General features: G+C 48.0%; 3 protein-coding genes across 3 annotated transcripts; 2 read left to right on the top strand and 1 right to left on the bottom strand.

The window, feature by feature from the left end:
- Window positions 1-50545: 50545 nt before the first annotated feature.
- On the bottom strand, window positions 50546-72293 carry MLYCD (malonyl-CoA decarboxylase). The gene is made up of 5 exons (XM_040329593.1): window positions 71664-72293; window positions 65572-65684; window positions 63487-63643; window positions 62979-63128; window positions 50546-51316 (listed from the first exon to the last, which is right to left on the bottom strand). The coding sequence occupies exons 1-5, from the start codon at window positions 72222-72224 to the stop codon at window positions 50783-50785; spliced, it is 1515 nt and encodes a 504-aa protein (XP_040185527.1). The 5' UTR covers window positions 72225-72293; the 3' UTR covers window positions 50546-50782.
- Window positions 72294-80769: 8476 nt separating this feature from the next.
- On the top strand, window positions 80770-105864 carry LOC120916850 (nucleolar protein 58-like). The gene is made up of 5 exons (XM_040327793.1): window positions 80770-80821; window positions 94893-95136; window positions 97614-97663; window positions 100565-100669; window positions 105786-105864. The coding sequence occupies exons 2-5, from the start codon at window positions 94897-94899 to the stop codon at window positions 105862-105864; spliced, it is 474 nt and encodes a 157-aa protein (XP_040183727.1). The 5' UTR covers window positions 80770-80821; window positions 94893-94896.
- Window positions 105865-111346: 5482 nt separating this feature from the next.
- On the top strand, window positions 111347-121136 carry LOC120916851 (DNA topoisomerase 1-like). The gene is made up of 3 exons (XM_040327794.1): window positions 111347-111532; window positions 114145-114299; window positions 120986-121136. The coding sequence occupies exons 1-3, from the start codon at window positions 111347-111349 to the stop codon at window positions 121134-121136; spliced, it is 492 nt and encodes a 163-aa protein (XP_040183728.1).
- Window positions 121137-123464: the final 2328 nt, after the last annotated feature.

Below are 123464 nucleotides of genomic sequence, written 5' to 3' on the forward strand. Positions count from 1 at the left end.
GCACGGAAAGGCCCAAGGACAGCTTGGCTGACCTTGGCAAACCACGGAAAGGATAGGATGCAGGGCCGATCCTAGAGTCACAGACGCCTGGGTGCAGAAATATTTCTGGCCCCCCCACGTGGGCGTGGTCATCTTACTAACTCCTCCCCTTTACACATGTTTCTATGGCTACGACTCAAACACAGAGATGCTCCCCTTAGAAGTCTTCATTGGTGTCCCCCATCAGAGTCCCCCCAGCAGGTGTCCTCCATCAGAGTGCCCCCTGCAGGTTTCCCCTATCAGAGCCTCCCAGCAGGTGTCCCCCATCAGTGCCCCCCCAGCAGTTGCCCTCCATCAGATCCCCCCACAGCAGGTGTCCCCCATCAGAGCCCCCCCACAGCAGGTGTCCCCATAGATCAGTACTTGTCCAATAGATCCCTAGAGCTCAGGCGGGCTGGGAGCAGAAGCACATTACAGGGGGCGGGGCATATGTGGCATCTTTGGTTACTAGGAGGGTGGCACTCGGAGAGCATTTCTGGGAGTGCACGGGATGATTGGCAGCAGCTCCGGTCAACCCAGAAGCCTCTCATCACACCGCCTATGGGAGAAGAGCCGTAAACGCAGAGGAGGCGGGGCAGACAGGAGACTGCTCCATGCGCACCGGACAGAATGAATTAGTGGAGCCTAGTACTGGAACGTGTTCCGGTACTAGGCTCCGTTGTGGTACCCAGTCCGGATTCCGGGGACAGCGGGAGGTATGCGCTCTTGTCAGTTGCCAGCGGAGAGAGCAAGCGGGATGGGGAACCGCAGCACCCACTACATGCGCTCCGCCTCTGGACACAGACAAGGAGGAGGGAGGGGAGCACTTTGGAGCTTCGGTGCCCCCACCTCTGCTGCGCCTGAGTGTGGAGCATCCCGTGCACCCTGCCTAGGATTGGCCCTGATAGGATGGAACCAATGGACGGTGCTCGGAGGTGGGTAGGGGCAAGGAAGAGGGGTGACTCAGAAAGGGGGAGTTCCTGCACCTATTGTCTGAGAAAAAAAGCCCTGTGCTTTACTATTTATCGAATTAGCGCAGTACAGCCCTCTTTTTCATAAAGGACAATACATTTTTGAAAAGTTTGGAGCCCCCGGGTCTATGATATTCCTTTTCACACCTACGTCTTTTATAAAAGGTTATTATCTCGGATAAAGTTACAATGTCGTATGAAATCTCCGTTATCTTTAAGGGTAAACTTACCTTTCAAATGAGGTTGCGGTTCCGCAGATAGGTACAAGGATTTTTTTAAGCTTCAAAAACGTCTGTCCGCTGCGCTCTGCGTTGTATTTTTATCCCAAAACTTCCATAACACACAAAAAAAAAAACGCTTTGAAATGGGAGAAATTGTTCTGTGTCTCTAATCTCCTTTTAACATGAAAAGCGTTGGAATGATATTGAAGCGCGTAGGGTTATGGAAATGTTTCCTGAGATGCGCGGCACGTCTGTAATATTTCGCTTGATATCTGAGGCGGCTATTAAAGACTGAACTTTTCTTCCTCGTATAAAACACGAGTCTGCTTTTAGACCGAGCGGCGCGGCGGCGCGGTTGACCCTCCATCTGGCTTAAATGCCGACAAAGAAATTAAGATTTTAAACGCACCTCGCCATTTTCTCCTTATTGAATGTAATAATGGATATAAAAATTTATACGCGGCGGCCCCGGAGGATTACAATGACATTGACTTTTCACACGCTACAAACGAGCCTTATAAATGTGTTTCACGTGGTGGGTGTGGCCTGGGTCTTTTAACTACGCAAGAAGGAAGAGAACGACTGGTTGGTATTTTGAGGTCAGTGGCGGCTGGTGCTCAAAATCTTTGGGGGTGCAAACAAACTGAAAAACAAAACCCCTATCAATTGCCGCCACTGTGCCCATCAAACGCAGCCACTGTGCCCATCAAATGTAGCCACTGTGCCCATCAAATGCAGCTACTGTGACATTAATTGGGGCCACTGTAGCCATCAAATGCAGCCACTGTACCCATCAAATGTAGCCACTGTGCCTATCAAATGAAGCCACTGTGCCATCAAACGCAGCCACTGTGCCCATCAAATGCAGCTACTGTGCCATCAAACGCAGCCACTGTGCCCATTAAATGTAGCCACTGTGCCCATCAAATGTAGCCACTGTGCCCATCAAATGCAGCCATCAAATGCAGCCACTGTGCCATCAAAAGCAGCCACTGTGCCCATCAAATGTAGCCACTGTTCCCATCAAATGTAGCCACTGTGCCCATCAAACGCAGCCACTGTGCCCTCAAATGTAGTCACTGTGCCCATCAAATGTACCCACTGTGCCCATCAAATGTAGTCACTGTGCCCATCAAATGTAGCCATTGTGCCTGTCAAATGCAGCCACTGTGCCATCAAACTCAGCCACTGTGCCCATCAAACCCAGCCACTGTGCCCATCAAACGCAGCTACTGTGCCATTAATAGCCGCCACTGTACCCATCAAATGCAGTCACTGTACCCATCAAACGCAGTCACTGTGTCCATCAAACGCAGTCACTGTACCCATCAAATGTAGCCACTGTGCCATCAAACGCAGCCACTGTGCCCATCAAATGCAGCCGCTGTGCCATCAAACGCAGCCACTGTGCCCATCAAACGCAGCCACTGTGCCATCAAATGCAGCCACTGTGCCCATCAAACGCAGCCACTGTGCCATCAAATGCCACCACTGTGCCATCAAATGCAGCCACTGTACCCATCAATCTCTGGCACTGTGCCCATCAATTGCCGCTACTGTGCCCATCAATTGCTGCCAGTGGCCACTGTGCCCATCAACTAGCTGAACAATGGCAGTAATTCAAAGGGATCCCCTCACATCGGAGGAAATGGAGGCGCAGAGAGAGGTCACCAAACGCCGGCTTTTCGGTAAAAGCAAAAAAAAAGCTTGAATGTAAAATGAAGATAATTTGTAAAGAATTCTGGGTTGGAAGGACTGATTAGTCACAAGAGGAGTAATAGAAATTCCCCCGAGGCACAATACCGAATGTTCTCCGGATGTCTGCGAGGGCCAATGATGACGCAGTGCGGCCTTTTAATACCCCCTCCCCCCCCGGAATGAAGAGGGCACCGACGGGGAACGTCTCAATCATATCTAGAAGAAGAAGCAGCAACCAATCACTCCACCGCCAGCGAGGAGCACGCCGGAGAGAAGCACGCCGGAGAGAAGCACGCCGGAGCTCTTCACAAAATATTTAGAAGCTTTTATTCCGCCTCTTCAGGTTTAAAGGACTTGTTAAGGGTCAGGAGAAGTTCTTTTCAAAGTGGAAGTTGCATTTGGTTAGAAGGGAAAAAAATGGAATAAGAAGTCCGCTAGGCGGGTCGTATTCAGGAGGATTCCGCCATTAGGAACGTTCCCTTCCCCCTTCCTGGGCGAGGTTCATGCTCAATTCCAGTAAAAAAAAAATTAGCCTTGGATAGAGTGGGAAATAATCACAATTTATTTGTTTATTTATTTATACAACAAAAAAAAATCACACTTACCTCCACTGCACCGATCCTCCTCTTCTGGGGTCCCACGGCGTCGCTCGCGGCTCCTCCCCACAATAGATAACCCCCTCTGGGAAGCTCTCTCCCGAGGGGGTTAGCTTGCGGGCGCACTTCTGTGTCATACACTCTGTGTCCATAGCCGCCAAGTGTATGACTTGGCCCTGCCCCCCTGGTGGCCGCGTCATTGGATTTGATTGACAGCAGCGGGAGTCAATGGCTGCGCTGCAACTGTCATTTTCACAATAAACAATGCAATTTAAATGCATTTTTTGCTGTGAAAATGACAATGGTCCCTAAAAATGTGTCAAACTTGTCCGAAGTGTCCGCCATAATTTCGCAGTCACGAAAAAAATCGCTGATCGCCGCCATTAGTAGTAAAAAAAAAAAAAATAATAATAAAACTATCCCCTATTTTGTATATATTTTTGGGGGATATTTATTATAACAAAAAGTAAAAAATATTGAATTTTTTTTCAAAATTGTCGCTCTATTTTTGTTTCTAGCGCAAAAAATAAAAACCGCAGAGGTGATCAAATACCACCAAAAAAAAGCTCTATTTGTGGGGAAAAAAGGACGCCAATTTTGTTTGGGAGCCACGTCGCACGACAGCACAATTGTCTGTTAAAGCGACGCAGTGCCGAATTGTAAAAACCCCTTGGGTCATTTAGCAGCATATTGGTCCGGTCCTTAAGTGGTTAAAAAAAAAATGTGTTATTTTATTTATCTTTGGGTGACCAGACGTTGCCGATGTTGCCGAGTCGCTTTTGCCCTTTATCCTTTTTCCTATAGACAGTGTATTTTTTTATTATTATTATTATTATTTTGTGCTGCGCTGTTTCTACAGGAGCCCAGTTTTGAAGTTTATTATGTTTATTCGCTTGTAACCGATCCAAATTGGATCCTATTCCCCATGTAGGAGTCTTGGAGGGAGCGCTGACAAATTGTCAGTTGTGTAAGGTACCTGTGAATACGCCGCGCCGCATGCAGAGGAATAATCTTTGAATTAATGTGATTTCTAAGTCAAGCGAAACAGATACGGGGTTGTTTAGTCGGAACTGAATTGCTTCAATTGGCAGGCGTTTTTCAGAGGCCTGGAAGTCGCTGCTTAAAGGAAGGGAAATCAAAACAAGTATATTGTGTTCCAGTTTAGTTTGACATTTCGCTCGCTGTGGTTTGTTTCCCTCTAACCTCTCCATCTGATGTATTTTCTTTCAGTGACAGCGGAGGGGTTAAGTGTCTCTGGCAAGCCGAAACGCTGGTAATAAAGTCATTATAAGCAGCGCAGAGACATCCCCGGTACAAAGCGATGATTTCAGGTGTTGTGGATGGAATAAAGAAGATCTGGGGTTGTAACCCGCTGTGTCACCTGCATCAAATATCAGCAGATGGGGCTGGACCATGCCTGGATTTCTGGTTGTTTTTGGGTGGGTGGAAACGTTTTCATTATGTGAATGAACTGCACAGGAGGAGGAAACACGTCACACCTCCGGGGCGTGCGCCCGCCAGGTCTCCATGACCATGCCAAGGGACCCGTGGACTCAATATCTGCCAGTGTCCCGCGATCGTGTCATGGAACGGCGGAACGGGGGAGGTTCCTTTGTAAACAAACAAGGCATCTCCCTGTTCTGCCTTGTGACAGGACACTGATCAGAGCTCCCTGTCATCAGGAGCAGTGATCAGTGTCGTCACAGTAAGCTCCACCCCCCCACAATTAGAATCACTCCCTAGGACACACTTAACCCCTTCATCGCCCCCTACTGGTTAACCCCTTCACTGCCAGTCACATTTACACAGTAATCAGTGCATTTTTATAGCACTGATCGCTGTATAAATGTGAATGGTCCCAAAATAGCGTCAAAAGTGTCCGATGTGTCCGCCATAATGTCGCAGTTATGATAAAAATCGCTGATTGCCGCCATTACTAGTAAAAAAAAATATTAATAAAAATTCCATAAATCTATCCCCTATTTTGTAGACACTTAGGCCCAGATTCTCATAGGACTTACGACGGCGCAGCGCCATGTACGCCGTCGTAAGTCCTAATCTGGGCCGTCGTATCTATGCGCCTGATTCTTAGAATCAGTTACGCATAGATATCCATTAGATCCGACAGGCGTAAGTCTCTTATGCCGTCGGATCTAAACTGCAATTTTTTTTGCCCACTAGGTGGCGCTTCTGTCGAATTCTGCGTCGAGTATGCAAATTAGCTAGACACGCGAATTTCCAAACGTACGCGCGGCCGACGCAGTAAAGTTACGACGTTTACGTAAGGCTTTTCCCGGCGTAAAGTTGCCCCTGCTATATGAGGCGCAGCCAATGTTAAGTATGGCCGTCGTTCCCACGTCGAAATTTTAAAAAGTTACGTCGTTTGCGTAAGTCGTCCGTGAATGGGGCTAGACGTCATTTACGTTCACGTCGACACCAATGACGTCCTTGCGACGTCATTTGGAGCAATGCACACTGGGATATTTTACGGACGGCGCATGCGCACTTCGTTAGGCGCGGGGACGCGCTTCATTTAAATGATACACGCCCCCTACCCGCCGAATTTGAATTCCGCCGGGTGATTCACGTTACGCCGCCGCAACTTACGGAGCAAGTGCTTTGAGAATACAGCACTTGCCCGTGTAAGTTGCGGAGGCCTAACGTAAATCAGATACGTTACGCCCGCACAATTTTGCGCGGCTGTACGTGAATCTGCCCCTATAACTTTTGCGCAAACCAATCAATAAACGCTTATTGCGTTTTTTTTTCCAAAAATATGTAGAAGAATACGTATCGGCCTAAACTGAGGACATTTTTTTTTATATATTTTTGGGGCATATTTATTATAGCAAAAAGTAAAAATTTTGAATTTTTTTCCAAATTGTCGCTCTATCTTTGTTTATAGCGCAAGAAAAATAAAAACTGCAGAGGTGATCAAATACCACCAAAAGAAAACTCTATTTGTGGGGACGTCAATTTAGTTTGGGTGCCACGTCGCACGACCGCGCAATTGTCAGTTAGGCTCTGTTCACACCTAGGCGTATATACGCCTGTAGTGCGACGCCGCAGCCGCCCCTGAGACGCTGGAGGGATGATTTCACATTGCCCTCTATGGAGATGGTTCACATTTCCACGCCGAACGCCGTACGCCTGCCGCCTGAAAACAAGTCCCGGACCTTTTTTTCAGGCGGCTTTCGGCGTTCGGCATAGGAGATGTGAACCATCTCCATAGAGGGGGTACAGCTGCATTCACAATCGCGGTACAAAGCGCCGCAATTTTTTGCCGCAATTCGCGGGACAAAACGCTGCGATTTTGTTCGCCAAGGTGTGAATGCAGCCTTAAAGCGACGCAGCGCCGAATCGCAAATGGTACGGGGCTGAAGTGGTTAAAGTAACGCAAAAAAGTAGTCTGGTCATGAAGGGGGGTAAATCTTCCGGAAGGGAAAGTGGTTAGAAAAAAGAGAAAAAAAATGGAAGCGGCTTTTGGCGAGTTAAAGCCGCCAGAAATTTTTAGCGATTAGATTTACTTTAAAGCGCATTTCTGGGCAACATTATCCCCCCTCCCCCGTGTTTTGCTATTTTTTTCACTTGCGTACAAAGTGTCAGAAAACAGAGCGTTCAATATCTTTTTTTTTTTTTCTGTTGCATATTTATGTCTGTTGCGTTTGGCCTGAAATTCTCTTTTCTATAAGTAGTGTTTATATCACAATATATACTCTTCTCCCGCACAGAACATTTATACTACAAAGACATTAAAAGCAGCAGAACCCCGGGATTCAGCCCAGATGCGCTCAGAAGACGCTTTGTGTTCTAGAAGCTAAAAAAAAGAAAAGACAAAAAAAAAATTTGAGCTTCATAAACACGAGGGTGTAAAATAAAAACTCTGGAGGCTTTCCAGGTGAGACCGTCAGGAGATTGGCGAAAAACCATACCGAATGGAAGAGAGACCCCTGCTGGCCGCCGGTGGGAAGGCGCGTTTTCTCTGCTCTTCGTTAAACGGCGCGCTTTGCAGGCAATCCTTCTTCCCGCGTGGCAGGTAGCGTCCATAACCCCAGGCGTGTTTCTTTTAACTTCCAAACAAATTAGATCTCTATTAGAGCGGAATACAGCGGCGTTTACTCAGCTTCCGCGGTCATATTTCATTCCCAACGTGTTACTTATCGTGCGCTAACAAGCTGTACGGAGAGGTGAACAAACTTCTAAAAGAAAAACAAAAACAATGTGCAAGTCCCCTGATGGCAAACAGGCAACTCAAGAGGAAGAAGGACTACCAACCCCCCCCCCCCCTCAACCGCACATACAGAAGTGTGGGGCTTAATGGGCCCCAAGTGACATAGTGAGGGCAATTCTAATACTGGGAGTAGCAGGATCACCCAGGAGAGCCTCCCGCTTGTAAGCAGGTGCCGCCGAAGGGTTCTAAGAGCTGAAAGTTTGCCTTTTCTGCTGTGTTTGCGCTCCGAGGTCCAAATATCTTTAGGCGTGAAACCAAAATGTTACAATGTAGCTTTCTGCAACTGTTGTCCAAGGTGAAAGCGGAGTTCCCTCCCAAAAATGGAACTTCTGCTTTAACCACTTGACAACTGGGCACTTAAACACCCTTAATAACCAGACCAATTTTCAGCTTTTGGTGCTCTCACGTTTTGAATGACAATAACTCAGTCATACAACACTGTAACCAAATGAAATTTTTGTCCTTTTTTCCCACAAATAGAGCTTTCTTTTGGTGGTATTTGATCACCTCTGCGTTTTTTTTTTTTTCCCGCTATTAATGAAAAAAGAACGAAAATTTTGTAAAAAAATGAATTTTTCTTCATTTCTATCATATCATTTTGTAAAAAAGTAATTTTCCTCATACATTTGGCCTAAAATGTATACTGCTACATATTTTTGGTAAAAAAAAAAAAAAAATTTGGATATAATTTAGTCTGGGTGAAAGTTATGGGGTCTACAAGCTTTGGTACCAATTTCTGAAAATTGAACAATTTGATCACACCTGAAGTACTGACAGCTTCTCTCATTTCTTGAGACCCTAACAAGCCAATAAAGTACAAATACCCCCCAAATGACCCCTTTTTGGAAAGTAGACATTCCAAGGTAGTTAGTAAGAGTCATAGTTAGTTTTTTGAAGTTGCCATTTTTTCCCACAATTCTTTGCAAAATTAAGATTTTTTTTTTTTTTTTTTTTCATACCAATATTGTCATTATAACAGGTTATTTCTCTCACATGGCATGTATATTCCACAAATGACACCCCAAAATATATTCTGCTGCTCCTCCTGAGTATGGCGATACCACATGTGTGAGACTTTTACACAGCGTGGCCACATACAGAGGCCCAACACCGAAGTAGCAACTTCAAGCATTCTAGGAGCATAAATTACACATCTAATCTCTCAACCACCTATTACACTTTTGAAGGCCCTGGAGCACCAGGACAATGGAAACGCCCACAAAGTGACCCCATTTTGGAAAGCTAACACCCCAACGTATAATCTATGAGGCATAATGAGTCTTTTGAACAGTTCATTTTTTTGCAGATGTTTTTGGAAAATGTGGAAAAAAAATGAAAACGCATTTTTTTTACACAAAGTTGTCCATTTATAGGATATTTCCAACACATATCATGTACATAGCAAAAATTACACCCCAAAATATATTCTGCTGCTCCTCCTGAGTATGGCGATACCACATGTGTGAGACTTTTACACAGCGTGGCCACATACAGAGGCCCAACACCGAAGTAGCAACTTCAAGCATTCTAGGAGCATAAATTACACATCTAATCTCTCAACCACCTATTACACTTTTGAAGGCCCTGGAGCACCAGGACAATGGAAACGCCCACAAAGTGACCCCATTTTGGAAAGCTAACACCCCAACGTATAATCTATGAGGCATAATGAGTCTTTTGAACAGTTTATTTTTTTGCAGATGTTTTTGGAAAATGTGGAAAAAAAATTAAAACGCATTTTTTTTACACAAAGTTGTCCATTTATAGGATATTTCCAACACATAGCATGTACATAGCAAAAATTACACCCCAAAATGTATTCTGCTGCTCCTCCTGAGTATGGCGATACCACATGTGTGAGACTTTTACACAGCCTGGCCACATAGAGACCCAACATCCAAGAAGCACCATCAGGTGTTGTAGGGACACAAATTACACATCCAATTTCCTTACAATCTATCACATTTTTGAAGGCCCTTCATATTTCTAACACAGCATGTACATACCAAGAATTACACCCTAAAATACATTCTGCTGAGTAATGGGTACAAAAAAAAAGGATTACCTGTGTTTTTAGTAGTGCAATTGTCCACAGGAGGAGAGCCCTGATCCAGGCAGCAGGCAGGGACGTGGTCAGCGACAATGAATGGAATTGTCCAGGCAGCAATATTGTTCATAGTCGGTACATAGCCAGCAGTGCCAAAATATTGGTCCTGGTAGTAAGGCCAGGAAAGAATGGGGACAGGGGTAGAGGCTTCTCCCACCCAAATCTCTTTGAAGCCTCCGGGCAACCAGACCCTAATCTGGGAATGAGAAAACTAAAAAATTAGTTTTTTCATCCAGAAAAACAATTCTGGAGCCCCTCACATGTGTGAGACTCCTGTGTTCCCACTAGCATAGCAGGGTAAAAGATCAATCCAAGGGGCAGGCAAAAAACGTGGTCAAACAGTCCAGGGTCAATTCCAGAGCAGGCAGATGTAGGTACAGTTTAGGGTTAGGCAAAAGAGTGGTCGTATAACAAGCCAGGGTCAGTTCCAGAGAAAGCAGAGGTATTTTTAGCATTAGGCAAAATCGTGGTCGTATAAAACAGTCCAGGGTCGGTAACGGAGAAGGCAGAGGTAGGTACAGTGCAGTGGCATAAGGGGTGTGGAGGAAAATGACAGGGAATTTGAATTTTGTTTACCTAATAATTTTCAATAGTGTGGTAACGGCGGAAACATGCACCTAAACAGAGGCCTGGTTGGGAGGGACAATCGGGACAATAAACTGTTGTGTCTCTTCTGACTCCTCCTCTGGCGCACACCCGACATTTCTTCTGACGGGCTGCACCTGTTCGACGGGGGGGGATTTTGTCAGGAAAGTGCCGTTCGTGAAGTCTGCTCACGCAATCAGTGCGAAGAATGTCTGGTGGCATTTCAGGGAACAAAAGGGCGGTGATAACGTCTTCTTGGTAGAGTAGATATGGAACGGGATTCTGTGTTGCTTTTTTGTAGATAACATAAGAGTTATAGAAGGCCAAACTGAAAAAGTAAATGGACACTTTTTTATACCAGTGACGGGATTTTCGGGAGGGAAGATAGGGTTCAATCATCTGGTCATTGAAGTCTACGCCACCCATAAATAAATTGTAGTCGTAGACACAAGATGGTTTCTGCACTGGGCCGCTTCTTTTGGGGACTTCCACGTAGGTGTCATTGTGGATGGTGGTGAGCATGTGGACATCTCGTCTGTCCCTCCACTTGACAGCCAATAGCTCCTGGTTCCGTAAAGACGTCGTCTCTCCTCGTCTCAGCTTCTGATTCACCAATTTTTGGGGGAAGCCCTTTCTGTTTATTCTCACTGTGCCACATGCTGGGGTGTCTCTCCGGTAAAGATTTCTAAACAGGGGCAAGCTAGTATAAAAATTGTCCACGTAAAGGTGGTATCCTTTTCCAAGTAGTGGATAGATGAGCTCCCAGACGACTTTTCCACTTGTTCCGATGTATTCGGGGCATTCGGGGGGATGTAGTTGGGAGTCCTTCCCTTCGTAAACAATGAAGGAGTAGATGTACCCCGTGTCTCGGTCACACAGTTTGTACATCTTCACCCCATATCGGGCCCTTTTGCTTGGGATGAATTGTTTAAAGCCCAGCCTGCCGTGGAATTTTACAAGGGACTCATCTATTGATATATTTTGTTGAGGGGTATATAACTGGGGGAATTTTTCAGAAAAAAAATTTAGAAGTGGCCGAATTTTAAATAATTTGTCAAAAGCAGGGTCATTTCGGGGAGGGCACTGGGTGTTGTCATTATAGTGGAGGAACCGTAGAATCATGAAGTATCGGGATCTGGGCATACGGGATGAGAAGACGGGCATGTGGTGGATGGCTTTGGTAGACCAATAGGAGTACCCTTTGTTTTTTTTTGAGAGACCCATATTGAAGGTCAGGCCTAAGAATATTTTAAACTCCTCTACGGTCAGGTCTCTCCAATGAAAGGGGCGGGCATAGCTGGAATCGGGGTTGCTTAGAATAAATTGCTGAGCGTAGAGATTGCACTGGGCCACAATAGATGACAATAATTCGTCTGTAAAAACTAAATGAAAAAAATCAATCGTGTCAAAATTATCGGTGTTCACCTGTACACCTGGTTGGGCGGTGAAAGGGGGGATACTTGATGCTCCAGAATTCGAAGGCAGCCACAGGGGGTTTTGAAGGCCATAGGGAAGGCTGGCATGGCCCCTATCCCTTTGGGGCAGAGAGGACACCCTACTGGTGCCTGACCTTTGTTGCACTGCTTGCGGGGTGGACGGCACTGCTTGCGGGGTGGACGGCACTGCTTGCGGGGTGGACGGCACTGCTTGCGGGGTGGACGGCACTGCTTGCGAGGTGGACGGCACTGCTCGCGAGGTGGACGGCACTGCTTGCGAGGTGGACGGCACTGCACTAGTAGTAGGCTGCTCCACGCCAGAACGCCTTCTTTTAACGGGCACAGGTTCCTCCTCTGAATCAGTATCAGACCCGCTTCCTGTTACGGGCTCATAGGCCGAATCGGAATCGGACAGAGACTCCTCACAGCTGTCATCAGACGCCCATAGTTTCTGGAAGGCCTGCTCGGTGGTAAAAAAAAAATTTGCCATACTGGTGGCTAGTGAGGCTGGACTGCAGAACACTGGTGGGCACTAGTGGCACTGCAGTGGCGTAGGTGTAACTGATGGGCAAATGTGGCACTGGTGTGGCTCTGGTTGCACTGCTGTGGCTCTGGGGTCACTGATTAGCAGGCGGCACTGGTGGGCACAGGCGTCACTGCAGTGGTGCAGGTGGAACTGGTGTGGCACTGGTGGGGCACAGATGGCACTGGTGGGGCACAGATGGCACTGGTGGGGCGCAGATGGCACTGGTGGGGCGCAGATGAGCACTGGTGGGGCGCAGATGAGCACTGGTGGGGCGCAGATGAGCACTGGTGGGGTGCAGATGAGCACTGGTGGGGTGCAGATGAGCACTGATGGGCACAGGTGGCACTGATGGGCACAGGTGGCACTGATGGGCACAGGCGGCACTGATGTGGCTCAGATGACACTGGTGTGGCACTGGTGTGGCTCAGATGACACTGGTGCGGCACTGGTTTGGTACAGGCGGCACTGGTTTGGTACAGGCGGCACTGGTGTAGCACAGGTGGCACTGATGGGCACAGGCGGCACTGATGGGCACAGGTGGCACTGATGGGAACAGGCGGCACTGATGTGGCAAAGATGACACTGGTGTGGCACTGGTGTGGCTCAGATGACACTGGTGCGGCACTGGTTTGGTACAGGCGGCACTGGTTTGGTACAGGCGGCACTGGTGTGGCACAGGTGGCACTGATGGGCACAGGCGGCACTGATGGGCACAGGTGGCACTGATGGGCACAGGCGGCACTGATGTGGTTCAGATGACACTGGTGTGGCTCAGATGACACTGGTGCGGCACTGGTTTGGTACAGGCGGCACTGGTGTGGCACAGGCGGCACTGGTGTGGCACAGGCGGCACTGGTGTGGCACAGGCGGCACTGGTGTGGCACAGGCGGCACTGGTGTGGCACAGGCGGCACTCGTGGGCACAGGCGGCACTCGTGGGCACAGGCGGCACTTGTGGGCACTTATGGGCACAGGTGGCACTTATGGGCACAGGTGGCACTTATGGGCACAGGTGGCAGTGTTGTGGCACTGATGTGGCAGTGTTGTTTTACTTTTGTGGCACTGGTGTTCACTGGTGTAGGACAGGTGGCACTGTTGGGGCACTTGTGGGGCACAGGTGGCACAGATGGCACTAGTGGGGCACAGATGGCACTAGTGGGGCACAGATGGCACTGCCTGGGGCACAGATGGCACTTCCTGGGGGACAGATGGCACTTCCTAGGGGACAGATGGCACTGCTGGGGTAAAGATGGGGCACTGCTGGGCACTGCTGGGCACTGCTGGGCACTGCTGGGGACTGCTGGGGATTGCTGGGCACTGCTGGCACTTACTATTGATTTGAAAAAATCTCTCTCCTCTCCTCTCACGCTGCAACGGTGTGAGGAGAGGAGAGAGATGACCTGAATGTGACCCAGCCGCAGGGTTTGTTTACAAATGTGATCGCGCCGTCATTGGACGGCGCGATCACGTGGTAAGGAGCCGCGTCCATTGGCTCCTTACCGCGAGTGCTGTTGCTGCGGGTCCCGTAGACCCGGCGAGCACCGGCGATCGCGTGTGCGCGCCCGCTCGGGCGCGCACAACGCAGTCTCTGGGAGGACGTACATTGACGCCCTCCTAGAGTACAGTAACCGCTCTGTAGCCGTATTTTGGCTATAGGGCGGTTACCAACTGGTTAAAGGGGTTGTAAAGGTAAATGTTTTTTCACCTTAATGCATCAAGGTGAAAAAACATCCGATGGTACCAGCCCCCCCCCCCCCCCCCCCCCCGAGCCCCCGTTTTTCTTACCTGACCAGGGCCGGCCCTATGATGGGACCGGGTGGTACCATGGGTACCAGGCAGCACTTTTAGGGGGGCAGCATATTTTTTGTGCTATAAATATATATATATTTAAACTTTTTGCTATAATAAATATCCCCAAAATTTTGAAAAATAAACAATTTTCTTCAGTTTAGGCCAATATGTATTCTTCTACATATTTTGGTACCAAAAAAAAAACACAATTAGCGTACATTGATTAGTTTGCGCAAAAGATATTGTGGCCGCCGGCAATTCACAGGTCCCTTTATACTCCTGGATTCATGTATAGAGCCATGACAGGCCCTCGTTATACTCCTGGATACATGTATAGAGCCATGACAGGTCCTCTATATACATGTATAGAGCCATGACAGGTCCTCTTTATATTCCTTTACATGTAAAGAGTCTCAACAGGTCCTTTATATACATCTATAGAGCCATGACAGGTCCTCTTTATACTTCTTTATACATGTATAGAGCCATGACAGGTTCTCTTTATACATCTATAGAGCCATGACAGACCCTCATTATACTCCTTTATACATGTATAGAGCCATGGCAGGTCCTCTTTATACTCCTTTATACATGTATAGAGCCATGGCAGGTCCTCGTTATACTCCTATATACATGTATAGAGCCATGACAAGTACTCTTTATACTCTTATATACATGTATAGAGCCATGACAGGTCCTCTTTATACTCCTTTATACATGTATAGAGCCATGACGGGTCCCCTTTAGTTATCATGATATAAAATAATGAATGTGGGGGCCTTTTGGTTGGCGTGATTTTTTTTCTGGGGGGGGGGCAGCATTTCATTCTTGGTCCCAGGCAGCACAATGTCTTGGGCCGGCACTGTACCTGACCCTTCGAAAGTCCCGCGCGCGTCCATGTGATCTTCTTCGGTTCCCAGCCTGGCCGTTGATTGGCTAGGCTGGGCGGATTGATAGCAGCGCTGCCATTGGCTGGCGCTGCCGTCAATCACAGCGGATGACGCGGCGCGCCCGGGGGGCGGGGCCGAGTGATACAGTTGCAGCCGCAAAACCTTTCCACCATGCGAGCTTGCTTGAAGGTAGAAATCTTTTACGAGCGGGAGCCGAGACAGCCGCTGAGGGACCCCAGAAGACCGGATTCGGGGCCACTCTGTGCAAAACGAGCCGCACAGTGGAGGTAAGTATAACATGTTTGTTATTTAAAAAAAAAAAAAAAATTTTGCCTTTAGTGACCCTTTAAGTGACTTTACTATACCTTAAAAAAGACGTATTTTTGGTGGTGACGGATTATTTTTGCATCTATTATGGTTATGGAGTTTGAAGCTGAGATCGCACAATATTCCACCATCTCGGCATAGAAAGGTCATCGCCTCTCTGCAAAAATAAAATATTTGTGGAATCGTTACAATGTATATTTTTTATAAAGAAGGAAATAGTCCCGCCTCCACAGAACATGCGATGTGTTTATAGGACAAGAACGCCGTCTATAAATAGAAATAGAAGGAAATAAATGGAAACCTTTTACTTGGAGAAATCATCTCGTCTCTAAAAAGACGTTTTGACAGATTCTTAAAAGACTCCAGAAAATGACTTCATATAACCGCCGATCTCTCGCCCGTCGTTATTATTCCTCGCATTATCAATTAGCTTTATAAAGTCGTCTATTTTTCCTCTCTTGTGCTCATAGATGGCGACATTGGGGGAGTTTTTTGTGTCTGATGTATCTTTTGGGGCGCGGTCCACTTCTTCAGAGAACTACCATTAGAGACCACCAGAGAAGAGACCACCAGAGATCACCAGAGATAAGACCACCAGAGATAAGACCACCAGAGATCACCAGAGATAAGACCACCAGAGATAAGACCACCAGAGATCACCAGAGATAAGACCACCAGAGATAAGACCACCAGAGATCACCAGAGATAAGACCACCAGAGATAATACCATGAGAGATAAGATCACCAGAGATCACCAGAGATAAGACCACCAAAGATAAGACCACCAGAGATAAGACCACCAAAGATAAGACCACCAGAGAAAAGATCACCAGAGATAAGACCACCAGAGAAAAGATCACCAGAGATAAGATCACCAGAGAAAAGATCACCAGAGAAAAGATCACCAGAGATCACCAGAGATAAGACCAGAGAAAAGATCACCAGAGATAAAATCACCAGAGTTAAGACCACTAGAGATAAAATCACCTGAGAAAAGACCACCAGAGATAAGACCAGAGAAAAGATCACCAGAGATAAGACCACCAGAGATAAGATCACCAGATTTTAAAAATGACATCTGAGACCAACTTACTCATCATGTCCTCTTTTATTGAAACCCCATTTGGATATTCTGGGCCGAGGGATCTGCCAACCCGGAAGTGACGTATCGCTTCTGGGCAGAGCCAGGACAAGGTTACCTAGAGCCCAGAAAGAACATGCCAAACTGTGCCCAAACCCCCCCCCCCCCCCCCCCAAGATGTATGACCATTATGTGTCAGCAAAAATTTCCCCCAAAGATAAGATCACCAGAGATAAGACCACCAGAGATAAGACCACCAGAGATAAGACCACCAGAGATAAGACCACCAGAGATAAGATCACCAGAGATAAGATCACCAGAGACCACCAGAGATCACCAGAGATAAGACCACCAGAGATAAGATCACCAGAGATAAGATCACCAGAGACCACCAGAGATCACCAGAGATAAGACCACCAGAGATAAGATCACCAGAGATAAGACCACCAGAGAAAAGATCACCAGACATAAGATCACCAGAGATAAGACCACCAGAGAGAAGATCACCAGAGATAAGACCACCAGAGAAAAGATCACCAGACATAAGATCACCAGAGATAAGACCACCAGAGAGAAGATCACCAGAGATAAGATCACCAGACATAAGATCACCAGAGATAAGACCACCAGAGAGAAGATCACCAGAGATCACCAGAGATAAGACCACCAGAATAAAATAAAGCATTAAAAATAAAATAGCAATAGATAAATAAAAAATCAATACAAAAAAGAAACATAAGCAAAAGTTACAAGTTAAAATAAAATTTTTAAAATAATAAATAAATAAAATAAAACATTATAAATCAAATAGCAATACAAAAAGAAATAAAAAAAAAGAAACATAAGCAAAAGTTAAAAGTTAAAATAAAAAATAGATAAATAAATAAAAAAAATAGATACAGTAAATCATTAATCAGATAAATAAATAAAAATAATAAAGAACTAAACTAAAACATTAAAAATAAGCAGAAGTTAAAAGTAAAAATAAAAAAAAATAGCTAAATAAATGAATAAAAAATAGATACAGTAAATAATTAAGTAAACAAAATCTAAAGAAAAACAAAATAATAATAGATACATTTTTAAATAAATAACTATTAAGAAAATAAAAATAGTTTTGCATTTGGCTAATATAAAAGCCAATTTTGAGGCGCGATAACATTTTCATTCTTTGCTTTTGCACGTCTTCCAGCTGATGCAGAATGACGGTTAATGTTCTCGATATCTCAAAGCCGGCACAGCTTTGACCTCAGCGCCGCGTGTTTTTTTGCGGTTTATCGACACACAATTAGAAATGATAGATTCCCTTGAGGCGTCCCAATACTTTTGGTAATATGATGTATGTACATTGCAGGGATTGTAACAAATTTTGTAGCGGATTCCGACCTTTTGTGATTGTCAATAAATTGCTGTTTGTTTCTCTTTTATTACTTTGCTACAATTCTTTCTACATTCATGTCAAGTATTTCAGGTTAGTTATTTTATAAATTGTTGGCCCCGATAATTGGAATGGAAGAGTTATGAGCACAGCTACGCATGCATGTGATTATCTATCTATCTATCTATCTATCTATCTATCTATCTATCTATCTATCTATCTATCTATCTATCTATCTATCTATCTATCTCTATCTATCTATCTATCTATCTATCTATCTATCTCTCTATCTATCTATCTATCTCTCTATCTGTCTATCTATCTATCTATCTATCTATATCTATATATACATACTGTATATATATAATCACACGCACAATTACTGGACTCATCTCATCTCCGGGGAAGGACAATTAAGGTTATTGAGACTTCTGCTGCCTGTAGTTGCTATAGTGACAACAACTCTGTCATCAAAGGGCAACTGAAGCATCTCTCCTATATACAGTGTATATACAATTCCATATTTATTCATTTATTATAAAAAAAAAAAATGAAATTTTAGTATGAAAACAACAACTCTGATGGCGCACGCGCAGGCGCGCTAAGAAATGTACCCAGACACACTGAGCATGAGGGATCTGGTGAGAAAGGAGCGCCTTATGCCACGTACACACGCCCATTTTTAATGTCATGGAAAAAAGTTTTTCTCTGCGTGATTCCTCTCAAGCCGGCCTTGCCCACACACGATCGTAAAAAAAAATGCTTCAGCAAAGCGCGGTGACGCACTGACACCAATGATGGGACACTATTCCTCCCACTGACACCAATGATGGGACACTATTCCTCCCACTGACACCAATGATGGGACACTATTCCTCCCACTGACACCAATGATGGGACACTATTCCTCCCACTGACACCAATGATGGGACACTATTCCTCCCACTGACACCAATGATGGGACACTATTCCTCCCACTGACACCAATGATGGGACACTATTCCTCCCACTGACACCAATGATGGGGCACTATTCCTCCTACTGACACCAATGATGGGACACTATTCCTCCCACTGACACCAATGATGGGACACTATTCCTCCCACTGACACCAATGATGGGGCACTATTCCTCCCACTGACACCAATGATGGGACACTATTTCTCCCACTGACACCAATGATGGGACACTATTCCTCCCACTGACACCAATGATGGGACACTATTCCTCCCACTGACACCAATGATGGGACACTATTCCTCCCACTGACACCAATGATGGGGCACTATTCCTCCCACTGACACCAATGATGGGACACTATTCCTTGTACTGATACTAATGATAGGGAACCATTTCTCCTACTAATAACATGGGCAAAGTGGCTGCGTTTGATGGGCACAGTGGCGGCGTTTGATGGGCACAGTGGTGGCGTTTGATGGGCACAGTGGCGGCCAATTGATGGGCACAGTAGCTGTGTTTGATGGGCACAGTGAGGCTACAATTGATGTTTTTTTTTTTTTCAGTTTGCACCCCCCAAAAATGTTGAGCACCAGCCGCCACTGATTTATAACATTTGTATCATGTGATCTCTCTGGAGTTTTGGTTGATCTTCTGTCTCCATCATATAAAATTACAGACCCCTCATTTCTATGTAACTTACACAATCTGCAGGGGGGCCAATCATTACCCCCCCCCCTCCCCCGTTTTCGTCTATTTGATGTTTTCTTCCCTACAGAGACAACATTCTGTAATATTACTTTGCGGCGGGTCGGGGATGGCGGTTGATAATTGCGCCCCCCGTTCTCGGCGTGCGTTGTATTGTGTATCTTTAGAGAAAGTCTTTGTCGTCGTTTTGCATTCTTCCCGCGACCCGCATCATTTTTTTTCTGCACATTTTTAATTCCGTTCCGTATTCAGGCTTAGAATTTTCTGCCCATGCTCAGACTTCCGCCTGTAATTTTCCCAAATATCTATTTTTTTTTTTTTTTTTTACTCAACAACAAGTTAATTACCGATCTAAAAAGTACATTGACATTCTATAAAATGTCACCTAATAGATTTGTGCTTTTTTTTTTCGCCACAGAAAAAAAGACGAAGCCTTTTAGAAATGCCAAGCGTCCAAAACCATGCCAACCTTCTTCAGTGCAGGGAAAGGGATGACATGCCTACCGCTGAGGATGAAATCCAGGCAGATAAAAAGGGGGCGGGTAATGCAGCTTTCAGATACAATTATTACAGTGGGCCAGATTCTTGTAGAATCTGCGGCGGCGTACTGTAAGCCATTTACACTACGCCGCCGCAAATTACTGGAGCAAGTGCCGTATTCTCCAAGCACTTGCTCCGTAATTTGCGTCGGCGTAGTGTAATTGGCCCGGCGTAAGGCCGCGTAATTCAAAGGGGGCGGCTTGTATTTAAATTAAGCGCGCCCCCGCACCGATCGAACTGCGAATGCGCCGGGCGGAAAAATAGCCCAGTGCGCATGCTCCAGCACACGACGGAAAACGTCAATGACGCCGACGTGAGCGTCATCGACGTAAAGTCGTATTCGCGAACGACTTACGAAAACGACGTAAACGACGGAAAAAGCTGATGCTGAACCGACACCATACTTAACATGGCATATGGCGGACCTACGTAAACTTGCCCCTCATTATAGCAGGGGCAAGTTTACGCTTACGGAAACGTCGTAAAATCACTGTGTCGTGCGCGCGTACGTTCGGGAATCTCGCGTAACTAGCTAATTTGCATAGACGATGGGGAAAACGACGATGCGACACCTAGCGGCGGGAAAAAAAATTGCATTTAAGATCTGACAGCGTAAGAGCCTTACGCCTGTCAGATCTAATGGGTATCTATGCGTAATCTGATTCTAAGAATCAGTCGCATAGATACGACGGCCCAGATTAGGACTTACGACGGCGCAAATGACGTTGCGCCGTCGTAACGCCTTTGAGAATCTGGCCCAGTGCGTCTGGAAAGTATTCACAGGGCTTCACTTTTTCCACATTTTGTTATGTTACAGCTTTATTTCAAAATGTATTAAATTCAATATTTTCCTCAAAATTCTACAAGCGTTCGTAGGAGCCCATCAACTCTGACCAGCTTCCCTGTCCCTGCTGAAGAAAAGCATCCCCACCACATGATGCTGCCACCACCATGTTTCACGGTGGGGATGGTGGGTTCAGGGTGATGTGCAGTGTTAGTTTTCCCCCACACATAGGGCCTGATTCACAGACAGCGGCGCATATTTCTGCCGGTGTAGCGCAGCTCATATGCGCTACGCCGACGTAACACAGAGAGGCAAGCACAGTATTCACAAAGCACTCGCTCCCAACGTTGCGCCGGCGTAAAGTAAAATCGTAGGCGTAAGCCGGCCTAATTCAAAGTAGGTGGAAGTGGGCGTGATCCATTTAAATGAAGCGTGACCCCATGCAAATGATGGGCCGAACTAACGGCGCATGCGCCGTCCCGTGGACGCATCCCAGTGCGCATGCGCAGAATCACGTCGAAACAACTCCCTAAGATACGACGGATCACTGCCTACGACGTGAACGTAACCTACGCCCAGCCCTTTTCACGTACTACTACATAAACAATGTAAAATATGACGGCTGTTCCCTGGTCCATACCTTTGCATGAGTTGCGCCTCATAGATAGGGAATAACTTTACGCCGGACGTAAGCCTTACGCAAATCGCGTATACTAAAGCGCGGGCGCAAGTACGTTCGTGAATCGGCGTATCTCACTCACTTTGCATATTCGAATTGTAAATCAATGGGAGCGCCCCTTGCGGCCAGCATAAATATGCGCCCACAATACGACGGCGTAGGAAACTTACGTCGGTTGGATGAAGCCTATTTACAGGCGTATCTTGCTTTCAAAGTCAGGCGCACAGATACGACGGCGCATATGTGCACTTACGCGGCGTATCTCGAGATACATCGGCGTAAGTGCTACGTGAATCCGGGCCATAGTGTTTTGCTTTTAGGCCAAAAAGTAAAATTTTGGTGTCATGTGACCAGAGCACCTTCTTCCACATGTTTGCTGTGTCCCCTCCCCCACATGGCTTCTCACAAACTATACTTAGTATGGCTTTCTTTCACCAATGGCTTGTCTGTTCAAGTAAAGTTGCCCCATGTGCCTAGTGTAGCCCAGAAGAAACCCCCCCCCCCCTGGGGTTGGCATCTCTTGTGACCCTTGCTTGGTGACAATGTGGAGAAAAACATGGAGGAAGAGTGACCCACCTGCCCCTTCAAGAGAGTTTATTAGAGTTCAGTTGACTTTCCTAGTAAAGGTACCCCATGTGTCCCCATCCAAAGTGCCTAGTGTAGCCCAGAGGAACCCACACTGGGGTTGGGCTCTCTTGTGACTCTTGCTTGGCGCCCAACGAGGAGAGAAACATGGAGGAAGAGTATCCCACTTGGCTCATCGAGAGAGGTTATTAGAGTTCATTTGTCTTTCCAGGTAAAGGTACTCCATGTGTCCCCATCCAAAGAGCCTAGTGTAGCCTAGAAGAACCCACCCTGGGGTTGGCCTCTCATGTGACCCTTGCTTGGTACCCAATGTGGAGGTAAAATGGAGGAAGAGTGACCCACCTGCCCCATCAAGAGAGTTTATTAGAGTTCAGTTATCGTTCCAAGTAAAGGTACCCCATGTGTCCCCATCCAAAGTGCCTAGTGTAGCCCAGAAAAACCCACCCCGGGGTTGGCCTCTCATGTGACCCTTGCTTGGCACCCAACGAGGAGGAAAACATGGAGGGAGAGTGACCCACTTGCCCCATCAAGAGAGTTTATTAGAGTTCAGTTGTCTTTCCAACTAAAGGTACCCCATGTGTCCCCATCCAAAGTGCCTAGTGAAGCCTAGAAGAACCCACCCCGGGGGTTGACCTCTCATATGACTCTTGCTTGGCGCCCAATGAGGAGGGAAACACGGAGGAAAAGTCACCCACCTGCCCCATCAAGGGAGTTTATTAGAGTTCAGTTATCTTTCCTAGTAAAGGTACCCCATGTGTCCCCATCCAAAGTGCCTAGTGTAGGGTCACATAAGAGGCCAACCCCAGGGTGAGCCCAGAAGAACCCACTCCGGGGTTGGCCTCTCATGTGACCCTTGCTTGGCGCCCAACGAGGAGGAAAAAATGGAGGAAGAGTCACCCACCTGCTCCTTACCCCTACAAGTATACACTCATTGGTTGATTTCTTAATAATGTCTGGACAGTAATGCACTAGGCCAGTGATGGCGAACCTCGGCAGAGAACTACATTTCCCATGATGCCCACACACTGTGCAGTATAGCTGAGCATCATGGGAAATGTAGTTCCAAAACATCTGCCAAGGTTCGCCATCACTGCACTAGGCCTTTTGGTCTTGTTTCGTCTTTACGGTTATGGTTTTATGTTGAATATCTAAATGTAATAACTCATTCCTGCCCGGGGCAGGGTGGCTACATACAGAATATTAATTCCAATGACATGTTTCGCTCTTTGCCCCGGAGTTCAGCTTTAAGAAAATTAAATAGCACCATTTTCTACGTCTGTAGCTACCCGTTCCTCTAATCTGCCCAACAATATTGACTGAAGAGGATCTCCATCAATCTGTTCATTTTTATTGTCAGGCAGAGAAAGTCCCGGTTCTCCTGTTCTGCCAATTTCCATAAACCATCCATTCCGGGCCGCCCCGTGTCACCGCCGATAACTCCTCTACCAGTCAAGGAACTGCTGACAAATGGGGCTTCCAGGTTCATCTGTTTCCTGCAGATGGGCAGGAGGTGTAATTAAAGGTGTAATATCACTTATCAATGACGTGTTTTATGAACCCGCAGCCTTCATCGCGGTGATCGAAGGAACGCGGGCCGTACAGTACAGGGGATTGTGTATCTCATTACAGATTCTGCCAAACAGATCGACTTGTCAGGGGAAGAAGTTTGAATAATACATCACATTTTCCTCACCCCGGGGAATTATCTCTGGACCCACCTGTGTTCTGAGACCCCATAGGGGATGATCTACCTAATCTGCAGCCACTGTGCCCATCAAACGCAGCCACTGTGCCCATCAATTGCCACCACTGTGCCATTAAACGCAGCTACTGTACCTATCAAATTCTGCCAGCGTGCCCATCAATTGCTGACATTGTGCCCATCAACTGCCGCTACTGTGCCATCAAAAGCAGCCACTGTGCCCATCAATTGCCACCACTGTGCCTATCAAACGCAGCCACTGTGCCCATCAATTGCCACCACTGTGCCATCAAACACAGCCACTGTGCCCATCAATTGCCACCACTGTGCCTATCAAACGCAGCCACTGTGCCCATCAATTGCCACCACTGTGCCTATCAAACGCAGCCACTGTGCCCATCAATTGCCACCACTGTGCCTATCAAACGCAGCCACTGTGCCCATCAATTGCCACCACTGTGCCATCAAACACAGCCACTGTGCCCATCAATTGCCACCACTGTGCCCATCAAACGCAGCCACTGTGCCTATCAATTGCCGCCACTGTTCCATCAAACGCAGCTACTGTACCCATCAAATGCTGCCAGTGTGCCCATCAATTGCTGACACTGTGCCCATCAACTGCTGCCAGTGTGCCCATCAACTGCCGCTACTGTGCCATCAAACGCAGTCACTGTGCCCATCAAATGCAACCACTGTGCCCATCATTTGCCACCACTGTGCCATTAAACGCAGCTACTGTACCTATCAAATTCTACCAGTGTGCCCATCAATTGATGACATTGTGCCCATCAACTGCTGCCAGTGTGCCCATCAACTGCCGCTACTGTGCCATCAAAAGCAGCCACTGTGCCCATCAAACGCAGCCACTGTGCCTATCAATTGCCGCCACTGTGCCATCAAACGCAGCTACTGTACCCATCAAATGCTGCCAGTGTGCCCATCAATTGCTGACACTGTGCCCATCAACTGCTGCCAGTGTGCCCATTGATTGCCGCCACTGTGCCATCAAACGCAGCCACTGTGCCCATCAATTGCCACCACTGTGCCGTTAAACGCAGCTACTGTACCTATCAATTGCCGCCACTGTTCCATCAAACGCAGCTACTGTACCCATCAATCGCTAACACTGTGCCCATCAATTGCTGCCAGTGTGCCTATCAACTGCTGCTACTGTGCTCATTAAATGCTGCCAGTGTGCATCCCCCACCCGCCCGGCACTTACCTTGTCTCGGTGGGGGGCGGGTCACGGCGGTGTCCTCCACGCTCCTCAATGTTTTCACCCATCCTCTCTTCCCGTCCTCTGCTATGATTGGACGCCTGATAGGCGGGCGTCCAATCACAGCGCCTGTCATATCAGCCAATCGGGTGACAGGTAACAGACCCGAGCACCTGATTGGCTGAGAGGCGGTTCAGTGAACACCGAGCGCCCAGTACGGCGCCCGCAGTTGACCTTTTTGGACGCCTATTAGAGCCTACGGCTCCAATCAGGCGCTTCCAAAAATACCCCGCCGCTGTAATTCAGATGCCCAACGCCCGAAAAGGGGCCGGACACCTGAATAGGGGGTGGCAGCGGCGACCATAGATAGAGCGCTGCGCCCCGAGCCCACTCGGGTTGTGTGACAATAGCAAATTAATATTCGCTATTGTCTTACTGCTTCTCCTCCCGGGCCAATCAGGAAGCAGGTCCTGATTGGCCGAGAGGAGAAGCGATTGTATTGGCCGGTACCAGGGGCGGGGAGAATGTACAGGGAGATCCGGGAGATTGCCACCATCATTGGAGCGATCTCTCTGCTCTGCATCGCCGGAGTGAGCCTGACCACCCACTGGGGGGGGGGGGGGAGTTGGGTGTCAGGTGTTCTGTTTGCTGGTTTGTTTACGAGTGCTCCTGATTCAGGAACCTCGTTACGCCGACTGCAGCCTAAGATATGCGCGGCATAAGGCTCTTATGCCCGCATATCTTAGGCTGCATTCTTGCGGTGGACACTAGGTGGCGTTCCCGTTGTGCTCAGTGTATAGTATGCAAATTGCATACTAACACCGATTCACAACGTTGCGCGAGCCCTGCGTACGCAATTTACATCATTTACGTACGGTGGTTTTCGCGCAAGGCTGCCCCTGCTATTAGCAGGGGCAGCCCATGTTATGTATACCCGTCGTTCCCGCGCCGCGAAATTTGAATTTTATGTACTTTGCGTAAGTGAATCGTGAATGGCGCTGGACGCCGTTCACTTTGAAGCAAATGACGTCCTTGCGACGTCATTTGCCGCAATGCACGTCGGGAAAGTTTCCCGACAGAGCATGCGCTCTACGATCGGCGCGGGAACGCGCCTAATTTAAATGATTCCCGCCCCCTACGGGATCATTTAAATTGCGTGCTCTTGCGCCAGGCATTTTGCCGGCGCGCCCGCGCAATTTACGGAGCATCTGCTCCGTGAATCAAGGGCAGCGGAGCAAAATTGCGGGGGCGCAGGGCAAAAACGTTGCCCTGCGCCTCCGTAAATAATGCGCAAATCTCTTTGAATCCGGCCCTTTTTCTTTATCCCAGTGACCTCTCTGGGGGGGGGGGGGGGGGTTAGTAGGGGAAGAGGACATTCCTGGATATGAGGTTCACCCCCATGATGAATGTTCACCGAAGATCTACGATCATTTCCCAGGAATTGTGCCGGGAACTGGAAAGACGGGACTTCTCTTATAAAATCAGACGGATCTCCTGATCTCAGCCGCTAATTAACCAACTAAAGTCTCCACTTCTTCCATCCCCCGCTGGTGGCGACCTTTCCAGCTGTGATGTCCGGATAACTCCGCACTTTATGATTATGGTCCTTCATCACAGAGATACCGATCATCCGGTGACACCAACGCTTATTGCATCCTTCCCCCCCCCCCCGGATCTAAGTGTCAGGAAAAAGAAATGACAGGATCATGTAAAACATTCCAAAATCTTCCAATAGCTGATCAGAAAAGATAATTTAATAGTAATAAAAAAAATATTAATAAAAAAAAAGAATAATAATAATAACTGTAATATATTTAAAGGATTTAATAATCTACATCAGGAATATAAAATAACAGTCGTAATAATACCAGTAAAATATTTAAAGTAATTAAAAATATAAATAATAATAATAATAATTAATGTATGTATTAAATGTATTTTAACAGATATAATTGAATTAAAGGATGTGATAATAAAGACAACAACAGTAATAATAATACATTTAAAGGATATAAGAATATAAGCAATAATAATAATAATAATAATAATAATAGTATTATAATTTAAGGGAAATAATAGTAATAATTAAAAAAAACAGTAATATAAAATAATAATAAAATAATAATAATAATAATAATAATAATAAAGTAATTAATAATAATATAAATAATAATAATTAATGTATGTATTAAATGTATTTTAACAGATACAATAGAATTAAAGGATATGATAATAAAGACAACAACAGTAATAATAATACATTTAAAGGATATAAGAATATAAGCAATAATAATAATAATAATAATAATAATAATAATAATAGTATTATATTTTAAGGTAAATAATAGTAATAATTAAAAAAAACAGTAATATAAAGAAATATTAATAAAATAATAATAATAAAGTAATTAATAATAATATAAATAATAATAATTAATGTATGTATTAGATGTATTTTAACAGATATAATAGAATTAAAGGATATGATAATAAAGACAACAACAGTAATAATAATGCATTTAAAGGATATAAGAATATAAGCAATAATAATAATAATAATAGTATTATATTTTAAGGGAAATAATAGTAATAATTAAAAAAAACAGTAATATAAAATAATAATAATAATAATAATAATAATAATAATAATAATAATAATAAAGTAATTAATAATAATATAAATAATAATAATTAATGTATGTATTAAATGTATTTTAACAGATATAATAGAATTAAAGGATATGATAATAAAGACAAAAACAGTAATAATAATACATTTAAAGGATATAAGCAATAATAATAATAATAATAATAATAGTGTTATATTTTAAGGGAAATAATAATAATAGTAATAATAAAAAAAACAGTAATATAAAATAATAATAAAATAATAATAATAATAAAGTAATTAATAATAATATAAATAATAATAATTAATGTATGTATTAAATGTATTTTAACAGATATAATAGAATTATTTTCTACTCAGACTCTGAAAGCAGTGACCTCTCTGCAGAGGTCTGATATATTTGAGTCAGCGTGTGTGCTCTTCAATCAGGGAGCGTGAGTTTTGTTTATTGGAGAGCTCTAACTCTGACTCAGCAGGGGGCGTGTCAGGCCTCAGCAGAGAGACCACTGCTTCCACACAGAGAGCAAGGGTCCTTCTGTGCAGAATGATAGCAGGGGACAGGCTTTTCTACTCAGGATCTAAAAGCCCTTTCTGCAGATGTCTGATACTTTTGAGTCAGAGCTGCAGAGAGACCCCTGCTTCCACACAGAGCTCAAAGGTCTTTCTGTGTTGCATGCTGGCAGAGGATAGACTTTTCTACTCGGGCTCTAAATGCAGTGTATGCAGAGGTCCGATACACCCCATATGAGTCAGAGCTGGAGCTCTTCCATTGGCAGGGAGCATGAGCCTCCTTATTGGAGATTTCTAGCTCTGACTTAGCAGAGGGCGTGCCAGACCTCAGCAGAGAGACCACTGCTTCCAGACAGAGAGCAAGGGTCCTTCTGTGCAGAATGCTAGCAGGGGACAGGCTTTTCTACTCAGGATCTAAAAGCTGTGACTTTCTGCAGAGGTCCGATCAGGGCTGCTGATAGAAACATGGGGCCCCGTACAGCCTACCCGATGGGGCCCCCTTCAGATTCCCCCCTGAAATGAAGAGGCATTCTAAATTGTCCCTCCCCTACAAGCACATTGAAGTTACAGTGCTATCAAAAAAAAAAAAAAGCGTAAAAAGTAAATGGGGGGGGGGGGGGGGCTGGAGGTCGGGCGTCAGACGGACGATGGTTGGAGGATTTTTTTTTACATTAATTAGCTATCTGTTCAGGTTGCCTGGGGCCCCCTGCTGGCCGGGCCCAGTACAACAGGGCCAGTTGTACTGGCCTATCAGCGGCCCTGGGTCCGATTCTTCTGAGTCAGAACTGCAGAGAGACCACTGCTTCCACACAGAGGTCAAGGGTTCTCCTGTGCAGAATGTTGGCAGAGGACAAACCTTTCTACTCAAGCTGTGGCTGCTTTCTAAAGAAAATAAACTTTGCACACCTTGGGGCAGATCCACAAAGAAATTACGCCGGCGTATCTCTTGATACGCCGGCGTAATTACAAAAATCCCGCGTCGTATCTTTGTTTTGAATCCTCAAAGATACAACGGCATTTCGGCTTGATCCGACAGGCGTACGTCTTCGTACGCCTTCGGATCTTAGATGCAATTTTTTTTCGGGGGCCGCTAGGTGGCGTTTCCGTCGAAAATCTGCGTCGAGTATGCAAATTAGCTAGTTACGGCGATCCACAAACGTACGAGCGGCCTGGCGCATTTTTTTCCGTCGTTTGCGTTCGGCTTTTTCCGGCGTATAGTTAAAGCTGCTATACTGAGGCGTACTCAATGTTAAGTATGGCCGTCCTTCCCGCGTACAATTTTGAATTTTTTACGTCATTTGCGTAAGTCGTTCGCGAATAGGAATTTGCGTAGAATGACGTCACCGTCTTAAGCATTGGCTGGTTCCGGTTTAATTTCGAGCATGCGCACTGGGATACCCCCAGGGACGGCGCATGCGCAGTTCCAAAAAAACGTCGTTTACGTCGGGTCACGACGTATTAACATAAAACACGCCCCTATTAGATCCATTTGAATTCCGCGCCCTTACGCCGCGATAGATACACTACGCCGCCGTAACTTATGGCGCGGATTCGTTGTGGATCCCATTTAAAAAAGATAAGTTACGGCGGCGTAGCGTATCTTAGATACGCTGCGCCCGGCGCAGATGTCTGTGGATCTGCCCCTTTTTGTTCTGATTTAAACTAAAAGCGTATTTGGGTTTTGTAGCATTTTTGTAGCATTTTCCATTATCTCAGCTTTCTATTCTTTAAATATCCTTTCCGGCGCCCCCACCGGTTGACATCAGGTAATTGTTACATCAGCACATCGGCTGGTCGCTCGCTTCGTTTCCACCGACGCAGAAAAAAAAACATTAACATGTTACAGTTTCCCCCGTTATTTCCTCGGACGTAAAACAATCCCGAAATGGTATAAAACCCTTTCATCTCTCCTTTTAGAAAAAATAAAAATAAAAAAAGGATATTGAGTCTTTCAAGAGTACGGCGTTCCCCTAATGCAACTTCAAAAAAATCGCGATCCCCTTTCATATTTAACCCTGGCGCAGCAATTTCCCGTTATTTAATTATTCAGGGGCTCATCTGTTATTTTAAGAGACGCTATTAGCATGAAAGTCGGAGTTTTGCTTTCATCTCTATAAATTGTCTGGTATCAGCACATTAACGCCGCGCCTGGAATGGCTCCGGGGGAAGGACGAGATAGGCAACGCCGAGGAGCTCCGCGCAGAACGGCTCCGTATTTCAAGCCGCCGTGGCCTTTTCAGGATTTCAAACTGACTTCTGCCTTTCGAACTGCGGGTGACAAATCTTCCCTCTGCAGCCCATTAATGTCTATAGGATTGATCCTTCGGGGGGCAAGAGACTCCGCTGGAGGCTTCACCCCCCCCCCCCAATTCACTCAACTGCTGCCGTTCAAGAAGGATTCCAAGGCAATGGAGTTCAGTAGTTGCTGTTCAGTTGTAGTTGTTGCTGTAGTTGTTCAGTTGTAGTTGTTCAGTTGTAGTTGTTGCTGTTCAGTTGTAGTTGTAGTTGTTCAGTTGTAGTTGTATTTGTTCAGTTGTAGTTATTCAGTTCTAGTTGTAGTTGCTCAGTTGCAGTTGTTGCTGTTCAGTTGTAGTTGTAGTTGTTCAGTTGTAGTTGTTCCTGTTCAGTTGTTGCTGTTCAGTTGTAGTTGTAGTTGTTCAGTTGTAGTTGTTCCTGTTCAGTTGTTGCTGTTCAGTTGTAGTTGTTCAGTTGTAGTTGTTCAGTTGTAGTTATTCAGTTGTAGTTGTTCAGTTGTAGTTGTTGCTGTTCAGTTGTAGTTGTTCAGTTGTAGTTGTTCCTGTTCAGTTGTTGCTGTTCAGTTGTAGTTGTTCAGTTGTAGTTGTTCAGTTGTAGTTATTCAGTTGTAGTTGTTCAGTTGTAGTTGTTGCTGTTCAGTTGTAGTTGTTCAGTTGTAGTTGTAGTTGTTCAGTTGTAGTTGTTTAGTTGTAGTTGTAGTTGTTCAGTTGTAGTTGTTGCTGTTCAGTTGTAGTTGTTCAGTTGTAGTTGTTCAGTTGTAGTTGTTCAGTTTTAGTTGTTCCTGTTCAGTTGTAGTTGTTCCTGTTCAGTTGTAGTTGTTCAGTTGTAGTTGTTGCTGTTTGGTTGTAGTTGTTGCTGTTCAGTTGTAGTTGTTCAGTTGTAGTTGTTCAGTTGTAGTTGTTTCTGTTTGGTTGTAGTTCTAGTTGTTCAGTTGTAGTTGTTGATGTTTGGTTGTAGTTGTTCAGTTGTAGTTGTTGCTGTTCAGTTGTAGTTGTTCGGTTGTAGTTGTTGCTGTTCAGTTGTAGTTGTTCGGTTGTAGTTGTTGCTGTTCAGTTGTAGTTGTTGCTGTTCAGTTGTAGTTGTTGATGTTTGGTTGTAGTTGTTCAGTTGTAGTTGTTGCTTTTCGGTTGTAGTTGTTGCTGTTCGGTTGTAGTTGTTGCTGTTCAGTTGTAGTTGTTGATGTTTGGTTGTAGTTGTTCAGTTGTAGTTGTTGCTTTTCGGTTGTAGTTGTTCCGTTGTAGTTGTTGCTGTTCCATTGTAGTTGTTCGGTTGTAGTTGTTGCTGTTCGGTTGTAGTTGTTCAGTTGTAGTTGTTCGGTTGTAGTTGTTGCTGTTCAGTTGTAGTGGTTCGGTTGCAGTTGTTGATGTTTGGTTGTAGTTGTTGTTTGGTTGTAGTTGTTTGGTTGTAGTTGTTGATGTTTGGTTGTAGTTGTTGCTGTTCGGTTGTAGTTGTTCAGTTGTAGTTGTTGTTTGGTTGTAGTTGTTCAGTTGTAGTTGTTCGGTTGTAGTTGTTGTTCGGTTGCAGTTGTTGTTGTTTGGTTGTAGTTGTTCAGTTGTAGTTGTTCAGTTGTTGCTGTTCGGTTGCAGTTGTTGTTGTTTGGTTGTTGTTGTTTGGTTGTAGTTGTTGCTGTTCGGTTGCAGTTGTAGTTGTTTGGTTGTAGTTGTTGATGTTTGGTTGTAGTTGTTGTTGTTTGGTTGTAGTTGTAGTTGTTCAGTTGTAGTTGTTGTTTGGTTGTAGTTGTTGCTGTTCGTTTGTAGTTGTTGTTGTTTGGTTGTAATTGTTGATGTTTGGTTGTAGTTGTTAACGTCTTGGGCAATTTTTTTTACACAGATGTTAAAATCTGTATTTTTTTGCTAGAACATTACTTAGAAACCCCCAAAGATTCTAGATCTTTTTTTAACGCAAAGGTCTTGGAGAACAAAATGTTGGCGGTTGAATTTTTTTTAATGTCACGCTATATTGATGATCAGATATTATGTTTTGGGGGTTATAAATAGTTTTTTTAGCAAAAAAAAAATCAGATTTTTACACGTAGGAGAGAAGTGTCGGGATAGGTTTGGGAAGCGAGGGGTTAAATGTCGGCTTGTTGAAGAAGAGCGCCACTTGCTGGGAGTTGTAGATTTGGCTTCGGACTTCCAAACGAGTCCTCAGATAACCCGATTCCCAGACTCCGCAAATCCTCAGTCAGCGGATTTCTCTGCTCCCATTGTGTGTAAAGAACCCGCATCAGTCATAGATATGAGCTTACTGTGCGGAAAACCTTTCTACTATCCATTCTTCATAGGGATACATGGGGGGGGGGGTGTATACTGTATACACTAATTATATATACACATATTTTTAGTTTATTAACCACGTAAGCTCCAGAAGGCTAAACCCCCCTTCATGACCAGGCTATTTTCTTCTACTTGGCACTGCGCTAAACGACAATTGCGCGGTCATCCAAAACTGCATGCAAATTCAATTTATATAATTGTTTTAACACAAATAGAGCTTTTTTTGGTGGTATTTGATCACCAAACAGGATGGGGGTGGAGACAATACCAGCCCCCCCTGCCCTCGGAGAGAGCAGAGTTGTGGGAGGAGTAGAGTAGACCCCACCCACTACAGAAAACTACAGGAGGGGGGTGGAGACAAGACCAGACCTGCCTGCAGAAAACAACAAGAGGGGGGCGGAGACAAGACCAGTCCCCCTGCCCTAGGAAAGAGAGCTGTGGGAGGAGCAGAGTAGACCCCACCCACTACAGAAAACTACAGGAGGGGGTGGAGACAAGACCAGTCACCCTGCACAAGGAAAGAGAGCAGAGTTGTGGGAGGAGCAGAGTAGACCCCACCCACTACAGAAAACTACAGGAGGGGGTGGAGACGAGACCAGCCCCCCTGTCCTCGGAGAGACCAGAGTTGTGGGAGGAGCAGAGTTGACCCCACCCACTACAGAAAACTACAGGGTGGGGGTGGAGACAAGACCAGTCCCCCTTCCTTAGGAGAGAGATCAGAGCTGTGGGAAAAGCAGAGTAGACCCCACCGACTACAGAAAACAACAGGAAGGGCATGGAGACAAGACCAGTCCCCCTGTCCTAGGAGAGAGCAGAGTTGTGGGAGGAGCAAAGTAGACTCCACCCACTACAGAAAACAGGAAGGGGGTGGAGACAAGACCAGTCATCCTGCACAAGGAGAGATATCAAAGTTGTGGGAGGAGCACAGTAAACTCCACCCACTACAGGCTGCCTGTAGAAAACTACAGGAGGGGGGTGGAGACAAGACCAGTCCCCCTGCACAAGGAGAGAGTAGAGCTGTGGGAGGGGCCCAACAGACTCCACCCACTACAGGCTGCCTGCAAAAAACACCAGGAGGGGGGCGGAGACAAGACCAGTCCCCCTGCACTAGGAGAGAGCAGAGCTGTGGAAGGAGCAGAGTAGACCCCACCCACTACAGAAAACAACAGGAAGTGGGTGGAGACCAGACCAGTCCCCCTGCCCTAGGAGAAAGCAGAGTTGTGGGAGGAGCAGAGTAGACCACACCCACTACAGGGTGGGGTGGAGACAAGACCAGTCCCCCTGCCCTAGGAGAGGGCAGAGTTGTGGGAGGAGCAGAGTAGACCCCACCCACTACAGAAAACTACAGTGGGGGTGGAGACAAGACCAGTCCCCCTGCCCTAGGAGAGAGCAGAGTTGTGGGAGGAGCAGAGTAGACCCCAACCACTACAGAAAACTACAGGGGGGGTGGAGACAAGAACAGTCCCCCTGCCCTAGGAGAGAGCAGAGTTGTGGGAGGAGCAGAGTAGACCCCACCCACTACAGAAAACAACAGGAAGTGGGTGGAGACCAGACCAGTCCCCCTGCCCTAGGAGAAAGCAGAGTTGTGGGAGGAGCAGAGTAGACCCCACCCACTACAGAAAACTCCAGGAGGAGTGTGGAGACAAGACCAGTCCCCCTGCCCTAGGAGAAAGCAGAGTTGTGGGAGGAGCAGAGTAGACCACACCAACTAAAGGGTGGGGGTGGAGACAAGACCAGTCCCCCTGCCCTAGGAGAGAGCAGAGTTGTGGGAGGGGCAGAGTAGACCCCACCCACTACAGAAAACAACAGGAAGTGGGTGGAGACCAGACCAGTCCCCCTGCCCTAGGAGAAAGCAGAGTTGTGGGAGGAGCAGAGTAGACCACACCAACTAAAGGGTGGGGGTGGAGACAAGACCAGTCCCCCTGCCCTAGGAGAGAGCAGAGTTGTGGGAGGAGCAGAGTAGACCCCAACCACTACAGAAAACTACAGGGGGGGTGGAGACAAGACCAGTCCCCCTGCACAAGGGAAGAGAGCAGAGCTGTGGGAGGAGCACAGTAGGCTCCACCCACTATAAGCTGCCTGCAGGAAACTACAGGAGGGGGCGGAGACAAGACCAGTCCCCTGCCCAAGGAGAGAGAGCAGCAGCGGGCGGTCTTTATTACAGGAAGTCTCACACGGGATCACTGCACAGATCTGGAGGAAATTCAGGAAGAAGAGACGTGATGAATGGATTTTGACAATTTTTTTTTCAGAGTTTGGCTTCAAAAAGTTAGCGGAGCCCCCCGGTGGGCTCCTGATGATATGACACGGATGTTTAATAACAACTCAGATTATTAACAGGTGGTACCCCAAAAGTAGGCAGCATCACAGCTGTACAACGCCGGCACAGTGACTTTCATCTGCCGGCAAAAAAAAAAAAAGAATCAAAGAAAAAAGGGATACAACTGAGGGTAACGGCTTCCATTAGATGGATGAACGTTCGGCTCTTTCCAAGCTTGTTAGTTTGAGTCGTTACCGCCAATATAAAACCCCCGTTTTCGGCATGTGGGTGGAGCTTCTTTCTTGTAATGATAATTCATACAAATAGAGCAGATCTGAGGATATTCGTAGAGTAGAATTCAATGAATTAATTGCTGATCTTAGCAAACGTATTCCGAACTTTCATCAAAAGAAGTGCCGGTGTAGTGTCACAGTCTGCTGCCTATCGTAGAATGCTGCGGAAGTCACGTGGCGGCCAACTGCGTATGCGCAATGCGTTCCAAACGCAAGTGCGATGCGTTCCAATGGATTTACGACAGTACACACCAGCGAACCCGGCATTGAGGGCGACGTGGAATTAGAGGAAATTGGCCAGTCGACCTCACGTCCGAGCGAGGCTCGGACGGCTCGCTCCGCTTGCTCGGCCTCCTGGCTCTTTTTTTAAAGCGGATCTCCACCCAAAATCTCCACCCAAAATTGTTATTTCACACTGTAAAGCAGCGGAGCGGCCGGTGGAGACAGGACACGTCAGTTGCAGAAACTACGGTAAGTTAAGTTTTAAATAGCCATTCAGAAAAAAACGTATTGTGGGAGATCCGCTTTAACATCCTCCAATCCACTGGGATGTTAGGGAAAGAGCCTGGATGCCGACCAAGGTTTCACTGGTGTGTACTGTCGTGAATCCATTTGAACGCATCGCACTTGCGTTTGGAATGCATCGCGCATGCGCAGTTGGCCACCACGTGACTTCCGCAGCATTCTACGATAGGCAGCAGAATGTGACAATACACCGGCACAAAAAATAAATAAAGTTGGGGTTTGGCCTGCAGCATCAAAGTTGCAGTACAACTGAAGGTTCAGGGATAGGAAGATACTGATAAACTAGGCTTGGTCCACGCCCACAGGTGCCAGCAAGCGCAGGAGCGTTCCCACGTTTCATAAACACGTTTTAGAGATACATTGGAAGTACATACTTCATATTCCCATCGCACACTTTCCTGGATCCGCTCTTGGGTTTGGGTGCTTGTAGCAACAACCAGCTGGATACTGGTACACATTACAGTAGAAATATTTGCCAGCACACCATGGAACGACGTAAATAGCGTAAAAACTGATGTTTTATTGCATGATCACAACACAAAGAAAGTGCAACGTTTCAGAGCCACGTAGGGCCCCTTCGTCAGGCATGTTGATGAAGTGCATTGGAAGTACATACACACCTAAAAGCCAATGTCAAGAGGCACAGGTGTTTACAAGCATCTCATTTGCAGACTCAACTAAACTCCACTTCCGGGGGAATGTCATGACGTCGGTATGTAGCTCCGTCCGACGAGTTTCGCCAGTGATAACGTTTTATGGGGTGGGTGCGAGTATGGCCTCATACAGCTATTCCCTTGTACAACAGGCTGTATTCAGCACATACATCTCAATTGCAGACTCAACTAAACTCCACTTCCGGGGGAACTTCATGACGTCGGTATGTAGCTCCGTCCGACGAGTTTTGTCAGAGATAACGTTTTATGGGGCGGGTGCGAGTATGGCCTCATACAGCCATTCCCTTGTACAACAGACTGTATTCAGCACATACATCTCAATTGCAGACTCAACTAAACTCCACTTCCGGGGGAACGTCATGACGTCGGTATGTAGCTCCGTCCGACGAGTTTCGTCAGAGATAACGTTTTATGGGGCGGGTGCGAGTATGGCCTCATACAGCCATTCCCTTGTACAACAGGCTGTATTCAGCACATACATCTCAATTGCAGACTCAACTAAACTCCACTTCCGGGGGAACGTCATGACGTCGGTATGTAGCTCCGTCCGACGAGTTTCGTCAGAGATAACGTTTTATGGGGCGGGTGCGAGTATGGCCTCATACAGCCATTCCCTTGTACAACAGGCTGTATTCAGCACATACATCCTATTGAGCATGCGCGAGTCTCGCGGCGCTTTTGTGAATGGGCGGCTTCTCTCTGGGATACACACAGTTCCCAGAAGGCAGCACGCCCCATTCCCCAGAATGCACTGCGGGGGGGGACGAGGAAGAAGACCTGCTGCGGTATGGGAAGAGGCAGATTAGGAACATCCGCATAGCAACCGCCCTTTCTGGTAAGTAAAACATTTTATTTATTTTTTGTATTTATTTTTATTTTTTGCAGGATTTTGGTGCATTTTTTGCTTTTAGGGTGGACATCCACTTTAAGTGGTTAATAAGGGTTGGGACCAGACTGCCATTTGCAGGACACAGTTGCCTTCAGAAAGACTTTGTAGCCTTTCTAAGGGCGAGCAACATTGTGGCATCTTCATTTTTCCGATGTCGGGTTCCAACAGGATCAGCAATGCAGAGGGGGAAATGCAGAAAGATTAAGAAAGAAACGACTTTAAAGAGGAGTTCCACCCAAATTTGGAACTTCCTCTTAACCCACTCCTCTCCCCCTTACATGCCACATTTGGCATGTAATTTTTTTGGGGGGGGAGTGGGGGCTTCAGCAAGAGTGGGACTTCCTGTCCCACTTCCTCCTTCCTGTAGGCGACTAAGCTTAATCGCCTTCAGGAAGGGGCTGCTGTAGGCGATCGCCTAGGACACGTCACAGGTCCTAGGCGATCTCCTGGCCAATTACACGGCGTGGCGCATGCGCAGTGGGTGCCCGGCCGTGAAGCCGAAAGCCGTCACGGCCGGGTGCCCACACTGAGAATGAAGACGCCAGCTGGGGGGGGGGGGGGAGGAGCGGAGCCCCGGCCGGCGCGTCGCTGGAGCGCTGGAGCAGGTAAGTGTCTGTTTATTAAAAGCCAGCAGCTACACTTTTTGTTGCTGCTGACTTTTAATAAACATACAAATGGCTGGAACTCCCCTTTAAGAAAGAAAATCCCCCCCCCCCCGCTTCTTCCGCAGCTCTTGCTAGAGGGAAAGTTATTCGATTTTTTTTTTATTTACACAGAAAGCTCAGCGGGGGAGGGGGATGAAGCCTCGCTAGCTGTACAAGTTGTGTGTATGTGAATCCCCCCAGGGGAAGAGAGACACAGTAATACGCAGTATTAATCAGCAGACGGATCATATTTGGAGCCCATTAATCATTGTTCTATGAGGTGTGCCCCGACAGCTCCTCTCCTGGAAGTGGAAGCCGGTTGATAACTCATTAAGCTCCCCGGGGATTCTTCGAGTTTCCTGCAACCTCCTTGTTACCGTAATAAACATTCTTATCGCTAACTTAACCGCAGTCCGGTTCTGTTCATCAGAGATGGGATAATAGACGTCCACGTAGAGAGCCGGGCCCATCCAGACGCATCGATAGCGGCGTATTCCCGGGCCACATTAATAAGGTCTCTTCCTTTTACAGGTTCAGTAAGTGGCGGCACTCACTACGTCTAAAGAGCCAGGAAATCCAAGAACAAGTCTGAATCCCAAGTAAAGACCTGAAGAACTATACACCATAGGGATGAAATAACACCTTCTAGTGTGCTAGAGTAAGTAGTGTGCGGCGGGGAGCAGAGAGATGACATCATCTCTCACTGCCCGCCAAACATAAGCGCTCTTCCGCCCTCACAGCTTAGGTCTCTTTAATGTCAAAGATGTGGCGGGGAGCAACGAGATGACATCATCTCTCACTGCCTGCCCCGCATTACCGCTCTCCTGCCCTCACTAAATGGACCAGTGCTGCCAGCCTTCCACCAATGCAGCAACAATGCAAATTTGGTGGCACTGGCTGGCATGGCAAATGACAATCCACATCTGGTGGCAGGTGTGGATTGTATCCCCGCCGCGTAGACACTCCCCCTTGCGCGGGATTGGACAGATCATCCATCCAATCCCGCGCAAGGGGGAGTGTCTATACGTGGCGGGGATACAGCTATTCAAACGAAAGCTGTAATGTTCCCCGCACGCTGATTAACGGTGGCGGCGGCGGCGACGGGTTTGCGGCGACGGGGGGGGGGGGGAACAAGTATTCTATTTCAGTATCGGGGGTATTTGCGGGAGTACGAGTACTCACGCAAATACTCGGTATCGGTCCCGATACCGATACTGGTATCGGTATTGGGACAACCCTAGTGACAACCCATATCTGGTGGCAGGTGACGTGGCAGGTGACAACCCATATCTGGTGGCAGATGACGTGGCAAGTGACAATCCACATCTGGTGGCAGGTGACAACCCATATCTGGTGGCAGGTGACGTGTCAAGTGACAATCCACATCTGGTGGCAGGTGACAACCCATATCTGGTGGCAGGTGACGTGGCAAGTGACAATCCACATCTGGTGGCAGGTGACAATCCATATCTGGTGGCACTGGCAAGTGACAATCCACATCTGGTGGCAGATGACAACCCATATCTGGTGGCAGGTGACGTGGCAAGTGACAATCCACATCTGGTCGCAAGTGACAACCCATATCTGGTGGCAGGTGACGTGGCAAGTGACAATCCATATCTGGTGGCAGATGACAACCCATATCTGGTGGCAGGTGACAGTGGCAAGTGACAATGCAGCCCAAAATTAAATTAAGATTGATATATCTCCCGTAGAATATCCCTTTTTCTGGAATCTCTCCCTCGAAGCTCCTAACACTCTCCCAACCCTCCTAATATTGGTATATTTGTTCTTATCCTAATAAATTCTCCCTTTTGAGCTGCATAAATCCCGAGCCCAGGACAGCGGCGAGCGGACATTGCGGAGAGAATTCCGAGAAATGGGTTTTCTCCCCAATTCTACTTCCACTTTCATGTCACATTTTACACCTTTTAACATCAAGTCCAAAAAGTTTATAGATTCCCGAATCTCTCCAATCGTGAGTCGTAAATTAGACTCCTTCTGATTCATATAGTTGCCCCTTCCGGAGGCTTCCAGATCATCGTCTGCTCTGCACTTCCTTTGATTTACAGTCACTAGAATATGATGAATCAGCACATTGTAATTCTTCTACTTCCTCCTCCATTACAAGAGAATGAAGAATCTTTACACTTTTTGGTCCTGAATGACGGATCGGTTGGAGCGGATTGGTTCCGCCCAAAGACATCGCTCAGGAGTAATTCTCTCTTCTCCCTCCAGTTCCCTTCATGTTCCCCCCGGGTCAGTGATTGGCTCACTGTACTGAAGGGTTTGTAGACGCCTGACCTAAACAGACTCTGTGCCAGATTCTCAAAAGAGATACGCCAGCGTATCGCCTGATACGCCGGCGTATCTCTGAGTCCGCCCGACGTATCTATGCGCCTGATTCATAGAATCAATTACGCATAGATAACCATTAGATCCGACAGGCGTAAAGCTCTTACGCCTGTCGGATCTTAATTGCAATTTTTTTTTTCGCCGCTAGGTGTCGCCGACGTCGTTTTCCCGATCGAGTATGCAAATTAGCAAAATACGCGAATTCCCGAATGTACGCCCGACCGACGCAGTGAAGATACAATGTTTACGTTAGAATTGCGACGCGTAAAGTTGCCCCTGCTATATGAGGCGCAGCCAATGTTAAGTATGGCCGTCGTTCCCGCGGCGAAATTTAAAAATTTACGTCGTTTGCGTAAGTCGTCCGTGAATGTCGCTGGACGCCATTTACGTTAACGTCGAAACCATGCGACGTCATTTAGCGCAATGCACATCGGGAAATTTTAGGGACGGCGCATGCGCAGTTAGATCGGCGCGGGAACGCACCTAATTTAAATGATCCACGCCCCCTACCTGGATCATTTGAATTAGGCGGGCTTGCGCCGGAGGATTTACGCTACGCTGCCGCAACTTTACAGGCAAGTGCTTTGTGAATCAAGCACTTACGCCGCCGTAAGTTTTACGGGCAACTTAAATGATACACGTTACGCCGCCGCAGAGATGTGGCGATCTACCAGAATCTGGCCCACTCATTTTGTTGCGGCAGCCCCTACCTGGGAAATGTAGCGTCCCCCGCAGTCTGATATGGATTTCTCCGAGTATCACAGAACTTGCAGCAGAGAGAGTTTTACAAAGTCACATTGAATGCATTAGGGAAGCGACAAGAGATCAGCCGATATCTTTCATCTTTGAGAAGTTCATCTGGTTGTCGGTGTTTGTACCCTGATCTCCGGCAGCCAACCGCCGTTTGATCTGCTGCTTATAAAGCGCGCTATTGATTGAGGGATAACGCTGGATGGCGCGGATCTTCATGCATTTGCTGATGTTTGAAATCTGAATGTACCGGAGTCGGCTTTCGGAAATTTGCTGCTGGCGCTTTTCAACATTTGAACTTGAAAATAAAACGATTTAACGGTGGAGGGGGAAGTGTGTGAATAGCGGCAACCTGAACCAGACGCAAGGTCGTTTTGTTCCAAGTTTAACCCCTTCCATACCGGGGGGGTCTATTCTGGCACTTCTCTCCCTCATGTAAAAATCATCATTTTTTGGCTAGAAAGTTACTCACCAGACGCCCTAGGAAAGAAAATGGCGGTCATTGCAACTTTTTATCTTGCACGGTATTTGCGCAAAAAAATTTCAAACGCCTTTTTATGGGAAAAAAAAAACGGTTTCATTAATTAAAAACTAACAAAACAGTAAAGTTAGCCCAATTATTTTGTATAATATGAAGTTACGCCAAGGAAATAGATACTAAACACGTCACGCTTTCAAATTGCGCACACTCATGGAATAGCGCCAAACTTCAGTACTTAAAAATCTCCATAGGCGACGCTTTAATTTTTTTTACAGGTTTCCAGTTTAGAGTTACAGAGGAGGTCTAGCGCTAGAATTGTTGCACACGCATGCGGCGATACCTCACATGTGTGGATTGAATGGCGTTTACATACGTGGGCGGAACTTATGTGCGTGTTCACTTCTAAGCGCGAGCTACTGGGGACAGGGGCGTTTTAATTTTTTACTTATTTATTTTTATACTTTTTTTTATATACAGTAAATCCTTGGTTTGCGAGCATAATTCGTTCCAGAAACATGCTTGTAATCCAAAGCGCTTGTATATCAAAGCATTTTTTTTTACCGGGTATAAAAGAGAAGAGAGGCGCCTCTAAGGGCCCTTTCACACTGCCGCGTTTTCGCGGTAAAAATAGCGCTATTAAAACGCTCCCCATGCCCCTCTCCATTGAAATGAATTAAAAAACGCTGTAAAAACGGAGCGTTAAAACGGAGCGATTTTACCGCGTTTTTAATTCATTTCAATGGAGAGGGGCATGGGGAGCGTTTTAATAGCGCTATTTTTACCGCAAAATCGCGGCAAAAACGCACCAGTGTGAAAGGGCCCTAAGTGTAGCAATATAAGTTGCTAAATGTTGTATCTTCATTAAATGTAACCATATTGCTACACTTAGAGGCTCCTCTCTTCTATACTCCGTTGTGACATAATTTTACTCTTATATCAAGACATCGCTTGTATATCGAGGCAACATTTATTAAAACATTTTGCTCTTCTTGCAAAACGCTCTCAAACCAAGTTACTCTCAAACCAAGGTTTTACTGTATTTTTTTTGTCACTTTTATTCCTATTACAAGGAATGTAAACTTCACTCGTAATAGGAATCCGTGTGACAGGTACTCTTTATGGAGAGAGGCGGGGTCAATAAGACCTTCCCCTCCCCCCACATCTCTCCTCCAGGCTGACAGACAGCTGTGATCCGGAAGTAAACAAAGCCGCGGAACCCAGGTGTGAGGTCATAACGTGGCGCTCCGGGCCTCCGACGGTCATAGAGATCTCTATCGTCGTCACCAGAAATCTCTATCGTCGTCATCCGGCCGATTCTTTCTCGATGGCACGGGAGAGCCCCGAGAAGCACCGGATGGCGTCGGGTGGGGGGTTGTCCCCTTGCATCGCCCATAAGAACAGTCAAGCGGTGGAACTGCCGCCATGATCATTCTTATTGGGCACAGAATCGCGGGCTGAAAAGGAGATCTGAATGATGCCTGTAGCTGCTCCATCACTCAGATATCTTCGCACAAAGTCAAGGACGTCATAGGACGGCACGCGGTAGGGAAGTGGTTAAGGAGAAAACAGAAGGTGTCTTCAGGGTGCGCAGATTTTGTGGTTCATTGTCATGTTGGCCTTCACTTTGTCTGCTGTACCATATTTCCATTACTGTATTCCATACACGGAGCCGTTAAATCTACCTGCGCGGCCGGCCTGATCAACAACTGCTGAGATAAAACGTCGGAGACACAGGGGGTGTGAACTGTGCCAACATTTTAAAAACATTTCTTTGGACAGTCTTTTTCTTTTTTCTGTATTTATCCAGCAAGCCATTGTAGGCAGAGAATGCACCTGTTGCAAACTTCGGGCGTGCTACACACGCCCAAACGAACGTCATCATTGTACACAGGATGTGTGTAGCATGTCCAATCTCTCTGCCCTGAGGTTTCGGCAGAGTTGACGTCCTATGGGGCAGGTGTGGTGTGTGCCCTGGAAGACGTCATCTCTGACGAAACGTATCGAACGGAGCTACATGTTGAGGTCGTGTCCCCTGGAAGTGGAGCGGAGCCAGTCCGGATTGCTTTTTTATACCGCACAGTGAATTCTCTCTTACATGTAGGTGCACTGTATGGATTTAATAAAATTGCTTGTCAGGTTTTTACACCATTTGGTGGGCTTGGTTTCCCGTTTCGTCCCTAACACGTACTGACATGGTGGAGGTTGATGGAGGATACCTGTGGCCAATTCTTCTTCTTAGCGGTGGATCCTGCCAAGGAGATCCAGGAACCTTTCTCTTGGGCATGGGGGCTCAACCTGTGGCCCTCCAGCTGTTGCGAAGCTACAAGTCCCATGAGGCTTTGCAAGGCTGACAGTTAAAAGCATGAATCCCAAAGGCAGAGGCACGATGGGACTTGTAGTTCCGCAACAGCTGGAGGGCCACAGCTTGAGCACCTATGCCCTTGGTTGACCAATAATTCCACGTTATATACATTATGGTCACGAATAAAGGCTTACCGAAAATGTAGGACTATCATACTATGGAGCAGTGCTCTCCAAACTGCGGCCCTTTGCTTGCCTTTATCCGGCCCTTGAGGCATCATTTCTGCCACTGAGACCAACAACAGGGGGGCATTATTCCTTCCACTGACACCAACAACAGGGGGGCATTATTCCTTCCACTGACACCAACAACAGGGGGGCATTATTCCTTCCACTGACACCAACAACAGGGGGGCATTATTCCTTCCATTGACACCAACAGGGGGTGGGGGGGGGGATTATTCCTTCCATTGACATCGATCAAGCACTATTCCTTCCACTGACACCAACTATTTCTCCCCCCCCCCATATCGATGATTGGGCGTTGTTTTTACTCCAACTGGACACAGTCCGGGTCCCCTAAAGCCTGAAGGACAGTAAACGGGCCCTTTCTTTGGAAAGTTTAGAGACCCCTGCCATAGAGTTATACACTACATTGCCAAAAGTATTGGGACACCTGCCTTTACACAGACACAAACCTTAATGACGTAGGGTTCAATATTGAGTTGGCTCCGCCCTTTGCAGCTATAACAGCTTCACCTCTTCTGGGAAGGCCGTCCACGGGGGTGATCAGTGCAGCGGGGGGGGGGGGGGGGGAGATTGTGGCAATTACAGGACCCAATCCCGTGTACGACTCTCCCTACAACAGCTGAAAGCCAGTTTCAGCTCTTCTCCCTCCCACTGGCTTTTAGATGATGCAGGGAGAGGCATACAGGAGATCAGTTCCTGTAATTGCCCCCGCCCCCCCTGCACTGCACCGATCACTCCACTTCTGTCTATGATCCAATTCCCCTTCTCCCTTGCTGCTGCTGCTGGTTCCCCCTGTATGCGCCTTCCCTTCCTCGCAGCGCTGTCAGCTTTCATTTCTTTCCCCTCCTACCGACTTTCAGCTGCTGCAGGGGGTCTTTTTTAGTAAATGCCTCACCCCTCCCCATCTCTAGGTCAGGGGTGTCAAACTCAATTTCATTGTGGGCCACACCAGCATTATGATTGTCCTCAAAAGGGCCGATTGTATCTGTAAGATTAGATGTCAGCGCATCCCCTCCCCTTACATTAGATGTCAAGAGCAGGGTTTGACAAATTTGCTTGGAATCTAGGAGCCAGCTAAAAAAGTTAGGAGCCAGAAAACGCACCCCGTCCCGACAAGCTTGCGCGCAGAAGCGAACACATATGTGAGCAGCGCCCGCATATGTAAACGGTGTTCAAACCACACATGTGAGGTATCGCTGCGATTGGTAGAGCGAGAGCAATAATTCTAGCCCTAGACCTCCTCTGTAACTCAAAACATGCAACCTGTAGAATTTTTTTAAACGTCGCCTATGAAGATTTTAAAGGGTAAAAAGTTTGTCGGCATTCCACGAGCGGACGCAATTTTGAAGCGTGACATGTTGGGTATGAATTTACTCGGCGTAACATTATCTTTCATAATATTAAAAAAAAGTGGGGATAACTTTACTGTTGTCTTATTTTTAATTTAAAAAAAAAGTATTTTTTTCCCAAAAAAGTGCGCTTGTATGACCGCTGCGCAAATACGGCGTGACAGAAAGTATTGCAACGATCGCCATTTTATTCTCTAGGGTGCTAGGATAAAAAAATATATATAATGTTTGGGGGTTCTAATTAGAGGGAAGAAGATGGCAGTGAAAATAGTGAAAAATTACATTAGAATTGCTGTTTAACTTGTAATGCTTAGCTTGTAATACCAACGGCCACCACCAGATGGCGCCAGCTCACATCTGGTGGTAATAACTTGTAATACCAACGGCTCACCACCAGATGGCGCCAGCTCACCTTCCAAGCCAAGTCGCCAGGACACTATTTCTAGTCGCCATGGCGACCGGGATTTGTCGAGCCCTGGTCAAGAGCCCCCCCACCATCAGGAGTTAAGTCCTCTACTTTCCCTTTCATCACAGTGCACCCCCCTTTCCTTATGCTGCTGCTGGGAAGAAGCTGGATGCATTGCTTGAAAGCAGAAAGTAAAGCACCTTTCAGACGTCCGCTCCGTCTGTCCGTTCATTACAAGTCCGTTAACGGACTTGTAATGAATCCCTATGGGGACGCGTCCGTTAGGGGATGGAGTATCCGCTAGCGTCCGCGTCAGTCGGGATCCGCTTTTCCGAACGGAAGAAACCCTATTTTTCTTCCGTTCGGCGGAGCGGAACTGATGCAGACGGACAGACGGTCCGTCTGCATCAGGTTCCCCATAGGGGACAGCGGAGCAGAGACAGGGCGGTCCCTGCACTGTGTGCGGGGACCGCCCTATCCGCCGACAGCTGAGCGGGGATCCCCGCTGAGCCGACGGAGACACATGGAGCGGACCCGGAAACGGTCCGCTCCATGTGAAAGAGCCCTAAGGGTCTAGAGGAGGACTGGAGCTGCAGGAGCGGTGCGAGGGCCACATGAAATGGCCTGGAGGGCCGGATTTGGCCAGCGGGCCTTGTGTTTCAAACCTGTGCTGTAGATAATCTCCTTTCCCCCAGCTGCCGGGCCTGTTCTAGTAATTACCCCCATGGCATCGATCACCCCCTCCTGTCCATGATCCGATTCCTCCTGCTGCACGGACCCCATCCAGGAGGACCGGCGGTACCCCTTTATCAGCGCCCCCTGCCTCCAATGTAATGTCGCATTTTTCCTTCATGGTAGAAATACTGAGAAATGCCTTTTTCAGAAGAAAGAAGAATCACGGCTGATCTACAGAAGTGAGGATTGAGTCCCCGTTAGTGAGCAAAGACTTCGGGAGGGGGAGGGGATGGAGGCAGAACGCCCAATAAGAAGCAATGCACCCGATAGGGCAGAGGGATCAGTTACTGCACATTACAGTTTATTGTACAGCGGCTTCCACATCAGATGTCGCTCAGAACACATTTTAAAAATTCACAAAACTGCTCATTAAATATCTGAAATCCGGCAGTTCTGAAAAGGTTCATGTAGATGAGTTGCGGCGGTTTTGGCGTTTTCCTTTTACATGAAAAGTCAGACACCGCGAGGCAGCCTTTTACAGGCCGGTCGTTCCGAAGACTCGCGGCTGCCGATGACATTATTAAAAAAGGTAACATTAATGAGGTATTGGGATTAGAGCGCATCCCCCGCCGCAATGTCGTCACCCGCGACCATTGATTGGGCTGAATGTGAAACCAATCTACAAAACGACTGCAGTGGAACCTCGGAGTACGAGAAAAATCCGTTCCAGGAGAATGCTTGTAATCCAAAGCGCTCGCATCTAGGGCTGATTTTGGGCAAAAAAATTAATAAATCTGCGATTTAAAAAACCTTGATTCACGGTTCGAATCGAGTATTTTTTTCCTGATGGACACCGCGCCGGCAGGAGTTTTTAGGCGAGGCTGCGGCTGGGAAAAGGCCGCGGACTAGGCCAAAGCCGCTGCCTCGCCTAAAAGATCCTGCCCGCAGCTCGCCGCCATCCTGGGAAAAGGCCGCGGCTTCGGCCTAGTCCACCGCGTCCCTGGTAAAAAAAGGCCGCGGACTAGGCCAAAGCCGCGGCCTCGCCTAAAGAATCCTGCCAGCAGCGCACCGCAATCCTGGGAAAAGGCCGCAGCTTCGGCCTAGTCTACAGCCTTTTCCCAGGATCTCGGTGGACTAGGCCGAAGCCGCAGCCTCGCCTAAAAAATCCTGCTCGCGGCAATCCTGGGAAAAGGCCGCGGCTTCGGCCTAGTCCGCAGATCGCCGGTCCTATGAAAAAAAAAAAAAAAATCGAGTCGGTCAAAATCTGAATCGATTTGCCCTTGCAACTTGATTCAGATTTTAAAAATCGATTTTTTTTTTCCCCAGCCCTACTCGCATCTCAAAGTTTTCCCATTGAAGTCAATGGAAAAGAAAATAATTTGTTCTGCATTGACTTCAATGACATGCAATACCGCATGTGGCCAGATAAGACGGGGGGAAGTTCACCGGAGAGCCTCGTAAACATTCAGAAAGGGCCGAGGACACCTTCGCCTGAACTCTGAAAACCTCGGGAACCGAGTATTTCTGAACAGCTCCGAACTGCGCCGTTCCGCTCTGCTCGGCTCCGGCGCTCCCCTAAGTCCAAACGCAGTATTGCACACCGCTTTGGCTGGAATCAGAATCGTCTTGTGAGACAACACGCGCCAAACGAGTCAGAATTTTTTTTTTTTAAATACAGCGCTCGTATTACAAAACGCTCGTTAACCGCGTTACTCGCCATCCGAGGTTCCACTGTACCTGTGTAGTGTAAAGGCGCGAGTGATGACAAGGAAACGTGCGTCACATTCTACAGAACAACAATCAAAAGTGCAGCAACCAATCAGAACCCATCGTTCCAGGACCTGACTCGAGGTGAAGTGAAAATTGGTTGCTGCGCTCTGCTCTTCGGTTCTGCTTGATTGGTGGGTTCTGTAATGTGAAGTGGAGGTCTGTGAAATGTGAGACCGGATTATTGCACACAAGAATGTCCCAATATAAAACCGAGGAATAAACACAGTAAAACAAATAAATGATCTCATGGGGCCATTGGTAATAAAAAAAAAAAAAAACAAAGAAAAAAAGAAGTGTGAATGCGTTCCTAAAGTACACAACACTGAAATGATCATTGACTAGACTCTGCAGACTCGAGGGGGGCTGGTGGGCAGGCCCGTCGCTACAGGACAGGCAAAACAAACAATTGCTTGGGGCCCCCAACTTCCCCTTCCCAGGCTGTAGCGTGGCCGAGCTCCTTTTCCTTTCACCTGGAGTCCTGTCAGTCTGACCGGGTACCGCGTGTGGTACAGGAGATTCAGTTTCCTGTTCACGGCCGGACCGACAGGAAGTGCACACTGAGTGCTCACTTCCTTTCAGTCCGGCCGGGAAGACAGGAAACTGAATCTCCTGTACCCGGCACTGATAAGGGACTGGGGAAGAGGAGCTCGGCCATGCTACAGCGGCAGCCTACAGGGAAGAACAAGAAGCAAAAATAGAAAAAAAAAATAAAAAAAAATGAGTGTAGCGTTAACGTAGGCTTTGCATGCGGGGGTGGGGGGGGGGGTGGGGGATGCCTGGGGCCCCTCAAATTCGTTCAAACGGCCCTGCTGGTGAGTAACAAGGTACATAATAAATTGCACTTTTTATATATCGCCGCAGTGAGCAGCTCTCTCAGGCATGTGGAGAAAAGAGTCTCTTCTGTAAAACGTTCAGCCTTGTTGTCCACAAGTAGGGCCAAAAACCCGGGCAAACTCAGTTGGCTTGAGCGGCCTTGAAACATGTAGCCCCCGATGCAATGTTTGGGTGACCTCTTTGTCAACCCAAGTTAGTTGGCATAGAGTCTCTTCTGTAAGACTCGCAGCCTTGTTGTCCACATGTAGGGCCAACTGCGTTGACTTAAAGAGGACTTGAGCGGCCTTGAAACATGTAGCCCCGAATGTGACATTTGGGTTACCTCTTTGTCAAGCAAAGTTGCTTGGCATGGAGTCTCTTCTGTAAGACTCGCAGCCTTGTTGTCCACATGTAGGGCCATAAACCAGGGCCAACAGTGTCAGCTTAAGAAAGAGACCTGGGAGGCCTTGAAACATATAGCCCCGCCCACTGACATCACTTCCAGACTCATTTGGGATTGAGGAGTAGACAGGAAGTGATGTCAGGGGGTGGGGCTACATGTTTCAAGGCCGCCCAAGCCTCTTTCTCAAGCCTTTTTATATACAAAAAGAATGGAGGTCATCAGCTCACTATCAGGTAAACACTACACCATGCTGATACATGCATTTCTGGTGCGGTGTCCCTTAGTTTGCAGACTCACCAATGGTGGTGAGGTCTCTGTGAGCTAGGTCATAAGTGGGAAAGCAGAGGGAAAGAAGACCCTCATAAAAGAGCTACAGGTAGACCAAGCTGCTTGAAAAAAAAGGTAGCTTTGTCTACCCGTAGCTCTTTTCTGAGGGTCTTCTTTCCCACTCTCTTTCTCAAGACAACTAAGTTGGGCCTGGTTTATGGCCCTACAGGTGGCCAGCAAGTCTTACAAAACAGACTCCATGCCAAGCAGCTTGGCTTGATATAGAGGCTTGGGTGGCCTTGAAACATGTAGCCCCACCCCCTGACATCACTTCTACTCTGGCCACCAGACTCCTTTGATATGCAGAGTAGACCGGAAGTGGTGTCAGAGGGCAGGGCTACATGTTTTAAGGCCGCCCAAGACTCTTTCTCAAGCCAACTCAGTTGTTCCTGTTTTTTGGCCCTACTTGTGGACAACAAGGCCCCCCCCTGCCCGCAGACCCCCACAACCACCGGCCAGGGTTGTGGGGAAGAGGCTCTTGTCCTTGAATTATTTTTCTCATCATGGGCGTGAGTGGGGCCCCATCTCAAGTTTTGCCTAAGGCCTCACAAAGCCTAGAGTCGCCTCTGTACACACAACACTCATTAGGCCATATACCCCCCTCCCCCACTTTTCTATGAATGGCTGTTCATTGCCCAGGAGTTGATCTTACTCAGCAGAAAGAAGATGAGGCATCGTTTGTTAATGTCTGTGCAGGCTTTAAAACAAGACCAGAGCAGAAGGAGGACGTTGGGTTGGCGAATGTCTGAAGACCTCACAAGTACGCCATTAATAAAGCATAACAAGATTATAACGGCAAAAAAGGTGAAATCCTTCTGTCTGGTGACATCGAAGGTAGAGAATGAAGCCAGCGTCATAGAGCCACAGACCACGGTCCACAAAGGGACAAACCCTCGGCCCAGAAAGTTCCGGTTCCTTTTATAACTTACTGTTCTTTTTAAACTGAGACACCAACCCCAGCACTTGTTCGGAGGCTTCGATGTATTTCATCCTGAGATAATTAGAGCCGTTGGCGCTGGTGTTCTCCAGAAAGTAGCGATAGTTCACCATCATGCCGCAGGAAGAGGTGGCTCCTCGGGGGCTGGTATCTGCCATCCAGTTCAGTCTCCACATGACGGCCCCATTCTGCAGGTGAAAGTTGGCTACAGGGTTCAAGGCAAAACCGCGGTGCTTCTCGCCGTACAAGTACCAAGCGCAGAGTCTCATCATGGGATCCTCCAAGGCCTTCACCAATCTTTCCGATCTCATCCACTCGTTGTTTGTGAGGAGACGTTTCAAGGCTTCGGGAGCCGGCGCTCCGGTGATGTCCGATATCATTTTACATTCCGACTCCTGAAAGAGCTCCATTCTGCCGCTTTCCTTCGTCTGCGAGTTTAGAGTCCCGAGAAGCCACTTTGTAAATCCGGGAATCGGGGACAGGCTGGAGAACGCAGAAATCTGGGGAAACTCAACCTGAGGAAAAAAAATATAAAATACAATTAAAACATAAAAATGTCCATCTGGTACTTTTTAACACTCATATACACTGGAGTGAGAGACTTGAAGTGGTTCTAAAGGCTAAAGGATTCGCTGAGCACAACTACCTCCCCACCGCCCAATCTCGATCCAGCGATGTGCAAAAGGACAAAAGCTCTTTCCGGTCTATCCCTCTGCATAGGTTCAGAGACAGCTTCATAGGTAGAGAGCGAGCCTGTACGAGTTCCCCATAGCAAGCGGCTTGCTATGGTGGGCACCAAGCAGGGGGTGGGGAGCCAAAAGCACCAGTAGGGGACTCGAGGAATATTTTGTCTTGGCAGCAATGGTCACCAGGACAAATAGAGAGAATGGATATTCCTAATAGGAGTTATAATTCTTCCCTACGCTATCCAAAACTAATTTTATTACATTTTATTCTCTAGGGCTGCCAAACTCAATTTCATCGGGGGGGGGGGGGGGGCGCGCATCAGCATTATGATTGTCCTCAAAAGGGCCGGTTGTATCTGTACATTAGATGCCAAGAGCCCCTGCCCCACCATCAGAAGTTGAGTCCCCCCACTCTCCTTTACATCACAGTGCACCCCCCTTTCCTTATGCAGCTGCTGGGAAGAAGCCGGATGCATTGCTTGAAAGCAGAAAGTACAGGGTCTGGGGGAGGACCAGAGGGGGGCTGGAGCTGCGGGAGAGGTGCGAGGGCCACATGGAATGGACTGGAGGCCATTGTGTTTGACACCTGTGCTCTAGGGTGTCTGAAAAAACAAACAAACATTTTTTCTCAGTTTAGACTGATATGTATTCCTCTACATATTTTTGGGGGAAAAAAAAGAAATCGCAATAAGCGTATATTGACTGGTTTGCGCAAAAGTTATAGCAGCTACAAAATAGGGGATAGAATGAAATTTTTTTAATTTTTATACTCGTAATGATGATTTTATCGTGACTGCGACATTATGGCGGACACATCGGACACTTTTGGCACTATTTTGGGACCATTGTCATTTACACAGCGAACAGTGCTATAAATATGCACCGATTACTGTATAAATGTGACTGACAGGGAAGGGGTCAAAACTAGGGGGCGAGGAAGGGGATAAATGTGTTCCCTAGGAGGGGATTCTTACTGTGGGGGGGAGGGGGGCTGACTGGGGGAGGTGACTGATCTGTGTCCCTATGTACAAGGGACACAGATCGGTCTCCTCTCCCTGACAGGACGTGGATCTCTGTGTTTGCACACAGAGCTCAACATCCTTGGCTGTGTAACGGCCGATCGCGGCCAATTGGTGGACATCGCGGCCGCCAGGCACGCGCATCGGCATCTCAGCGCCGTGCCGGGCGCCCCCCAATGGCTGGAGGAGCCGAGGCTGTAAAAAGGCAACCTCCTGGATCTATAGAGCCACCTTGTGGCAGTCATTTGACAATGGCCCGGGCTCCAAGAAGTTAATATATTTTTTTTAGGCGGATCTAGGAATCAGTAAAAAATGGGGGGGGGGGGGGGGGGGGGCAGCACTGAATCACATCAAAAACCTCACCAATAATGAGTAAAAAAAAATACTTATTCAGAAAAGCATCTATGGTCTGAACTGGTTTTAAAATGACTTGATAAAAAAAAAGGGGGGGGGGTTGGGGGTCTCCAAGTGACCCCCTGTGCAGGAATGTTTTCATGGTGTTACAGAACAAAGCTGGTTATGGAAGAAGAAGTCACATTTTCTCCCTCCATCTTGGCCACCTTTCCTGCATGTATGTGACTTCTCATCAACACGGAATATTTGAGGAGAGAAGATTATTTACTCGATATACGGGGGTGGGGGAGGGGCTTTGTACACTCGGCCTCCTCTCTGGTGCCTCACCGACTTCCATTGAACTCCTAATAGCCGCGAGGAAGGAGAGAACATGATTTTTATTAGAGACGCCATTAATCAGACCCAGGGAACAAACCAATAGGAACGGCAGATCGCACGCAACTTTTATTTATTTTCCCCCCTCTAACCGTCGCCATGGAGACAACTTTTAAAACGTTTTCCTTCCAGTTAAATATGTTGGGATTTTTCAATTAAATAAACTCTTACAAAACGACTGCCGACATTTCACCATGTGAAGAATTACACTTTACTAATGCCGGAAAATTGACATCAATGTCTGCTGTTGATAGTAAAGAATCCACCTTCCCAGATACGGAAAGTTCACAACTGTTACATTTAATCGTAAAAAATAAATAAAAAAAACATATAAATCCGGTAATCTACTCTCATGCAGATAGCCAGGCTCCGCCCATAGATGGACGTCCCGTATTGACGAGGGGCGCCGATGACGAGGCCGCACCGACGGGGGGCGCCGGTGAGATGTGGCCGCACCGACGGGGGGCGCCGATGACGAGGCCGCTCTGACGGGGGGAGCCGGTGAGATGAGGCCGCACTGACGGGGGGGAGCTGGTGAGATGAGGCCACACTGACCGGGGCGGGGGGGGGAGCCAGTGAGATGAGGCCACACTGACCGGGGCGGGGGGGGAGCCAGTGAGATGAGGCCACACTGACCGGGGGGGGGGGAGCCGGTGAGACGAGGCCGCACTGACGGGGGGGGCGGTGAGATGAGGCCACACTGATGGTGGGGAGCTGGTGAGATGAGGCCACACTGACCGGGGCGGGGGGGGGGGAGCCAGTGAGATGAGGCCGCACTGACGGGGCAAAAAATTGCAACGTCTGTATGAAATTCCGACGCATGCTCGGAAACAATTTGATGCATGCCAGGAAGCATTGAACTTCATTTTCTCGGCTTATCGTAGTGTTGCACATCACCGGCGTTCTTGTCGGTCAAAAGTTCAGAGCGGAATTCCGTGGGAAAAAACATCCAAGGTTTTTCCGCCAGAAAATCCCATTGTGTGTACGCGGCATTACGAAGTGTCGTTTCTATAAAAGTGCCCCTCTAGTGGCCGAAAAGCATCTCTTAAACAGCGGTAAAGTGCTGCCAATACGAGCGGCGCTAATGGAGGGGCGGCCCCAGTGTGAAAGGGGTCGAACATGTTTTGTTCCCCCCCTTTCTTTAAAAATAACAAAACAAGACTATCACTTTAAAGCGGAGCTCCACCCTAAAGTGGAACTCCTGCTGATCGGACCCCTCCGGTGTCACATTTGACACCTTTCAGGGGGGAGGGGGGTGCAGATACCCGTCTAAAGACCGGTATTTGCACCCACTTCCGGCCACACAGGGCAGACTGCGGGCATGGCGTCACCTCCCGTCCTCCCCCCCCCCCCCCCCCCCCGGTGCGCTCTGGGAACACTCGGCTCCCAGAGCACAGCGGGAGCCAATCAGCAGGCACAGTGCAACTCGCGCATGCGCCGTAGGGAACCGGGCAGTGAAGTCGGAGCCCTTCTCTTCCTGGTTCCCTCAGCGTGGATGGCGGGGGGGCAGCAGAGTGATGAGCGGTCGCTCGTCCTCTGCTGCGGACGGCGCTGGACTCCGGGACAGGTAAGTGTCCTAATATTAAAAGTCAGCAGCTGCAGGATTTGTAGCTGCTGACTTTTAATATTTTTTTTTTTCGGCGGACATCCTCTTTAATGTTAGATCCGCAGCGCTGTGCAATGCAGCAGAACCTAATTTTCCGATAGTACTGCCCCTCCCCCCTCAGATTCCTGCTGTGCAGATGATTACAGGAGGCCAATAGCAAGGCCAATTAAGATGCCATTTAAAATTAATTTTCAAGATTTTTTTTTAATAAAGACATAACTGGATTAAAAAAAAAAAAAAAAAAAAGTCATCTGCCTATAGCTGTGGAAGACGCATTCTGTTGCGTAAAGCATTTAAAAAAAAAAAAAAGTGGAAAACATGATTTATTTAAAAAACACAGAGCCCCAGTGGGCTTGCTTTGCGTTTCATACAACTCGGAGATCTGTAGCAATTAGTAATCTCCAACGTTTAAACAATGCAGCCGCTGCACTCCCCATCCGAGCTCAAGATGCAAATTAATTAGGCCCAACATGGGAACCGAGGTAATTACATAAACGAGCAGCAGGATGCGGCGGCTCCAGGAAAAAGCGAGACGCGCGCGATGTTTAGTTGAGGGACGCCGGCTTCGTATTCTTCTCATACAGAAAGCCAATCCCGCCCCGCGGCTCGTCGGTGGCCGCTGCCCCATACAGGCGCCCCGTGCCAACTCATTTACGAGCTTATGCTGCGGGAAGCAGGTGCGGCCATTAAATGCAACGTTGAGAGCCGCGTCCTACATTACCGGCTACATAAATGTTTGCATTAAAAACCGACGAGACGCAATTATTTACTCAATGGCGGACTTGAGAGGCACAGATGCGATTGGACCCGTTCAAATAAAAATCCACTAGAAGAAAAGAACCATGAAGTGGTGATGGGCGGCCACTAATGACTGAAACATTCACTTCTGAGTGCAGAGAGACGCCAAGGAGATAAAACCGTCCATTCCAAAGAAAGAAAAACGAGGAGGACGGTGGAAATTTGGAGACTTAGGCCCAGATTCACGTAGAATCGCCTATCTTTAGGTGGGCATAGCGCATCAGAGATACACTACGCCGCCGTAACTTAGAGCGGCAGGTCCCGTATTCTCAAAGAACTTGCGCTTTAAGTTGCGCCGGCGTAGTGTAACTGGGCCGGCGTAAGCCCGCTTAATTCAAATGTGAAAGTGGTGGGCGTGTTTTATGGAAATTAATCGTGACCCCACGTAATCAGCGCTTTTTTTTCGAACGGCGCATGCTCAGTATCGCGTCAAATTTTCAAATTAAGTTGCGCCCGCTCAATGCCTAGTCGACGTAAACGTAACTTACGTCCTGCCCCATTCACGGACGACTTGCGCAAACGACGTAAAACGTGAAAAATTTTACGCTGTTCCGACATCCATACCTAACATTAGTACGCCTCATCTACGCCTCAGAGCAGGGGTAACTTTACGCCGAAAAAAGCCTAACGTAAACGACGTAAAAAAAAGCACCGGCCGCACGTAGGTTTTGAGAATCGGTGTATCTAGCTCATTACCATATTCAATGCATAAATCGACGGAAGCGCCACCTAGCGGCCAGCGTAAATATGCAACTTAGATACAACGGCGTAAGAGACTTACGCCGGTCGGATCCAAGACAAATCTATACGTAACTGATTCTAAGAATCAGGCGCATAGATACGACGCCTCAAACTCAGAGTTACGACGGCGTATCTGGAGATACGCCAGCGTAACTCCTACGAGAATCTGGGCCTTAGTGATCATGGTCAGGTACGAAAATCAGTAGCTATAAACAGGAGAGAGGCGCCAAACAACCAGCAGGAGGAGTGAACAAGCACCCTGGTGGAGGACGTAGGTCTAAGCCCTGGAGGGGGGGGGGGGTCACAGTCCTCAGAACAAGAGGTGAGCAAGCCGGGGTCCAGTAGCCGATATAGCAGGTAGGTAGTCACCAGAGGCGGCTCTAAGCTTTGTGAGGCCTTAAGCAAAATACTTAGACATGGGGGGGGGGGCCACCATGCCCATAATGGGTAAAAAAAAATAAAAAAATCAAGCAAATAAAAATGGCTGCAGAAAATTGCACGGATCTATCACACAGTGATTGAGCAGAGGCAAATTAGGCGGGCGCGAGGCCCCTGTGAGTGCGAGGCCTTAGGTGGCCGCCTAATTGTGGAGGTATCCTCCTCTTCAGGCAGCAGTCCAGTAGTGGTGGTCTCTGCGGTGGATTCGCCGCAAGATCACTGTTATTGGCAGCGGAAGAGAGCCCCCATCCTCCCGCCACACTCCTGTGCCCTCTGCCACTTACCAGAAGCCGTCAGCAGTTGCGGAGGCGAATGGGTCCTTCTGGTGGTTGGGTATAGGGTCGAGGGGGGGGGAGATGGCCCCCAGCCGTCTCCATAGCAGGAAGGAAGCAACGTCAAAAAACGCATACGTTTTAAAAAGGGCCATTTTTTTTCCCCCAAATTAAATTTTTTTTTTCTATTGCATTTAAATGTAAATATGAGATGTGATGTCTTTTTGACCCCCAGATCTCATATTTAAGAGGACCTGTCATGGGGATGTTTACATTCCTTGTAATAGGAATAAAAGTGTTTTTTTTTTTAATATATATATATTTATTTTTTATCTATATTTTTTCTTCTTCTCCTTACTTTATTTTGTACACTGTTCTCTTAGGAATAAAAGTGTTTTTTTTATTAAAGAGAACAGTGTAAAAAATAAAGTAAGGAGAAGAAGAAAAAATATAAATAAATGGTATATATATATATTTTAGAATTTTCCCCCATGTATGAGAGGAATGTTAGAATTTGAATACTAATGCAGCCACCGTGTCTAAGGACCGGCGGTAAGCTGCAATACATTACATTCGTGTTCTGGGGGTTTAGATACATTGTAAGTGACAAATCTCTCCGGTGACCGCGTCTGTATTTTGAAGCTTTCCGTCAGGAGAAATTACAGATCCGGAGGATTCATTGCCTCAAAATAAAAGCCGCCGCCGTGTCACGTTTGATCTACATCTTCACTTTACAAGTCGGCCTTCGTCGGCACTTTTAAATGGAAAAGACACACCGGGGTATAAAGAGCGACACGCATGTTGACAAAGAGCTTCTGGAGGATCCTATAAAATATGGAGCTGCTCGTCATAAAACCCCCCCCCCCCCCCGAGCCCCATTAAGATTATCTCCCACCGAGGTCTGACCGCAGGAAATCTCTCTCTCTCTCTTTTGAATGTTTCACATTATAGAGATCAGAGGAGCAGGAAAAAGCTGAGCGCAAGGCCGCGGCGTGTCACAGACCGGTACCGCGCTCATCGCTAACGCTTATACCTGAAGACAGAAGATGTTTGTGGTCAGAATAATCGCGGAGCTGCTGCGTGATGCTAAAGTGCATCCAACCCCCCCTAAAAAATCATGAAGAGTAATACGATCCAATTCTGAAAAAGTTGGGGTACGGTGTAAAAATCAACATCAAATTAGAATACAATGATCTGTAAACCTCATAAAAAGGTGCGGCGCTGGCGGAGGACCCGAGAAGAAGAGGAGCCAGGAGCGCCGGCGGGGGGACCCAAGAAGAAGAGGAGGAGGAGGAACACCGGCGGGGGACCCGAGGAGGAAGAGGAGGAACACCGGCGGGGGACGGAAGAGGAAGAGGAAGAGGAAGAGGAAGAGGAAGAGGAAGAGGAAGGAGGAAGGAGGAAGGAGGAAGGAGGAAGGAGGAAGGAGGAAGGAGGAAGAGGAACACCGCCGGGGGACCCAAGAAGAGGAGGAGGAGGAACACAGCCGGGGGACCCAAGAAGAGGAGGAGCCAGGCAGAGGAGGAGCCAGGCAGAGGAGGAGCCAGGCAGAGGAGGAGCCAGGTGAAGGAGGAGCCAGGTGAAGGAGGAGCCAGGTGAAGGAGGAGCCAGGTGAAGGAGGATCGGAGCTGCTCTGTGCAATTCCATTGCACACAGCAGGTAAGTAGAACATGTTTGCTATTAAAAAGAAGCCTTCCAGAGTCTGTGACATCTGTTAACATAACACAGCTGTTAGCAAGAGATGGACATTGTTCAACCGGACTTAAAGCCTCATTTTCCCCAAGACCTGCTATGGTCCTGAAAACCCTCTTGTCCTCACAGCTAGAGATATATATATATATATATATATATATATATATAATTAAAAAAAAAAAAAAAAAAAAAGGCATCTATGCCACAAAAGTCTTCTATGGATCCAAGACAGACAGTTACCGAACAGGAGAAGGAAAAAAAAAAAGCCCACACAGACAAGAACATCACACAAGCGCTAAATAACTCATCGAGCTCACAAAGAAATGACAGTAGAAGAGATCCTTTGATGTTCTAGTGGCGCCGACAACTGCAAATGTCACCGCAAGATTACATTTTACTTCTGGAGAACAGAGAAAAAAAAAGATGTAACTCTTTCATTGACGACGTGAACTGAGTGCTGTCCATGGTGCTGAACATGAGTGCAGAGGAGGAAGAGAGAGACGTAATGTGTACAGAGTATATATCTGTATACTGATGATGGGGAACCTCCGTCCCTTTCATGGGGAAGCTTTTTAATGCGGGTATATATGGCAATATAGTAAAACTTTGGATTGTGAGCATAATTCGTTCCAGAAACATGCTTGTAATCCAAAGCACTTTTATATCAAAGCAAATTTCCCCATGATTCAGATGATTCGTTCCACAACCATTTATTCATACGTCCTTCAGTTTATAGTTCATATAGAAAGATTATAGCAATGTAACCATAAAATGTCCATCCACAAATGGAAGCCTCCACAAGGGGATTAGAAGTAAAATCCAGCAGGAGCTCCAGAGTATAAAAGAGAAGATAAAAGAAAAAAAAAAAAAGGAAGAGTGGAAAAAAAAAAAAGAAAAAAAGGAGGGATAAAAAAAGAAAGAAAGAAAGGTGCCTCTCTTTAATACTCGGTTGTGGCATGACGCTACTCTTATATCAAGACATTGCTTGTATATCAAGGCAAAATGTATTAAAAATGTTTGCTTTTCTTGCCAAATGATCTCAAACCAAGGTTTTACTGTGTATGTATACGCATATATATATATTAGTAGTTTCAGATTTATTATCTTTTTATAGTATGGACTAGTTCTGCTCAACCAGAGTTCCATGAAACCCTGAGGGTTCCTCCAGAGGTTGCTAGGAGAAAAAAGGAGAGAGAAAGAAAAAGAAAAAGAAAAAGAAAAAGAAAAAAAGAAAGAAAGAAAGAAAAAGAAAGAAAAAAAGAGAAAGAAAGAAAAGAAAGAAAAATAAAATAAAAAAAAGAAAGAAATGGTGGGCTCCCTTTATTGCTCCGGTGTGCACCCAAGGGATGAAAGAAAGAAAGAAAGAAAGAAAGAAAGAAAGAAAGAAAGAAAGAAAGAAAGAAAGAAAGAAAGAAAGAAAGAAAGAAAGAAAGAAAGAAAGAAAGAAAGAAAGAAAGAAAGAAAGAAAGAAAGATAGATAGATAGATAGATAAAGAAATCCTGGTGAGCTCCCCTTACTGCTCCTGTGTCCACCCAAGGGATTCCCGCATGTTGGTGCTAGGGTGCTGAGAGGATTGCTCTATTGTGTTCATGTGTACTGATGAAGCTCATTTTGGTGAAACGTGTCACACGAAGAACCTATAAATCAGTATTGGAATTGCCAAGCATGTGAACATTTGTCACAGAAGTGCAGTCAATCCTATAAGCACTACTATGCTTTGATTTTTAAATCAGAAAGATACAAATATACTATATGAAACCTTTGGTTTAAAAAAACCTTGTTGTATGATTTTATATATTCTCCACGTTTGGCTTATATAGTTAGAGGGCCAGATTCACAGAAAAAGTACTGCTGATACGCCGGCGTACTTTCAAATTTGCCGCGTCGTATCTTTAGTTTGAATTCTCAAACCAAGATACAACGGCTTCTGGCTTCGATCCGACAGGCGTACGGCTTCGTACGCCTTCGGATCGTAGGTGTAATACTTTTTTTGCGCAAGTCGTCCGTGAATAGGAAAGGACGTAACGCACGTCGCCATTCAAAAGATTGTGAATCAAGCACTTGCCCGTAAAACTTGCGGCGGTGTAACGTAAATGCAATACGTTACGCCGCCGGAATTCTACCCGAATCTGGCCCTCTTTGTCCATTTATACAATACGGATGTTGGCGAGGAGCGTCACATTAATATTTATATTAGGATAAGGCAGGCCTCAAAGGGGACAAAATTAAACCAACATACATACAATGACAGGGATCGCACTGTCCGATCCTACAACACAAGAGAGGTCAGAGGGTAACAGAATCCCCCTTGGGGGGGGGGGGGCAGACGACTCGCATTGGACTGTAAGCTCCTTGGTGACAGATAACGATGTGAATGGTTTGCCGCTCTGCAAAGTGCTAAGAAAATATAAAATTGTATCAAGTTTGATAACAGAAAAACAAGTGAGGATTAAATAGAAATGATCTCCATTTCCTGTGTGAAGAAGATAAGCATTGGAAGGAATGAAGCAAAAGATGGTTTTTGTGCCTTTGAAAGGCTTATCAATGACTTCATTTATAGGTTGTGGGGAAAAAGCCACTCGCTCGTCGGATAACGGAGGGGGGGGGGGGGGGTCACAAAACAGAAGAGCCGGCGCCACGTGTGAATGCGGGGGGGGGTGACACAATCTGCACCTGAGAGGTGATGGAATTTCTCAAAGTAATATTTCTTATCTAAAAATAGAACCCGGCACAATCTTTTCTTTAATTCACTGTATTGTGAAAAATCCAACAAAAGATGAGGACGGGATTGTGACAAAGGAGTGATAATCCACGGGGGGTTAACCCCTTCCAGGCTGGAAATCGCCATCGCTTTCCAACACTACGCCCAACAGCTTCACCTCTTCTTGGAAGGATGTCCACAAAGTTTAGGAGGGTGTCTATGGGAAGGTCTGGCCGTCAACAGAACTAGCGTCCCCATTGGAAGATTTCCTCTCCATTACTGCTCTGGGGGCAAATTGGTGTCAGCGGGGGGAATAGTGTCCCATCATTGGTGTCAGTGGGAGGAATAGTGTCCCATCATTGGTGTCAGTGGGAGGAATAGTGTCCCATCATTGGTGTCAGTGGGAGGAATAGCGTCCCGTCATTGGTATCAGTGGGAGGAATAGCGTCCCGTCATTGGTGTCAGTGGGAGGAATAGTGTCCCATCATTGGTATCAGTGGGAGGAATAGTGTCCCATCATTGGTATCAGTGGGGGGAATAGTGTCCCATCATTGGTGTCAGTGGGAGGAATAGTGTCCCATCATTGGTGTCAGTGGGAGGAATAGTGTCCCATCATTGGTGTCAGTGGGAGGAATAGTGTCCCATCATTGGTATCAGTGGGAGAAATAGTGTCCCATCATTGGTGTCAGTGGGAGGAATAGTGTCCCATCATTGGTGTCAGTGGGAGGAATAGTGTCCCATCATTGGTGTCAGTGGGAGGAATAGTGTCCCATCATTGGTATCAGTGGGTGGAATAGTGTCCCATCATTGGTGTCAGTGGGAGGAATAGTGTCCCATCATTGGTGTCAGTGGGAGGAATAGTGTCCCATCATTGGTGTTAGTGGGAGGAATAGTGTCCCATCATTTGGAGACTGCTGGTATAGATAATCGCATCCCCATAAATATTGGTGTATTAAAAAACGTTTCAGCTGGGGGCCGAGTTCCCCTCTGCGGTCCATTACTGTAACACGCCGCATAGCGCTAATACACAAGAAATGGTTCATTTTGTTAACAAACCACAAATGTTCTGGGAAATGTGAAACAAAACAGACGCATTCTGTGCGCCGAAAAAATGCGAGGAGGATATTACGCATTCACTGTGTATCCTGTGTCTCCATGTGCCCCCACCTCCTGATCGCATCGGGCCGCGCCGGCCGGTAATTGAGGCCGCAGCTTTGCGGCCTTCTGCAGGCCTATGCTTCCTTCCCCGGGCGCCAGGTGGCTAATTCTAGTCGCAATTGCAACCTGGCGCCTGGACTTCGTCGAACCCTGGTGTAAAGGCAGACGTCGCAATACTTTTTATAATATAATGTATATACAGACACAGAATTGCTCTGGATTTACGATTATACTCCTCACAGAAATGAAGATGTACTTAGAGATAAATTGTAATTCCCCCCCCGCACTTTTAGACAGAATACCACTTTAATAGCGAGGAGCGCACGTTCTACTGACCTGCAATTCTCTCACCACCCGCTTGATGAGGTAGTTCCCGAGCTCCACACCTTGCAGGCCTTGTTGAGTTGAGCTGATAGAGTAGAATATGGCGGACTTGATCTTGTTCTCATCTTCGATTTCTGATGGAGGCGTCTCTTTTACAATCGTCTGGGGGGGGGGGAGGGAAAGCGAGGGCAATGAGAACAGCGAGTATGGAACATTTCCTCTAAAAAGATATAAAGGACGTCTATTCAGAAAATATTCCGCACCCTTCGCTGCAAATCTCAGATTTTTTTTTTAATTCAGCAAAAAACTGACACCGCTTGGCGCATCATAGCATGTGACCACCCCCCATCACAGCCACCCCTTGTGGCCAGCTTGGGATTTAGCAAGAATTGTTATATATATTAATTATTTTTCTTGTATAATAACTACAAGTATATTTTATAAAGTAATTGGACCCATTACCTTATAAAAAAGGGTCCAATCAGCACAACAAAGCCTCCTGCAGGTCACATGAACTCACCTGGACGTTGCCTGTAATATGTTGCATCAGAGCTACGTGTAACACAATGAGAGGCTCGCCAGGCATGGCGCTGTGGGTGAAGGCGAAGCACCGCCTGTACGGTCCCACGCGACGCTTCATATCTGTCCAGTTCCTGACCGGATGTACCGCCTCGTACCTGCAAGGACAGCCAATTAAAGACGACTATGGGAGACACAGAAAGAAATAAAACACTTGAGCCGGCCATGGATGGATCGTATCTCAGCCAGTTCAGCCGGGACCCGCCGAGATCTGATCCATGTATGGGCAGGCTGTTCCCATCCATCGATCGACTTGGGTGCAACCAACATGTTGGATTCATAGCAGGTGATTATTATGAGCCAATCCCACCCAGTGCTCTGGGACAGCTCTCTGAGCCAAGCCCCACCCCCACCCTCTGCGCTGGGACAGCTCTGAGCCCCCACCACTGCTGGGAGAGCCCCCTGATCCCCTCCCCCCACCACTGCTGGGGACAGCCCCCTCATCCCCCCACCACTGCTGGGGACAGCCCCCTGACCCCCCCCCCCCCACCACTGCTGGTGACAGCCCCCCTGATCCCCTCCCCCCACCACTGCTGGGGACAGCCCCCCTGATCCCCTCCCCCCACCACTGCTGGGGACAGCCCCCCTGATCCCCTCCCCCCACCACTGCTGCTGGGGACAGCCCCCTGATCCCCTCCCCCCACCACTGCTGCTGGGGACAGCCCCCCTGATCCCCTCCCCCCACCACTGCTGCTGGGGACAGCCCCCTGATTCCCTCCCCCCACCACTGCTGCTGCTGGGGACAGCCCCCTGATTCCCTCCCCCCACCACTGCTGCTGGGGACAGCCCCCTGATTCCCTCCCCCCACCACTGCTGCTGGGGACAGCCCCCTGATTCCCTCCCCCCACCACTGCTGCTGGGGACAGCCCCCTGATTCCCTCCCCCCACCACTGCTGCTGGGGACAGCCCCCTGATTCCCTCCCCCCACCACTGCTGCTGGGGACAGCCCCCTGATTCCCTCCCCCCACCACTGCTGCTGGGGACAGCCCCCTGATTCCCTCCCCCCACCACTGCTGGGGACAGCCCCCTGATTCCCTCCCCCCACCACTGCTGGGGACAGCCCCCTGATCCCCCCCCCCCACTGCTGGGGACAGACCCCTGTTTCCCCCCCACCACTGCTGACAGCCCCCCCAATTTCCCCCCCCCCACCACTGCTGGGGACAGCCCCCTGATCCCCCCCCCCCAACTGCTGGGACAGCTCAATGAACCAAACCCCACCTAGTTTTCTCCCATTGGCCCGACTCTAACACCTATGCAGATTATTTTGCATGTGATTAGATATGTACTGTGAGTTCTAACTTTTTTTTTTTTTTAATTGCCCACTAGATGGCGCTTTAATTCCTTCCAATTTTGTATTTGATCCAAATCGCACTGCAAAGTATCAATTTTCGGTATCGGGAGCATTTGGGCGAATACCGATACTTGCGCAATGATCGGTCTGAGCACCGATAGCGGTACAGCCCTAGTTATGACCCTCCCTTTAGGCCCCTTTCACACTGGGGCAGTGGGGGGTGTTGGCGGTAAAGCTGCGCCATTTTTAGCGGTGCCTTACCGTAATTTTTACAGCGCTATTCGGCCACCAGCGAGGCGCTTTTAACCCCCGCTAGCGGATGAGAGAGGGTTAAAATCGCTTGCAAAGCGCCGCTGCAGCCCATTGATTTCATTGGGCAGGGGAGCTTTAGGAGCGGAGTATTCACACCTTTAGCCTTTACAACCAAGTGAAAAATAAAAATAAAATCACACTTTATTTTTTTCTTACAGTGTGGAGGGAGAATAACCTCGGTCAGGTTGTTGTCTTCGCTCCCCCCCCCCCCCCCCCTCACAGCGAGATTACCCCCCACACCCTGTCCCCTTGGCCACACAGGAAGCAATCTCTCCAATGTGAACATAGGCGGCAACTACCAGCATGACATCTTTCTCCACTATATGCTACTAAAATATAATATATATATATATAAAAATGCAGAAAAAATATATATATATTTTTAGGATTCCAAAAGCACTTATGTGCAGGAAGCGCACTTACTCGCTGATCTTCTGCAGAACATCACAAGGAGACTGCCATGTAATTCTCTCCAGATGGAGGAACCCGACGGAGAACCACTGTGACAGCATGCTCCTCAGGACCCCGCTCATCTCCTGCAGACACACAAAACATTCATTACAAATACAAATGTCATCCTAAAGTTCAAACAGCAAAAAACACAACTTTTCACTTAAAATCTACAGACTGCATTCCTAAGGGAGAAAGAGAGAGAAAGTCCCTTCTATTGTGTCTTCCAAAGCTCTGAATTCCTTTGTTTTTGCTGCTGGTGATTGGACTTCCTGCTGGAGGGTGGCTACCTTTATTCTCCATGGTTCCCCTGTATGTAGGAACGTAGTCACCAAGCCTTGGTCCCCCTGTATGTAGGACTGTAGCCCCCCCTCGCTTGGTCCCCCTGTATGTAGGAATGTAGCCCCCCCCTCTCTTGGTCCCCCTGTATGTAGGAATGTAGCCCCCCTCTCTTGGTCTCCCTGTATGTAGGAATGTAGCCCCCCTCTCTTGGTCCCCCTGTATGTAGGAATGTAGCCCCCCTCTCTTGGTCCCCCTGTATGTAGGAATGTAGCCCCCCCCTCTTGGTCCCCCTGTATGTAGGAATGTAGCCCCCCCCTCTTGGTCCCCCTGTATGTAGGACTGTAGCCCCCCCTCTCTTGGTCCCCCTGTATGTAGGACTGTAGCCCCCCCTCTCTTGGTCCCCCTGTATGTAGGAATGTAGCCCCCCCCCTCTCTTGGTCCCCTTGTATGTAGGAATGTAGCCCCCCCTCTCTTGGTCCCCATGTATGTAGGGATGTAGCCCCCCTCTCTTGGTCCCCCTGTATGTAGGAATATAGCCCCCCCTCTCTTGGTTCCCCTGTATGTAGGAACGTAGCCCCCCCCTCTCTTGGTTCCCCTGTATGTAGGAACGTAGCCCCCCCCTCTCTTGGTTCCCCTGTATGTAGGAACGTAGCCACCCCCCTCTCTTGGTCCCCCTGTATGTAGGAACGTAGCCCCCCTCTCTTGGTCCCCCTGTATGTAGGAACGTAGCCCCCCTCTCTTGGTCCCCCTGTATGTAGGAATGTAGCCCCCCTCTCTTGGTCCCCCTGTATGTAGAAATGTAGCCCCCCCTCTCTTGGTCCCCCTGTATGTAGGAATGTAGCCCCCCCTCTTAGTTCTCCTGTATGTAGGAATGTAGCCCCCCTCTCTTGGTCCCCCTGTATGTAGAAATGTAGCCCCCCCTCTCTTGGTCCCCCTGTATGTAGGAATGTAGCCCCCCCTCTTAGTTCTCCTGTATGTAGGAATGTAGCCCCCCTCTCTTGGTCCCCCTGTATGTAGGAATGTAGCCCCCCTCTCTTGGTCCCCCTGTATGTAGGAATGTAGCCCCCCCTCTCTTGGTCCCCCTGTATGTAGGAATGTAGCCCCCCCTCTCTTGGTCCCCCTGTATGTAGGAATGTAGCCCCCTCTCTTGGTCCCCCTGTATGTAGGAATGTAGCCCCCCCTCTTAGTTCCCCTGTATGTAGGAACGTAGCCCCCCTCTCTTGGTTCCCCTGTATGTAGGAATGTAGCCCCCCTCTACAGGGGGACACAGGCAGGGTGGCTACGTTCCTACATACAGGAGGGGCTACATCCCAACTACTTACTTCGCTGCTAGTGTCATTTTCACAGTAACCAGTGCATTTTTATAGCACCGATCGCTGTGAAAATGACAATGGTCCCAAAAACGTGTCAAAAGTGTCCGCCATAATTTGCAGTAAAAAAAAAAAAAAAAAATTTAATAAAAATGCCATAAAACTATCCCCTATTTTTTAGATGCTGTAACTTGAGCAAACCAAATCAAACGCTTATTGCGATTTTTTTAACAAAAATATGTAGAAGAATACGTATCGGCCTAAACTTTATATATTTTTTGGGAATATTTATTAAAGCAAAAAATATTGAATTTTTTTCAAAATTGTCGCTCTATTTTTGTTTATAGCGCTAAAAATAAAAACCGCGGAGGTGATCAAATAGCACCAAAAGAAAGCTCTATTTGTGGGAAAAAAAGGACGCCAATTTTGTTTGGGAGCCGCGTCGCACGACCGCGCAATTGTCAGTTAAAGCGACGCAGTGCCGAATCGCAAAAAGTGGCCGGGTCCTTTAGCTGCAAAATGGTCCGGGGCTGAAGTGGTAAAAAAAAAAAAACCTTAGGTCTAAGAAAGGGTCAGGTTCCCGATCACAGGAAAAAGTTCAAGCAACAAAAAGTTTGGCACAAATAACCCAAGGCCAAAAAAAATAAAAAAAATTGACAATTTTAAGAAGCTAGAAGGCAAATTGTCGGTCCTCGCCGCGTCGCTTTCTTTTGTTCGACTTTCATTCAGCCACTTAGTAGCGAAAATAACTCACCGCTACAAGCCGGGCGCAATTCAACAGCAAACAAGCTTTATGTCCAAAAGAAAAATAAAACTAAAAGCGAGTCTTTTTTTAGCTCAGAAAAACAAAATTTGAACAATTCCATGTTTTCGTAAATAAAAAAAACACTACTTATTTTCCTTGCCGCCGCCGTATTTACTCCTTAGAATTCTGGAGAACGCAACGTTTTTAGCGAGCCGGGATCGGTAATGAGAAATCTAAAATTAAATTTATTGAGACGTTTCCGATGAATTGCTGCGCTGTCTGAAAATGTTCTATTCAATTGTCGGTTTTTTTTATTTTTATTTTTTTTGGTGATTATTTACTTACTTATTTGTGCCGTCGGCGAACCGCCGCTGTACTGCGCGCACGCCATTGTTCTCGCACGCTCCCATTCACGGGACGGATTTTATTCTATATATTTTTTTGCTTTTTCTTTTATCTGTTTCCAGTACGCGGAGTCTTGATGTGAAAAGGGCCGCGCTGCGCACAATTAAATCTATTTCTGATTTAATTGAAATCAGAATTTTCATTCAGAGTCTGAAGAACATTTCCCTGAAGCTCGGAGGACAAAAAGTTCTTAAAGGGGAAGAAACCTTCTATCAGGACAAAGCTGAGATCATTAGTGGTGTGGACCGTACAGCACGGCATTCACATACTTGCCAACTGTCCTGAATTTTCTTGGACATTCCCGGGATTTTAGACCCTTTTTTCCGATTTTATCATTTCCCAGCAAATGTCCCGGGAAATTCAGTTTTCCCGATTTCTCGCCGCCGAGGTCCACGCCGCTAGAGGTCCGTGGCAGGCGCAGACTGTCTCCACGGCCGCCATTTTCAAGAAGACCAGAAGAAGTGGGCTGGCGACAATAGATATTGAGCTGCGGCGTCGCCCACCCCACACCGCCCCACTGCCAGTCTCTGTGATCTGTTATGGAAAGGGACGGGGGATGGGCGGCACCGCAGCTCAATATCTATTGTAACCACGCGACCCGCCTCGCCTCTATTTTGTTCCCCCTCGGCTTCTCTTCTGTAATGGCGGCGGAGACACCGCTAGAATACATGACAGATGTAAAGAGGGGCACCGCTGGGGGGGACACCCGACGCAAAGAGGGGCTCCACTGGGGGGGGGGGGGGGGGGGGGGGACACCCGACGCAAAGAGGGGCTCCTCTTTGCGTCGGGTAATAGAAATAATAATAATAATAATAATAGAAATAATGCACTTCAGTCATCCTGACACCATAACAACCTTGGTGCCGGTGACTTAACAAGCTGGTTCCACCTATGGTATTTGTTCCACTTAACAGCTGATGATCAGCTGTTGCGTTCGGCTATTTCCGTAGCCTGCTACTGCGCATGCCCGGAGTCTGCGCAGTCGGTTGTGTAAGAAGCTCGGCGATGGTCATCTTCTCCTCCTCCCTCCCTGAAGCCTCCCCCGCCCGGGTGCTCAGTCAGTGAGCTCCTCCTGCTCCGTCAGCCCCATAGAGCCGCACACAGCCCCCCCCTCTACGATCCGTTTCAAACCCGACGTGCTTATGATGTAAATGTATGATGTAAATGATAATGTAAATGATGTAATAAATATACATGTCTGGAGGAAATGTTTACGGTGTGGTGCAGTGAAGCTTTCCGTCCTCCCCTGCTGACTTTTGGTACGCTCCACAAGCCGGGTTTCCTGTCTCAGCAGCTAGCTGCCGATTCCGTGTTCCACAGCTGACGATCAGCTGTTTTGTTCGGCTATTTCCGTAGCCTGCCCGTAGAATGTTACTGCGCATGCCCGGAGACTGCGCAGTCGGTTGTGGAACTTCCCCCATAGGGGAACATTGAGGACAAGTCACCGGGATGATTGAAGCGCCAACACCAGGTGTTTGAAGTATGTTTATCTGCGGATTGTTACATTTTATGGAACACACATTTCTATTGTGGTGTGTGATCTGGGCCTGCTGTCCCTCAATATATCTCTCTCTTTCTTCCTCCATCCCTTGTTCATTCCAGACTCTAACCACACCCCCAATATGTAGCTTAAACCACACCCAATTTCTGCCGCAAATATTTGTAACATTTTATATACATTTTTTGGTAACAATTTATATTATTGTAACATTTTTATATTATTTATAACATTTTATATTTTGCAACTTTTTTGTAACAATTTATATGATTGTAAATTTTTTATCAAGGTGTTAAAATTAATAGTACCGTGGGTCACTATTGCCTTCACCGGCGCCAATGCTGGGGGTCACTATTGCACCCACCGGCGGTTATTATTTCCACTACCGGCACCAACGCTGGGGGTTATTATTGCCACCACCAATGCTATTATTGTCACCACTGGCACCAACACTATTATTGCCACCAACGTTGGGGGTTACTATTGCCTCCACTGGCACCAACGTTGGGGGTTACTATTGCCTCCACTGGCACCAACGTTGGGGGTTACTATTGCCTCCACTGGCACCAACGTTGGGGGTTACTATTGCCTCCACTGGCACCAACGTTGGGGGTTACTATTGCCTCCACTGGCACCAACGTTGGGGGTTACTATTGCCTCCACTGGCACCAACGTTGGGGGTTACTATTGCCTCCACTGGCACCAACGTTGGGGGTTACTATGGCCTCCACTGGCACCAACGTTGGGGGTTACTATTGCCTTCACTGGCTCCAACGTTGGGGGTTACTATTGCCTTCACTGGCACCAACGTTGGGGGTTACTATTGCCTCCACTGGCACCAACGTTGGGGGTTACTATGGCCTCCACTGGCACCAACGTTGGGGGTTACTATTGCCTTCACTGGCACCAACGTTGGGGGTTACTATGGCCTCCACTGGCACCAACGTTGGGGGTTACTATGGCCTCCACTGGCACCAACGTTGGGGGTTACTATGGCCTCCACTGGCACCAACGTTGGGGGTTACTATGGCCTCCACTGACACCAACGTTGGGGGTTACTATGGCCTCCACTGACACCAACGTTGGGGGTTATTATTGCCTCCACTGGCACCAACGTTGGGGGTTACTATTGCCTCCACTGGCACCAACGTTGGGGGTTACTATTGCCTCCACTGGCACCAACGTTGGGGGTTACTATGGCCTCCACTGACACCAACGTTGGGGGTTACTATTACCTCCACTGACACCAACGTTGGGGGTTACTATGGCCTCCACTGACACCAACGTTGGGGGTTACTATTGCCTCCACTGACACCAACGTTGGGGGGTTACTAATGCCTCCACTGGCACCAACGTTGGGGGTTACTATTGCCTTCACTGGCACCAACGTTGGGGGTTACTATTGCCTTCACTGGCACAAACGTTGGGGGTTACTATTGCCTCCACTGGCACCAACGTTGGGGGTTACTATGGCCTCCACTGGCACCAACGTTGGGGGTTACTATTGCCTCCACTGGCACCAACGTTGGGGGTTACTATTGCCTCCACTGACACCAACGTTGGGGGTTACTATTGCCTCCACTGACACCAACGTTGGGGGTTACTATTGCCTCCACTGGCACCAACGTTGGGGGTTACTATTGCCTCCACTGGCACCAACGTTGGGGGTTACTATTGCCTCCACTGACACCAACGTTGGGGGGTTACTAATGCCTCCACTGGCACCAACGTTGGGGGTTACTATGGCCTCCACTAGCACCGACGTTGGGGGTTATCGTACTTTAACTTCTTGAGTGTGGATTACGATAAATCAGGACCGTCTTACCCGGATGTGGGGGCCGTCTGCCGCCTTGGACGCCATACTCTCTATGATGTCAGCTCTCAGGTCCACCAGGAACTTGACGCCCCCCTCCAGCTTGCTGATGTGACAGAAGAGCCCCTTGTACTGGGGGGTGAGGTAGTAGCGGAGCCGGTCCTCCACCTGCAGCACGGTGCCCAGGTCCCTCTTCTGCTGATCCTGGACCAGCTTCCCGCTCAGCTCCGTCACCTGGGCATGGTCCACGCCGTACCCCGCCGCCAGCTCCCCCAGCAGGGCTGCCCTGCGCTCCGCGTCCAGGCTCCGGTACTGCTGCATGAAGTGCAAGCTCTGCGGCTCAGGGGGAGGAGGGGTCTTGTCTTTGGTCTCATAGGGGGGCAGGGGGGGCACACACCTGCTCAGGAGCTCCTCCATGGTGGCTGTGGGCAGGGAGCTGACCTCCCTGGAGGGTATCCTCGGCATAGGATGAACCTGGAACCTCCCCTGGCCGCGGCAGGCCGAGCTCAGGCGACTGGTGAGGGCGACGACTTGCTGCAGGCGCTGAGGGAACAGCAAGTGAGCCAGGAGCATGATACCAGCCCGGGAACAGGCAGCTTCTAATCTACTACAGGACTTCCGGGTTCCAGAGGCGACGTCATGACGCCAGAGGGCCGAGAGACCAATCACAGCGACGGAGAACAGCCGCGCCTCGTGTGCGTCGGCGGCAGCGTGAAGACGCCATGTTGAATGTGGCGCCTGTAGCTCTTTGTTAGTTTGTTTTCCTATACAGATCGTGGAGGAGTGGGCCTGGTACTATTGGAGGTCACAGGAGAAACTAATAACTCTACCTGTCTGCTCTCTCCAGGAAAAAGTGAAAACAAGTCATTCTCCCCGAGAATACATCAAATAAACACAAAGCTTGTTGTTGCTTAGCAACCTGCCGTCCTGGCAATGTTTACATTTCTCGCACACGTTAACCACTTAATGACCGGCCTATTTCTCCCAAACTTGGTGTTTACACGTTAAGATCTGTTTGTTTTTTTTGTTAGAAAATTACTTAGAACCCCCAAACATTATATATATTTTTTCCAGACACCCTAGAGAATAAAATGGCAGTCGTTTGCAATACTTTGTGTCAGACCGTATTCATACCTCCCAACTAGGGATGAGCTCCGGCGTGTTCGCACACTCCACGTGCAGAGCCCGCCAGGAAGTCTGCACGGCGCTGGCAGGGAGACATTGCTCGGCTGCAGAGATCGGGAAATGTCTCCCTGTCTGTGGTTAGCGCAGCGCTGCGCAGTCTTCCTAGCGGGCTCTGCACGTGGAGTGTGCGAACACGCCAGAGCTCATCCCTACTCCCAACATTTTGAGATGGGAATGAGGGACACCTACTACCAAATAGGGTGACTACATTTCCAAACTGCCATTCAGGGACACCCCCCCCCCCTTCCAAAAAAAAGATAACTTTTTATAAAAAAAAATTGTGACCCCCCCATAGTTTTCATGGGTTCATCCTGGGACCTGTAGTTCTTCACTAGTTGGGGGGTCCCATCTTCAGCTCTGAGGGGTTCATGGTGGGACCTGTAGTCCTTCACTTTTGGGGGTCACATTCCCCCCAAAAGTGAAGGACTATAAGTCCCAGCATTAGCTCCTAATATCTAAAGATGTTCATCAGTGTTGCCTACACACCATCAGTCAAAAATCCGATCGCGTCCAAACGCGGTGACGTACAACACTACGATGAGCCGGAAAAAATGAAGTTCAATGCTTCCGAGCATGCGTCGACTTGATTCTGAGCATGCGAGGATTCTTGACCGATGGACTTCCATACAGACGATCGGATTTTTCTATCGTTTTTTTATCCATAGGAAAAATTTAAAACATGTTCTATTTTTTTTTTACACCGATGGAAATAAAACCGATGGGGCCCACACACACGCGATTGTTTTTTCCGATGAAAACTGTCCATTGGTCGGTTTTCAGCGGACAAACCGATCGTGTGTACATGGCTTTAGGGTTTGCATGCGCTTTAATCCATAGAAGCCAACATATATTTTCAGTAGCGGCCCGCCTTATGGCCCGTTACTTCCTTTATTAAAGTGATTCGAATGCAACTTCTCTGCGTCTCAGTATTCCAGCCGGGGATGTTATAATAAAACTCGCAATCGCAGGCGTGCACAGGTACCGCGAAGTGTTAACGCAATGCTGCTCAACAAACACAAAGGCCGATACACAGAGAACAAAGAACGTTTTGTTTACTTATTTATTTGTTTGTTTATGTGTTTGTTTATTAATTTCTTTATTTGTTTGTTTATTATTCTCTTTATTTGTTTCTTTATGTGTTTCTTTATTCGTTGTATCCATTATTAATTTATCTGCTCCTTTATTTTCAGACCATCGTGACTTTTCCCCATCTGCGTCTCCACCACCTTTATCCTACTTGGCGCTTTGCAGCATTGGAGGAAAGGTGACAACGTTCCCGCTGAGATATTTTAATCCTCCAACTTCTTGGCATCATCGAGTTCACATGTTGAGTTCTGAAGTTTAAATGTCTTTAAAGAGGAAGCGTCACTAATCAGGGAATGACAAGAGGACATTTTTCCTAATAAGCTTTGTACCGGGCACTGTGACCATCGCTCCCAACTGTCCCGGATCTCGAAGGAATGTCCCGGGTCTCGAGGGACTGTCCCGGATCTCGAGGGAACTGTCCCTGATCTCGAGGGAACTGTCCTGGATCTCTAAGGCATGTCCTGGGTCTCAAGGAACTGTCCTGGATCTCGAGGGAACTGTCCCGGATCTCGAGGACCTGTCCCGGGTCTCGAGGACCTGTCCCGGATCTCGAGGACCTGTCCCGGATCTCGAGGACCTGTCCCGGATCTCGAGGACCTGTCCCGGATCTCGAGGGAACTGTCCCGGATCTCGGGGGAATTGTCCCGGATCTCAGGGACCTGTCCCGAATCTCAAGGGAACTGTCCCGGATCTCGAGGGAACTGTCCCGGATCTCGAGGGAACTGTCCCGGATCTCGAGGACCTGTCCCGGATCTCGAGGACCTGTCCCGAATCTCGAGGGAACTGTCCCGGATCTCGGGGGAATTGTCCCGGATCTCAAGGACCTGTCCCGAATCTCAAGGGAACTGTCCCGGATCTCGAGGGAACTGTCCCGGATCTCGAGGGAACTGTCCCAGATCTCGAGGGACTGTCCCGGATCTCGAGGGACTGTCCCTGATTTGGAGCAATGTCCCTCTGTAGAAATTCCCTGACTACAAACAAAACAAATGTTGTCAGACACCAGCTGATAAATGACAGAACACGGATTGCCAGCATACAGTCGTGTGACGTGAGGATCGACCTTTGTACTGAATACTGATCATGAGAGACGAGGGGATCCCTCTGCCAGTGACTTATTAATAGATATTACAATCATTGCTGGCATCTCGCTGCCGCCTACGCCTCCTGCCAATGTCCTTTGAGGGAAAAACGATTTATTAGTTGTTTATCCGTGGCCATTAGTGGTTTACTGTATCTATGAATTACCTATTTACTGGATTTAAATCAAAAGATCTTCAGTGAGGCTGGAAAACTTTTAGCAAAACCCCCTGACTGGGCTTCTATTTTTTTTTTTTTTAAATGATAAAAAAAAAAAAAAAAATTAAATAATAAAAAAAAAAAAAATAACAATTAAAACTACTGACACCAACCTCTGTGTCAGTCACTAATTGACCTGGGTGGCAAAGATTCCCCCAGTTTAAACCCCTGCTATTTTAGCAAAACCCCCTGACTGGGCTCCTAAAAAAAAATTGTAAAAAAAATTATAAAAATATTAAATTGTAAAAAAATAAATTAAATAACAATTAAAACTACTGACACCATCCACTGTGTCAGTCACTAATTGACCTGGGTGGCGCAGATTCCCCCAGTTTAAACCCCTGATATTTTAGCAAATCCCCCTGACTGGGTTTACTAAATTAAAAAAAATAATAATAATAAAAAAAAATTGTAAAAAATAATAACAAAATATAATAACAATCAAAACTACTGACACCATCCACTGTGTCAGTCACTAATTGACCTGGGTGGTGCAGATTCCTCCAGTTTAAACCCCTGATATTTTAGCAAATCCCCCTGACTGGGCTCCTAAATAAAATAAAAAATAATAAAAAAATAAAATTGTAAAAAAATAATAAAAAAAATAAAATTACAATTAACACTGCTGACACCATCCACTGTGTCAATCACTAGCTGACATAGGTGGCGCACATTCCTCCAGTTTAAACCCCTGATATTTTAGCAAATCCCCCTGACTGGTCTCCTAAATAAAAAAAAATAATAATAAAAAAATAAAATTGTAAAAAATAATAAAAAAATAAAATAACAATTAAAACTACTGACACCATCCAATGTGTCAGTCACTAATTGACCTGGGTGGCGCAGATTCCCCCAGTTTAAACCCCTGATATTTTAGCAAATCCCCCTAATGGGGCTCCAAAAAATTAAAAAAAAAAAATTGTAAAAAATAATAAAAAATAATAAAAATAAAAACTACTGACACCGTCCACTGCCCTACCAGCACCAATCTCTGACACGTCAGCAGAAATGTACACATGCATGTGTTTTTATGGTTACACAACCTTAACCACTTGCCGCCCGCCAATGACAGATTGGTTTTACTGTATATATATATATACACTGTACATAGTATATGGTCCAGATTCAGTCATCACGCGAACACGTTTTTTATTGTGTCCCCGATACATCTAACCAGTAACATCCCCCCTCTCGATGATTGTGACATTTCAAGAGGATCCAATATCCCCGGCAATTTAGGCAAGCATTGTTTCCCACATGCTGTTCAAACAACCGTCATTTTCCAAAATAGTCTTATTACGCGTAGCGGTGAAATAAAGCGCCAGTGTTTCGCGCACCCACCAGAAGATTATATCTGTTGTCTTGCTCTGGTTTTGTTCCTCCTTTGATTGTTTCTTTCCTTTGTCCCGGAAGAATGATCGGATTGATAGGAGACACAGAAATAAGTCCATAGAGATCTCCTTACATTCGGTGATAAGAGTTCTTCTTCTTCTCGCTGAGTGGAAAATGTTTTTATCTCATTGAGCCCTGAGAGTCCATCCATGGGAAGCTTGTATGAAGAAGGCGAATAACTGCACAATGGAAATGACTTATTTTGTGCCTTTGCCTCTTCATGTTTTACTGTATTTTACTTTTTGACTCACGTAGGTCCCTTCCCCTGAGGATCCTACAGTCTGTAAGTGGGTGCGGTCTGCTGTCTCCACTGCAGGTGGCGCTCTACCATAGCAGCAGCGCAGAGGGAGAGGAAGTCATGAGGAACACGGTTCCTCTATTGCACAGGTGTCAAACACAAGGCCCGAATCTGACCCTCCAGGTCACTTCATGTGGCCCTCACACCCAGGGCCACCATCAGGGGGGTACAGGCAGTACACCTGTAAGGGGCCAATTGTCCCCAGGGGCTAGGGTGACCACATTTCCAAACTACCATTCAGGGACACCTCCTCTTCCCAAAAATCAGCTTGTGCTGTAACGAATCACAGCACAGTGGTTGGACACAAGAGGCGGGATTTATGATTTCTCCAATCACAAGCAGGGGGCGGGGACTGTGCTCCTTCTGGCATTCCCGGCCAGGACAAGTACAGTCAGTGAGTAAAGCGGTGATGTGGCGGCCTTTTTTGGGGGCATCAGATTGGCCCAGGGGGGGGGGGGGGGGGTGGCTGTGTCAGTTTCATTCCGGGACACTGTATTGTCCTGGAATCAGGGCTCAAGTCCTGCGGAAACGTGTGGGAACGGAGTTCCTGCACTTTTTTCGCAGCAGGAACTCAGTTCCCTTTGCAGGACTAGAGCAGCCGAGAGCCGCCCTGGGCGATGTCCAGCTCGAGTCACTGTCAGGGGCAGGCGAACCTTAGTAATCCTTTGTTACTGGCCGCCTCCTGTATATGGATTCATCAGGTAGTGTGCGGGTATTCCGTCACTTCCTCAATGCCGCAATGTCTCCTGGGAGCTTTTGTCATTGTTCCCAAGAGACATTGAGGAGGTCTGCCGCGAGTTATCGCGGGATTTAGAAAGAACTTGCGGTTTAGTAATTATGCATATGAGCGTATTATTTATTTATTTTTTTAGTGGGGGAGTGGATCTTGGGTGGGAGTTCCCACACTTTTTTCCCCGGGACTTGACCCCTGCCTGGAATGAAGGTGCCCTGGACAGACCTGCAAAATGCGGGACTGTCCCAGGCAATCCGGGACACGTGGTCACCCTACCAGGGGCCCGAGAACAGAAAATGAATGAGGAATTATGGCAGAGAGAGCATCCACATGCATACCTCCCAACCGTCCCGGATTTCGCGGGACTGTCCCACGATTCGAGGTAAATCCTGCGGAACCCCCCCCCTCGATTACCGCGATTCGTGGTAAATCCAGCCGTCCCGCGATTCGAGGTAAACCCCCCCGCTCAACAACTCCGATCTGCTGCTGAACCCCCCCGCTCAACAACTTACCAACTTTGATCAGCGGAACCCCCCCTGCTCAATAACTCTGATCTGCGAAACCCCCCCTCTCAACAACTCCGAGCCGCGGAACCCCCCCCCCCCCCCCCGCTCAACAACTCTGATCCTCGGAACCCCCCCTGGCTCAACAAGTTTGGCTTGATCTGCACAGAACCCCCCCCCGCTCAACAACTCCGAGCCACGGAACCCCCCCCCGCTCAACAACTCTGATCCGCGACACCCCCCCGGCTCAACAACTTCGTTGGGAGGTAGGCTCATTTGTCCCTCATTCTGAAGTTGAAAAGTTGGGAGGTATGCACATGTACTGTATGTACTGGTCCAGCCCACTAGGGGTCCTTATTGCAGCCACACACACATACTGAGGACAATCACTCACATCGGTCCCACCCCCGAGGGCTTTCACCATCCCTACTCCCAGGAGAACAGGAATGTACTGGTCCAGCCCACTAGGCTCCATCTATAAATTAAATAGCACTTTTACGGGAGGTGGACTGACCCTTTGAGCCAACCATATATCATATCGACATCACATTTTTGGAAACATTCTGTTTAGAACTTTTGGAAATAGGTCACCGACTGTTTTTCATATTCCACAATATTTTTGGCCCATCAAGGACTATCTATGAACCCAGTTTTATTATTTTTTTTGCTTAATCACAAATTATAACTGTTATTACAGAAGCAGAAAAGGTTTAAGCAGCAATCCATTAGCACAGCAGAGTGACTTCATTTTATTAATCTCTCTAATTTGCGGGAGATTAGACTCTCACACAATTTAAATTATAATGTGTGTTGCAATCATCCTTAACGAGAATGAAATGCAATTATATTCTACATTGCTGGGAAAAAAAATAGGAGCCTAGCAGATTATTACTAATTTATACTGAACTACTGTAAACCGCCAAGGAAAGTAGGTAATGCGCTTTAACGGGGCGGAAGTTTATAATTGAAAAACAAGATTTTATTTTTTAGAACCGGTGACGATCACTAAATTTAACAAAGTGGTACGATAACCTAATTATTTTTTTTTGGCGGTAGGGAGCCAGCGGTGCAAGTCGGGACCCCCCCCCCCCCGGTGTCTACGCATCAGTGCACAGCAGTGGTAATAATGACTACCAGCATAGCAGAAACAGTTAAAGGGTGTGTATATCCAAAACTTTTTTTTGCTGTTTTAAATAAAGATGGAGTTTAAAACAAAAAAAAAATAATAAAATTTTTTTGTTTTTACAATTTTTTGGGGAGCTTTGGTGAAATATAAGGGGTCTAAACAGGGGAAATATGTGCCACACAGGGTGATTAGGGTGTGTCTAGGCACCAGGGCCGCCATCAAGGCATGGGCCCCCTGGAGCAGAGAACCGGGGGGATTCTGCCGCCGAATTGAGAAGCGGGGGGTGCCACCGCTGATTGAGAAAATTGAGAAGCGGGGGGGGGCCATGAATTGGGGTGTTGCCCTGGAGACCTCTGGGCCACTTGCAAAAAAAAGTATAAAAAGGTATAAAAAAAATATATAAAAAAAAGGGGGGCGGGTAGGCATCCGGGGCCCTGGGGACCTCTGGGCCCTTTAATAAAAAGAAACAATTTTTTTTTTATTAAAAAAAAAGGGGGGGTTGCCATCCGGGGCTCCCTGGGCCCCTGGGGACTTCTGGGCCCTTTAATAAAAATAAAATTAATTAAATAAAAAATATATCTAATAAAAAAAAATATATATATATATATAAAAAAGGGGGGTTGCCATCCGGGGCCCTGAGGACCTCTGGGCCCTTTAAGAAAAACAAAAAAACAAAACAAAAAAATATATATATATATAAAAAGGGGGATTTGCCATCCGGGGCCCTGGGGACCCCAGGGGCTCTTACGAAAGAAAAAAGATTCGCACACACCTGACACACCCTGTGTGCACGCTCAAGTTGGCAACCTTGGTACAAAGTTGCATGACCAATTAAAAGTAGCGCAGTGTTAAATATGAAAAAAAAAAAACGCCCTGGTCATGAAGGTGGGGGGGGGGGGTAAATCCTTCCAGAGGTCAAGTGGTTAAGCACTTGGCGACCGCTGCCTGTAGATATATGTTGACAGAATGGCACGGCTGCGCAAAGCAACGTACCTGTATGTTGCTTTGAATTTGCCGCCATGCGGGCGTGTGCGTAAAAAAATAAAAAGATATTGTGTTTTTTTCGAAATTGTGGCATTTTTTGTTGTTGTTTACAGTGCAAAAAATAAAAAACCGCAGAGGTGATCAAATACCACCAAAAGAAAGTCAATTTTGTTTGGGAGCCATGTCACACGACCGCGCAATTGTCAGTTAAAACGACGCAGCGCCGAATCGCAAACAGTGCTCTGGTCGGGAAAAGGGGGGGGGGGCTGAAGTGGTTAAAAGTAGCGCAGTGTTGAATGGCAAAAAATAAATAAAAAAAAACCGCCCTGGGCATGAAGGAGGGGGGTAAATTCTTCCAGAGGTCAAGTAGTTAATGACTGCGGTTTGCTTTTCAGGAGAAATGAGGTTTGTGACTTTTTTCCCCCCAACAATGAGGAGATCTGGAATCTGTGGGAATGAAATAGTTAACAAAGCCATAGTCAGGTGAAGAGGTGATAAAAGGAATCCCTCCCCCCCCCCCCGCCATCCCCCTGTTTGGAGGTGAACACACAGCAGGTGCAGCAACAGGTGAGTCAAGACTTTTGGGTGTTATTTTTTTGCATACAAAATACTCCGGGTGGTAGAATCCTTATTGAATTGGGAAATAAAAAAATATTGAATTTAATACAAAATAAAATAGTACTTGTGTTATATTTTTGTGAACTGGCAGTGGCCCATTTACAACGTTTGCATGAATTTTTATACATGTTTACATGCAGTTAACGCTCGCTTTTTTTCCATCCACGTTTTTTTTTCCATCCACGTTTTTTTTCCATCCACGTTTATCCTGTGGGGTCACTTCCTCCATTTCTTGGGGTATTTATGTGCACTGCAATGTATTGCGGTGCGTTTGCACATGCAGGGGATGGCTCTCGCCTGTCTGATCTGGGGGGGGGGACTTTTTTAGCCCTGGCTCACATTGGTAAGTTTTGACATGCGATTTGAAATGTCAAATCGCATGTCAAATTTGACGGCAATTGCCGGCAATGGCACTGTCCTGATCGGTGCGACGCTGCATGTGCAATTTCCACACCGATTTCACTAAAAAGAGGGTTTCTGCTCTCCCACCCCAAATGTGGCATGTCAGGGCTGGGTCACCTTGCCTTAACCGCTTGCTGACGGCCCACCGCAAAACTGCGGCAGGTTGGTTTGGCTGCGCAAAATCACGTAATGTAGCGTGATGTTGCTCTGTGGCCACCAGTGGCGGCAGGGGCTCAATTTTTTTTTGGGGGGGGGGGGCACAAACGTAAAAAAGAAAAAAATTGCAGCCTCACTGTGCCCATCAAACACAGCCACTGTGCCATCAATTGTCACCACTGTGCCATGCCATAAAATGCAGTCACTATGCCATCATTTCACACCACTGTGCCATGGGGGGGGCACAAACGTAAAAAAGAAAAAAATTGCAGCCTCACTGTGCCCATCAAACGCAGCCACTGTGCCATCAATTATCATCACTGTGCCATGCCATCAAACGCAGCCGCTGTGCCATGCCATCAAACGCAGCCGCTGTGCCATGCCATCAAACGCAGCCACTGTGCCATCAATTGTCACCACTGTGCCATGCCATCAAACGCAGTCACTGTGCCATGCCATCAAACGCAGCCACTGTGCCATCAATTGTCACCACTGTGCCATGCCAAACACAGCCACTGTGCCCATTGATGCCACTGTGCCCATTGATGCCACTGTGCATGTCACTGTACCCTTTAATTGTCGGCTCTGTGCCCTTTGTTGCCGCTGTGCCCTGTAAAATGCACTTGCCTTAATCCGTCGACGTCCCTCGATGTCGTCTTCTCCCACCTTGGTGAAGCTTCAGCCAATCAGGTTACCGATAACCAGAATCAGCGAACCTGATTGGCTGAGACGGTCAGTCTTATCCAAGGAACGCACCCTCTACGTTCCCTGGATAAGACATCCGGGAGACGAGGGCTGTACACGGAAAGCCTATCAGAGCAGCTGGCTCTGATGGGCACTTCCGCACAGCCAACCAGCTGCCGTTATTCAGGTGGTCGGCGCTCCATGTCCGGCCATCTCTGAATAGACCAGCGGCAGCTGGCAATAATAACATACATTCATGCAATGCATGAATGTATGTTATTTCCGTGGCGGTGCGGAGCCAGAGGGGGCGGTGCTCCAGCGCCCTCTATGGACAGACCGCCGCTGGTGGCCACTAGGGTCGCACGCGGGCGCTCGCCCCCGGTGCTGATGCGAGTGCCCAGTGGGCGCAATCACCGCCGGGCACCCGCGATCGCTCGTGACAGAGCGAGAACCGGGAGCTGTGTGTGTGTGTGTGTAAACTCGCAGCTCCCGGGTTCATTCAGGGGGAGAAATGACTGATCGTGTGTTCAAAGTATGAACAGCGATCTGTCATTTCCCCTAGTCAGTCCCACCCCCCCTTCAGTTAGAACACACTTCAGGGAACATAATTAACCCCTTGATCGCCCCCTAGTGTTACCCCCTTCACTGCCAGGGACATTTTACAGTAATCGGTGCATATTTATAGCACTGATCGCTGTAAAAATGACAATGGTCCCAAAAATGTGTCAAAAGTGTCCGATGTGTCCGCCATAATGTCGCAGTCCCAATAAAAATCGCCGCCATTACTAGTAAAAAAAAAAAAATGAATAAAAATGCCATAAAGCTATCCCCTATTTTGTAGACGCTCTAACTTTTGCGCAAACCAATCGGTTATTGCGTTTTTAATTTTTTTTTATGAATAGGTAGAAGAATACGTATCGGCCTAAACTGGAAAAAAATACGTTTTTATATATTTTTGGGGGATATTTCTTATAGCAAAAAGTAAAAATTATTATTTTTTTTCCAAAATTGTCGCTCTTTTTGTTTATAGCGCAAAAAATAAAAACCGCAGATGTGATCAAATACCACCAAAAGAAATCTCTATTTGTGGGGGAAAAAAAAGGACGCCAATTTTGTTTGGTAAAGCCACGTCGCACGACCGCGCAATTGTCAGTTAAAGCGACGCAGTGCCGAATCGCAAAAAATGCTCTGGTCGTTGGTCAGCGAAATGGTCCGGGGCTGAAGTGGTTAAGCTACCAAGTTATTATAATTAAGTCATTTACTATTTTATTAATCCAAAAATGTTGTATTGCTGTTAAAATATATCCCCCCCCCCCCTTCAGCCGTTTTCGCGACGGGGAACATTCTACAGCCTTTTGGCGCAGATCAGACATTTTTTGCTTTGTGTCTGCAAGAAAAAAAATAAAAAAATCGCCTAACCGTTCCAACCAAGTGTGTGACTTTAATAAGAAAAATAGATTTCCTGGGCTGTCTGGACATTACCTGTAATCAAGCCACAGGCGCCATGTTCTTAAGATGATTGCTGCAAAATTATACCATTTTTTTTCCAATGCTATTTGTCGTGTTGTGGAGAGATTCTGGATCATTTTGCTGAAAGGGTTTCTGTGATTGGTTCTGGTCCTTAAAGAAAAAAACTTTATATAAAAAGTTTCTTCTTTTTTTTGTCTATAAAAGTTTTGCCTAGACTATATATTTTCTTTCCCTTTAGCAGTAGGAAAGTTTTGCTTTGGCTCTGGAGAAAGCCGAAAACTGTTTAGGCTTTGGCTCTATAGAGGAACATATAAAGCAACCCTCATCAAAAATTATTGGGAAAGAATGGGCATGAGAATTGAATCTCATGGCCCCATAGACGACAATATGAATCTCATGCTTTCATTTTCCCCACTGAACCAAAAATGCTGAAGGTAGAGAGTGTACACTCTACACAGGGAGGTAACTACAGTTCATGGGGCACCATTGCCAATTTATGATGGGGTGGCTATGTTGGCCTAGATGTTTGGCTGTTGGCCTAGATGTTTGGCTGTTGGCCTAGATGTTTGGCTGTTGGCCTAGATGTTTGGCTGTTGGCCTAGATGTTTGGCTGTTGGCCTAGATGTTTGGCTGTTGGCCTAGATGTTTGGCTGTTGGCCTAGATGTTTGGCTGTTGGCCTAGATGTTTGGCTGTTGGCCTAGATCAGGGATAAGCAATTAGCGGACCTCCATCTGTTGCAGAACTACAAATCCCATGAGGCATAGCAAGACCCTGACAGCAACAAGCATAACACCCAAAGGCAGAGGCATGATGGGATTTGCAGGTTTAGAACAGCTGGAGGTCCGCTAATTGCAAATCCCTGGCCTAGATGTTGGGCTGTTGGCCTAGATGTTGGGCTGTTGGCCTAGATGTTGGGCTGTTGGCCTAGATCAGTGATGGGGAACCTCAGGCCTCCAGATGTTTTGGAACTACATTTCCCATGATCCTCTTGCACATTGCAGTGTAGTTGAGCATCATGGGAAATGTAGTTCCAAAACATCTGGAGGGCCGAGGTTCCCCATCACTGGCCTAGATGTTGGGCTGTTGGCCTAGATGTTGGGCTTTTGGCCTAGATCAGTGATGGGGAACCTCGGCCCTCCAGATGTTTTGGAACTACATTTCCCATGATCCTCTTGCACTCTGCAGTGTAGTTGAGCATCATGGTAAATGTAGTTCCAAAACATCTGGAGGGCCAAGGTTCCCCATCACTGGCCTAGATGTTGGGCTGTTGGCCTAGATGTTGGGCTGTTGGCCTAGATGTTGGGCTGTTGGCCTAGATGTTGGGCTGTTGGCCTAGATGTTGGGCTGTTGGCCTAGATGTTGGGCTGTTTGGATGGTGCACTAGATGGGGTGGGTAGATGTTGGGGTGGGTAGATGTTGGGCCTACTGAAAGCAGTCCTTGCACTACTAGGGACCAGTGCGGTGGATAGAAGTGGTCAGGGAAGAGCAGTAGGGCAGGGAATAAACATTAACCTTAAAGTAATCATACCATGGGTTCGCTTATAAAAGAAGCCCCATTTATACTTTTCTGTTGGCCTGTCTTGAAATGCCACCAGTTTACTGCTACTGCAGGTATTTGACCCTTCTGGGTGGAATGAATACCTGCAGAGGGCATGTAGAGACATATGTGGCAGTGGGAGGACCAGATATTTACACACTGCAAGCATGGAAATGGCAGCTTGTGGGCATGGCCAATAGGCTGGTACCAAATGTGGAAGAATGGCACACTGAGACAAACTGGTGGCCCAATTATGTGGTTACCTTGTAGGTAGACCAATAGGTGAAGTAACTTTCAAGTCATACTTGAAACAGTCCCCCCGTCATCTGATGTGAACTACATGTACTTTTAATGTCTGGTTATACAAATGTGTGACATCTCAATAAACCTTTACCCGATTAAAAAAATAAAAAACAATATTAAAAAAAAATGTAAAAAAAATTAACAAACTATATTTAAAAAAAAACATATTTAAAAATAAATCCTATATAAAAACCATATTTAAAAATAAAAAGAAACCATGTTTAAAAAGAAACCATGTTTAAAAAGAAACCATGTTTAAAAAGAAACCATGTTTAAAAAGAAAAAAGAAACCATGTTTAAAAAGAAAAAAGAAACCATGTTTAAAAAGAAAAAAGAAACCATGTTTAAAAAAGAAAAAAGAAACCATGTTTAAAAAAGAAAAAAGAAACCATGTTTAAAAAAGAAAAAATAAACCATATTTAAAAATGAAAAAAAAAAACATATTTAAAAATGAAAAAAAAAACATATTTAAAAAGAAAAAAGAAACAATATTTTTTATTTAAAAATAAAGAAACCATATTTAAAAATATATATATAAACCAGATTTAAACAATAAAAACCCAAATTCCCTGGTTTTTCCGAAGCAGAATTTCCTGGCATTTTTTGTTCTCCGCTAATGTTGTACCATCAGAATGTCGCCGGCATCCATCATACGTACTTCTGTCATGACACAAATAAGAGCAAAACCAGCTTTTTGTCAGCAGCACTTGACATAATCAGGCGGCTGTTTCAGGAGCGATAAAGAAAATAAACCGGGAAAGGTCTCCAATCCCGCGGCAGAATTCTGCGACTTTAATGAAATGAAATATATCCGGAAGGCTTGTGAGTGACGGGCTGATCCGGCAATCGGCATATTTTTTCTTTTCCCCTCGTCTGCTGGAATGTTGGTGCAATTGTAACGTGTGTGAGAATTAAAACTGCGTGTCGCGTATTTAAAGGTCCGTTTCCACATTCGGCGCGCGTTTTCCCGACTTTCACAAGTGTTTTTTATTACAGTTGAAGTAAATAACAGCGCAGTGTGGAGTAGTTTGTAGTATATCCTGTAAAGCGCCGTGTACATAGTGGATCAGTTTGAAGTACACTAAATTGCCAAAAGTATTGGGACGCCTGCCTTTACACACATATAAACTTTAATGACATCCCAGTCTTAGTCTGGAGGGTTCAATATTGAGTTGGCTCCGCCCTTTGCAGCTATAACCCCTTCAACCCTTCTGGGAAGCTCATCCACAAGGTTCAGGAGGGTGTCTATGGGAATGTTTGACCATTCTTCCAGAAGCGCTTTTTGTGAATGGGGAAGGGGCTGGTTTGGAGCGGAATGGGGAAAGGGGCTGGTTTGGAGCGGAATGGGGAAAGGGGCTGGTTTGGAGCGGAATGGGGAAAGGGGCTGGTTGGAGCGGAATGGGGCCTGGTTGGAGCGGAATGGGGAAAGGGGCTGGTTTGGAGCGGAATGGGGAAGGGGCCTGGTTGGAGCGGAATGCGCAAAGGGGCCTGGTTGGAGCAGAATGGGCAAAGGGGCCTGGTTGGAGCGGAATGGGCAAAGGGGCCTGGTTGGAGCGGAATGGGCAAAGGGGCCTGGTTGGAGCGGAATGGGCAAAGGGGCCTGGTTGGAGCGGAATGGGCAAAGGGGCCTGGTTGGAGCGGAATGGGCAAAGGGGCCTGGTTGGAGCGGAATGGGCAAAGGGGCCTGGTTGGAGCGGAATGGGCAAAGGGGCCTGGTTGGAGCGGAATGGGCAAAGGGGCCTGGTTGGAGCGGAATGGGCAAAGGGGCCTGGTTGGAGCGGAATGGGCAAAGGGGCCTGGTTGGAGCGGAATGGGCAAAGGGGCCTGGTTGGAGCGGAATGGGCAAAGGGGCCTGGTTGGAGCGGAATGGGCAAAGGGGCCTGGTTGGAGCGGAATGGGCAAAGGGGCCTGGTTGGAGCGGAATGGGCAAAGGGGCCTGGTTGGAGCGGAATGGGCGAAGGGGCCTGGTTGGAGCGGAATGGGCAAAGGGGCCTGGTTGGAGCGGAATGGGGAAGGGGCCTGGTTGGAGGGGAATGGGGAAGGGGCCTGGTTGGAGGGGAATGGGGAAGGGGCCTGGTTGGAGGGGAATGGGGAAAGGGGCCTGGTTGGAGCGGAATGGGGAAGGGGCCTGGTTGGAGCGGAATGGGGAAGGGGCCTGGTTTGGAGTGGGGAAAGGGGCTGGTTTGGAGTGGGGAGAGGGGCTGGTTTGGAGCGGAGTGGGGGGAAAGGGGCTGGCTTGGAGCGGAGTGGGGGGAAAGGGGCTGGCTTGGAGCGGAGGGGGGGGAAAGGGGCTGGCTTGGAGCGGAGTGGGGGGAAAGGGGCTGGCTTGGAGCGGAGTGGGGGGAAAGGGGCTGGCTTGGAGCGGAGTGGGGGGAAAGGGGCTGGCTTGGAGCGGAGTGGGGGGAAAGGGGCTGGCTTGGAGCGGAGTGGGGGAAAGGGGCTGGCTTGGAGCGGAGTGGGGGAAAGGGGCTGACTTGGAGGGGAGTGGGGAAAGGGGCTGGGGGGGTGGAATGTCGGTGAAACGGAATTGAAAGTTGGTCAAACTGAATTTGTTCGGATTGAGAAAATAATAATCGAACTTGAAAACGAATAAACAAAACAAACCAAACAAATTCTGCACATGATTAGTAGCGCTGCATTGGTAACAGAATTACCAAAATTGTAAGAATTTAAATGTAACAAAAAAATGAATTGATATTGCAAGATGGCGCAGATTTGGTTGCACAGAAAATCTTCCATTGGAGGTTTGTTTCTCCCGGTTCCGTCTGTCCTTCCGCATTCAATTCTCCGGACTGCCTAGCGAACGGGCCGCCGATAATGTTTTATGCCTGTTCTGCAATTACCTTCAATTGGTTGCGTTTTTTCTTTGTCAGCCCAACTAAATGCGATGCGAGTGAAAGTGCTCTGTTATCTCTCCCGCCTTCCGCCGATCCCGCGATCGGTTCTCCGGGGCGGTTCAGACTTTAAAAAGCTTTTAATGTTTTGTTTGTCGGCAGATATAGAAAACGGAGTCTCATTTTAACATCTACTTACCAGTCTAAGAAAAAGACGGAGCTTTTAGTGGCGTCCAGCTTCTATAGGTTTATGTTCTGTCTCCATTCATTTATGGTTATTATACGCCGGACAAAGGAATAATTGTCACGGCAGAACTCGCCGCGCTCCGAATCGGGGAAATTAAAGTTGAATTACTATAAAATGTATAGAATTTGCGTCCATTCATTGGGAACACCGCTACAGAACTTCTACTGCATCTACATCTCTGCAGTCGTTCCCCAGTCGTTCCCCAGTCGTTCCCCAGTCGTTCCCCAGTCGTTCCCCAGTCGTTCCCCAGTCGTTCCCCAGTCGTTCCCCAGTCGTTCCCCAGTCGTTCCCCAGTCGTTCCCCAGTCGTTCCCCAGTCGTTCCCCAGTCGTTCCCCAGTCGTTCCCCAGTCGTTCCCCAGTCGTTCCCCAGTCGTTCCCCAGTCGTTCCCCAGTCGTTCCCCAGTCGTTCCCCAGTCGTTCCCCAGTCGTTCCCCAGTCGTTCCCCAGTCGTTCCCCAGTCGTTCCCCAGTCGTTCCCCAGTCGTTCCCCAGTCGTTCCCCAGTCGTTCCCCAGTCGTTCCCCAGTCGTTCCCCAGTCGTTCACACAGCTGTGGCTTAAATCATGCTCGTCTTGCGAGACAACATTCGCAAACCGAGTCAGGATTTTTAAAAATACACCGCGCTCGTATTGCGCAGCGCTCGTTAACCGCATTACTCGTAATCCGAGGTTCCACTGTAAGCCCTACCCGGAAAATAAGCCCTAGTTTAAAATGCTTGTAAAATCCTATAATCCACTCTATTACAGTACTATATCATGTACAATGTGAGTGTTTTTGTAACATAAATGCGGGGTAGAGAGCTCCGGCCGGTATACATTTTCTTCAAAGCCTAATTTTATAGAGATTTGGGAGGGAAGGGGACCTCGGGAATTCTGTTCAGCATGCCGGGCTGCCGAGATTTGAGTTTCAGAAGAGGCATAAAAAGAGTGTAAAGAAACTTCGGCCTTTCATCTGTGAAATGTCACCAGGACATGAACGGGACGTAAAATAACGCCATTCAGAGGAAATAATGAAAGCTTTGGCGTAATGAGAAGATGAAAGAAAAGCCATGTGCCCGATAGAAAACCTCAAATCATTCTAAAATGTAACGTTCTAATAGAAATGAGAGAGTTATGCAAATTTAACTTTTTACGGTTTTGTATTTTGCAAAACAAGCTTTGTAATTGTTCTACAAAGTAATCTGGTTTGGAGAATGAGTTGGAGCGGGGGAGGAGGTCATAGGGTGGAGGAGCCTGGCTTGTGTTTTTGATAGCAGCCATATGTCAATCAGCTGGCCGACGAGAGGGGCCCAAGGAAGCCCCTGGTCTGGCGACGAGAGGGGCCCAAGGAAGCCCCTGGTCTGGCGACGAGAGGGGCCCAAGGAAGCCCCTGGTCTGGCGACGAGAGGGGCCCAAGGAAGCCCCTGGTCTGGCGACGAGAGGGGCCCAAGGAAGCCCCTGGTCTGGCGACGAGAGGGGCCCAAGGAAGCCCCTGGTCTGGCGACGAGAGGGGCCCAAGGAAGCCCCTGGTCTGGCGACGAGAGGGGCCCAAGGAAGCCCCTGGTCTGGCGACGAGAGGGGCCCAAGGAAGCCCCTGGTCTGGCGACGAGAGGGGCCCAAGGAAGCCCCTGGTCTGGCGACGAGAGGGGCCCAAGGAAGCCCCTGGTCTGGCGACGAGAGGGGCCCAAGGAAGCCCCTGGTCTGGCGACGAGAGGGGCCCAAGGAAGCCCCTGGTCTGGCGACGAGAGGGGCCCAAGGAAGCCCCTGGTCTGGCGACGACAGGGGCCCAAGGAAGCCCCTGGTCTGGCGACGACAGGGGCCCAAGGAGGCCCTGGTCTGGCGACGACAGGGGCCCAAGGAAGCCCCTGGTCTGGCGACGAGAGGGGCCCAAGGAAGCCCTGGTCGGACGATGAGGGGCCCTGGTCTGGCGTGAACGGCGGCCATACTTTAACATGGCTCGACTAAAGTTAAGGCATGTTAAAGCAGGTGTAAATTTGCGACGGGAAAAAATTACTAGAGACGACGTAACGAATGCGAAAACCGCTGTGGATCGCCGTAAATGCTCATTAGCATACCCGACGCAGGAAAACGACGCAAACTCCACCCAGCGGCGGCCGAAGTATTCTATGAATCAGCCGCATAGATAGGACGAGAGATACGACGGTGTATCGGGAGATACGCCGTTGGATCTGTTCTGTGAATCTGGCCCAGGGTCTGCAGGTGAGTCATCCTGTACACAATAGGGCAAAGCTGGGCAGCATTAGTAGCAGCACTTCACACTGAGATATCAGGACACAGCGCAGGACTAAAACTTCAAGGGAATTTAAACTGGGATAGTTGGCAGGTATGAGGCAGCTGCTTTGGGCCCCACAACAATGACAGGGCCCTGGGGAGTTGCCCCTTTTGCCCTGCCTTAAAGACAGCCCTGGTGGCAGGGAATCGCATTAATGATAAATGCCATGGCAAGCAGAATCCATTCCTATATCTGTGTTTCAGCTGTACTGGCGGCATCGCCGAGTTTCACCCCGCCCAGGAAAATCTCAGTCATTTTTACTTCTTTAGACTTGGTAGGAAGACTAAATAATGCATCCCAGGTCATACATTTTAAAAGGATTAAAGAGTTAAGTTAATATTCAACGCGATGAAAAGCGGCTTTAGCAGCCCTTCTTGGCATCCTCCCGGCGGGCTGTTTATGCGAATCCATCGCGGTCTCCCCTCGGGGGGAGGATTCATTTTATTTAATCTAACCGATTTATAATTGCATTCAGGACCCCTATTGGTGCACCGTGTGTAATTGGGCCAGACAAGATTCTTAATAGTGTTGTGTGTTTGGAGCATTTAATTAAAGGAGGGGGAGGGAGAGATTTCACTTTGATATCTTTTCATTGTTGAGGTGTAGAGGTACGTAATTGGGAGTTAATGGCGGTCTTTAAAAAGTGGACTTGGGTTGATTGCTACCGGTGGTCCAGTAAACCTAAATTATATAGGTAGATTCACAAAGTTAGGCCGGCTTATCAGTAGATAAGCCGGCCTAACTCAGAATCTACGCCGACTTATGTTTAAGTGCATGCTCAAACAGAGATACGCTTAAACCCATCTAAGATACGACGGCTTGCGCCGACCTTTCTTAGATTGCAATATTTTGGATGGCCGCTAGGTGGCGCTTCCATTGCGGTCGGTGTAGAATATGTAAATGAGGGGATACGTCGATTCACGAACGTACGCCAGGCCGACGCAGTACTTTTACGCCGTTTACGTAAGAGATAGGCCACGTAAAGTTAGAGCTAGGCTCTAGTGGAATAGTAATGTCAAGTATGGCCGCCGTTCCCGCCGCGAAATTCGAAATTTTTCCGTCATTTGCGCAAGTCGCCCGCGAATCGGGATTTACGTCGTTTACGTCCACATCGAAATCAATAGGCCCGTACGGCGTACTTAGCCGCAATGCGCACTGGGAAATGTAGGCACCCGGCGCATGCGCAGCACCCAAAAAACGTCAAAAACGTGAGGTCAAGCCTCATTACCATTAAACACGCCCCCCTCCAACCCATTTGAATTAGGCGCCCTTGCGCCCGCCACGATTACACTACGCCGCCCTAAGTAAGGAGGTAAGTGCTTTGAGAATCATGTACTTGCCTCTCTTACTTAAGGCGGCGTAGTGTAAACACGCTAGGCTACGCCGTCTTAAAATTGCGCACCTGTACCTGAATCTACCTATTTGTATGTAAAATGGGGCCTATGCACCTTCTCCAGATGCAGTGAGAATTCACGCTTGTCTGCAATGAGGTCTCTGTTTAAAGTGATATGTCTGGGCAACCGACCTCCAACAATTCTGTACATTTCAGCAATACATTCACAATGAACAGTCCATTCCCTTACCACTGGAAGACCAGAGGAATAGAAATCTATTGTAATACAGGACAGGACTGGCGAGAAGGCAAGTGTGCCTACAGTGTCTGTCTCAAGGGACGGAAAACAGCCTGGCCAGTCCATACCCAAGCGAGAAGATTTTCAGATAAGATGGCGTGTCCCTGCAATTTCCCTACTTCGACACCTATCACTGTCTGCCAGATGGGTGACCTGTCCCTATTCTAGCCTCACAATCAAAAGGTGCACCAAGTCTAGGAGCCAGGTCCTTAAATAGTCTTTTCCTGACCCAAGATGGCCACCGGTCACATGGGGCACTAGCATCCAATCTGATAGCTGCCTCCTGTGACCCAGGAAGCCATAAAGCAATAAAGTTCATCTTGGCTTCCTCTCCCTCTGCAATGCCGCTTCAGGTGAGTGCCACCTGCAGCGGAGAAAGCAGACTGCACCTGCCTACAAGCCTACCTCCAGGGAAACTGAAACTAGACTGACCCTTTTCAGCACAGAGGAACCCTTAAAATGGCTTTCTGATATCGGGGAACCCCTGCTAAAAATGTATATCTACAACTCGTACGTGGTGATGGTCAGTGGGAAGAATGCTCCTTACGTTAGTGGTCATTGGGAAGAATTACCGCCTTATAAATATCTAAAAAGATCAAGGGTGTCAGTGGGAACTTATCTGAGAGGCAGAAATTGCTCAAGGAACCCCTAGCAAACTCTGGAGGAACCCTAGGGTTGAGAAACTGGACTAGAGAGTATGTTATGGCCCAAAACCACACTCCTGTTCTGCAGGAATACATACAAAGAGACATCCTCTAGACTAAATTGTATTAGTTGGTGTGACTGGTGGCCTCTGTACTATATAGGGAGAAGCTGTCTGTTCCTGGTGGCCCCCTTGGGGTAATTGCCACATAACCTTGCATCAGGGCCGTCTTTAAGGCAGGGCAAAAGGGGAAGCTGCCCTGGGCCCTGTCATTGTGGGGCCCAAAGCAGCTGCCTCATACTTGCCAACTATCCCAGTTTAAATTCCCTCGTCCCTTAAAGTTTTAGTCCTGTGCCCCGATATCTCAGTGTGAAGTGCTGCTACTAATGCTGCCCAGCTCTGCCCTATTGTGTACAGATGACTCGCCTGCAGACCCTGTGTTTACATGTAAATAACCGTCATTCATGTGTAAATAACTGGAGCATTCATATGTAAGAGCCGGCTCAGACTTCCGTGGCACGACTTCGGGGGCGACTCTGCAAGTCGTCCTGAAGACAACTTCAGAGGCGACCTGCAAAACGACTTCTGTCAATGCAGGTCGTCCCGAGCCACCCCGAAGTCGTGCAAGAACCTTGCACTTGCGTCGCTCCTATTAGAACGGTTCCATTGCATTAAATGGGACGTGACTCGTCAGGCCAGTGTGAACCGGCTCCTAATATTGGCGGCCAGCAGCATTCATATGTAAATAAAGGCGGCATTCATAATTATATATATATATATATATATATATATATATATCATGCCACTCTCTGCAGTGAAGAGATGTGCTGTAACCTCTAGCAACCAATCGGTGAGCAGTATTACTGTACAGTAATCTCTAGCAACCAATCAACAAGAAGAAATAATGTGCTGTAACCTCTAGCAACTAATCAGCGATCCGTAATTTGTGCCGTAACCTTTAGCAACCAGTCAGAAAGTGGCAAGGATATTCTGTAACCTCTAGCAACCACTCGCAATCTCTGATCTGATACAGTAAACTGATTTTAAGCCTAGCTGATATTTATTGTATGTCTCGGAGCAGGTGAAGAGCAAAATTGCATGGGGGGGGGGCGGGAAAATTTTTTGCCCAGGGTCCAATCAATATTAAAGACAGCCCTGCCTTGCGTGTTCATGAGCCCCAATGGAAACACCAAAACAATTTTTTTTTTCCTTGGAAAAGGGGAGTTACCGCTCCAGGTGGGTATGCTGGATAATCGATAGATTCTCAGGTGACCAGGAGTGCCGGCAATGCACAAGGCAAATTGTAAAGGCTAGAAGAATGGACAGCCGCACTTCCAAAAAACCCTTAGGTTGTCTTTATTGTAAAAAAAAAATTGACAAATGCACTACAAAGTACAGCAAAACAGTGGAGATGGCAGCCTACGCGTTTCACACTGCGGTCAGTGCTTAATCATAACTTAAGCACCGACCGCAGTGTGAAACGCGTAGGCTGCCATCTCCACTGTTCTGCTGTACTTTGTAGTGCATTTGTCAAATTTTTTTTACAATAAAGACAATCTTAGGGTTTTTTGGAAGTGCGGCTGTCCATTCTTCTAGCCTTTACAATTTTTTTTTTTCTTAGAGTGGTTTTCTTACCAAGGGAATGAGATGAAGGGAAAAAGTCAGGACCTTAATCCATCCCACTCCCTCCTGGCATTGTGCCCAGGCCTCTTTCTAGGGAAAAATCACGAGCTAAAACTCCACATTCAGCCCGCCATCTCTTTAAAATCTTGGCTACAATGGAAGTCCAATATATTGATCACAATGTGTCTCTTTAACTCTTCCATTCAATTCTATTCCCAGAACGATGACACAAGAGACGGCGACAGCAGATCAGGACGTCTTCTGGGACACTTCTGAGAACGTCAAACAGGAGAAGAAGAAGCCTTCAAGGAAGTCAGAGGGGAAGACCGCCAAAGAGAAGAAGAATGAAGAGAAACCGGAACATGAAAACCGAAAGGAAAAAGCCAAGAAAGGCGACAATGAGAAAAAAGAGAAAACGGACAACAAAGAGGAACCAAAGAAAAGGAAGGAAAAGAAGAGCAAGGTGAATGGGTTTGTTTTGGAACGGTTATTGCAAAAGTTCCCTCTCGGGGGACCAGATCTCTGCCGGTGTTTTGTATTTCAAAAGGCTCTGAAGTTGTCAAAAAGAATAAAACTTTTTTTCTGGTTAGTTATATCGGTCCATGTTTTCCTGTAGAAAAAAAATAGTCGATCCTTAGTTCCATGGGCGTCCACTGAAAAATTTTCGGGGGGGGGGGGGTGCTTCCGCAGCGGTGATGGGCATTTAACCCTTTCTTTAAACGCTAGCAGGGGTTAAAAGCGCCCGCTAGCGGCCGAATAGCGCAGCTAAAATGATGGTAAAGCGGCACTTTTTAGCGGCGCTTTACCGATAACGCGGCCAGTTGGCAGTGTGAAATACCTCTTGAGATAATTCAGCTTCACTCCATGCCCATATAAATATAGCCTAGAGAATGTACAGACCCCCCTTCAGCACAGATGGACCCCCATTCTGCACAGACCCCTGCATTCAGCGCAGATGAAACCCCCTTCAGCACAGCCCCCTCATTCCGCACAGACCCCTCCATTCAGCACAGACCCCCCTTCAGCACAGACGGATCTCCCCTCCTCCCATGCCATTCAGTACCTCAGATCAGCCATCAGCACGGCCGGGTCACGGCAGGTTCCCTCCCCCTGTGTACACACAAACACTGGAGGGGAAGGCGGCTTCACTCTGCTCGCAGTGTCTGTGTGACATCCGGCCCGGGACCGCTCAGACAGCCCGCGGCTGCGAGACTCTTCAACACCTTCTCGATTTTACAGGGGGGGGTCAATTGCCCCCCCTTGCCCTATGGAGCGGACGCCCATGCTTTGTTCCATGAAACTGCTTTAGCATCATGGTGATCCCAATTTCTGAGCCTGTAAATACCAGTTCTTGTACCATCCATGGATGAGTGGAGAGCCGAGAAAAATTCTGACTTTAATTTCCTGAAATTTGAAGAAAAAAAAAATTGGGGCAACATCTAAATTTTGTTTAGGCAAAATATATTTTAAAGTATTGAGGTTAAACCAAAAAACGAAATTTGTATACATTGCGGTTTAACAAGTGTAGCGGTCACCGCCGTTTACGACAGCTTATCCGACACTCCTCAATCCAGCAGACAGGACCCATTGGATTTTCCCCAGAAATAACGAGACACAGCTCTGTTACTGGTTCCAAAATGTATGAATCCTTTTAATGGTACACTCAGCTTGTTATATACAGTTTTAGAAACCAAGTGAACAATTAATCAACTCCACCCACCACACAAGGAATTTTGATACACATTCTTTTAGACAATGACATTCAGTTGAGTTAATTATTAGTCATCCCCCCAGACGTCCCGTCTCCGCAATAATCTATTCACTGCTACATAATGCACATTCCTTTGTAGACGTAATTGACATGCTAATCCATTACACCTGAAAAGAGATGTCTGACCTTTAGACTGCTAACTCACAACACCTCTATCATCAATAGTATCTTCATATCTTCACACCAAACAGTGTCATTAGCATACACAACATGAAATATCTAGAAGCAGACTCAATTAACACCTCAAAAGCATGTGTCCCCACATTGAATGAGAACACTCCATTGACCTGCTGGAGTCAGACTTTAACAACTTGTAACATTTCAAGATCTCCTGCAATACATGAATTATCAGTAATGTCCTATCATGTAATTTATGATATCATTTCTCAGTCACCCTATGCCCAAAAGGGGCATAGGATGACCCTAGAGTCATTAGTGATGCTGGCACAGGAGTACCCCACATCCTTCAAAGGTCTCTTGGTGTCACGTGCCATTCCGTTACAAGTGAGGTGGCTGGTTAGCGTGTGGTGTGAGTTTTTTGTTAATGTTTTTGCTTTTCACCTTTTTTTGGCATGGTGGGGGGGGGGGGGGAATCTGAAACCGACACCAAATAAATTGGTAAAGGCAGGTTTCAATATATTGTCACACAGTATAATTGGTAACAAAGGTATGAAAGGGGATTGGCAATAGCAGTAGGGTAACTAAACCTACAGTATGATCAATAGTTGGCAGTAGGAATAGGAGAACACTACGCATCGGGATTAGCATCAACAATAGCAAGATCACCGTCAGGGTATCAATGGACAGTAACAGGATTAACTACATTAGGAGACTGTATTACCCAGGTGCATATGCTAGGGCTATGCTCACTAAGTGGAGGTACTGTTAAAATGGATAATAGGGGCAGTACTTTGTTCTTCTGCCGGCTATAGTTGGGGTCCATAAGCAATGTTTGTGCACTTAACAGTCTAAATGAACTAGTATGCAGTGTAGGTGTTCTATAATAAGTATTCTGCTTACAGTAAGCCCCCTTTCACACTGGGGCGCTATAACGCTAAAAATAGCGCCTGCAAAACACCATGGAACAGCCGCTGCTGTCTCCCCAATGTGAAAGCTCTCGGGCCATGTTTCTGTAGGGCGTGTTTTAATTTGAATTCTTTATTTTCCAGGCAAGCAAGAAGTCCCAATCTGCACCCCAAAAGGAGGATGAGCTCTCTGGGTAAAATTTGTGTTCCTTTTTAAAATACTCCTCATTTCTCACTGGTTAGTTGTATGAAGATTTTGTGATGCCATGATGGCCTTTTGACAAGTGTGTGTCTATTTTCTGCCTTCTAAAGTGGTGCTCCAGTCATCCAGACTTGGATTTCACTGCACACTGTGAGCTTCCCACAATGTGCATTAGAAGCTGCAGCAAGTCAGAGCCCCCCGCCTCCAGCATCATTTAGGCCTTTCCACCCCAGCCTGACTGTCCCTTAAGCCCCCATACACACTATCCGATTTTCTGCAGGTTTTTGTCTTCAGATTTACCAAAACATGTCTCTCTTTCTCGACGTGTGTCTCTCTTTCTCGACGTGTGTGTCTCTCTTTGTCGACGTGTGTGTCTCTCTTTGTCGACGTGTGTGTCTCTCTTTGTCGACGTGTGTGTCTCTCTTTGTCGACGTGTGTGTCTCTCTTTGTCGACGTGTGTGTCTCTCTTTGTCGACGTGTGTGTCTCTCTTTGTCGACGTGTGTGTCTCTCTTTGTCGACGTGTGTGTCTCTCTTTGTCGACGTGTGTGTCTCTCTTTGTCGACGTGTGTGTCTCTCTTTGTCGACGTGTGTGTCTCTCTTTGTCGACGTGTGTGTCTCTCTTTGTCGACGTGTGTGTCTCTCTTTGTCGACGTGTGTGTCTCTCTTTGTCGACGTGTGTGTCTCTCTTTGTCGACGTGTGTGTCTCTCTTTGTCGACGTGTGTGTCTCTCTTTGTCGACGTGTGTGTCTCTCTTTGTCGACGTGTGTGTCTCTCTTTGTCGACGTGTGTGTCTCTCTTTGTCGACGTGTGTGTCTCTCTTTGTCGACGTGTGTGTCTCTCTTTGTCGACGTGTGTGTCTCTCTTTGTCGACGTGTGTGTCTCTCTTTGTCGACGTGTGTGTCTCTCTTTGTCGACGTGTGCGTCTCTCTTTGTCGACGTGTGCGTCTCTCTTTGTCGACGTGTGCGTCTCTCTTTGTCGACGTGTGCGTGTCTCTTTGTCGACGTGTGCGTGTCTCTTTGTCGACGTGTGCGTGTCTCTTTGTCGACGTGTGCGTGTCTCTTTGTCGACGTGTGCGTGTCTCTTTGTCGACGTGTGCGTGTCTCTTTGTCGACGTGTGCGTGTCTCTTTGTCGACGTGTGCGTGTCTCTTTGTCGACGTGTGCGTCTCTCTTTGTCGACGTGTGCGTCTCTCTTTGTCGACGTGTGCGTCTCTCTTTGTCGACGTGTGCGTCTCTCTTTGTCGACGTGTGCGTCTCTCTTTGTCGACGTGTGCGTCTCTCTTTGTCGACGTGTGCGTCTCTCTTTGTCGACGTGTGCGTCTCTCTTTGTCGACGTGTGCGTCTCTCTTTGTCGACGTGTGCGTCTCTCTTTGTCGACGTGTGCGTCTCTCTTTGTCGACGTGTGCGTCTCTCTTTGTCGACGTGTGCGTCTCTCTTTGTCGACGTGTGTGTCTCTCTTTGTCGACGTGTGTGTCTCTCTTTGTCGACGTGTGTGTCTCTCTTTGTCGACGTGTGTGTCTCTCTTTGTCGACGTGTGTGTCTCTCTTTGTCGACGTGTGTGTCTCTCTTTGTCGACGTGTGTGTCTCTCTTTGTCGACGTGTGTGTCTCTCTTTGTCGACGTGTGTGTCTCTCTTTGTCGACGTGTGTGTCTCTCTTTGTCGACGTGTGTGTCTCTCTTTGTCGACGTGTGTGTCTCTCTTTGTCGACGTGTGTGTCTCTCTTTGTCGACGTGTGTGTCTCTCTTTGTCGACGTGTGTGTCTCTCTTTGTCGACGTGTGTGTCTCTCTTTGTCGACGTGTGTGTCTCTCTTTGTCGACGTGTGTGTCTCTCTTTGTCGACGTGTGTGTCTCTCTTTGTCGACGTGTGTGTCTCTCTTTGTCGACGTGTGTGTCTCTCTTTGTCGACGTGTGTGTCTCTCTTTGTCGACGTGTGTGTCTCTCTTTGTCGACGTGTGTGTCTCTCTTTGTCGACGTGTGTGTCTCTCTTTGTCGACGTGTGTGTCTCTCTTTCTCGACGTGTGTCTCTTTCTCGGGATTATTTTTATTTTTTTTAACCAAAGACATATAGCACAGTACATTTTGGCTTAAATTGAACTTTGATTTTATTAATTGTTTTACATTTTGTTATTGAATGTGTTTTATAGTAGAAAGTATTTTTATTTTATTTTTCATTTTCATTTTTTTTTTTTTGTTTAAAAAAAATAAAGCCCAGTGGTGATCAAAACACCACCAAAAAAAGCTCTATTTGTGGTGAAAAAAATGATAAAAAAATGTATTTGGGTACAGTGTTGCATGACCGCGCAATTGCCAGTTAAAGTAGCGCAGTGCCGAATAGCAAAAAAAGCCCCGGTCATGGAGGGGGGTAAATCTTCCAGGAATGAGGTAGTTGGGGTCGTTTAATTTTCAGTGAATCCCTCGGAGCGGAAGTTGTGATCTGCAGCGGCCAAATCTGAGATGTGAAGAGTCAAAGTAATGCCGATAAGTTACTTAATGTTCCCGGATCTGTCCCAAAGCGCTCTTCATCGCTCAGGTATTCGCATCGGATATCAAACGCGCTTTGATCTCCTTCCTGCGCCTTTCCTGTACAAACGTCGGGCTCACCTGTCACCGAGATCAGCGGGGTTCTTCCTAAGATCCTAAATTGGCTGGTGACTGGAGGGAAGAGCCGGATACGTGTAAAGTTCACTTTATATCGTTTGTTGGCGAGTTGTATGTCGGGAGCGCCGAGAACTTTTCAGGATCGGTTTAATGGAGGCTAAATGTGGCGCTTGGTGCACTAAGTGGTTAAATTTGATTATTTTCCCATTCTGCCGAACGTGTGTCATTGGTTGGAAGGGAACGTTCACATTTAATGAAGCAATTACAAGTTATTGATTTTTTTATCTCACTTTAGTGTTGTCGGTGTTAAAATGGAGCTTGAAGATGAAGATTTTACATCTGTAGAGAAGCCGGGGAAAAAAGGGAAGAAGAGAGCGATGGAAGAAGCTGAAGACACTAGGTTCGTGTCTCGGTCGTGTCTCGGTCGTGTCTCGGTCGTGTCTCGGTCGTGTCTCGGTCGTGTCTCGGTCGTGTCTCGGTCGTGTCTCGGTCGTGTCTCGGTCGTGTCTCGGTCGTGTCTCGGTCGTGTCTCGGTCGTGTCTCGGTCGTGTCTCGGTCGTGTCTCGGTCGTGTCTCGGTCGTGTCTCGGTCGTGTCTCGGTCGTGTCTCGGTCGTGTCTCGGTCGTGTCTCGGTCGTGTCTCGGTCGTGTCTCGGTCGTGTCTCGGTCGTGTCTCGGTCGTGTCTCGGTCGTGTCTCGGTCGTGTCCCGGTCGTGTCTCGGTCGTGTCTCGGTCGTGTCTCGGTCGTGTCTCGGTCGTGTCTCGGTCGTGTCTCGGTCATTGTAACGGTCACCACCGTCTACGACCTTCCATCAACCCACGACAGCTTATCTGACACTCCAACCATCCAACAGACATCAGACATCCCCTTTTCCTAGAATAACGAGACTTGCTCTGTTACTGGTTTCAAAATATATGAGCACTTTTAATGGTTTATATACAGTTTTCAAGGCATGTTTCAGTGATCACAGGAACAATCAAACTCTCCACCCTCCCATCACACCCTGGGGGGGCTTCAATACACCTTCAGATGGGCTAATTGCTAAACATTCCATTAACATGACATAATCACTGCACCTGAGAAGTCACATTCCTTCATTAACAGAATTCGACAACACCATCACACAATGATTTTCCCTCAATCCACATCTGTAGACAGACGGTCTGTCTTCGACAGAAAGGTATTCACACCTCTGAGCATCAATAAGCTTTACACAGTGTTATCACACAATGAAAGGCCTTTCAAGAGCCAGCCTCATTTAACATGTCAACAGTCTACACAGAGAGATGAGTCATAGAATAAACCAACACTTTACAATATCTCCTGCAATGTGAACTATCAGTAATGTCCCCTGTCCTGTAATTTAGGATATAATTTCTCAGTCACCCTATGGCCCTATCGGACATAAGGTGACCCTAGACATAAGACTCCTTGGTGACGCCGGTACAGGAGTACCCCTCATCCTTCCAAAGTCTGTTTGTCACCGGTCATTCCGTGTCTCGGGTCGTGTCTCGGGTCGTGTCTCGGGTCGTGTCTCGGGTCGTGTCTCGGGTCGTGTCTCGGGTCGTGTCTCGGGTCGTGTCCCATGAAATCATCATTAAGGCCTCATTCACATTTGGCGTTCCCAAATTGCGGCAAAACACGCAACACATATTTTAATGGAACCCCCTCGAACACTGTGCGATTCTGCCACGATTGTCACTCCTCGGGAAAAAGCACGTTCAAATATTGCGCCAAGCTCTTCTTCCGAAGGAGTCAGTAGCTTCTTTTCGGCGACAAACGCACATCGGTCAGCCCCTTTTGAAGTGAATTGGGTTTAAAATGACTTGAAAGAATGCTAAAGTGACCTCTTAGTTGATATTATTTAGGGTACACGCCCTCCCCCGCCCCCCCCAGCACCTACTGTGATTTTACACAGCGTAAATCTGTCAGCAAGTCCAGCCAATGATTCATGTCCGGGAGCTGCTTGATCGGCTAAGTCCAATCACAGCCCAGAACTGTGTTGACAATCAACACTGAGCTCTGTACAGAGGGAATAATCTCAACGTTTCTTATCCCTGCAAAAGGTCGGTAAAAGCCACACACATTACCCATAGGCACACATTAAACCCCTTAATTGCCCCTAGATGTTAACGCCTTCGCAGCCAGTGTCATTAGTACAGTGACAGTGTATAGTATTGGCGCTGATCACTGTATTGGTGTCACTGGCAGTTAGCGCCCTCCAGCGTCAGTTAGTGGCTGCCGCACTAATGCAGTCCTGTTATGAGTCGCTGATCACCGCCATTGGTAGTCTAAAATGAGAGGTATAGGGGGGGTGTATAGAGAGGTAGAGGGGGGGTGTATAGAGAGGTAGAGGAAGGGGGTGTATAGAGAGGTAGAGGAAGGGGGTGTATAGAGAGGTAGAGGAAGGGGGTGTATAGAGAGGTAGAGGAAGGGGGTGTATAGAGAGGTAGAGGAAGGGGGTGTATAGAGAGGTAGAGGAAGGGGGTGTATAGAGAGGTAGAGGAAGGGGGTGTATAGAGAGGTAGAGGAAGGGGGTGTATAGAGAGGTAGAGGAAGGGGGTGTATAGAGAGGTAGAGGAAGGGGGTGTATAGAGAGGTAGAGGAGGGGGGTGTATAGAGAGGTAGAGGAGGGGGGTGTATAGAGAGGTAGAGGGGGGGGGTGTATAGAGAGGTAGAGGGGGGGGGGTGTATAGAGAGGTAGAGGGGGGGTGTATAGAGGGCGGGGGGTGTATAGAGAGGTAGAGGGGGGGGGTGTATGGAGAGGTAGAGGGGGGGGTGTATGGAGAGGTAGAGGGGGGGGTGTATGGAGAGGTAGAGGGGGGGGTGTATGGAGAGGTAGAGGGGGGGGTGTATGGAGAGGTAGAGGGGGGGTGTATGGAGAGGTAGAGGGGGGGGTGTATGGAGAGGTAGAGGAAGGGGGGGTGTATAGAGAGGTAGAGGAAGGGGGGGGGGGGGTGTATGGAGAGGTAAAGGGGGGGTGTATGGAGAGGTAGAGGGGGAGGGTGTATGGAGAGGTAGAGGGGGAGGGTGTATGGAGAGGTAGAGGGGGGGGGGTGTATGGAGAGGTAGAGGGGGGGGTGTATGGAGAGGTAGAGGGGGGGGTGTATGGAGAGGTAGAGGGGGGGGTGTATAGAGGGGTAGAGGAGGGGAGGGGGGTGTATAGAGAGGTAGAGGGGAGGGGGGTGTATAGAGAGGTAGAGGGGGGGGTGTATAGAGAGGTAGAGGGGGGGGTGTATAGAGAGGTAGAGGGGGGGGTGTATAGAGAGGTAGAGGGGGGGGTGTATAGAGAGGTAGAGGGGGGGGGGTGTATAGAGAGGTAGAGGGGGGGGGGGGTGTATAGAGGTAGAGGGGGGGGTGTATAGAGGTAGAGGGGGGGTGTATAGAGAGGTGGGGGTGTATGGAGAGGTAGAGGGGGGGGTGTATAGAGAGGTAGAGGGGGGGGGTGTATAGAGAGGTAGAGGGGGGGGGGGTGTATAGAGGTAGAGGGGGGGGTGTATAGAGGTAGAGGGGGGGTGTATAGAGAGGTGGGGGTGTATAGAGAGGGGGGGTGTATAGAGAGGGGGGGGGTGTATAGAGGGGGGGGTGTATAGAGAGGGGGGGGTGTATAGAGGGGTAGAGGGGGGTGTATAGAGAGGGGGGGTGTATAGAGAGGGGGGGTGTATAGAGGGGTAGAGGGGGGTGTATAGAGAGGGGGGGTGTATAGAGAGGTAGAGGGGGGGTGTATAGAGAGGTAGAGGGGGGGTGTATAGAGAGGTAGAGGGGGGGTGTATAGAGAGGTAGAGGGGGGGTGTATAGAGAGGTAGAGGGGGGGGTGTATAGAGGTAGAGGGGGGGGGGGGTGTATAGAGAGAGGGGGGGTGTATAGAGAGGGGGGGGGGTGTATAGAGAGGTAGAGGGGGGGGGGTGTATAGAGAGGTAGAGGGGGGGGGGGTGTATAGAGAGGTAGGGGGGGGTGTATAGAGAGGGGGGGTGTATAGAGAGGGGGGGTGTATAGAGGGGGGTGTATAGAGGGGTAGAGGGGGGTGTATAGAGGGGGGTGTATAGAGAGGGGGGGGGGGTGTATAGAGAGGAGGGGGTGTATAGAGAGGGGGGGTGTATAGAGAGGGGGGGTGTATAGAGGGGTAGAGGGGGGGTGTATAGAGGGGTAGAGTGTATAGAGGGGTAGAGGGGGGTGTATAGAGAGGGGGGGGTGTATAGAGGGGTAGAGGGGGGTGTATAGAGGGGTAGAAGGGGGTGTATAGAGAGGGGGGGGGGTGTATAGAGAGGGGGGGTGTATAGAGGGGTAGAGGGGGGTGTATAGAGGGGTAGAGGGGGGTGTATAGAGAGGGGGGTGTATAGAGAGGGGGGTGTATAGAGAGGGGGGTGTATAGAGGGGGGTGTATAGAGAGGGGGGGGTGTATAGAGAGGGGGGGGGTGTATAGAGAGGGGGGGTGTATAGAGAGGGGGGGTGTATAGAGGGGTAGAGGGGGGTGTATAGAGAGGGGGGTGTATAGAGGGGTAGAGGGGGGTGTATAGAGAGGGGGGGTGTATAGAGGGGGGTGTATAGAGAGGGGGGTGTATAGAGGGGTAGAGGGGGGTGTATAGAGAGGGGGGGTGTATAGAGGGGGGGGGTGTATAGAGAGGGGGGGTGTATAGAGGGGGGGTGTATAGAGGGGTAGAGGGGGGTGTATAGAGAGGGGGGTGTATAGAGGGGTAGAGGGGGGTGTATAGAGAGGGGGGGTGTATAGAGGGGTAGAGGGGGGTGTATAGAGAGGGGGGTGTATAGAGGGGTAGAGGGGGGTGTATAGAGAGGGGGGGTGTATAGAGAGGGGGGGGTGTATAGAGTGGTAGAAGGGGGGGTTGTAGAGGGGGGTGTAGAGAAGAAGAGGGGGGGTGAGGGTGTAGAGAGGTAGGTCATTAAGGGGGTAAAACCTTCTGGAGCTGAAGTGGTTGCCCCCACCCCGCTACACTTTGTCTGCGCCCTTTGCTCTCTTGACAAAACATAAAAAAATGGCCCAGGCAGCAGAAAGTTGTTCCATATTTCCGGTGTCGAACCTTGAAGCGAATGAGATTTACTTTTACATTCCACATTAGTCTAGAGCGCACCTTTAATGGCTTCGGATGAAGAGTCGCCGCTGACAAGTAGACTTTTGCCGCCCGTGATTGATTGCAATAACACAAACAAAAAACAACCACACAGACGGGAACGATCGTCTAATAGCAAAATGTAATAAAGGCAAATGGAAGAAGAAAGGAAACAACTGTCACTGTACAATATACAGCAAATCAATTCTAATTTACCTTGGAAGTTCTGATCTTTTTTTTTTTTTCTATTGTCGTTCTCCGGGAAGGCGAAACGCGCCGACCGAACAACACGAGTCTGATTGCAAATCACCCAATACATTCGTCTTCTTAATATAACAATATTACGGCTTTAATCCATTCTGAGCGCGGCGGTGAGGCGTTATCGAACTCGGGGAAATATTGCGAATTACTGGCAGAGAAATATCACATATTAAATTTTTTACTCTGCAGGTCGAAGAAGAAGAAGAAAATAAAGATCGAGGATGATAAAGAGGAGCCGGGGAAGGAGAAGCCGGATGAAAAGGTTTGAGATACTTTATAACTCTATTCAGACGCAAAACACGCCGAGCGGCTTTTTTTATTAAAGGGGAATTACGTTTTTATTAAAGCCTGAATGTCTATTCGGGGCAAAGTGGTGGGGTCCAGAGAGCAGGGGTGTCCAAACTACGGCCCGGGGGCCAGGTGGGGAATTTTGCTTGCTTTTTTCCAGCCCTTGGGGCATTATTACCCCCCACTGTCTTCAACAGTAGGGCATAGTCCTTGCCACACTATTCCTCCCGCTGATGGCAGTGGCCAGGGCTGTCTTAATGAGAGGGCACACCTGGGCACTGCCCAGGGGCCCCAGCTGCATGGGAGGCCCCTGCACTTTCCCCAAAGCAGCTGGTCCTTGAGCCCACTCTGCCCCGAAATTGGGGGCCCCATGATGGCACTGAGAGCGATACACAGGGGAGGCAGTCTGCCTACCTACTTTCTGCCTCCTACCTACTTGATGTCTGTTTACCTGCACTTTCATCATTGTAGGGGCCCCAGAGCATTACTTTGCCCAGGGGCCCATGATGCTATTAAGACGGCCTTGCCAGTGGCGGGGCACTATTCCATCCGGTGACACCAATGAAGAGGCACACTATTCCATTCCGCTGGCGATGGTGATGGGGGGGGGGGGGCTATAGCTCGTGCCTGGTGATGGGGGGGGGGCTATAGCTCGTGCCTGGTGATGGGGGGGGGGGCTATAGCTCGTGCCTGGTGATGGGGGGACTATAGCTTGTGCCTGGTGATGGGGGGACTATAGCTTGTGCCTGGTGATGGGGGGACTATAGCTTGTGCCTGGTGATGGGGGGACTATAGCTTGTGCCTGGTGATGGGGGGACTATAGCTTGTGCCTGGTGATGGGGGGGGGGGGGGCTATAGCTTGTGCCTGGTGATGGGGGGACTATAGCTTGTGCCTGGTGATGGGGGGACTATAGCTTGTGCCTGGTGATGGGGGGGGGGGCTATAGCTTGTGCCTGATGGGGGGGGGGGGCTATAGCTCGTGCCTGGTGACGGGGGGGCTATAGCTCGTGCCTGGGGGCTATAGCTCGTGCTTGGTGATGGGGGCTTTAGCTTGTGCCTGGTGATGGGGGGGCTATAGCTTGTGCCTGGTGATGGGGGGGCTATAGCTTGTGCCTGGTGATGGGGGGGCTATAGCTTGTGCCTGGTGATGGGGGGGGCTATAGCTTGTGCCTGGTGATGGGGGGGGCTATAGCTTGTGCCTGGTGATGGGGGGGCTATAGCTTGTGCCTGGTGATGGGGGGGCTATAGCTTGTGCCTGGTGATGGGGGGGCTATAGCTCGTGCCTGGTGATGGGGGGGCTATAGCTTGTGCCTGGTGATGGGGGGGCTATAGCTTGTGCCTGGTGATGGGGGGGCTATAGCTTGTGCCTGGTGATGGGGGGGGCTATAGCTTGTGCCTGGTGATGGGGGGGCTATAGCTTGTGCCTGGTGATGGGGGGGCTATAGCTTGTGCCTGGTGATGGGGGGGCTATAGCTTGTGCCTGGTGATGGGGGGGGCTATAGCTTGTGCCTGGTGATGGGGGGGCTATAGCTTGTGCCTGGTGATGGGGGGGGCTATAGCTTGTGCCTGGTGATGGGGGGGCTATAGCTCGTGCCTGGTGATGGGGGGGCTATAGCTCGTGCCGGGGTTGGCTGTAGCTCTTGCCGGGGTTTGCTCGGGGGCTATAGCTGGTGACGGGGGGGGGCTATAGCTGGTGACGGGGGGGGGCTATAGCTGGTGACTGGGGGGCCATAGCCGGTGCCTGCTGTCGGTGACATGGCTCGTAAATTCGGCATGATCCTATAATTCTGCCTTTATAAATACTGGATAAACATGTCAAAAATATAAATGCATGGAAGATGCCCCTTTTCCCCCCAAAAAGTTGTAGGTCACACATTGCCCCCCCCCCCCCCCCAGTCTTACTGGGAAACGAAGGACCCCTTTAAGTAATGCGGTAATTGTTGCGTTGTGGACCGGTAAACATTCCAATGTATCGGGTGAAATTGCTCAGTTAAATAGCGCATAAAAACCCATTGTGTACAAACTAGGAGACGGTGAACCGCTGCAGCATAATGAATGCGAACAATGGGGGGAAAATGCCGCGACTCGGATACAATTGCTCGGCACAGCCAAGTGGAACAAAGAAAACGGCAAGAGCAAGAAAAAGCTGTTGTGTTTTAAAGGAGCGCTTTGGCAGTTTATAAACTGTACATAAGTGGGAACTATATATCTCGTGATGGGGAAACAACATATTTACTCGCGGTGCTGTCAGCCATGCACCTTTTTTGCGTGTAATGGCAGGCCGCCCGCCTTCACAGAGGCGTTAAATTCTTGCGATCCGCCTGTAGACTGTAAATTGAAGTCTTTTAACATGGAAAGCCCAGAGGTTGCACATAATGAGTTTTTGAAAGGTTTTTCACCTTGCCATAATTACCCCCCCCCCCCCCCCCCTTCGCTGCCGAATGTCCTGGCGCCGAGTTCTGTTCATGCAAAATAGTTTTTCACCTGTTAAACAAACATCGACGCGTTTCACATTATTTTAGAGGTCAGAAATTGGACTTTAATGGTCTCTGTGTGCAGGACTGAGACGTAAGTGGGATGAATAGAGACATGCCTTGCTGCTCCTCGCAGTCAATGTACGAAGACAAAGGCAGTAAGAAGAATAGAAAGCGACAAACTGTTTATGCAACTTAATGGAAAAGGGGGGGAGAAAAAAAATATCTGTTTTGTGAACTTACATTTTAGAGCTTTCCTGGTAATGGTTTTTATTTAAAAAAAAAATGTTTCCAGCTGTCGGCCTTTTAAAGTCATTTAAAGCACAGCTCTGCATTAATGAAAAACATTAAAGCGTGAAAAAAGAATGGCAATCACAACGAAAAGCACAACAAATATTTAATAATGTATGCAGCTGAAAAGCTAGACCAGACTAGGTGTGCCACATCTTTAAGGGAGGTGGAATTATTGCGTATTGATCAGACGAAAAGTCCCCACTTTGACTCAACGAGTGTTCGAGTATGGTGATAAAAAATGGCGGCTGGCTTGGCCGGCTAAAGGCCAGTTTGCAGCTTCTCATGTAGGGAGTATTGGGGATATCGATTGATGACCGCTCACTTCTCCTGAACACATTCTAAGGTTTATGGAATATGATATTCTTATCTGCCTATAGCAGGGGCATCAGGAGGGTGGGGGGCTGCCTGGAGCACTGAATTGGTCCCGGAAAAGCCCAGAGTCTCAGTCATGCAGCATTCCGTTGTTGGCCACGAGCGCCAGGACCGATCTGATCCCGAGTGCGGCCGAGTGCCTTCTGGAGCCTGCAGCACCTATGATGGAGGTCCCACTGGTCCAATGCTGGTGTCTTGTCGAGCTAGTTCCCCTATCGATATGATTCCCTGCTTGACTGCGCAGGCACAGACGAAGCCCACGGAAATCTCCGAACATGATCAGCTGTACATGACACATGCGCGGCATCCAGGCTCATTCCTTACCATCCCTGTGGACTTGGAGGATGTTAAAAAAAGAGCCGTGAGGCCGACTGGCCACTTACAGCGAATTCCACGTCACCCTGGATCAGTTGCTACACCTCAAAACAGCTGTTCAGGTGCAGTGATTTCCGTCGGCTCGGATGGCGCCTGCGCAGTCAAGGGGGGAACTATATCGATAGGAGGAACCATATTGGCAGATCACCGGGACTGCAGGACGTCCATCATAGGTGCTGCAGGCTCCAGAAGGTGGGAATTACAAATGCTGCGCCGTGCCGTATCCCCACTGGGGCAGGCGGCTCTCCTCTCCTCGGCTCCTTCTCTGATGACCGACTGCCTACTGTGACACCGCAGCTGAGGTAGGTCAGTGTAGGTCAGGTCAGTGTGAGGCAGGTAAGTTTAGTGGTCAGCATTGATGGGCACTGGTAAGCAACACAACCCCACCGCCCAGCCCAAAAAAAGCCTGAGCCACATACACCTCTCCACCCCCCCCCTTTCCGGCCTTGGACTTTGGGCTGAAGCCCCTGGTCTTTTTGTCACCTAGCAACCCCCCTGGCCTATAGTGTGTCTGACCTCTGCAGATACCTTGATGGGATTACACTCCCTGCCTTATCCCGACTTGGGATAGCTTAGATCTGGATATCTCGCATGAAGACATGCAGGAAGCGATTGGCCAACTCCAAATCAGGCAAGGCCCCAGAAGTGGATGGGGATTACCATAGAATTCTATTCACACTTTATAGAGATCGTGGCATCTAGACTCGAGCCCTGTTTGACCATTTTGCTCCACCCAAGGATATTGATGGATGATCACACACTTCTCCTGAATACATTAGTCTTGGTTTTATGGAATTCTACCAGTCACTATATTCTTTTAAATAGGGCTGCCTATAGTGAGTCTGACCTATGTAGATACCTTGATGGGATTACATTCCTTGCCTTTAAAATTTACTGTTAGGCTAGCTTAGATTGGGATATCATGCATGAAGCGATAGGCCAACCCCAACCAGGCAAGGCCTCAGGGGTGGATGGGATTTCCATAGAATTCTATTCTCACTATATAGAGCTCCTGAGGCCAAGACTTCCAGCCCTGTTTGACCTATTTAAAGGTCTGGGTTGTAGAATTTCGATATCCAGGTGGGACATGACCCATCTAGTTTCTATAATCTCAATTTACATTCTTTGCTTTTGCACCTTCTGGAGTAATGTACCTCTTTGGGCTAATCTTCCTCTGAACCTGATGGGTCACATTCATTTTCTTAAGATTTCCCCAAATTCGGCTACGTTTTTGGTGTCACTTGGATACTCAGTGTGAGAGTTCCTTTATTTGCAAAGGTGCCCTTCCTTTGTTTGGTGAAACCTATGCTGCACCTACCTGTACAACGTAGGGCATGGTGTTGCCCAGGGCTCAAGTCCTGCGGGAACGTGTGGGAACGGAGTTCCTGCACTTTTTTCACAGCAGGAACTCCGTTCCCTTTGCAGGATGAGAGCAGCCGAGCCGCCCGAGCCGATCCTTCACTAAGCGGCGATGCCCAGCTCCAGTCACTGTCAGGGGCAGGCGAACCTTAGTAATCCTTTATGTTACTGGCCGCTTCCTGTATATGGATTCATCGGGTAGTGTGCGAGTATTTCGTCACTTCCTCGATGCCGCAATGTCTCCTGGGAGCTTTTGTCATTGTTCCCAGGAGACATTGCGGAGGTCTACCGCGAGTTATTGCGGGATTTAGGAAGAACTTGCTTCTTTTTTCGAAAAAACAAAACCAAAAAACATGCGGTTTAGTAATTATGCATATGAGCGTATCTTTTTTTTTTTTTTTTTTTTTTGGTGGGGGAGTGGATCTTGGGTGGGAGTTCCCACACTTTTTTCCCCAGGACTTGACCCCTGGTGTTGCCCAATTATCTGATTTATTATTGGTCAACTTGTCCTAGTTATGGGTAGCTGGTGGTTAACCCGGTCCAAGCACCTACTGATTATTATTTTTTTACCAAAATTCCTTTCCCACCATGACCATTAACCTGACCGAAGTTGATGAGAAGGTGGGTGGGAGGAAAACTTTCCATCTCTGCAGAACTCTGGAATGGCTGCTCCAAGGTTCACCCATGGTGGATCCTCCTCCCATGGTGGATCCTCCTCCCATGGTGGATCCTCCTCCCATGGTGGACCCTTCTTATCTTGACCGCCTTCTTCCTGTGAGATGAGGACTTGCCCATCTACATGCTTGCACTCCACCCTTAATCATTTCCTAGGTCCGGATCCCTCACACTAGTCATGTATTCCCTTTGCCAACCCCTTGCTCCCTCCGGAGCTCATTTTCTTACCCTTGCTTACAATGACCTTGATCTTGTTACTTAGACCATGCTGAGTGACAGTCCTCCATTCAGTTCCCCGCTTTACTATATTTGCAAAAGTGATTTTTAAAATAGAATGTTATTAAGGGTTACTTAAGTGAACTAAAGGGTGCCTTTTTCCTTGAGTTCTTCTTTTAATTGATTTTTGTTTTCGAGTCTTCTGCACCTCTTGCGATATGGGGCTGTCAGTCACCCTTGTGCTTGCCTTGTGTCTCTCCACTTTGTGAATAGAGATTGATGCTTCTCCCTCTCCAGAGACCGCACAGTAACTGAGATCCCTCGTTCCTACCGTCACCTTCAATTTTCCACTTATCTCTGATAAGGCGACCGCTGAGTTTCTTTCCATCCCACCTCTATGAACAATTCATGCGCGGGGACTCTGGGTGACCAGATTGATGAACCATTTAGATTTATCAGCTTTTGTGGAGGGTTCTGTATTGAATTGCCCTGGCTGCAGTCCGAGATAACTGATCCCGGTTTACTTTAACGGCTTGTTGTTTTGAAGAGTACAAAATGGCAAATACTTCAACAAATGTTTGTAGAGAAACAAGGCGGGGGGGGGGGGGGGGGGTAGAGAAAAGCAATATCCTTAGTGTAACATGTAAAAAAAATGTATTAAAAAAAAAGTCATTCAGTTAAACCTCGGATTGCAAACATACTTTGTTCCAGAAGCCTGCTTGTAATCCAAAGCACTCTTATATCAAAGCAATTTTTTCCATAAGAAATAATGGAAACTCAAATAATTTGTTCCACAACCATTTATTCATAGGTCCCTCAGACTATAGCAGGGATATGCAATTAGCGGACCTCCAGCTGTTGCAGAACCAAGAGTCCCATGAGGCATAGCAAGACTCTGACAGCCACAAGCATGACACCCAGAGGCTGAGGCATGATGGGACTTGGGTAGTTTTGCAACAGCTGGAGGTCCGCTAATTGCATATCCCTGGTCTATAGTCTATATAAAAACACGTGATGGGTTGTGTAATCATAAAATGTCCATCCACAAATGGAAGCCTCTACAAAGCAAAATCCAGCAGTAGTATGAGGACAGAGGAATCTGGGGTAAAGCTGTCCACATGGGCGGTCCACCGCTGTCAGTCTGCAATCCTGACTGGGAAGACTACCCTGCAGTTGAGCAATCTGAAAGGGAGGCTTGAACTGCTCTTGGTGCACAGCGTGGAAGGGATGACGGTGTGGGGACGGTCTTTGTTGACAGCTTTACCCCGGATGTCTGCATACTTAGATGGGCCTCTTGCGTGTGTGTCGAGACTTTGCGCGTGTGTCGAGACTTTGCGCGCGTGTCGAGACTTTGCGCGCGTGTCGAGGCTTTGCGCGCGTGTCGAGGCTTTGCGCGCGTGTCGAGGCTTTGCGCGCGTGTCGAGGCTTTGCGCGCGTGTCGAGGCTTTGCGCGCGTGTCGAGGCTTTGCGCGCGTGTCGAGGCTTTGCGCGCGTGTCGAGACTTTGCGCGCGTGTCGAGACTTTGCGCGAACTAAATCGCCTCAAGGCGCTTATTTCCATCCGATGTCATTCTGATCCTTCAGAAGAGGTGGGTCTTTAGTTTTTTCCTGAAGGCCCGATGGTTTTCCTCCATTTGGATGTCGGTGGGTAGCGCGTTCCATAGCCGTGGTCCTTGGACTGCAAATCTACGTTCTCCCTTCGATTTGTAATGGGACTTTGGGACGTGGAAGAGGTTTTGGATAGTTGGAGAATGCGATTGGGGATGTAGCGTTTTATTTTCTCGCATAAGTAGTGAGGAGCGTTTCCTTGCATGGCAAGACTTTCCTTGCATGGCAAGACTTTCCTTGCATGGCAAGACTTTCCTTGCATGGCAAGACTTTCCTTGCATGGCAAGACTTTCCTTGCATGGCAAGACTTTCCTTGCATGGCAAGACTTTCCTTGCATGGCAAGACTTTCCTTGCATGGCAAGACTTTCCTTGCATGGCAAGACTTCATTTGTAAAAAATGTTGCATGTCTTGCAAAACGCTCTCAATCCAAGGTTTTACTGTAGTTGTACTTCCAATTGTTAGAATGTAGCTCAGTGTGACCGTAGGGGAACTTGTAGTGCCAGGAGCAGGCGGGAAGACAACCAAGAAGCCTTGGATTGTACTAGCTAAAGCTTGTGTTGACCACCTTTTTGGGGTCATAAACCTTTGGTAAGCCTTCTACTTGTCACTAGAAGACGTGACCTTTCTTTAGGTTCCTTAACATCCTTCATTGTCTTCTTTTGGCGATATCTCCTCATTATCTCCAGAGGGAATATTACTTTACTAGCACGCTATTTCACTTGACATCACTATTTATACTTCAATGAGAAAGGCTTTATTGTTATGAATTTGATGTAATAATTTCTTTTTTATTGTGTTACGAAGTATTCACATTTGAGCCATACAGCATTAAGATATTTTGAGCACTTTCATTTTAAGGATATAATTAGAACTTTTTATTTTGCAGAAAAAGAAAATAAAGAAGGAACCAAAAGAAGAGAAAGTGGGGGAACCAAAAGAAGCGAAAGTTGGTAAACCAAAGAAAACCAAGGAAGAGAGGGAAGCGGCCATTGCTCTTAAAGTGAAGAAGAAAGAGGAGGAAGAGGCTGCTCGCTGGCGGTGGTAAGAAATGAGTTCTAATTCTAATATGTTCTAATATGGGCAGCTCTTTCAAACGCGTTTCTTGAAAGACCTAGAATTCCCTGGGGCAACACTTATACCCAAGCTCTGGCCCATCCCATCCCCCCCTAACAACCAATCCTTGGGTGACCACCACCTTGTCCTGTACCTGGCCATGCCCCCATCAGTCAAGGCTCTCTTTCCCTAAGGGGCTCAAGAGGCCTTCATTACGGAGCCGACCTTATAATTCAGGGGCACAAACTGATACCACGAGGTTGCAAGCACACAATTGTCTGTTTTATTATTGTTACGACAAATCCTCAACTAGGAACTTCATAATTGGGCAAGTTCTCCACGGTTTCATGTTTTTAGGTTTATCGTTGTCTTGTTTTGTATTCTATCCCTCAGTTGTGCCAAAAAGGCCTTCCCACTGGCTGTAGGATGTAAGATCTACTCCTTACACACCCGCTATTGTCTGCTTCGTGTTGTGGGAGGTGGGGGGGGGGAGCCGATTTTAAAGTTGCAACAATAAGGGGCCCCCCGAACAATATTGATTTTTTTTGGGGGGGGGGGGGAATCCTCCAAGGTAAAATAACGAGAAACCTGTAACTTCCAATGGCTCCTGGCATCAGCAAGGGTTAATAAATCTTTCCGACAAAGAGCAATTTATTCTCATGACAGAAGCGGCACAATTTGACTCGTTCCTTTGAAGCATCTGTCCATTGTTTTCTGGGATACAAAGCAAAGGTATTATCTCCCGGCTGTTTTTTTATAGCTTGGCTGTGCGAGAGATAAAAGACTTTTCTCCAGATCCAATATCAAATCTGACAAGATGGAATCAGGTGGACATCATACAGATTGAGGAGGATGTTTCAACTTTTAAATAGATTTTTCTCATGGACACGGAGACCGCCGATCATCTGCAGAGCAAGTCCGGCAGGAGGGTGACATAGAAATGATGGGGATCGTTTTCTGAGTTTTCATGGTGTTTTTAGGGGAGCTTTAGACTTTATAGGTGTCTACCTGAGAAAGGGGGGGTTATAGGAGAGGGGCAAAGGGAAAACTCGGCCTCGGGAGCCCCACAGAAGGGAAGACGCTTACCCTGACTTGTTCATTCGCCGACTTGTTCATTCCCCGACTTAGTTGGGGTAGGCGGTACACTTTGGTGGGTGGGTCAGCCATGCCCTGTGACCTCTGGGAACCTGCCTTCTGACCTTTGTCCTCTGGGGGAGGTCCCTGTTCCAATTCCTGAGTCCTAGCCATATTCTTCAATGGGAAACCCTTAACCCATAACCCTAAAACCCTAACCCTTAACCCCTAGATTTTTCTCATGGACACGGAGACCGATCATCTGCAGAGCAAGTCCGGCAGGAGGGTGACAGAAATTATGGGGATCGTTTTCTGAGTTTTCATGGTGTTTTTAGGGGAGCTTTAGACTTTATAGGTGTCTACCTGAGAAAGGGGGGGTTATAGGAGAGGGGCAAAGGGAAAACTCGGCCCCGGGAGCCCCACAGAAGGGAAGACGCTTACCCTGACTTGTTCATTCGCCGACTTGTTCATTCCCCGACTTAGTTGGGGTAGGCGGTACACTTTGGGGGTGGGTCAGCCACGCCCTGTGACCTTTGACCTCTGGGAACCCGCCTTCTGACCTTTGACCTCCTGGGGGAGGTCCCTATTCCAAATCCTGAGTACTAGCCATATTCTTCAATGGGAAACCCATAACCCTAACCCCCTAACCCTAAGACCCTAACCCTTAACCCCAACACTTAACCCTTAACCCTAGATTTTCTCATAGACACAGACCGATCATCTGCAGAGCAAGTCCGGCAGGAGGGTGACATAGAAATGATGGGGATCGTTTTCTGAGTTTTCATGATGTTTTTTAGGGGAGCTTTAGACTTTATAGGTGTCTACGGTTAAAGTAGGGCACTCGGCCATCTAGGCATCTAGAATTGCCCTAAGCATTAACATTCTGCTTGGCCAGGCACTTTCCTCAAAGGCAGTGGAGGAAAAGGTGGAGATGCAGGTAGACAATACTGGGAGCATAGTTGTGATTGAGACTTGCTTCCAACTTCTTCAATTAACACCCTTTAAAACGTCAAAAAGGCTCGAGTCTGCTGGGAAGGCGTCTGGCCAACACTTGGACATCTAATCTTGTCTCTGCTGCTTATGGCTGACGTAGACCCAAATGTCTTGGCGTGCCCGGCAGCCATGGGCGTCCGCTGAAATTTTTTCAGGGGGTGGGTGCTTCCGCAGCGGCAATACATAGTCGCATTTAAAAGCACCCTGCTAGCGGCCAAATAGCAAAGCTAAAATGATGGTAAAGCGGCGCTTTACCGATAACGCAGCCAGCTGGCAGTGTGAAATAGCTCTTGAGATAGTTCAGCTTCACTCCATGCCCATATAAATATAGCCTAGAGAATGTACAGACCACCCTTTAGCACAGACCCCCCCCCCATTCAGCACACACCTACATTCAGCACAACCCCCCCATTCAGCACAGACCCCCCCATTATGCACAGACCCCCCCTTCAGCACAGATGGACCCCACCTTCAGCACAGACCCCTCCATTCTGCAAAGACACCCCCCTTAAGCACAGATGGACCCCCCTTAAGCACAGATGGACCCCCCTTAAGCACAGATGGACCCCCCTTAAGCACAGACACCTCCATTCAGGACAGCCCCCCCATTCAGCACAAGCCCCCCCTTCAGCACAGATGGACCCCCCCCATCCCATTCAGTACCTCAGATCAGCCATCAGCACGGCATGGGCACAGCAGGTTCCCTGTGTACACATAAACATCGGAGGGGGAGGTGGCTTCACTCTGCTCGCTGTGTCTCTGTGACATCTGGCCCGGGACTGCTCAGACAGCCCACAGCCGCGAGACTCAACACCTTCTCTATTTTCCAGGTGGGTCAATTGCCCCCCCTTGCCCTATGGAGCGGACGCCCATGCCTGCAGCCCAAAGATGTTGCTGTATACACGTTAGAAGTACCAACCAGATTGGGGGGAAGGATGCTTATCATTTTCAATATGTTTGAGTTTTTGGATAAACAAGAGATTCATGAACGAGCTCATTGATCGCCCCGCGCAGGGGCTAAAAATGTGTGAAAATTACCAATGATCAATAATGTTCACAATTATCCTATGTCATAGTGAAAATAGGGGATGGTATCAAAAAAGGGATACTGCATAAAATGCCATATCCTCAAAATCGTTGTTGAAGGGGAGGCTCTTCTCCAGCAGCCCCCCTCCATAGGAAGCAACGGCAGGAACCAGGACAGTGAAGGACCAGAAAGAAAGCTAGAAGAGCGAAAAGGCTGAGAAAGGGGGGGAGGGGGTTATAGGAGAAGGGGGGGAAGGGAAAGGGAGAACTCGGGAGCCCCACAGAAGGGAATCGGACATGACGCTTGGGTAACTCATAAGCAATCCATGTTTCCCAAATTTTTAGAAACTTGCAGTGTGAGGTAAATGTATTTTTCTGGCTCCTTCCTTTCCTGAATGAACACAGTGAGCGTTCGGTACCTATCGCTCTTGTGTCCATTCATGACTGAAGCATAGTAAACTGTATTTCCTATGCTTCAGGTTGTGAGTGAGCAGGAAGCCCCTGAGTGTTTCCTATTCATTCATCTGTGCAGCCATGAGGTTGCATAGAAAGGGAGCGATGGATCTATGTCCTTGGCCAGGGGAGGGCGCTGTATGGGGCCCCGTGATTTCGCGTACGAAAGAGTACTCATGTGGCACTTTGGGAACTTTGTTTATGATTCTGGGCCATATTCTCAAAGAATTTACGCCGGCGTATCAGCAGATACGCCGACGTAAGTCCGATTCTAAGGCCGTCCTATGTTTAAGTGTATTCTCAAACTGAGATACACTTAAACATGCCTAAGATACGACGGCCTGCGCCAGTGTATCTTAGGCTGCAATATCTACGCTGACCGCTAGGTGGCGTTTCCTTTGCGGTCAGCGTAGAATATGCAAATGACTAGTCACGCCGATTCTCTAACGTACGCTTGCCCGTCGTAGTGATTTTACGTCGTTTCCGTAAGCGATACGCGGCGTAAAGATAAACATGCCCCCTAGGTGGCGTACTCCATGTTAAGTATGGCCGTCGTTCCCGCGGCGAAATTTGAAAATTTAACGTCGTTTGCGTAAGTCGTCCGTGAATGGCGATGGACGCCATTTACGTTACCGTCAAAACAAATGACGTCCGTGAGACGTCATTTAGCGCAATGCACGTCGGGTAATTTACCCGACGGAGCATGCGCATTACGATCGGCGCGGGAGCGCGCCTAATTTAAATGATCCACGCCCCCTACCAGGATCATTTGAATTAGAAGTGCTTGCAAGGGTGGACTTTACGCAACGCCGCCGCAAGTTTACAGGTAAGTGGTTTGGGAATCAGGCACTTGCCAGTTAAACTTGCGGCGGAGTAACGTAAAGGACATACGTTACGCCGCCTTAGATCTCTAAGAATATGGCCCTGTGTTTCTATGTATAGGGATGTAGGACGGAGAATATCGTTACTGTGAGGGAAAAAAATCGTTTTCTCTAAGAATGTCTTCACTGAAGAGGGCCGATTGTGAACAAAGGCACAACGGCGCGATTGTTCTTTAGCTTGATTGCGTTTGTTTACCAAATCCAATTATCCCAGCGCTGATTACAGCGTTTTCTCTGGGCATTGTACAATAGAAGTCCTCTGTCGCATAAATACATTTTTTTTGTTTTGAAGAGCAATTAAAAATTCTTCCACTTCTATTTTTTCATATTTGACTAACAAATATTTGTAAAGTGGCCCGTCTTCATTATAGGAAGACTTCTCTTTACCGTGTGGGTGACGGCCTAGTAACAAAACGTACACTATGGGGGAGATTTACTAAAACGGGGGAGTGCAAAACCTGGTGCAGCTGTGCATAGAAACTGGGGTTGCCCCGATACCGCTTTTGTAGGACCGAGTACAAGTACCGATACTTTTCTTTTTCGAGTACTCGCCGATACCGATTACCAATACTTTTTTTTTTAATGCCATGTGACAGACTGGGCACTGATAGGTGGCACCTATGGGCACTGGCACTGATGGGCGGCACTGACAGGTGGCACTGATGGCACAGATAGATGGCACTGGCAGGTGGCTGGCACTGATGGGTGGCAGTTATGGGCACTGATGGGTGGCTGGCACTAATAGGCGGCACTTATGGGCACTGAATGCACTGACAAGTGGCTGGCACTGATAGGTGGCAGTTATGGGCACTGATGGCACTGACAGGTGGCTGGCACTGATAGGCGGCACTTATGGGCACTGAATGCACTGACAAGTGGCTGGCACTTATAGGTGGCAGTTATGGGCACTGATGGCACTGACAGGTGGCTGGCACTGATAGGCGGCACTGATGGCACTGACAGGTGTCTGGCACTGTTAGATGGCACTAACAAGTGTCTGGCACTGTTAGATGGCACTAACAAGTGTCTGGCACTGTTAGGCGGCACTAACAAGTGTGTGGCACTGTTAGGCGGCACTAACAAGTGTGTGGCACTGTTAGGCGGCACTAACAAGTGTGTGGCACTGTTAGGCGGCACTAACAAGTGTGTGGCACTGTTAGGCGGCACTAACAAGTGTGTGGCACTGTTAGGCGGCACTAACAAGTGTCTGGCATTTATGGGCACTGATGGCACTGACAGGCGGCACTTATGGGCACTGACAGGTGGCTGGCACTGATAGGCGGCACTTATGGGCACTGATGGCACTGACAGGTGGCTAGCATTTATGGGCAGGCACTGAAATGCAGCAATAAATGACATGACTAAATGATACACCCTGCACACTCGGCATCAGTAGGTATCAGCAGACACCATGTTGTTACACCCAGCCCGAACTATATGAGCTGGGTGTAACAAGATGTCAGCTGCTGGCTTACTGTGGCCGTGTGCAGGGTGTGCCAAGATGGGCGTCGGTATGTCCAAGCTGACGGCGACCGAATGTGACCGTCCGGTCACCGATCCTGATGCGGCTGCACCCTGCCAGCTTACCTAGCTATTTCTACTGCAGGTGAGGACTCTCGGGTCCGCTGACTTCGCCTGCTCCGCCCACTGAGGTCATCCGCCCGATCCACCTACTGACGCCGCCCACTGAGTGAGCTTGCCCTCTCCGCCCACTGAGTACGCCCGACGACCAAGTATCGGGTCAGGCGCCGGGAGCATTTGTACAAGAACTCGCACAAATGCTCGGTATCCATCCCAATACCAATACTAGTATCGGTATCGGGACAACCCGAATTCAGATTTTTTTTGTCAAAAATCAATTGGACAAGCTGAGAAAAACCCAACTAAAGCATGAACTAGGCTTTTGATGGACATTATACAGGCTGTTTCTACTGGAACTCATTAGCCTTGATGTCGGTTTTTCTTGGTTAGAATTCTTCACTATGATACACCTCCATAAATTGACTGGCGGTATTCAGTTTAAAATGCTAGGATCGCTATTAGGTTTGTTACACGGTACACTCGTATTTAGGGTGTAACCTGTTCCTAAGCACCATCACGACACTAATACACCTCTAGTTGATCTAAACTTCGTCCCGGGACAGTGGAACCACTTCTAAAAGTAGAGATGGCTGGATGGAAAGGTACCCTGACTGACCTAAATGTCGTCCTTACCCTCATCCTATTTTTTATTTTATTTTTTTGTAGGTGGGAAGAGGAGAAATACGAAGATGGGGTTAAATGGCGATTTCTGGAACACAAGGGTCCTGTATTCGCTCCACTCTACGAACCACTACCCCCGCATGTCAAGTTCTACTATGACGGTAAGAAGTCTTTGTCAACTATATTGGCATTTTAGCTTTCCAAGATTTTGACGGCTTTATCTACATAAAAGTTTTTAGATCTGAGATTTGGAACAAGCTAGGGAAACTGGTTTTAAAAGCTCACATTAGACATGCGCACTGCCGAAAAATTTGTTAATTTTCGTTACATTTGTTTTTTGCATTATTAGAAAATTTCGATATTTGAAAATTTGGAAATTCAAAAATCCTAATTAAACTGCCTCCCGTTCTTGGTGTCGGCGGCAGTGCCGGTGCCTCCCGTTCTTGGTGTCGGCGGCAGGGCCGGTGCCTCCTGTTCTTGGTGTCGGCGGCAGTGCCGGTGCCTCCCGTTCTTGGTGTCGGCGGCAGGGCCGGTGCCTCCCGTTCTTGGTGTCGGCGGCAGGGCTGGTGCCTCCCGTTCTTGGTGTCGGCGGCAGGGCCGGTGCCTCCCGTTCTTGGTGTCGGCGGCAGGGCCGGTGCCTCCCGTTCTTGGTGTCGGCGGCAGGGCCGGTGCCTCCCGTTCTTGGTGTCGGCGGCAGGGCCGGTGCCTCCCGTTCTTGGTGTCGGCGGCAGGGCCGGTGCCTCCCGTTCTTGGTGTCGGCGGCAGGGCCGGTGCCTCCCGTTCTTGGTGTCGGCGGCAGGGCCGGTGCCTCCCGTTCTTGGTGTCGGCGGCAGGGCCGGTGCCTCCCGTTCTTGGTGTCGGCGGCAGGGCCGGTGCCTCCCGTTCTTGGTGTCGGCGGCAGGGCCGGTGCCTCCCGTTCTTGGTGTCGGCGGCAGGGCCGCTGCCCCCCGTTCTTGGTGTCGGCGGCAGGGCCGCTGCCCCCCCGTTCTTGGTGTCGGTGGGAGGGTTGGTGTCGGCGGGAGGGCTGGTGCCCCCGTCCTTGGTGTCGGCGGGAGGGCTGGTGCCCCCCCCCCCCCTGCCCTTGGTGTCTGTTTTTTTTAGCTTTTTGATTGTTTTTTAACACTATAGAGTAAAAGTCAAGAAGCTGTAAATTAGTAAGGGGAAAAAATAAATAAATAAATCTTGATTTGTTGTTTTCCTTTTGTACGTGATTAGTAGCCATGGATCAGCCCAATTTAGAGCCTCATTAAACAGATTAATACAAATTGACTTCTTAAGAGAGGAACTCGGCCCCTCCATCATTTAAAATGCTGATTTATGCATTGCAATTTTGGTATCGCAGCGTTTGAGGTTACAGAAAACTATTTCCGAGCTTCCCCGGTGTTCCCAGGGAGGGGAATAAGGCTTCACATCATTTTTCGGGTTCTGAAAAACGACAATTTTTTTTCCGAAAATGCTGCATTTTTTTAACGACATTTTAAACGATGTCATTTTTCGGGTTGTAAAAAAATGATGCCACCATGCAATATTCTGATCATTTGGTATATCCAAGTATTGCAATATAGAAGTTAAGCTTCAGCAGCCTCTAGAGACCCCGTCCCTAGGTAGCACCCTCCTATCTAGGTTGCTAACAGTTTGAGTCAAATTTAGTCTGGTCTACTCTCTAGCCAGTGGAGCGAAGTTTGATTGCCTTTGGATCGAATGGGGTTCTGCTGGGGGGGCACCCCCCAACAGAGCACACCGGTCAGCGCCACTGGCTGAGAGCGCGCATCAGATGCTGATCGGCAGACCTTTTTTTGGTCATGCCCCTTCTACAGAAGCCGGCCGGTGTCTTGCCGAGCTAGTTCCCTTATCGGATAGGTTCCGGCCTCGACTGCGCAGGCGCGGCTAGGCATGGCACATGCGCAGTAGGAGTCCACGGAAATCTCCGAGCCTCAACAGCTGTTCGTCCGCTGTAGACGCGTTCACTCCCGATTAATACACGCCACGCATCGGGGCGGAGACTCATGTGATCTTGACAGCCGCACTATAGTACACGCCGCTCTATACTACACACCACAGCAAGGGGCGGAGCCTCATGTGATCTTGACAGCCGCACTATAGTACACGCCGCTCTATACTACACACCACAGCAGGGGGCGGAGCCTCATGTGATATTGAGCAGTGCTTTTTTGGGGGATGGTTTTATGAATAAACTACACGTCTCCATATCCTATCAGCCCTTTGCTGTATAGAGCGGCGTGTATAAACAAACAAAAAAGCACTGCTCAATATTACATCAGATCTGCCCCTTGCTGTTATAGAGCGCCGCAAATAATAACGGCGTGTATAACTAAGCCTCGAGAGCGAGCGCGTCTACAACGCATCTACAACTGCCGAACAGCTGTTAAAGTTCTGAGATTTCCGTTGGCTCGGATTGCGCCTGCGCCGTCAAAAGGGAACCATATCGATAGGAGGAACCAGCTCGGCAGAACACTGGCTCTTGGCGTTCCTCAAATGAAAGACCACACTCTGTGAACTCCCA

The sequence above is a fragment of the Rana temporaria genome, chromosome 11, assembly GCF_905171775.1.
Source record: "Rana temporaria chromosome 11, aRanTem1.1, whole genome shotgun sequence".
NCBI lineage: Eukaryota > Metazoa > Chordata > Amphibia > Anura > Ranidae > Rana > Rana temporaria.

Excerpts from the sequence above, each read along its gene's own strand:
- MLYCD (XM_040329593.1), bottom strand. The coding sequence starts at position 72,224 with ATGCTCCTGGCTCACTTGCTGTTCCCTCAGCGCCTGCAGCAAGTCGTC. Across the intron at positions 65,685-71,663 it reads CAGACGGCCCCCACATCCGG|GAGATGAGCGGGGTCCTGAG; the intron begins GTAAGACGGTCC and ends GTGTGTCTGCAG. Across the intron at positions 63,129-63,486 it reads ATATTACAGGCAACGTCCAG|ACGATTGTAAAAGAGACGCC; the intron begins GTGAGTTCATGT and ends CCCCCCCCCCAG.
- LOC120916850 (XM_040327793.1), top strand. The coding sequence starts at position 94,897 with ATGACACAAGAGACGGCGACAGCAGATCAGGACGTCTTCTGGGACACT. Across the intron at positions 95,137-97,613 it reads GGAAGGAAAAGAAGAGCAAG|GCAAGCAAGAAGTCCCAATC; the intron begins GTGAATGGGTTT and ends TTTATTTTCCAG. Across the intron at positions 97,664-100,564 it reads AAGGAGGATGAGCTCTCTGG|TGTTGTCGGTGTTAAAATGG; the intron begins GTAAAATTTGTG and ends ATCTCACTTTAG.
- LOC120916851 (XM_040327794.1), top strand. The coding sequence starts at position 111,347 with ATGACCATTAACCTGACCGAAGTTGATGAGAAGGTGGGTGGGAGGAAA. Across the intron at positions 111,533-114,144 it reads ATCTTGACCGCCTTCTTCCT|AAAAAGAAAATAAAGAAGGA; the intron begins GTGAGATGAGGA and ends TTTATTTTGCAG. Across the intron at positions 114,300-120,985 it reads GAGGCTGCTCGCTGGCGGTG|GTGGGAAGAGGAGAAATACG; the intron begins GTAAGAAATGAG and ends ATTTTTTTGTAG.